Below are 117085 nucleotides of genomic sequence, written 5' to 3' on the forward strand. Positions count from 1 at the left end.
TGAGAACCACTTCAAGGATCTTCATGGGCTGTGAGTGAACTTTCACACTGTGTTTGGGAAAGAACCTCCAGCATCATCAAGGGATGAGGCCGGACCTTGAAACTGCAGTTGTGAAAGCTTCAGTAGCATTGTGGTGGGGGGGAACTTTCTGTGGTTGGAAAAACACCTCTTCATGGGATGTGGTTGAACCTCCACACTGGTTCAGAGAGCACCTCTAGCATCTTCATGGATTGTGGCTGAATATTCACACTGGTTGCAAAAGGACCAGAATCTTCATGGGCGCTGGTTAAAAGTTCACTGAGGTTGGGAAAGCACCTGCAGCACTGTAATAGGGTGTGGCTGAACCTTCACTCTGTGGTTTGGTGAGGACCTCCAGCAGCGTCGTGGCTTGTGATGGCCAAACCTTCACCCCATGGTTGTGAAGCCACCTCCAGAATCTTCAAGGGTTGTGGTCTTAAGGACCATGGCTGAATAGTCATACTATGGTTGGGAAACCAACTCCATGATTTTCATGGGCTGTGTGGCTGGACATTACACTGCCTTTGGGAAACCACCTCCAGGATCATCATGGAATGTGACTGAACTTTCATACTGTGTTTAGGAAAGCACGTCAACTGTTTTTAAGGATTATAGCTGGACTTCCATATTGTGGTTGGAAAACAAGTTGAGAATATTCTTAGGCTATTCCTAAACCTTACTGGTTGGGACGCCATCTCTAGTAACTCCATAAGATGTGGATGAACTTTTACTTTGTGGTTGAGAAATGGCAGCTTCATATCATGTGACTGGACCTAGATGATGTGGTTGGGAAAGCACTTCTAGCATAACAATGGGGTATGGCTGGACCTCCACACTGTGACTGAAACAGCACTTCCAGGATCCTCATGGGTTTCTAATGTGTGGTTGGGAAAGCACCTTGAGAATTGTTAAGGATTCTGGCTGGACCTTCAGATTATGGGAAATTATTATTTGGAAATTGTTGTACTCCAAGGCCTCAAGATATTAATCACAATGGGGGGCAAGACATCTGTAAAAGAGTGCTTTAAGCTGGTACCCAAGCGGCACAGTGCAGATGGAGTTTGCAAAGCTGTGCAACTGAGTTAGAATTTTGACAGATTTTTATAGTTCATTTATGATTAGCTCATTGATCGTTAAGTGCATAGCAATGAGAAACAGAAGCAAGGTGGGCTTTGTTCCCCTTTGCTTGAGGTCAGGCATTTCACAGTGGGTGGTTAGCCAATTCATAGCCCTTGGTCTGCCAATTCCAGGAACATTTGTCTCTCACAAAGAGAACCATGGTTGACACAGCATCATTTGTCTCTTAAAAGGGAACAGTAGTTGACACAGCAATAAGGTTCCTCGGGGAACTGATGCATACAGAACAGCATGATGACACGGTCAGTTAATTTATAACTGTGGTTGGTGTGTGGTTACTAGGGTAACAAGCACTGCACAGAATGACAATACTGCTAATAACTATCCTTTTAACTAGTTTTGCTAATTATTTTTTTTGTGTGTCTTTTTCCTTTTTATCGGTACCGGGGATCGATAATACTTATCTTTTAACTACTTTAGTTTTTTAGCATTTTAGTACAACAGAAATCACCTCGAGCATCATCATGGGTTGTGACTGGACCTTCAAATTGGTTGGGAAAGCACCTCTAGCATCATTTATTGGGTGTGGGGAAACATTCACATTATGGTTAGGAAACCACCTTTAGCATCTTTATGGGCTGGAGCTGACAGTTCACACTGGTGTTGGGAAAGCACCTCCAGTGTCTTCATAATCTGTGACTGAACATTCACACGGTGGTGGGGAAGCCACCTGGAGGCTCTTCATGGAGTGTGGCCTGACTCACATTGTGGTTGGGAGAGTACCTCCAGTATCTTCAGGGGTTATTATTTGACATTCACACTGTGGTTGGGAAACCAAGTCAAGAATATTCTTAAAATTATTCCTGAAGCTTCACACTGCTTGGGAAACCATGTCTGGTGTCTTCATGAAGTGTGATGTGACTAACCTTCACACTGTGGTTGAGAACTACCTCCAGCATCTTCATAGGGTGTGACTGGACCTTCACACTGTCACTGGAAAAACATCTCCATCATCTTCAAGGGGGAGTGGCTGACCATTTTGTGGCTGGGAAACTACATTTACCATCTTTCTGGATTGTAGCTGAACATTCACTCTGTGGTTGGAAAAACACCTCCAAGGTCTTCATGGGCTATGGCTGGACCACCACAATGTTTTAAAAACACCTCCAGTGCCATCACAGAGTGTGGCTGAACATTCACACTATGATTGGGAAAGCTCCTCCAGGACCTTCAAGATTATGACTATTAATTATGGAAGGTTCACATTGTGGTTAGGAGGCCACTTCCAGCATCTTCATGGGCTGTGACTGAACATTCACACCATGGTTGGGAACCCACCTCCATAATACTATTCTTGAGTATTCCTAAACTTTGACACTTGTTGGGAAACCATCTGTTGTAGTCAGTGGTTTCAAGGAGAACAATTACATTGAGGACACATAATTTATAGTATTTATAATGGCCACCCAAGGAATCAAAGTGCAGAAGTCTGTCCACAATGCTAAAGACCTAGAAAATCCAGCCAAGGGCCTGGATCCCCTGGCAACAACTTGCATGAGTTTATCTAAAAACCTAGAGCCCACAACAACGACTCATGCAAATCTTTTCCATGGATCTGCATTGGGAAGGCACAAAGGTCAGTGGTAGAAGCTAGAAGGTCTGTGCATGCAGATTGAAGGAGCTGTACTGGAGCCAAGAAGCAACACTTGAAGTAAGGACAAGGGCTCCCCTGAAATGTACCACAGTCATCCTCAGCAACTGTGAGGTCCAGAGCTCCTCTGACAATGGGAATAGCTGAGCATGTAACAGGAAACCAGCATGACAAGCTTCTCCTAAAGATTGAACGGCACACAGCTGCCCCTCTGGAGTCAGGAAGCAATGCTCAAAGTAAGACCAGAGCTTCCCCAAAGTAAACTGCAACCATCCTCACCAATGGCCCCAAACAAGCAATGGCCCCAAACAACAACACTTAGTAGAACCTACAGTGCTTCCTCACTGCTTCTGTTTATGCTGGCAGCTGCCCTCAGGTGGGCCATCTACATTCAGCACTGCACTGATTCAGCTCAGCTGGTGTTTCAGTTGACCACCAGTCCACTGCAATCCACTGCACCACCTGCAGCATCTTCATGGGCTGTGACTGAACATTCTGTATTTGGAAAACCACCTCCAGGGCCCTCATGGAGTGTGGCTAAACATTCACACAATGGTTGGAAATTCATTTCCACCATCTTCATTGGATGGAGCTGAATATCCTTACATTGTGGTTGGGAAACCGCTGGCATCTTTGAGGGGTGTGGCTGAACTCTCATATTGTGGTTGGGAAACCACCTCCCGGATCAATGTGGGGTGTGGCCGAACATCTTATTGTGGTTGGGAAACTACATCCAACATCTTCATGGAGTGTGAATGCACACACATCCTGTGGCTGGGCAGCCACCTCCACCATCTTCTTGGAGTTGTGACAGAACCTTTACATTGTGGTTGGGGAAGCCTGCCCAGTGTCTCAAGGGCTGTGGCTAAACCTTATAACCATGGTTGGGAAATCATATCCATCATCTCCATGGATGTGACTGCATACCCATCCTCCAGCACCCATGGGATATGGCTGGATCCCCACCCTGAAGAAACCTTTCCAACATCTTTCATCCTATGCCTGGACCATTCTGTGGTTGGGAAATGAACCCCAGCATCTTCACTGGGATGTGGATGGCACCCACCTGGATTTTGGAAACCAAATCCAGCATCTTCCTGGTTCTGGCTGGAGACCCACACTCTTTCAGGCTGACTACCATGTCATTTTGAGATGTGGGTGAGTTCATCCCCTGGTCCTCTCGTCTGGGTATATATCAGGATGTTTGGCAGGTTTTCTGGTCTCCTGGGTTCTGGTGCAGACAGTTAACTTAGCTCTGCATGTCTTATCATAGGGAGATGGTCAGGATGGTTCATGTTCCACTAAATCAGGACCACCTAGCATCTAGCTCTTTTGAACCTGGCAGGAGGCTTTGTTTCCGGAGATGTCCTTTGTCATTCCCATTTACACTGCATCCAAACATCAGGGTGAGCCATGGGGTTGCTACGTGGTGGTTAGAGGCAGGATGGTGAGGGTTTAATGCCTTAAATTGATGTTCTCTTTGTGGTGTATATGTGAGGTGTCTGTTCTGTGGGTGTCTGCAGGGCTTTTGATATGTTTCTGGACTCTTGCTTGTCACAACTGCATCTGGGTTTTCTTTTGTGTTGCTGTAGCCAGTTCTTCCCATTCAGTTTGGGTCAGTTCTTACCCCTAATGTCCTCTTGAAAAGTGCACCTAGCCCTTGATCAAAAATATCTTTCCTCATTCCTTACATCACTATAGGGCAGTGTCTTGGTTATTTTCTCTCATTGCTGACACAAAATACCTGACACCCAAAATGAAGGAAGGAAAGGCTTATTTATCTCACTGTTTGTGGAAGTTTCAGTCCATAATCAGATGGCTGCAAGACAGGGTGGCATGGCACAGGGGAGACATTTCAAACCAGCAGCCAGCAAAGTCAGCCAGAGCAAAAAAGCCTCTTTTCCTCCCTTATATTGTACACAGGCCACCCCACTCCAGGGCTGGTGGAGCACTCACAAAATCTCCTTGCCCTCCTCATGCACAGGATAAGGATATTTGCAAAATAAGGACCCTGACTCCAAGTGAGTTTCGTTAAACTTCTAAACTTCTCAAATTAACACAATGTATCAACCATAACAAGCAGTGATACCTAACCTCTTAGAGCTTTCAGGGATAGAAACAGCTCACTGCAGGGTGCATGCTTTAGGTTCTGTGCCTTAGTTTGCCACTGCTAGAGAGTCAGAGATTGTTATTCCCTAGCTAAAGTCTAAACATTTCAGCTCTTCTTTGAAAAAATATCATGTCTTGGTTGCTATTTCTCTCATTGCCGAAACAAAATATCCCACACCAGAGAATTAGCCATGCTGGTACTTGGAGGACCAACTAAAGAATTTGACTAGCCAGCCTTCTTGTTAAGCTGTGCAAGTCACATGTGTTCCAGGGAGAGAAAAGACAAAACCTCCCATGAGCCATGAGCCTACTGTATCAACGTCCATATCCTCCACTCCCTTAACAACCTGATGGTTTTGAGGACAGCCTGAGTTGATAGCACCTAAGGTACATAAAGCAACTAAATGCTTGTATTGTTGGGTTGATTGTGCAGCCCTGGGGTCAGAAGTCTGAGCATCTCTTGGGAGGATGACAGTATGTAATATAGCAAATATGGGGGATTTCCTTCTATCTTGTCTTTGAAGTCCAATATTGTTTTCATTGTCTTGCTTTGTTCTGATTAATTGTTTTGCTTTTTCAATATTATGTTTTGATTGGTTTTATAGTGTTTTGTTTTTGGTTTGATTTTGCTATACCTGATGGAATGGACAACTATTGTGAAGATAACAAGATATACTATGGTAGCTATTATTGTTTTCCCAGTATCCTGTTTCGAAATTCCAATCCAATTTTGCTGCATTGCTTTAATTGGCTTTGTTCTGTCTTGTTTTGTTGGATTTTACTATCTTTAAAATATAAAAAAAAAATTATTAAAAAACCTAACACTCAAAGTGAAGGAAGGAAAGGTTTATTTAGCTCACAGTTTGTGGAAGTTTCAGTCCATCATCAGCTGGCTTCAAGGCTGGCATATGGAAGAGGGCAACAATTCATGGTAGTGGAAAACAGCGCAGGCAACAAGAGCAAAAGAAGAGGAACATGGAGAGAAGATTTTTTCTGCCCCTTATATTGCATGCAGGCCACAACAACTTTGGTATAGCACTCACACCCATAATCTCAGTATTAGATCATGAGTCATTCACAAACTCTAGATGTCTGCTACCATGACTGCATGAGGCTTTGGGGGGACATCCAGATTCATACCATGACACAACACATGGCATCAAATTTCTACTGCAGAATGAATGACTTAAGACACAGAAGGGGGAACGATGGCTGGAAGTGAAGGGTCTGGAGGGGATGGGGTAGAGAAACAGGTTAATAGAGGCACAGATAACAGGCTTGCCCATCTGCTGCTGTCCCTGCCCCCCACCCCCATCTCTTCACTGCTACTGCAGTATGGCCTTCAGGCCGAGTGTCCACAAGGGGTTATGATGATGATGGTGGTGGTGGTGTTGATAGCGATGGTGCTAATAGTGATGGTGATGATGGTAATGGATGGTGATGGTGCTGGTGGATGTGGAGAGGGAAGGAGACTGTAGAAAAAAGGGTAGAATCATCTCAGGGTAGGTTGTGAATAGCAGGAAAGAACTTTTCTCCCACAGTGTTCTCCTGACACCAGATGTGCCACACCTCCCAATTCTCTAGTGCCAGCTGGGTCCCCTGCAACCCTGTTCCATTCTGACTCTCTGCAGAGTCAGGGTTCTGTCCCACACGGTTGTCCCCTACTTCAGGTGAGATGTTAATTAGCAGGATTCAGGTCACTCACTACTTCTGTGTGAACTGGCTGTTAATCAGTGGCTCCTGCTCTGCCTCCTTGGGTTCTGAAGTTTTTAGGGAGTCTCACAGGGCTCAGACAAACACATGACTTACACTCACTCGCTTATTATAAAGGATATTATGAAGGAGGCAGCTGGGAAGCTGGGCAGAGGGGTACCTATGACAAGGATGGGGAAGGGGTGCAGTACTCTGTGTCCTCTTGGGTGTATCGCCCTCCCACACACCACACCATGTACTGAGCATCTTGGGAGCTCTTTAATCTGTGTCTTCAAGGAAACTCTGATACATTAATCACAAACCACACTGGGATAATAGAGTAAGGCAGATTTGGGTGACTCAATACCTACCTGTGTGACTAACTTTAATTACTCTCTCGAGTCTGCTTCCTTCTCACGTGTTTATGCAGGGATTATTTTTTGGTGCCAAATACCAACATGTGTCTCAGGTTCAACTTTCATGTTGTTCCACGGGCAGGGATGTGTGGTCACTGTTACTGCAGTGACTGTGTGTTTGGAGCTACCCTTGTTCTCCCTTGGGGACAAAAGTGGGCTTTCTTCCTGCGTGCACAGGATGGGTCAGCCCAACACAGAGTAGCAGGAGACAGCAGAGTGAGTTCTGGCTTCACTGGTGCCTGAAGCTATCTTCTCTTCTCTTCTTTTCCCCTGGCCCTGCCCCCTCTCCTCTCCCTCCCTCCACTGCTCCCTCACCCCTGTGGGTGATTTGTGGTTGGTTTTGTGTTTGTCTCTGCCCCCTGTGGCAAGGCATTTGCGCTTGCAGAACCTGTTTCTTAGTGAAAAAGGATATTGGGCTAGGGATTTAGCTCGGCAGCATAAGCGCCTGCCTGGCAAGAGAAGGTTGTGAGTTCAATCCCTGGTACAAAAAAGAAAAAAATGATTACTGTTAGCAAACAAGATAAGTTATAAAAATATAGTGAATGTTTACATTTAAGAAGTTATTATAGTCAAACACATATTGCCACTAATCCCCTGGAAAATACTCCCCTTTGCTTCAAACAGTTTCCCATCATCCTTCCCATTTTCTGAAGCAGTTCTAGAGATTCTCTTTTTTGTCTTTCTTTAGTTGTGCCATTATGGCAAGCCTTATATTTGTGGGGATACTCCTGCCTCAGCCTCTCCCCTCATGCCTGGAATTACAACCTTGGGTTTTCTTGATATTCTGAATCAATCCAAAATGTTTACTTTTCCTTCTCATTTTGACTTTGTGGAAGAGCCAGAAACTGCAGAGTGCTAGATCTGCTGAATAAGGGGAACGAGGATGTACCATAATGTCTTCACGAGTCTTCCTTCTGTCATGTGGCACCTGGAAGCAGTATTCACTGTGTTTGTGATCGTGCCTCTTAAAGACACTTGTTTAGAATGGCTTCAGAAAGTGACAAGAATGATGGGAGACAATGTGGTGGATTAACTAACTTGGAACACCCAGCTGAACTGGATCACTTTGGTGCTGGATGTAGAAAGCCTAACTGAGGATTGTTACCAACAGCATAAAAGGAGAACTGGAGGGGGAGATGCTGCGCTGTTGATTATCCTGGAGAAGCTTATATGCTGGCTTTCCTGACATGAACTTGGCTGTTCTCGGAGGAGCCTGGTCCTCACTGTCACTGAGGATGGCTGCAATTCTGTTTTGGGGGATCTCTGGTCCTTACCTTGAGCATTGCTTCCTGGCTCCAGTGCAGATCCCTCAAACTGCTGGCACAGCTCCTTCACCCCACTGGTGCAGACTTTGCAGCTTCCACTGCTGACCTCTGGGCCTTTCCAGCTCAGATCCTTGACACAGACTTGCATGAGACATTGTTGTGGGGTCTGGGCCTCCAGCTGGACTCATAAAAGATATTATCATGGGATCCAGGCCCCCAGCTGGATTCTTTGGGTCTCTAGTGTATGAAAAGATATCCTATACTCTTTTGCATTCGACTCTTTGGGTGAATATTATAAATAACTATAAATTATGTGTACACTATTAAATCTTTTCCCCTGAAAACCCTGACAACACTGGGGTAAGTGTGTTTGAAGAGAGAGAGATTAAAAGCAAGGTGTTTTAATATAATATAATTTATTAAATATAAACCTTCATTGTAGATTTTGATCACACTTGGTATCAGCAGGGTATATGCTGGTGACAGCAGAGACTTCAGAGTCACAAAATGCCTTTGAAAAGTATCCAGTGCTCCCACCTGAGCATCTGTGGCCTCCAGAGAGCACAGAGCCTGGCTCGGCCTGCCTGGTGCTACAGGGACAGAGAGCAGTGTCCAGACACCCGAAGGTGAGCCCTTACCTGCTGGAAGGAGACTTCGGCGAGGGTCATGGCCTCAGGCGGGTATGAGGACACCCATCTGCATTCCCCACATCCCAGTTCTGCCCCTGGCAGCAGGCTCTGTGTGACATGGGACATGAGCACAGGGCCTGAGACTGAGGCTGTCAGGGTTCTGAGTTCAAGGTCCTCCTCGCTCAGTCCTCACAAAGCACCACCTTGACCATCCAGTAGGCCCTCAGAGCCATCCTCTCTTCCTCTCCGCCTTGGCCCACAAATCCTTGAACCAACACTGACATCATTTCTGACAGATCTAGGTCCACCGCTGGGATCACCCTGCACCCCCAGAGTGCATGTTTGGGGAGACTCAAGATTGTCCAAAGAATTTTCTGGGTGTCGCAGCCAAGCTCTGAAGGGGGTTTCTCCAGTCTGTGTGGAGGGCAGAAACCCAACTTCAATAAGCACGCACTGCCAACTCAGTTTCACAAGGACCAACCACCTCCATTTCCTGATTTATGTTTGCCATGAATCTATTGCCCTGCTCTCCTCTCCCAGTTGTTTGAGACAGGGCCTCACTCTGGAGTTCAGGCTGGCCTTGAACTCACTATGTAGCCCAGCCTGGTTTTGAACTTTGATGCTCCTGCCTCAGCCCCCGCAGAGCTGGGATTATAGGAATGAGCCACTATGCCTGGCTCTTATCTTCCTTATTAAACAATTCAGCCATTCACCATCCTTTATATTTGCTTCCAGATTTCTTCATTTGTGCTATAAAGGTGGATAAAGTTTTTGTGTCATTATTATGTTCCAATGATGCTTCAGAAGCTGTAGATTTCTAGTCCTTCCATGGTTCCCCTCACATTTGTAGCATATGGATTTGACTATACATTTTTCTAACATGTTCTAAAATTCTTCCATTTCTCTGCCAGATCCTGCTCAAGGCATGCACTGAATTCCTACCCATCTATTATGTTATTGTTTCCAGGAGCTTTTGTTTGGCTTGAAAAATTCCATTTCTTTCTAACAAAGTTTTCTTTCTCTTCATACTGAGAAAGAATAACATGTGTTTCAATAATTATCAACATTATGCTAACCGTATTTTGTCTTTTTGAACCTTTCTTCTCCACTTACCAAAAGAAATTTTTTGTCTTGATGTGTGTGTTTTTGAGACAGGATTTTGCTCTGTAGTTCAGGCTGGCCTTGAACTCACTACCTATGTAACCCTGGGTGATCTTGAACTTACATGTATTCTCCTGCCTCAGCGTTGGAGTGCTGACACCAGAGGCATCTGCTCCCACACCTGGTCCTGCAGGAATATTGTAGGGCAAATCTTAGTCTGTCGTTTTATCTACACACACTTTAGTATGAATCTCTAACAGATTCATCACAGCCATCACCACAGGTTCCATACCCCTGGCCAAAATGCAAGAGCAATTCCTGGAGCACCCACTGCCCAGACCGAACTTCCCTGACCTTTCCCAACGCATCCCTGTACCGCTGCACTGTTGGCATCTGGACCCACAAAGGTCGATCTCTGGTCTTCATCTCCCGTGTCTTCTAAACTCCTTAGCATCCCCCACCCCCACGTCCACCCTGCGGGTATTTTACGTTTGCTTTTGCAAGACTTCTTTCGTGGGGGAGCTGTCTCTCTCTTCTGTCTCCTGCCCTTTTAGGGGATTCGTGGGGGGACTGTCGGTGCTGCCTCCTCCCCTGCCCTGGGGTACCAGTCAAGAACCCAGTTTTATCTTGGCTGAGTTTTTCAAACTAAGAAGCTTGGGGTAGGGGGTGGGTGCAAGCTGAGATCCTAAGAAAGAAGAAATCGCCAGGAAACAAAAGGCAAACTTAAAACCAGGGAGGCTGCCCCGGTGGCGGCCTTGGGGGGGGTCCCTGCGGAGTCCAGGGCACAGGAAAGGGGCCGGCATTCAGGGCCAGGGCTGCGGGGCCAGCGCTCCCAAACCGAACGCCATTCCCCAGCCCCCTTCCCAGGGCTCGGCGGGTGTGGAGCTCAAGTGCCGGGCGACCTTGAGGTCAGGACACGCGACTGAGAAAGAAGCCCCAGCCAGCGCCGCCGCACAGCGCCACCCACCGGCGGGAAGGGGCCTGGAGCTCGGACTCCCCGGGCTGCTGAACTGGCTGGGAGCCCCCACCTCCAGGTCGCTGGTGTTTTAGTACAGCAGCCTGGACGGCTGGAGACCTCACAAACCGAACCTTTCCAACGCAGCCTGCTCGCGTAGAGGAGACAGTTTTGCGTGAGAACAGCAGGAAGAGAAGAGAAAACCCATGACAGCGTGCAGAGGCAGCCTTTGCTCATGTTTTTGTCCATTTTCTTCCTTTATTTTTCTCTGTTCTCTTCTTTGAAGTGGATGAGGTCAATTTGGTGTCATTTTCCCCCCACGACTCAGACTTTTAAACGTAGGTCCTTCCCATGCCATTGCAAATTTAATATTAAGTTTCCCTCTATCCCCTTAAACTCCCTTGACTGGAAGGGCTCTGGCAGGAGGTCAGGGCTTAAACAGGGAAAAGTAAACCTCGGTTGGTGCAGCGGACCCCCAAGGGCTTGAGTCCTGCATTTATGCATGCGGCCAACTGCAGATTGAAAGCTTTAAAAAATAATAATGACGAATGCTGCCAAAGCTGCAGGGAAAAGGAAACTTCTACATGGCCAGTGGGAGGGTAAACTAGTGCAATCACTGTGGAAGTCAGCGTAGGGATTCCTCACAACACTGAAAGTAGAAATTTCATTTGACCCAGCTGGTCCCCTTCCAGATATCTTCCCAAAACAGTAAAAAAAAAAAAAAAAAATCACCATATTACAGTGATACATGCATACCTGTGTTTACAGCTAAATTTGTAATAGCCAATCTTGGAAACAGCTCACATGTTCATCAATAGATGGGTGGTAAAGAAATGTGGTATTTATGCACAACAGAATACTGCACTGTCATACAGAAGGAGAAAGAATCATTCGTAGGTAAATGGATGTACCTTGAGACCATGATGTTAATGAAACAAATGAGACATTCAAAGTTAAATATCACATGATTTCTTTTATATGAGAAACCCAAAATATAAATAAAGAACAAAATAAAAGCTAGATAATAGGAAGGAGGAAGATCTTTCTCAAATAGGAAGGGGAACAAGAGATGGAAGAAGGGGAAGGGAAGGGGAGAGAAGGAAAAGACATGGAAAAAAAAAGAACTGAACAATAAATGGAAATAGAGCATTTGTAAATGGGAAGGAGACCAAGAGCTGGAAGTATTGTAAACCCAAACAGCGAGTTCAGTCATCCAAGTATTGTAATCCTCTTTCTACTTTTCCTCACAATCCAAAAAGTTCTATTTGCAATTCCACTGAGACGTTATTGGACTTCTACCAAGTTAATTCCAATCTACTACCACCAATGCAACCCACGGTGAGAGTAAAGACACCAAGACATATTCCAAGTTAAGGGCAGCCAAGGGGTCCTGAGTCAAATCCTCATGAGGACAAAAGATCCTAGGCCTCTGGCTGGCCTAGGCTTGGATCCTAGGCCTCTCCCAGTATTTATTATCTGGTGAAGAAGGGGGGGAGGTGGCTCAGGGATGAGTGATAGTGAGGATGGTGGGAATTATGTGAGTAAGTTGAACTGGCTGGCCAGATGCAAGGTTGTCATCTCTGCAAATTGCACAGATAAAGATATGCAGAAGATCAATTTATATAACCCAACTGAGATAGCAGTGGAATTGTTTTGGGGGTCTATGGCTTAGGTATCTGATATGCAAACCCTTGTGCCCTGGGGAGTCACAGCCTCCTATCTTGAGGCTCCTACCCAGTTTACATTCCTGGAGCTGTTTGCTCTAACATCTCCCGTGCTCAATCCTGTATTGTGGAGAACACTATGGGAGGAAACAGGACTGTTGGCTATAGACATTGCATATTAGCACCTCTGACTGGCCTTATTCACAATGCTTAGAGCCAATTGGAGAAGGAAATATCCTAGGTAGCCTTTTACATATCAGTATAATGAAATGAGTCTCCAAGTAATCAAAATCACAGTAATTGTTTCGGATTCAAAGGGAGTCACTGGAGTTGTCTCCCACAGGAAGGAGCAGGGAGGGATGGGGGTTAGGGAATAAATGCAGATTTAAGATATGTTATGTCCAGGTACAGACTCCCCACAGTAATTACAACCATTATGTACTGCGTGGACTAATAAAACAATGATGCCCGCACACAGCACATATTAGCTTTTCTCTTGTCAGCCTTTCCTGAACAGCACAATATACAGTGATTATTTAATAGCATTTACATAGCACTAGGTCTTGTAAGTTACCTGGAGATGGTTTAAAGTGCATGTGAGGATGTGTGGGTTATTTGCAAATGCCACACCCTTACATGGAAGAGACTTGAACAGCCGTGAATTCTGGTCTGTGGTACCCTGGAACCCACCCGAGGTGGATCCCAACGGGTGACCATGGTGTTCAAACCTCTGCAAACCCAAGTCACCAGAGGGTGTCCCTGGCAGGAGCTTAGAGGCTGAGACAGGACAGATTTGCGCCCAAGGGCCCATGGCAGAGAACCCAGTACTGTCTTGTTTCCCTTACTCTGGCCTTTTAAGAAAGGCTTGGAACTTGGCAGCACTGGGGCTGTGGTCTCCTGGAAACTGAGGGGCAGCGAATGCCTCTGTGCTTTAGGGCGTCAGGGAGGCCAATCAGATACAGAAAGGGCTTGCACTGCGCTCTCCTTCTGCCTCCATGGCCTCTCCCTTTCCCATACCTCCCTCTGTTGCTTTCTCTCTAAATTCCACTGATGTAGCTATTTTCTTCTGGCATTTGAGTCGCTAGAAAAGTCTGCAAGCCACTTGATTTTTCTCATTTGTACTCTGCTTAAATCATTATACAGTAATAGTCCTATTTTTAATCACCCAAGAAAATATTTTTACCACGATCTGTACCAGCTGTTTATTTTTCTGAAATATCATTTTAATCTGTAAGATTCACATTTGCTGTTGTTTCAAGGAAATATTGTTGCTTTTTACTTTTCCTGTTCAAGTATTTTGTTTCCTTTCTCAGGTATGTTAACTATTCATTTGTAGGTTTCAGTGCTGGCCTGTGTATTCATATTTTTCTTTAATTGCGTCACTCTTTTTGTCTTATTTGGTCTTTTGAGAAATGTCTTCCTATGTAGTCCAGGTTGGCCTTGAACTCACTGTATAGCCCAGGCTGGCCTCCAATTTGGTGATTCCCCTTCCTCAGCCTGACGAGTGCTGGGATTACAGGTGTGTGCCACCAAGCTTGGCTTTTCCTTTGACTTTCATGTAGTTTTCTATGGACTGTTTCATGTCTGAGAGTGGCTTTTTTTCCTCACAAAATATTTCTTTTATTTAGAATTTATATTGTATTAGTTTGTAAAAATAATTTTAAATACGTAGTGTTCATTAAATTTTAAAGTTTAAATTTATGTTATGCTTTTATTTATGTATCTAGCATTTTCTATATAAATGAGAACCACTTTGATAAACTTAAGACAAAATAAATTTCAATTAACATTTGATCCCAGCTTCCTTTGTATTTATCATTAATGATTTCAATTGTACTTAACAAATCGATATTTGATTTTCCTTTTTAAATTCAAATTGTTCACCTGCAAATCAACGTGCTAGTGGCTGTCTAGCCTAGCTGCAGACAGGCGCACATAGGGTCAGTGACTGGTCCTGGTCCAGGGCCACTGCGCACTAAAGACCCAGGGTGCCTAGCGTCTCCCTTCCTCTTTATTCCTCTCAGCTTCCTGGGGAGGGAAACCTAGGGGAAATCTAGCCCTGCCCCAATCTAGAACTTATGGCCACTGAAAAATGCCTGAACTTCACTGATCCTAGAGGACAGTTGCTGGGGAAAAAACAGAGCTGACTTTGGAATCAAGTCCACCTCTGCTCTAGGATCGGTTATCCATGCAACTTTGGACAAGACAATTCATCTTTCCAGACCTCGGGCTTGCGGTCTTCCCCTAATGCAATCCCTAGTCCTACAGTGGTGGCAGAAGCCAGTTAAGCTGGGTGATTGAGCCCCAGTCCCAGCCGGATGACCACGTCCAACCACGCCCCTCTCCCGCCTGCTTTGGGCCACGCCCCCAGCCCCGTCCACACCAAGACCCCGCCCTCCGCCGCTCCTGCGTTACCTCCCCCGAGCCGCGCGGTGGCGCTAAGTCTCCGCCGGGGCCGGGAGCTGCGGAGACTCGCGACAGCGCGCAGGCGCCTGGGGTCCCTGACGGCGGCGGCGTCGCATAGGGCGACCGCGGTGAGTTCGGCGGGCTCGGGGTTTTCCCGGCCTGACCGCTTGCTCCCGGCTGAGTGGGTGACTCGGGTCAGGGCCGAGACAACGATTACGGCGCGGGGTGCGGAGCGCTGGGTCCGCGACGCGGGAGGCGGCCCCAGTGGGACCCTGGCGACCCCTCCTGCCCCACGACTCCCGGGGACCCTTGCGCTCCGCAGGCCCCTCGCTTGCCTGCTGGCTGGGCCACAGTCTCCAGGGCTCTTCGAGCACCGACGTTTCGGGCCGTGGGCAGGCCGGGGATCTGGGCGCTGATCTCCAGTCCTGCCAACTCCCCTCGCAGGCGCTCCTACCGGTCACCCTGGCCCTTCTCTGCTTGGACGGTGTCTTCTTGTCGTCGGCCGAGAATGACTTTGTCCACCAGGTCCAGGAGGAGTTGGACCGCTTTCTGCTGCAGAAGCAGCTGTCAAAGTACGCGGATGTGAGGGAGCCGCTTTGGTTCGGGGAAGGGTAGGACTTGCCGCCTTCCCTGGGTGCTACCCCCAGGTAACTGGCTAGCGCGTGGCCCTGTCCTTGACTTTTCACCCAAGAACAGCTGCCTAGTCTCTTCCAGCCGCATCTTTCCTTTGTAATTCTCAGCATCACCCGAGACTACATAGCTCCCAGCGATGGCTTTATGCCCAGGTCCTTTGCGGCTGGCTTGGGATTCAGGGGCCTGGCGCTAAGCCACTGTTAACCTGGGCGTGGATCTTGTAAGAGTCAGAGCCCCCGGTGTGGAAGATGTAAGCGACCTCCCCAGCACTTCTTCTGTCCCTTCCCAGGGTTCTGCTTTTCCCCCCACTGTCCAGTCGCCTGCGGTACCTGATCCATAGAACAGCGGAAAAGTTTGATCTCTTGAGCAGCTTCTCTGTTGGTGAGGGGTGGAGAAGGAGGACAGTCATCTGTCACCTGGACATCAGGTGTGTATCCTGTTGCCTGGAGCCAGCCCCTGGCAAGGTAGAGCTTGGCAGGAACAGGGCAGGGAGCCTGCAGGCCTACCTACACCCATTGTATGAAGTTAGTGCTGCTCTTTGATTCCGCAGACACCAACTACTTATGGAATTCACCTGGTAAATTCAGCTGTTCATGTTGGGCCAGATGAGAGTTGGTCTGCCCATGTTCTTGGTTAGCGTGTGCCCCAGAGCAACGATGGCATAGGAAAACGCCTGCCCTGCTGTCAGTCATCTCCTCCCCCATTCATATCTCACAGGATGATTTGTATCATCTTAGCATAGTGGCTCTGGCCCAGCATTTCAGGGCGGGTTTTTCTGATAACAGTTCCACAGTGGGAGTATCTACCCTGTGTGGTGTGTGAATACACATCGGGAGATTTCTGCTTTGTTTCTGGTACCCAAAGGCAAGCTGCTTTGGGAGCTTGTCAGAGATGGCATTCTGCCTCCATAGGATGCCTTCCTAAGGGATTTTTGAAGATCCTTTTGGTTTAGGTTTCTACCTAATACTGGCAGTCACACCTGAACGACAGTTGGCCCCGTATCTCCTGTGAGTCCAGACACACTCTGATCACCACCTCTTATTCTGCTCCAGGGTACGGAGTTCAGATGGCCCCTCTGGCCCCTGCCGTCCACCTGCCTTCTACCCCGGCAAATACCATGGTGCTCGGCCCACCTCAAACCAGGGAGCAGGTGTTGGTCCTCGAGGTCCACAGCCTGGCCGGTGGCATCGTGAACGAAAGCCAGACCAACCTTTGTATGTGCCCCGGGTGCTGCGCAGGCAGGAAGACAGGACAGAGACCTCTACCCCAGGGCTCAAGGGAGAGGCCCCTGCTGGTGGGGCCCTGGAAGAGCCTCCTGATGCTGGTGCTAGGAACCACAACACTGATCAGGTGCTCCCAGTGTTGATGACTCAGGAAACAGAAGACTCGAAGGGCTCAGGCCAAAGCTGTGAGAATGAGCCAAGGCTAGAGCTAGCTGACCCTGAGCCCTCAGGGCCTGAGAGTCCCTCAGGAAAGGAATGTGCAGTGGAGGTGGCCACACAGCTAGAGTCCAGTTTGCAGCCAGCCCTGGAAGAGGAGGACTCCAGTCAGCTGGAGCAGAGTCTGGTGGACAGAGGGAAGGAGGACAAGGAAGAAGAGGCCAGCTGCCCAGAGGATGACTACCGTGAGCTGCTCCAGGAGGTGATAGGGCTCTTGAGCCCAGAAAAGGGAGGGCGGAAGTGAGGTGGGTGTGGCTGCAGGTGGATGGGGTGGAGTAGGGTGCGGGTGTGCCTAGGGGCTCCAGCCTGGGTGTTAGATGGTAGCTGTTCTTGAGGGACTGTGAGGTTGTAGGTATCAATTGGATCCCAGCTCGAACAATTACGAGCTAGTTAACCCTGGGCAAGTCATTTACTTTCCTCAATCTGCTTCTTCATTTGAAAAAAAAAAAAAACCACTTGTAATGCCTCCAGGGTGAGGGAGACAGAGTATACAGTCAGGTACTCACCGAGGCCTACAAAATACTACCCTTCTGCCCAAAGCTTTTCTTTACAAATTGCATTTCCTTGGAACCAGGTGCCTGCTCAAGTTTGGCTGTGGGTCCCATTGGGAGGGCAGGCGCCTTTGCTGTCTTGTACCTGAGGGATGGAGGTTGGACGGACTTGCTTAATATCCTCTCATTAATAAGATGACATTAACTATCCTGGGCTTTCCCAGCTTTGTCTTCAGTAACTGCAACCCTGGGCAAAACTACTTATCTCTTCACACTTAGTTTTGTCCTCTGTAAAGTGAACCCATAAACTGAGCTTTTCAGGATTATGTGAAATGTGTGCAGGTACCAGTCACCCCATGGGGACTCTGTAGACTAAGTCCCCTCCTTTGAGCCCCTGCTTCCTGATCTCCCAATCTGTATGTGAGCTTGTGCTGGGGGCTCCTGCTGGGCTGGGCTGGGCTGGTTTTAAAAGCAGTTGTTCGGGGTCCTGTGTGCCAGAACTCCTTTGCCAAGGGGTCTGATCCTTCCCAGATCACAGCGAACCTGACAGAGAAGGAGATTGAGATAGAAAAGGCACAGCTCGATGCGTCCTGCTTCGTGGAGGAGCTGCCTGGGGAGAAGGACCTGGCACACGTGGTGGAGATCTATGACTTCGATCCGGTGCTCAAGACGGAGGACCTGCTGGCAACATTTTCTGAGTTCCAGTGAGTGCTGGCTGCTGGGTAGAGGAGGAGGCAGGTGCCTGCTTTATGGAAAGGACCGAGGACAGCCCTTCATTGTTGGGGACACCTGCCAGTCCTACCTTTTACCTCATGCTGCAGAGAGGTGGGCTGTGTTCGGGGCGGGTGAGCCTGCTGGCCGTGGCTGGGAAGTGATGCTGTGGTTGTAGACACGTTCTGGGACCAGCAGGTCTGCAGCAGGCCCAGGGCCATCTTGGTGTGGGATCTATTTCTGAGATCCGGCTCAAGCAGCAGTGGAGCCAGGGAGCTATCTGGAGAGTTCCTGGTTGTCTCAGATGCCTCTGGATTCAACTTCCTGCTTTTTTGTCTCTTCTCATTTTGCTTTCTCCACTGCTTTACTTTTTGGCATGGGATTGGAATTATTTATTTGTTTGTTTGTTTAATTAATTAGAGACAGGGTCTCGCTCTGTTTGGCTGGCCTGAAACTCAAAGCAGTGCTCCTGCTGCAGACTCCCAGTCTGCATGCTGGCATGCAAACCTTCTGACTGCTTCCTATCTCATCTTCCTTTACACTGTCTGTGTGAAGGGGGCGTGGTATGCCCTTCTGTTCTCAGGTCACTAGGCCAGGTGGGCAGGGTCACCAGAGGAGCTGGGCAGGCCCACAGCTGCTGTTGGCCTCTCCAGAGTGCAGAGAAAGGAAGCTGACTGGGCAGAGTTCAGACATGCTTGTCTGGGGTTCCCCCTGCTGCCCCCACCTCAGCCTCCAGCCTCTGCATTGCTCTGGGTGGGGTAGTGTTGGCGAGGTGCTTCCTTCAACCTGGCCTTGTGCCATAGGAACCTTTTGCATGCTAGTCCTTCAATGTGGACACAGGGGACCCGCCTGACCTCGTACAGGGTGACATTAATCTTTGTGAAGCTGACCAGAGGCTCTTCAGAAAAAGCTGATGGTGAATGATCCTCTCCTTCCTGGAAAGGATGGACCCTTGTCTTGGGGTTTGAGGACTGGAGGTGGGAAGGAGCTTGCCTTTGAGAGCTGCAAGAAAGAGCTTGGCTGCTGACCCTTGTAACCATCTGGGTCCTGTCCCGACACAGGGAGAAGGGGTTCAAGATCCAGTGGGTGGACGACACCCATGCACTCGGCATCTTCCCTTGCCTGGCCTCAGGTAAGGGGGCTCTGTGGTAGGCTTCTCCTTGTCTCTGACTAGCACATGGAGGGGACCCTGGGCTACTTGGGCAGGGTATGACCCATCTCCAGGTGCAGGCCATCTTGGGCCAGTGGTCTTTACTCCCTGCCAGCCCCAGCTACAGTTTGGGGTTTCCTGGGACATCTTCAGCCTTTCCTGTTCCTGCTGGTGTCTTCTGAGCAAGGACTTTGGGTTCTGTGAGCACAGGCCAAGCCCTAGGTCCTTCCTCCGGAATGGGACTGTCGGAGTGCCAAACTTCCCTACTGGCAGTTTCACAGAGTGCAGGTAGAAGCATCCCCATTCTTTTTCCAAGTTCCCAGAACGCCATGGGGAGCCCTTCAGGGTCCATGATGAAGTCATCTCTGACTCCAGCTTGTCCCTCTTTAGCTACTTTCTTCTCACCCTGCCACCTGATTTGCTTCTTTGGACATCTTTATAAATAGCCTGAACTGCATGGCCTTCTGAACACCAAAACGAGGTGCCTTCTGCGCTGCTCGGCCTGGTCCTCAGAGCCTGGACTTCGAGGATGTTCAGGGGACAGCGGGATGGGATACTGGATGTCTCAAAGCCCCAGAGAGGGAGCCACTGAAAGGGAGGCAGGGAGAGAAGGCTGGGCACCAGCTAATGTGGGAAGAGCAGGCTTTGACTAGAGGTGGCCATGGCTGTCTCTGGGCTTTGACAGTGTGACAAGAGCAGGTCATGTCCTGGCCTCAGTTTCCTCATCTGTAAAACAGCAGATGGTAAGGACCCGACCCCTAAGCTCTGTCACATTGTGCTCTATGGATAGCCCAGGTGCTGCATGGCTGAGCATGACTAGGGCAAGCAGCTGAGGTGCCCATGGCTCAGGTTGGAGGAATCTGGTGTAAACTGGGCTCTGTGCTTCCTCCTGGGAGGATCGCAGCCTTGCTGGTGTGGCTCCTGGCTGGCAGCCTGGGGCATCATCTGTGAGGCAGGAGGGCTTCCCCTGGGCAGGTTTGCAGGGATCTAGGGCATGAAGGCACAGAGGCCCAGCCAGAGCAGTGGCAGGGGCACTGCCCAACCTGGGATGGGTAGGCAGGGTGGCCAAGCAGCCAGGCCATGCTCTAGCTCTGCTTGCCTTCCACAGCCACTGAAGCCCTGACCAAGGAGTTTTCCATTCTCAAGATCCGGCCGCTCAAGGAGGGAACCAAGCAGTCAAAGCTCAGAGCCCTACAGAAGCTAAGTAAGGACGCGGGTACATGTACTGGGTTTGGACCATGCTCTTCCCTGTGTACTCCCGACTTTCGGTTCCTTGCTTTTCAGGAACCCCAGGGGGCTGTGCTCCTCCCTCCAGAGGGTCGGGGGTGGAGGAGGAGTGGTGTCTGCAGCTGCTGCCCGGGGTTGCCCTCTGCTTGCCCCTCGGTGCCACCGGGTAAAGCTTGGCTTCCTCCTGAGGGCCGTGAAGACCATGCCTGGCAGGGTGTCGAAAGTGCTTGGGCTTTGGCGCCAGCCGTGGGTGGGTTCTGGCTCTGTCACTTATCTCAGCTGACTCTGCATGAGCCACTTAGTCTGTGAGTGCATTTCTTTCCCTGTAATGTAACATTACCCAGTAGACCGGAGGCATGAATGAGAGCATGCACACTGCCTGGGGCCACGTAAATAAACTTGAATCCCTGCCTTTACATTCTTCTCCTTTGAGAAAGCACAGAGGGGTCTTTTAGGCCATTTTTCCATGATTGCAAAATAGGCCAAGGCAGGTCTTCCAGGGCCAGCCAGGCTGTGTGGATGGTGAGGAGTTCTCTAGGCCAATAATGTCTGTCAGGCCAGAGCCCCAGGTGTACCACCCTGACTTGATTTCCCCTGAGAGCCCTACAAGACAGAGAGGGTTGACCCCTCTCCACCTGCACTGTACAGGGGAACAGGTTCCAGGGCAGACAGATTTAGGCCAGCATCCCATTGGAAGCCCTGAGTTCATAGCCACACAGACCCCGCTTATACAACACCTGGCTGTGGTGGCACAGCTGGGCCTTGCCCCCTCCCCCAGCTCCTGCAGCTTCTAGGCTGCTCTGTGCCAAGGTTTGATTCAAGCTCCCCACCTCCTTTCAGAGCTCCTGCAACTGGTGAAGGAGAGGCCACAGACAGATACGGTGGTGGCCCGGAGGCTGGTGGCCCGGGCTTTGGGGTTCCAACACAAAAAGAAAGAGCGGCCTTCCAGTGCAAGCAACCACCTGTCATCCCAAGGTCCCAGGCCTGGCTGCCCAGACTAAGCCCGGGCCCAAAACCACAAGCCTTTACAGACGCCAAGAGAGTCCTGTGCCTCTGTGTGAGCCTCAGTTTAATCCCAGAAATTGAAAGGAAATTAAAACTAAAGTTCTGTTTGCTTGGAAATGTGGTCTGTGATGGGGCACTAGGGGGCGCTGTACCATTGCCCACTGTGGGCCTGTGGCTGCTGGACACTAAGCCTCCCTGGGACCTGACCCTGGAGTTCCTGTCAGGACCCTGGAGCATTTATCCACAGCCCACCCTGTTTGGGGAGTAGCTGCACCTGCTATGCCACCTGCTCGTTGTCTCTGACATTTTAAATATCCTACTGCCTTCCCCTAGGTGGGCCCCAGTATTGTCAGTGCAGGTCACAGGGGCCTCCTCCTAGGTGCACACTTGGCCCATGGCTAGGATCTGAGTGCAGGCTGCCTTTGCTCCTGCCTTCCTCACTGCTGGCTCTCGCGGAGAGTGGATGCCGAAGTGGCCCAGCTGGAGCTTTGGGGTCCCAGTGGACTCCTGAGTTGCTGACCTTCACCCACCCTCCCCAAAGGTGGGAGCCTGGGTCTAGGTGAGTGTGGCTTTGTGGACCACCTGCTCCCCTGCACTGGGAAGGGTGCAGAGCCCTGCTCTGCCAGTGCATACTCCTTTCATGTAGAAACTTAGCTGCCCCTGTGGTCCTGACTGAGCAGCTCTACCCTAACAAGTTTTAGTACGAAGCAATGGGAGTTCCAGAAAACTTGCTGGGTCTTTGTCAACTTTTGTGACCTTCCTAGTCTGATTTTCGGAGGACTGTAGTTGCTGCCTTCATAATCTGTGTTGAGGAGCCCCCAAGGGCACTCTGGCTGAGGGGCATGGGAACCAAGTCTGAGAGGGTGACTCGGAACCCACATGAAGCTCCTTTCCAGCAGGGGATGAGGACCTGGAGGCCGGGAGCAGTGGTGCAGATGAAGCCCAGGTGCCGGCATGTGTGCGTGTGTGTTGACACAGACTGGTGAAAGTCCCTTTGTCCCAGGACCCAGTTAAGCACCACTGAGTCAGTAACCCCCAAACTGGAACCACGGAAAGATGACTCACTGACACTGGTTTTTCTCTTGAGCTATATTTTTGAAGGCTCAGATGCCCGATATTAAATGCCACACTAAATGAGTTGTGTTTCAAAGGCCGTGAAAATACAATAATGGTATCATGAGAAGCAAGAGAGGGTGGAGAGAAGCACCAACAAGAATCAGCACCAATCTGAGCGCACCTAATGAGAAAATGTGGCAACATTACAGCAGTCCTCCCTTATTCATGGTTTTTCTCTCTGAGGTTTCAACTGTGGTCCAAAAATATTGAATGAAAAATGAAGCACTTTCAGAGTTAAATTTTACAGTCCTGAGTCGCATGATGAAAGCTTGTGCCATCCTGTGTCTCACCTGGGAGGTGCCTCATCCCTTTGCCCAGCACATCCATACTATATACGCTATCCACCCATTAGCCACCCAGTGCCATCTCTCTTATCAGATCCACTGCCACAGTGTCTCAGGGCTTGTGTTCAAGTAAATCTCATTTTACTGAAAAATGACCTCCAAGTGCAAGAGTCATGCTGTTGGCTATTCAGATACGCCAAAGAGAAGGTGGAATGTGCTTCCTGTAGGTGAAAAACTGAAAGCACCATAAGATATTTGGGGAGAGGGACTACATTTATGAAACTTATTACAGTATAGTTACAGTTGTTTTATTATTTGCTGTTTTTCCTAACCTTCCTAATAAGGCACTTACTGTGCCTAAACAAAATGTTATAGGTATGTATAGGAAAAAGTATTGTGGATATAGGATTTGGCATTGTGGTTCCTGGAATGGATTCCCATGAATAAGGGTGGACTACTGTACTTATGATGGCATTTAACTGAGCAGAGCCAGTTGTCAGACTTTGGGGGAGAGGTCTGTATTCAAGTCTGCTGGGATTCAGCCTGGCCCCCTCTGGGCTCACAGCTCCCGTGTGCCCCCTTGTAACTGCAGAAGGAAACGGCCCCACGTGAACCGTGCATAGTCTGGGGGCATCAGATGGAGGTCCCAGAGCCAGTGCAAGCTGGTGCGTGTCACCCCAGATCCTGGCAAGCTTGGCTCCCAGTACTGCTCCCACAGCCCATGGCTGAGCCCAGCCCCTAAGGCCAGCCCAGGCCGCAGCACCTGGTGATGAGGGTGCACCCTCCTCCTGAGTTGAGTCTGGATGGCCGCCGGGGGGATACCGTGTGACCCGAGAACAGGAGGTGACCCCGAGGCTTCTTTACTGCGTGGAGAGCTGGTTATTTAAGAGTCCACTGAACTGCTCAAACTTCTGTTCTGTCTCCTCACTCAAAGAGCCACCTGGGGAGGGGAATTGGAAGAAAGTTTGGCCAGTGAAATAGATGCTCAGCCCTGATCCCAGCCAGCCACGCAGCGCCACCAGGCTGCAGTATCTTTAATCTTTACTGTCACCAAGACTGAGGTCTGTCACCTTCCTGCACAGGAAAAGGCTCTGCTTTCCTTTGTGCCCCTAGAGTCACATAATGCAAGAAAAAAAGCCATAAACTGATACAAGAAGTAACAGCGGTTCACTCGCTGCTAAGTTTTCACAGAGGAAAACTCGATACCCAGCCCACAAATTGCTGACGCCCACATTTTTGAGGTCACATGCATGATGCGTTGGTGCCTCAGCTCAAGCCCTTTAAAGAGCTCTGGGGTCTGCTCTCCTGGGCCTGCCCCGTTCTGTGGCCACCCTTTCTCCTGGGGCCAGAGCTGGCTGTGACACACAGCCTCCGCCCAGGCCTCTGGAGCTGTTTGCTTTCTTCCTGAACACGGGAATGTGGTGCTGGCTGCTGCCTCTGCTTCCTGGAGAAAGTAGGGCAGCTCTGCCTGGTCCCGAGGGCGGGCCAGGGCAGCCCAGGGCCCTTACCTATGTGGCAGTTGTACATCCAGATGCGGTGGCCATCATAGCGACATCTGCACTTCATGATGTTGTTGGAGAAATCGGACTCTGGGACCTCGTAGTTGGGGTTAATGACAACCTGAGAGGAATCAAGTCAGAGGAAGCTGCTGAGTCCCTCCTTGGTCATCCTGTACCCGGAGCTCAGGGCTCTGCTGAGGCTAGTCTGGCTTCCAGAGCTGGTGGATGCCACGGGAGGTGCCAAGGAGTAGCTGAGGGCAGGCCTGGCCAGAGGGGAGATGCCGGGTCCCACTCAGCAAGGTCCTTAAGCTAGGGCAGAGCTGAGCTCCGGGTGGCGGAGAGGAGCATGGTCTGGAACAGCGAGGCCTCAGGACCTTGCCTGTCTTGGTGTGACAAGGGGAGGCCTTTAGCAAGGTCATCTTCTCCTGGGGGCCCCAGAACAAGCTGTGGGGCCCTCCCTGGAAGGAAGAGGAAGCAGGCTGCAGAGGTGTGGGGAGAAGGAAGAGGGCTGCCCGGGGCAATGGTGACTTTGCGGGCCCCTCCCTATCTCTAGGTCTAGGACCAGGCAACTCGAAAACTTTCTGCTCCCAGGCGGCTGCTGGTGGGGAGAGGACCCGCTCTGTGCCCAAGGGTTGACCATTATTCTGAGAGGGGTCTGGGAAGGGACCAAAAGGGGAGGTTTAGGGTGAGGAACTGAGGAGAGAAGCAAATGACAGGAGGCAGAGGTGAGAAGACAAAAGCTGTGTCTGAGGCAGTGAGTGCAGGTGCAGGGAACACAAGTGACAGGACTTCCCTTGGCTAGGGGTTGTGACTGCTTAGGAAGACTACAGGTGTGGGGCTCCAGAGGAGCCTGGACGGACCGCTTAGGCCTGCCTGCTTGGAGAGAAAGAGAAAGTGAGGCCAGCTTCTGGCTGGCTTGGCAGAGGCCACTCTGAGGACCTGTGTCTGGCTTGGCTGGCTAGATCTGTCCTTGCTGACAAAGTGCTAAGTGTCCTGCTATAGAATGGCCTTTTTTTTTTTTTCCCATTTGTACTCAGTAACCTTGCTGTCACATCAATCCAACTTACGTGATGGGACAACACCTTGCATGCTGTGATCCCTCGGTCCCTTGTCCACCCAGGTGTCCCTGAGGTGCATTAAGGGCAGTGGGACACAGTCAAGCCAGAGCCACGAGGGTCAGCATGGCCTGCTTCGGTGGAGGAGACGGGGGCTGAAATGTGTGATCCCCGTAGGCCCACCCCGCTCTCATAACTGTGGTTCCAAATCTCGTCAGCCTTCATGGGAAAGGCCTTAGCTTCCTGTATTTTTGTGACTTTGGGAAATGACAAGAAGATGAAGCAAGGGTGACTGAAACCTAGTGACCCACAGAGCTGTGCCCTGTGATCCTGCACACACAGGTCCTGGCCTGGCATCCCCCTCCCAGTTGCCTGGCACCCTCTTTCTGTCTCTGCAGCGAAGGTGGACACTTGTGTGGTGACCTCCTGGCGCTGGCTCTCAGGTATCGAAAGCTCTGTGTCTACACGGAAGCACATGTTTCCTTTCAGCTCATCAGCAGCATTGAGCCACCCCTCATGCATCCATCTGCTAGCTGCACGGCCTAGGTCAAAGACACACACACGCAAACACAGAGGTGATAGGACCTGGCTTTGCCTGGCCATCAGTCGAGGACAGTAGCAAGACCTCTTCTCCAGTGTGTTTAAAGAGGTGATGCAGTCCATTCACTGGGCCACAGCAGGGCCCAGATCAGCGTAAGTATTCAATAAAAACCTAGTTAGTAAGCTGATGGCATGTCAGAATCCACACTGACACTGCTCCATGGACGAGCTGCCAACAGAAGTCATCAGTGCTATATATGTGCACACGGCCACAGGTACTGATTTGCTAGAATAAAGAGCCACTTGGCTAGGTCTCTCCAAGTCTGTGGTTCAGACTTGTGGGTGGAACAGGGCTTGGCAGTCTGACTCCCAGCCTCTGACACTGCCAGGGCAACCTCTCAGAGTCCCTGTGGTCAGTTCTCCACAGGTGCTGGTTCCTCAGGGAGACTGCGCCTGTGGCGGGGACCATGAGCCAAACCCCTGGGCTGGCTCCGTGCCTTCTCAGGAAAGTGCTCAGGGCAGAGTCACACACTCTGGTCACCCACCCTGCCACCCAGCAGGGCAGGCAGGAGAGCAAGACTAGTGGGGCTGTGTCGGAATGACCACTCTGCCTGCACAAGTACAGCTGTGTACCAGGAGGGCAGGCTGGGGTGACACAGGGTCTCCTGTTCCCTACCAGGTGGGCCTGGCCTAGAGCATGCTGCTGTTTGCAGGAGGGTGGGAGCCAAGGCTCTCTGCCTCCTTTGCAGGGCTACCCTAGCACAAATATGTGGAAGCCCTGGGAAGACCCCACAGAACACCCAGCTGGCCAGGCTGTCCTTAGCACTTGACACTCTACTGTTAGAGATTTGTTTCTCAGTGTAGACAGTGGTCTTGCTGCAGATCCTGTTTTCTGACAGAGGGTTGTCACCAGCACTTGTGAGTGACCAGGTCTTTTTGAGATTGCTTTCAGCTTCCACATCCCAGATCCAGGGAGGGTGAGGTCACTGGGGAAAATCAGGGTGGAGGAGAGAGAAGTCTGAAAGGAGGCCAACAGTGTGAACTGCTTTAGAGTCTAGGCCACTGGTACCTGGCCAACATCAGTCTGCAGATGCATTTGTGTTTGGAAGCCCTGAGGGTGAACTGAATTACCTGCAAATGTCACGGCATACTGGGTTACCTAGGCTACCCCGCCTCACTCACTTAGTTGATCTGCTAGATGCGGTGGTCTCTACGTGGCACCTGTCTCATCACTGCCTGGCCTCTGTGGCCTGTTCCCAGCACCTCTGGAGAGGGGCTGAGGGGCTGTCCCTCCTCCCCTCAGTGGGGTCCCAGGCCCTCCCCCTCACCTGGAACAGGTATTCTCCAGGGGGCACATCGGTGATGTCAATCCACTGGCAGTCGATATCATGGCGGTAAATGTCCCAGCAGCCCATGGTGATGCCCTGCTCCCCAAAGTTGGCACACTCGTAACTTTTCTGAATATCTGCAGGCAGGGGTACAGAACAGCCTATCACCAACCACCCACAGCCCTGCTGCCCCAACTCCTCACTTCTGCCTCCTCTGATCTGCTCTTTTAACAGAACCCCCCCTCTGTTCCCTATCCACATGCCTCTCCTTCCTGCCCACCACTCTGGCCTGCTTGTGAAACCCTCAGCTTGGGGACTGACTGCGTGTTTTTTTTGCGGGGGAGGGGGGGCATCTCTGATCTACTTTTTAGCTTAGCATGGGGTCACATCATCTCTCTGCTGGACAGCAGCTTGAGTGTGGGCTCCTGTGTGATGCATCTCTAAGTCCCTCACAATGGCCTGCACACAGGAGGTGCCCCAAGCCTGTCTGCAGTGTGACTTTATGTGCTTCTTCAGTGACAGCACAAGGGTACTGAGGGGCAGCCATAGAGAGGCCTGGTGTGTCACAGCGGCAGTGCAGGACAAGGTGATCACACTGCTGGCGGGCGGGGACCTGTCATTGAGGCAGGGCAGAGAAGCTGGGACTTCCTATGCTCTTGGACCTGGAGGGTCACAGCTTGATGGTGAGGGGCACTGGCGCACCCCAGAAGAAAGGCTTATGGAAGGCAGAGCAAGACGGTGTGGGAGCCAGGCCCAAGGAACTGGACCTTACTGGGGAGGCTGTGTGACCCTCCTGGTGCCCACTGGCAAACTCAGGGAACACCTTTAGAACCAGGTCTCGCCCACCCCAACCCCAACCTGTAGCCCAGGAAGACTAGAGAGTTGGGCAGGCAAAGGCCCAGTCCCAGGAAGACCTAGAGAGCTGGGCACGCAAAGGCCCAATGTAGACAAAGGATGCCCAGGACTACCCAGAGTTGGTGGGAGCCCCTCCGAAGCCCCCAGCCCCTGACCACAATGATACCTCCTTCGCATTCAGTGTCCTCCAAGCAGAAGCTGGCCTTGTGGCCCTCAGCCACCTTGGTGCCATTGAGGCTCAGCAGGTCGTAGTAGGTGAATACTTCCATGCTGTGGTAGTGTCTGTGAGCAAGGAGGGCCCTCGGTCAGGGTCTGCAGCCACTGCAGCCTGCAAGCTGCAGCTGCTCAGCGGGAATCTGACCTCGGGGGACAACTAGGGGTGGCAGGGAGAGGAAGAGGGAAGACCTGGGAAAGGAAGGAGGTGCTTCCCAGAAAACGCCAGGCCCTGGATTGTGCACCGAGTGGCACCAGGTCCGATGGCTGTTTATCGCTGCGCCTTATGTTCACCCCAGGGGTCCTTGGAGCCCTCAGCTGGGCCTCTCGGCTCATTCCTAGATTCTCTACACTAATAAAGAGAATCACATCCTGATGTCCTTTGGACACATTTTAAGGTAGAAATATGGTAGGGAGGGAAAAAGAACGAAAGGGGAGGAGCTGAGTCTGGAGGACAGGCTTGCGCTTCCCAATAGGAGGAGGTGGCCTGGATTTGCCTCGGCCCTGGAGGGCAGTCACAGCCCTGCGCCTCTTGCAGTGAGACATCACAGAGAGGCAGAGGGAGACCAGAGGACTCTGGGAAGGACAGGGCACCCCTGGGACAACTGCAGTGGGGCAGCTAGGGAGGAGGCACTTCCTGGGGTTCAGGAAGGGAGTACTCGGGCTGCAGTTTCCCCGCTGAGTGTTTATGATGTGCCATGTCCTCACTTGGGAGGAATTGAGAACAGATGCGGAATCTTGGTAAGTGATGCCCTTGGTTCAGAATAAACAAGGCAAACGCCACTTTCCCAATAACCCACCGCCCAGGCCCAGAGCCTGAGGCACAAATGAGCTGGCTTCCGCCCTATCCTAACCTGTGTGTCCCCCAACTATTCCAGCACAGGGACATTTAGAAAATGGGGAGCACAGAAAAACGAGGTACCGGGGAGCAGGGACATAGTTCCCGCTTGGTTCAAGCTCCAGCTGAGTGTCTTCTCATGAGGGGGCAATCACAGCACAGCCACCTCTCAGGGCCAAGGACTGGACAGGCCAGAAGCCGTGAATGCCTCCCGCGGGGCTGGAACCGGAGAACCGGTCCCTGTCAGCTTGCCCACCACCAGGCCTGCCCTTAGCAGTGTCAGCAGTACTCTGGTACTTCATACTGTTGGCGATGCTGACTCCCAGGCCCCTCACTTCCGGGGCCTCCTGCAGTGACCTTGGGTCCCCCTGTATGTGGGCAGGGGGAGAGGGAGAGGAGAAGGGGAAGGATGGGTTTTCTGAGAGGAAATTAGAGACTCTTCTCTTCTGCCTGTGTTTGCTTGTACTAAAAATAACATGGAAGTTGCTAAATTGGGCTTCCCCCAGGTCACTCATGTTTTGGGGAAACTGGGGCCAGGCCAGGAGCCCAGGGAGAACTTGCACAAGGAGGATTTTGTGGCAGGTTGAAAGATGACTCTGAAGAGTCTTGTTTGGCTTCCTGAGGCAGCCCGGTGAGACGTGAGGTCTGACTCATGGCCTAAAAAGTGTCTGTTCTTTCCGAGAGTGGCTTATGTGACCGTGCTGCTGGCTGGAAAGACTGAAGAGAGGTAGGGCTGTGTTCCCCGTTGTCTAAACAGAATGCAGACAGAGCACACAGACGGGCTGTTGTAAGGCGGCCTCTGCCACCCGGCTTCCTGTGGGCCTGACTGAAGGCTCCTCCAGCTTCAGGTTTTTCCCTGCAAATGCCGGCAGGGGAGTAGCTGGCTTCTCTGCCTCCCTGGTTTTCTCTGTCCCCTACAGCATCTCTGTTCACCTCTCGGGCACAGGTGGGCATTGCTCCCTCCCTCCCCAGTGCCACATCTCCTTCCCTGCTGGCTCGAGGTGGAGCATGCCCCTGACAAGGTACAGCTGGGCACTGTGGGAAGGTGGAGGGCAAGTCCTGGTCACTAAGGTTGGCATCCTCGGCCCCCGCTGGAGGTTTAGGGAAGGACATGAGCCCCAGGGTGGAGAAAGGGAAAGAAGTCCCGGGACCCTAAGAGGCCTGAGGCTCGGTGGAAGTCCTTGTACCCTGGACAGAAGGAAGGACCACAGCACAGCGTGCACAGCACTGCGTCTGAAGACCTGGCCCTGGCGGAGGGAGGAGGTGCTGCCTGGAAGCCAGTCCCAGAGAGCCGTGAGGGTCAATCTGGTGTCTTCTTTGTTGTCCTAGGTCCTTGGTGGTCCCTATAAAACTCTCAACCAGACACTCAATGTGCTGGGCAATTAGATCTGGGTCCCAAGTCTTCGCCCACATCTGCTCTATGCTCACTGAGCCTCTTGAAGGGACAGTCCTAGGGCACACTGCCACCACTGGGCACTGCTCCTGCCCTCATTTCAGACACCCTGGGGCTGTTCTCCAGTCTCAGGAGCTGTCATAGAGGCCCTAGCCCTTCTGTGGGCTCCACTCTGCCATCCTCCAGTGCCACCCTTTAGCCCCCTGGAAGGAACAAGGCCTACCATATGGTGAGGGCCTGTCGCTGGCCACATCTGTGGACTGTGACCCTCCATGGATCTGCTCAGCACATGGTGAGGCCGGGCAGGCTCCGTGGGAGCTCCCTCCTGCAGCGGTGCCATCCCTTCCTCGGGGTCTGTCATCTCTAAGGAGCGCCCAAGGCAGGAGGACTGCTCTAAGATCACCACCCAAGGGCACAGTGACTGAGGAGAGAACAACTCTTGAGGCCCATTTCTTTATGTCCTGCTGCACCAGCCTTCATCTCCCAGCCTAAGGCTTTCAAACAAGGCTCTGTCCCTCACTGTCGCATCAGTTAAACTGGCAGGGGAATATTCTCTCCATTCGCATTTGAGCTGGGGCTCTCCCACTTGGCTCTGAAGATGGGCTTCACAGTGTGTGACGTCTGCAGAGATGGGATATTAAGTCTTCTCGAAATCAGTTTTCTGACCTGAGGAAGACTCAGCTTTCATCAGCCTCCCAAAGGAACCTAACAGAGATTTAAGACCGCACATCCTGTTCACAGAGCCTTTCAAGGAACTTGGAGAAGTCATGGGGGCTCAGGAGGCTGGAAGGGGTCGTCATCTGCTCCCCAGGACTTTATAATCACAGCTTCTCAGTTATGGACTAGAAGGAGAGGCTGGAGGGCTCATATTTAGTCAGCATGTTCTTCTCTACCCAAACCATTGACCAGAACATCTGTAAGCACAGGAATAAAACTAACCACTGGAAAAGTGGGGGGAGTCACAGTCTCTGGGACTCCAGACCAGGACATTTCTGTGATATCACTGTGACTATTCTTAGTGAATCTGCCTCCCGGGGAGAAAGTATATGGCACTTGGAGACTCCTACCATGTAATCTTTGGGCGGGCCGCCATGGGTGGGGTGGGATACAATTACCCTCCACTTATAGCCCCATAGGCAGTGTCAGCGCAGCTGGCCCTGGCTTCCAGCCCTGTGTTCTCTATAGCAAACCAGCCGCCAAGATGGTCACGACCCTAACCCAACTCCATGCTGGTGAAATTCTTTGGCTCACTGGGACTTCCAACACATCTGGATAATCACACTAAAAGAAAATCAGACCCTTAAATGCTGTCATAGTCTTTTCTTTTGAAACAGGTTGAGCAACTCTGTCCTCAAACATCTGAATGTGACTGTAAGTCATGATATGAAAAAGAAGCTAAAGCAGGATTCTGATGATGATTCAGCAGGGGTCACGGCATATGACAGACAGTAAGTTAGGGAGAAACTTACCATAGGCAGCCAGACAGGCACAGGCCCTCAAGAGTTGGCGCGGGAGATGAGAACACAGAGCAGCTCTGAGGAGGGGAACTGGTCAAAGACCAGACCTCCAGACAAAAGACAGAATGACTATGCCTGCATCCTTCCCCTACAGATGACCAGCAGGGACTGATACTATATTCTAAATAGGTATTGATCACTTTGGGTGGAGGGCCAGGAAGAGCCATGGACCCACCCACTCCAGAAACGACCTGTTTATGCTGGCTACAGGTCTGATCCTCATTTAATCAGTACCACCTAAGTGATTATACTTGTAATCGTACATAGTTTTGTTCCACTTCACACCCACCTCATGATTTCACACTTAACATTACCAAAGTGATTATACTCGTAATCTTATTTGTTCACCATAGTTTTATCCCAACTCATGCCCACCTTGGGATTTCCCACTGGACTAACATTACCCAAGTGACTAAACTTGCAATCTCATTAGTTGATTACAGCTTTTCCCCCCTTAGACCTGCTGCTCACCTCATGGCTTTGCTCTCTCAAATTCCCTTGAAAAGTGGGTCCTTGGCAACCCATGTGGGACTCCTTCTGCCTCTCTTAGAAGCTTTGTTTCCCCAATAAATATATTTTGCTCTTAACCTCCTTTGTTCCTGGAATTCATTCTTCGATTTTAGAGAACATGGACTCCTATCAGATACCTAACAGGTTGGGAGTTGTATTTCCCCTATAGCAAAGCTACTGATTAAAGGTCACTGGCAAGGCTGGGTGCCTGGACAATAAGTTGTCTAATGTCAGAAGTGCTTCAGGCAGAAGGGGGACTCTGGGGAAGGGGAGGTGGCCTGGGGTGACGTGGAGAATGGCTTCTGTGAACTGTCCCCTGGGCCACATGTGGCCTCTCAGCCCTCCCTAGGTGACCCTAGCCATTCCTGACACCCCTGCCAGGCCTCAGGAGGCGTCAGGTCGGGATAGCAGGCGGCGGTGGGCGGGGCCCTACCTGTGACAGTCGTGCCAGATCCACGCGTGGCGGCCGTTCTTGGGCCGGAAGTCAGACTGGCCATTGTTGTGGATCTGGGAGGAAAAGCGTAGCAGGCGGCGGTAGTGGCGGGCCAGCTCCTCGTCACTTTGCACCAGTGCGGCAGAGGCCGAGAGGCAGTTCTCCTCCCGGGCACACAACAGCATGGACATGGGCCGCTCCTCCAGGTAGGTGGTTTGGCGCACCAACTCAGCGTTCAGCACCAGGTCGGGGGCGGCTAGATGGACGGACAGGGTGGTCACGCCACGGGAGACCCCTCCTCGAGGTTCCTTCTGATCCCTAGGCCAGCACAGCCCCTGTCCTGCCTGTCACCATCTTCTGGAACAGACTTGGGGACTCCTCACGATCCCCATCCTTGCTGGCTTTGTTCACAGCCTCTCCCTCGCTGGGGCTCTTTGGACACCTCATCTCTTATCCACACAAAATGCTTATGAGTGGGATCTGGGGAGCGGGTATGCAAGGGCTCGTTATATTATTCTCTCAAGTGGCTTCCAAATGCTCCATAATAAAAAAAGAAAGAAAGAAAACCCCAACAATAATGACGGGAGAGAGAGAACTGCTCCACCCTTGGTTTGATTTTTCTGGGCAGAGTGTACTTTCCAACATGTATAATACTCATATAGATTTACAGTCTGCTAAAACTGTTCCTCTTAAAATACATCTCCACTGCTTGCACAGATATCTCCATTACAACACTCACTTTCATGGCTACATAATATTTATTTCATAACTTCACCTGCCACATCTTAGCTGTGCACACTGTTTGGAATTTTTGGAGCTAAGGACGAAGCTGCGATAAACACCCTACAGTAAGTGTGCATATACAAATTCAGTTTTTTTCCTTAGGAGACATTTGTATCAGTGAAATTGCCAGAAGACAGGGTTGCAAAATATTATAGCTCTGATGCCTGTCGCCAAATTGCCTCCGTAATCAGTTCTTTATGTCCACCACACACAGTTTTCCTGAGCTCCTGAGTTCTTTAAAAAGGGCTTGACTTTTTCACTAAGTGCCTCATACTTAGCGCATGACCATGACCGAGAGAGAGCTGCACCTGTTTAATAAGCTTCTTCCTTTTTTTTGAACCAAGCATTGAACTCACAACCTCATGCTTTGCCAGGCAGGTGCTTATGCCACTGAGCTAAATCCCCAACAATAAGCCTCTTCTTTACACAGGTCAGGTTGCAGACTTCCCTTTCAATGTCTACTTCCCTTGCCAATTTCTATAGCACCACTTTCTAGATGCTTGACTGACAATAGATCCTTCCATCTATTTTCTGCCAAGCTTCATGTAAATAGTTCTGCTGCCTTCACGTTCACAGGGCCTGGAGCTGAGGTTTGGTTGGGTTTTCCTCTCTCTGAGAGCACCGCATTCCCAAGTGAGCACTATGTAACCAGTCTCGTCTGCACAGCAAATCCATCCCCAGGGTGCATGGATGGGAAGTGGGGTGGGGATGATGAGATGCAGATGGGGAGGCTCCCAGCTGCTGACAACTAGCCCCACCAGGATACACAATGCTCGGCTGCCTATCCTGGGTTTTCTGTACTTTGAGCATGTGTAAGTCTCGGTTGTCTGTGCCCTGGTTAGCCTCCTGGCATGGCCCACAGCTCAGGAGTAATGGTGGCCTGTACTCTGCTGGAAACTGGGAATCTGCTCTCTATGCCAGCCACAGGGTGGGGACTTGATGTCCCCAACACCCAGAACAGCTGCCATCAGTGGCATTTGTCACTGACTCTTCTCTTTGAGTATCCCATGGACACTGCGCTAGGGTGCAACAACAGCTTCTGGGGAAGTACGGTGACTGATGGGAGATTCTGCCAAGCAGCTGTTCGGGAGGATTCCTTTTGGGGAAGAGGAACAGAGACTGAAATAATTAACTCTTAAGGCTGAGAATAGTGGGGAGGCTTCGGGTGAGAAAAGCAGCTTGTGCCAGAACCCTGAGACCTGACTGAGGACAAATGGCTGTGTGATGGGGATACTGCAACTGGTGTGTGTGTGTGTGTCCTGGAAGGAAGCTGGACAACGCAAGCTCTGTGCAAAACCTCTTGGTTTCCTGAAGTGCGATGGAGCCTTGAGAGAGATTTGAACAGGAAGAGGGTAGGTACAAGGGGCTCGTTTCACTGTGGGGACCTCCTTGAGGGACCTTTGCATGATACAGCATGGAAGGCAGCTATCTGGACACAGGCAGGGACCGTGGGATAGAAGGAGATGGAGGAAGTCAAGAAAACATTGAACAGTGAAAATCCAGATGGACTGAATACGGGAGGCGGTGAGGAGGACCAGTATCAGGGGACATGTGCAGATCTGAGGCGAGTGTAACTGGCTGGCTGAGAAGAATTACCAAGGTCACCTGAAGAGCTTCCCAGAATACTCTCACATGCGTCTAGCTGCCTTCCAGGAGCTGTGTTCCTGGCCCACGTGGCACTGTCCCCTTAGAGGACAGTAAAACAAACTTACTCTCATCAGGGGGTCCTGAAAACTCATTCCTGCCACCAGGCTGTTGAGGGCATTGATTACCTCTCAGCCCTCAGTTCTTATAAAAAGAAATTTCCTTGTTCTTAGTGTCCAGAAGAGAGGGGTTCCCCACTCATATGTGTTTCCATCTTGAGGGTTCTGTAAATTCTATCATGAGCAGGTTTCTTTCCTTCCTTTGGCTTCTAGGAAACTCACTGTGAAATTAGTGATCTGCCCCCAGTAAGTATAAAGAACTCCATGATACAAAAAATTTTTAAATTAACTTCTCTTTTAACTCTATTTTTTTTGCCAGTACTCACCTTTCCATGTTTTTATATTATGCTATTTTGAATTTTACTTAAGCTTATATTACCTTAATTTCCCTTTGAGAAGGATAAGATACTGAAAATATAAATAAACTGATGAATTTATTTGGATGCTGTCTCCTTGGAGGACTGCTAAGAGTGTGACCTCACTATCTCTCCTTTCTGACAGGATGTGACAGTTGTGACTTTCTCAGTGTTATCACTGGGGGCTCAATTCTGCTTCCCAAGGATTAGGAAGCACTGAGTGAGGCTGACAGGAGATTAGACCAAGTTGGGGTGTCATCTTCCCCTTCATCCTTGGCGACAGTAAAATGACAGTGTTCACAGACCACCTGAACACATCCACTGTCACAACTGATCTCCAGTGTGTTGGAACAACAGGAAATGAGGACCCCAGTGGATGGCTAACTTTCAAGGTCAGCTAACAAGGTCGAGTCTGCTCTTAACTGGTCCAGCCAATTCCTGGGCCCGAGAGATGGCTCAGGGAGGAGGTGACCTTCAGGCTCTAAGGACAACTGCTCACACAGGCATCTAGCTGGTCCTCTCTCAGCATAAGCCTGTCCATCAGAATCCTGGCTGGACTGCCCTGCCAAATGTCCCACCTCCTTTGGCACAGCAGGTGTGTTAGGGGAAACTGTCACCAGGTAGCCAGGTTGCCTCCAGGGTCTGGAAACAAGAAGTGACCCTGGAGCCTGGGGGTGGTAGGGAGGGTGCAGGGGCCCTGGGACTCTCACTTTCTGAGCAGGCGACTCCAGCCCCAAACTGCACTGCACCCTGGGGGCAGAATACGTCCTCGTCGTGGCGGCAGTGTGCCAGGGACAGCTCCGTTCCTGAGCACTTCACCCCACTCATGACCACTTTGTTGCCGTCATTTCCATGCCAATACCAGGTCTCCTGGATGAATGAACAAAAGAAATACCAGCAGGTCACTTCCAATGGCCACTTTTTCATCTTCTGTCAACTTATAGCCTCAAAAATCCCCAAGTATGATCCCATTTTTCAGTTGGAGATGGATAAGGTACAGTCACTTCCTCCCTGCCACACAATCAGGTGGTGACAGAATGAGTGACAACCTAGGTCTCCTGCCTGGTGACTGGTTTCTACCACTGTGCACACTGTGACAGCACAGCAGAGCCTGCAGTCAAACAGGTGCTTGGGGTGCAGCGTGGCAGGCCAGGGCAGACATTGCTAATCAATCAGAGCCTGGAAGCCTCAGCACAGTGCTCCAGAAAGACCTTATCAGTTGATCAGAACTTGATCAACTGATTGGAGAGAAGACAATATTTTCATGTCAGTCATTAGTTGATACTTCAAGTCCGACTTCTGAACTTAATTCTAGGAAAAGCCATTAATAGAGCAGTCCTGCACAGAGGCTGAGGAGACCCTAAATTTGTGATGCTGAGAATCATTTGGCCCCTTTGTTCTATGGGGCTTCAAAAAGCTGTTAGGATAAAATCTCTCACTTTCAGAGATGTTTCCAGTAGAGAGAAGTGAGAAACAGAAAGAGAATCTGGTACAGAAGTAGGATGAAAACACGTGACTAAGCCACTGTACCCAGCTATCTGGTCAAACACTGTTGCAGATGTTTCTGTTAAGTAGTTTTTAGGTAAGCTTACTATTTAAAGCAGCTGATTTGAGTAACGCCAATTACCCTCCATAAGGAGGATGGGCCTCATCCAAGTGGTGACAGACCTTCAGAGAAAAAAGAATGAGGTTCTTCCAGGAACAGGGAATTTTGCCTCCACAATGCTTTTGGGCTGGAAGAACATCAACTTCTCTCTGGGTGTGCAGCCTGTCAGCCTGCCCTGCAGAATCTGGATTTGCCAGCTTCCAAAATCACACGAGCCAATTCCTCAAATCTCTCTTTCTCTCTCCAGGTGGATGACAGATAGCAGACAGACAGTCTTCTGTATCCATGGGTTCTGCATACATAGATTCAACCAACTGCAGATTGAAAATAGTTCTTTTTAAAGCTGTCCTTGTCCTAATTATATGCAAATATTTTCCTTGTCACTATTCCCAATGCAATACAATATAACTGTATGCATAGCATTTCCATTGCATTATGTATTACTGGTAACTTAATTATGCATTACTAGTAACCTAGAGATGATTAAAGTATATGGGGGGATTGTACAGGTTACATGCAAATACCATACCATTTTAAATATAGGCCTAGAGATCCTTAGAGTCTGGTGTCCAGGGGGTTCCTGGGAGGAGTCCCCCACAGACACGGGGGACCAGTGTACAATCACACATCCTACTGAATCTGTTTCCTGACAGCACCTGCCCAGGATCATCCTAGTTTTCCGGATGGGGACACTGACTGGGGTCCTGCACAGAGCTTATAGTCAGTGGCAGATTTGGGACTGACATCATACCAGCCCTATTTCATAGCCCGGCTGAGGCCCAGGTGTCTTAGAGATGAAGTGACTGAGAACAAAAGCAGCTGGACGGCGGCTCTGCTTTTCCATTCTCCCTGGAAAATCAGAGCAGGCCTCAGCCTGTCACAAACAGCATCAGCAGAAACATCATGTTGCCCCAGGAAACTGAGCTCCCAGAGTGTGGCGGCCTCCTGGTCAGAGACCTGTTCCTCCTGGATGCTGGGCCGAGGAGTCATAGAGCAGGGGACCTGAAGCAGCCCCTGTACCTCCCTTTGGGGCAATTGGGCCTCTCCCACCTGCCCCAGCCAGGAATATTTTCCTCTTTTCTGAAAACCCCTTTCTTAGGCCCCAAGATGGGCTGCTTGGGACAGAGCTGAGGGCAGGTAACCGTGCAGGATGGGTCTCCAAGCATTGTCCTGCCTACTGCAAGTTTAGCACAGGACCCCAAACACTTGGATCCTTTGGTCCAAGTCTTAGGGAGTTTGTTTGAGGCTTGGAGGTGGCAGCTTTGCACCTGACTGCCATGCAGCCAGCCTGGTGGGAACAGTCAGGAATGGACTCTGTTGTCTGGCCTTGTGCCGCTTTATGAAGGGCTGGGAAGGGGTGAAGACCAAAACTCAGGGGTTTTCTGCTGAGTTGTCCTCTGGGGCACGTGACTAGGGCTCTGGACTCAGCTTGGGGATTTGCTGGTGTGGAGATGGGAGAAGACCTGAGGCATGGCTACCCACTGGGAAACATAGCAGTCAAGGGCTTCTAAGTCAGTGAGCGAAAGCATTAGGGGTACTGGGCCTTGGTTGGGCAGTTACCACTGCCCTGAAGGACTGAGCTGCTTCCCCTTGCAAAAATCCCACCACGGCTTGTGGGGCTCAGCTTCCCCTGGGAGGAATCTCAGTATGCAGACAGCATGCAGAACCCCAGCCTGCAGACACAAGTCCAGCCCCTCTGCTCTGCAGCCTGGAAACAGAGGCCAGAGGAAGCAGGCAAAGCCTGGGCCCCAAGGCTGCGGGGCAGAGCTGTGCCCACAACAAAGTCCCTTGCCTCTGGGTGCAGGGGTGTGGATCTGCACCTTCCTTGTGGGCTTCTAGAATGGGGGTCCTAGGTAACAGCGGGGAAGGTGGGCCAGACACAGGGTGGCAACCCCAAAGCCCAGCTTCTCACCTGGAAAGCATTGCTGGCGAACCCTAGGCCCAGCTGCCGGCAGACCACCATGGCTTCCACGATGCCCCAGTTCTGGCCGCACACAGTGCCCCACACCAGGGACCCGTTCCTCTCTGTCAGCACCTCTACCCGGCCCTCGTAGGGATTTCGGCCCCCACTCAGGCGCACCTGGGGACACGAAGGAAGACAGTGTGACCAGGAGCATAGAGTGGAGCTTCTCCACCAAACTGCATCGGACCCAACTTCCCCAAGTTGATTCCGTTTCTTTTCTTTTCTTTCTTTTTTTTTTGGTGGGGGGACTGGGATCAAACTCATGACCTCAAGCTTGCCAGGCAGGTGCTTATGCCGCTGAGCTAAATCCCCAGCCTCTGGAGTTTCTAATAAGATGTCTTTTTTTTTGAGACAGGGTCTCGCTATGCAGTTCAGGCTGGCCTTGAGCTCACTTTGTAGCCCAGGCTGGTCTTGAACTCGCAACGATCCTCCCACCTAAGCCTCCCAAGAGCTGGGATTACAGGCATGAGCCACGACGCCCAGCTCATAAAATGTCTTTTAACTACCTTGCTACACCACTTCCAGATCACTGTCCATCAGTGCCCTCTTCAAGGATGCTGTGATAGAAGGGGAACAGCTCTGAGCCAGAGCTGGTGGCCAGGCTGAGCTCCTACCAGGAGCGCTTCTGACCATGTGCCCTAGACGAGCCATTGTGAATACTCACTGTCCACTGGGGTCCTGGGGTCTAGGCTGACCCCTGGGACTGAGAGCATTCAGGAAAGCACCTGGTTTTGCCCTTCATGAAAGCCATCTCTGATCACCTCTTGGCAGGTGCTGTCAGCCAGGCCCTAGCCTGCACCTCGCCCCACTCCCATCACCCTGAGCCTCCCGAACTCTGGCTTCATCCTGATTCCATGTCCAGGACAGAGAGACACTACGGGAATGGTGGCCCAAATTGCAGGCCTTGGGATAATCTACAAATCCAAGGCCAGACCTTGGGAGCCAGAACCAGGGCTAGGCTTCCTCTGGGCCTGGTCTCCAGATCCACTCCATGGGGAGCACTGAAGGCCTTTTGCAAGGACGCATGTCACCAGGGTGCAAGGCAGGGCCCCGACCCTCCCAGGAGGCCCAGTCAGTCTCATGTTGAATGGTAGCACACGGGGACGACACAGAGCAGAATGACTTCCCCTAGTCTAAGAGTGTGTGTCAATTCCCTCCTGCTTTATTGATGGTTACATAAACCAGGATAAGCACGATGGAAATCAGTATGGAGATTCCTCACGAAACTACAAATAGAAATTCCATTCAACTCAGCTATTCCCTATTAGAAGAGCTGAAGTTGTATTACAGTGATCTGGGCATCCTCATGTTTATAGCAGCACAGCTCACAACACCTAAACCATGGAAGTGGCCTATGTGTCCATCAACAGATGGACGGATGAAGACAGAGTGGTATTTACATACAAGGAAGCTCCGCTCTGCTATGAAGTAGGATAAATGTGAGCCACTTGCGAAAAATGGATGCATCTTGAATTCACAATGTTAAGTAAAATAAGTCAGACACACAAGCTGGGGACACAAGCTCTCTTACATGAGAAATTCAGGGTGCAAATAAATTAAAAAGCAGAGTAAAAGAAAGATAAGAGGAAACAGGGAGATAGATCTTTTGCAAACGGGAAGGGGACCATGAGAAGAAGGGTGGGAGGAAGGGAAGGAGACGGGATATAGTAAAATGGGCTATGTCGAGGTCCTCGCTCGTTACAATGAATGTAATTATGTACTGCAAACCAATAAGGAAAACATAATAAATTCCCTGCAGACTTTACCCAGCCTTGCTGACTCCATGCCTTTGCTTCAGAGAAGGTGGCTTTCCTTTGTCACTTTGAAGTCAAGCCCAGTGAAGATAGAGAGTTCTCGTGGTGGGCTTGTGAGGAGGTGGCTGTCACTGGGTTGTCACTGGGAGGTGTCTGGGGCCCTCTTGATTGGTCTACTGCTGCCCAGGTGGCTGGCTGCTAAGCTGGTTGGTGGTGTGTGGTGTCTTTCTCTAGCGTTCTAAAAGCCTCAGGGCAATGGCACGCTGACTCTGGGTCAAGGGAAGCATGGCTACCAATGGCACAGCCCAGGGCCCTGAGATGCTGTCATGTCCCCCAAGGCTGCCCGGCCCTGCAGCAGCATCCATGATAGGGAGCACTGGAGAGAATGTGGGCGGTTTACACATGAGAGGGGGGCTCTTCCTTTTCTTTAGAAGCCTGGAACACATGGCAGCAGCTGACCATGAGGCTGACTTGGCCCAGAAAACAGCTTCCTCATCCCAGGGCTGCACCCAGGTGCCACCCTGGAGCCAGTCAGGAGTTTAAGGTTGGCACCTTGCCCACCATCACCCCAGAAGGCCAGGAAGGTCAAGCTGTGCCCAATGTGGTGACACACACACCTGCAATTCCAGCACCCTAGAAGGCTGAGGCAGGAGGGTTAAGTTTGAGCTCAGCCTGGACGATGCACAACCCTGGACCAAATTCAAGGCATAGTCAAGAGCATTACATAGAATATTCTGGACATTTTCTCAGGGCTGAATGAAACTCATGCATGGCAAGAAAGGAATTCATCTTGTTCATCATCTTGCAGGCAAGGTTATCTAGGGCAGGAGATTTAGTGCAGGAGCTAGAGGCCCTGTTTTAAGAAGGGAGGAGGAAGTACTTGGGGAGGTTGAGGCAGGAAGATTGCAAATTTGAGTCCAGCCTGGGCAACTTAGGGACTTAGCAAGACCCTGTCTCAAAATAAAAAAAAATTAAAAGGGGCTTCGGATGTAGCTCAGCCAAAGCCCTGGGTCCCAATTTAAACAAAAAAGATCTGTCTCCCTGTTTCCTCTCGTCTTTCTTTTACTTTGCTTTTTAATTTATTTGCACCCTGAATTTCTCATGTAAGAGAGCGTTTGTCCCCAGCTTGTGTGTCTGACTTATTTTACTTAACATTATGGATTCAAGGTACACTCATTTTTCTGCAAGTGGCTCACATTTATCCTACTTCGTAGCAGGTAGAGCTTCCTTGTATCTACATCTGTCTGGGTGGCGCCTCTGAATCCCTGGAAAAGGCCCATCTCACAGATGTCACAGGTGTGGGAGGCCTTGAGTCCCTACAGAAAGGACTGAGATGCCATCACACTGTGTTCAGTCTCTGGGCAGGGTGTGTCCCACAGTGGCTGCCAGGCATCTGCTGCTAAGGAGGGACAGCTTACACATGTCCAGCTGCACGCTTACAAATGCCAGATGATGATGACATGAATAGTGACAGGGTGGAGCCCGCGCCCCACATCTCAGAGCAACCTCACATACCCAGGAGAACCCCTGAGACTGAAGCCACCTGGTCAGTGCTTCCTGGGGCCTCAGGGACTCTGACCCACTGGTCGACCAGGCCCTCACCTTTTTCTGGAAGCCCATGTGGGGGATGTTGCAGCGCACGCCCGCATCCTCTTCGTGGTTACAGCCCTGGGATTCAGTGTTGAGCTTGCACTCAATGATGGACTTCTCGGTCCCCGTGCACCGGACCTCATTGAGGTGGATAGGTCCGATCCCTGGCGAGGGAAAAGAAATGCATGCTGGGAGAGCTGCTGAGGGAAACTCTCCGAAATGTCAAGACACTCTCGGACCTGCAAACCTGCCTCTCCCATCCTCCAGACGCCCAGCCGCCCCTGTGGAGTCAGCTCAGTGACCAGGGCTCTCGTTCCTGGAGACAGCACTGCTAACTGTGTTGGGATCCACCCCTGCCAGAGTGGATAAAGCCTAGTCTGGCATGTCGGAGCTCCGGCTAAGTGCTTGCTCCTTGGTCCTACTGATTCCACCTGAGCGCAGCCAAGCATTAGCCCACTCATTCTTCCTTCCGTGTACATCCTTGGGACACAATGTGCCAGGCCCCTCCCTCACACACTGCTCAGTCTTGAAGGGGGAGGATGCACCAGTAGATAGTCGCAGTGGGAAGTCCTGAAGCACACTCAGGGCAGTAGCTGGTGAGCCAACATCAGTGCCAGTGAGCTGCAGCCAGACAGAGCTTAGGCACCATCCACCCAGCCACTTGGCTCCACAGTAACCAAGCCAAGGCTGGGAGGTTGCTTGAGGTCACTAATGAAGTAGGTGCTGGGCCATGATGAGGACACACATTGCTTAACTCTGCTGCTGCCCCATCCCTACTCTGGGTGTGGGTGTGGCTGCTCGGTCTGCTACTGCAAGCCAGGCTGGAGGAACTGATCCTGTCGGCCCTGTGACACTGAATGTGGTACTTCTGCTCTGGGAAGACTGGGGCTGCCTACCCAGTGTGGCAAGAGGTGACGAGCCATCCAGTGGCCCTTTTAAGCCAGCATCAGGGCTGTCCAAGTGGTCCAAAGCTTCTTTTTCCTAGGGTTCTTTAGGCCTGCAGGGAAATAACTAGGCCACAAGGCACCCACCATGATAAACAGATTGATTCACATCACTAAGTGCTGGTTTATTCCTTTGAATGAGTGGACCTGGTCTTGTAGCATTTGGGGGAGCACAAACCCATTGGCAAGTCAACCAGTGAAGTGGGTTTTGCAGGAGGAGGAGGATGATTCTGTGTCATGTGACAAAAGGGAGCCTGTGAGGTGGCACAATGTGTTGCTAACATCTGCCCCTAACCCAGTTTTCAGTGGACCCCCAGGATGTGGTAGAGAGCAGAGGCTGAGATGGCACCCAGATGTTAAGGGGACTGACAAAGGAGAACCAGATGTGGTTCTCGATCTTTTTTTGGCACTGGAAAAGCCTGAGCCAGAGACTCCTACCTGATGGGCTGCAGGAGCTGAGGTTTTCTGGCAACGCTGTCTACAATCCCAGGACAGTCACCCCAGTTCACCAAGCCTCCCTCCTGTCTCACGGGACCACTGAAGAGATGCTGCGTTGCAGACTGGGGCATGGCACTCTGGGGAAAGGACTGAGAAAACGGGCAGATGGACTGCACTGCTGCCAGTGCGGCAGGCCAAGGCCAGGACTCTGGAGTCTCAGCCGAGCAAAGCACAGCAGTGTCAGGCAGGCTCCAGGCGAGTGGGACCGTTATGTTCGCCAGCTTGTCAGCTACGACCTCACTACATTCCTTTCCCATGGGCTGACGGTTCCGCACTTGACATCATGGGGCATCTTCTCCCCACAGCCCCCCTTGCCCACAGCCTGGGCCCCTTCCTCCCTGCTGTTGCTGCAGGACAGGTTCTGGGAAATGACACTGACTCTCCTGGCTCAGGCGAGCTCTCTAGGGGACAGCTGGGCACTCACGGGTGGCAGTGGGTCTTTGTAAAGGTTCCCTCTGAAGAACCAGGGCTGGCAATGATGGGCAGTCTTGGGTTCACTGAAGACAGAAGCAGTCGATTTCGTGTCACCTCAAGGTGAGAGCAGTGCTGTCCCTAGAGCGATCCCTCTACTTTTGTTCTTTGCTCACATGGAAGAGTTGGTTCAGGACACTTAATAAAAACCAGTCTCTTTCTCATTAGAGGGGGTTTGCTATTCCTTCTCTCTGCTGTCAGGGTGACCAGGATGAAAAAGAAAGGTGACACCTGGTTCTTTTGTGCCAGTGTGGCCTATAGCCGGATGGCTTCTGAGGTCCTCTCCGGGATGACGGGCCTCACAATCTCAGCTTCATTGGTCGGGAAGCCAAGAGCACAGGGTCAGGAGTCGGGAGAGCCAGGTAGGAGCATTCACCGCCTGCTAGTTTGTTCTTGGACTCTGCTCATTTTACTCCCTTCTCTGGGCCTCAACTTCCAAATCTATAAAATGAGGACTCGGCATCCTCTTGGCTCCTTCCATCCCTGATTATCTGGGGGAAGCCGGGATTCCCTAAAGGAGTGGCAAGCTGCCACAGGGAGGAGGAAGCACAAGAGCCACACGAGGTCACAGCCACCAGCCACAGAGGCCACACTGGTCAGGAAGAGAGACCTCCCCAGCAGCAGCCCTGCCCCTTACCTTGCCCCAGCCGAGAGCCGGCGACGGCCTCCTTGGCAGTTCCGAAGCCCAGCTCTCTGCAGACCACGCTGGCCGACACCAGGTCCCAATTGTCGTCACACACTGTCCCCCATTCTCCATTCTTGAGCACCTCCACGCGGCCCTCCCCGACCTGGGCTCCGCCTCTGAGCCGCACCAGGGGTTGCTGGAGAGACACACAGTCCTGCTAAATGCAGATGCCCACGTGTGTTCTGTTTGTATGTTCTATGCCTGTGTGCGCATGTGTGCATGTGTATGTGTAAATGCTCACCGGCATGCACAGGTACACGTAAGCACATGTGCTGAGAGGCTGAGGAGCCTGAGCTGCTGCAGATGACTGCACAGCTGTTCCGGATCAGGGTAGGACAAGGACTACCCTGGCCTATGCTATCCTCAGCCCCTGACCCCTCAGTCTACCACAGATGACCCGGATGCAGCAGGCTTGGGTAGAGGTGGAGCATTTCAAGCATCCATGTCCACCAGCCACCTTGAGGGGGGTCCAGGCATCACGAAAAGCTGTCTCCCCATCTACTGAGCACCCTTCTCTCCTCTGTGACAGCACTGCAGGGATGGCCTGGGAGGGTGCGATGCTGAAATAGCACCCAGATTCATAGAACCCCGGCCTACTCTCACGCTGGCACAAAAGACAGAGAGAGAGGGGCAGGAGGGATGTAGAACACTCCACTCCATGGCTTCAGGAACGTTTACTCTCCCTTTATAAAACAAAACAGTGAGTAAAACTGCTGGCTCCAGCCCATTTTCTGCAGAACCATGACCTCCTGCTTCCCTCCCCTCTCTTCCCAAGAAGTTCAGCGGGACTCGGGGGCCCTTCCCGGAGAGCACGTGACCCTAAGCCCAGCTCCAGAAGGCAAAGTGTCGAATAACCTCCTCCAGCCCAGCAGTGGCCAGGCAGAGAGTCAGCTGGCTCCGGAGGGAAACCAAGGAAAGTGTGACGTAAGCCTCCTGCGGTCCTTTCATTGGTTTGAGGTGAACTTGATCTCTTTGCTGTAAACCACACGGCAGAGGAATTCCAAAACAGTAGGCTCTGCTCCTTTGGCTGACACACGAGGAGAACTTAGAGGCCCAGCTTAGGGCCGAGGGGAAGATGTGGGCATCAGACCATGTGTCGCGCAAATGAGGGCAGGGGCGGCATGGGGCTGCTGCTCAGAGGGCTGGAAAACAGCGCTGTGTCTGGGCTGCAGGCACAGCTGACAGTGTGGTCACATCCGTGCACTTCTGAGGCCTCAGGGGCCACCAAGGAGGTAGGGCCACTGCCTCCTAGCCTTGCCAGGAAGCTACACAGACCAGCCCCCACATGCAGCCACGGGCTGTGCTTCCATGTAAGGCGTTGGTCCCAAACCCCCCCAGCCTGGGAGAGGCACCCTGTGTGGTTTATCGCTCTTGCCTTAATTTCTTTCCCCTTGAAAAGAGCTGTTCCACCCTTTCCAAGAGCAGGCCTGTAGCTGCCGACTGGGGGGATGGATGGGACAGGAAGCAGAAAGGGTGCGAGGGAACAGGGGAAGAGGAGGTGCTTTCCCACCCATGACCTGCCCCCAGCAGCACAAACTCCCCCCAGGCCCTGCTCCCACTTACTGCCGGCTGGCCCACAGCTAACCTGGAACTCACCAGGCCCAGAGGTGAGGGTGGGGTATGAGGTGTGGCTACTGGGGACAACAAACTACCCAGTTTATCTGGCCTATTGAGTCACCAATCCTCTCCTCCTATCCCTTTCTTCCTATGTCCCTTACCCACTCTGACACACAACCCCCACCCCCTTATCAGCTGTTCCCAGAACAGACAAATCACAGACCATTTGGTAGATTTATGAATGAAGAACAGGGAGAAAATAAGCAAGAGGCCCTTTGGGATGCTGGAGGAAGACAGTAGAGGTCCCTTCTGTCCTACAGAAGAAGGGTCAGTCTGTGGGTTGGGTAACTCACTTATTCCGCGAAATCTGTCAGCAGAGATGGAGGTGGCAATTTGTATGGGAAGATGCGTGTTCACATCTTGGATCTCTCCTCCCCACCTCTCCTAGGTCTGTCTCTGCCTCTCTCACTCTCACACGCCCCAATCAAGGTGCTGGGTTCAGGTAAACATAATGTGACTGATAAGGAAGGTTAGTGATAGGTTTCCCATTTTGGTAAAAGCTTTCTCCAACTGCTGTCCTTCCTTGGTACAAAGGAAGCCAAAACCCACCTGAAAACACTGCAGCTGGTGGCGCGTGCTGTGGGGAGCTGTACCATGTCCCCAGCATCCCTGACTGCCCTCTTTCTTCTAGAACTGTGTAGGTCTCTAACCACCCTGAGCCATCTGCTCATGCACAGGAAGCCAGTGGTGGCCAACAACAAAGAGTCCCTTGGCCCAGGGATTTGTCCTTCTGGAGGGACTCTGGTGTCCTCTCTCCTTCGGTCCCTCCTGCACCTGCCACCCCTCCCCCCAACCAGGTGCCAGTAGCCACACCTCGTACCCCACCCTCACCTCTGGTTTGTAGGCTTTCCGGAATCTTGAGGGCCCATCGGAGCTGAAGACCTGGCCAGGCACACAGCTGACCACCACCGGTAGCCCATTCTCACAGGTGACATTCTTTACAGGGTCCTGTGACACCTGGGGACCCAGATTGCAGCTGGAGATGTGGGCCTCCGTGCCAGTGCAGTTCATGGAGTATGGCCAGTAGCGCTTCTTCCTCCGTGTGGCCAGGATTCTGCAGAGGGCATAAGGAGGCAGGTGACTGGGGCACCCTGGTGCCTACCAGATCCCTTCTGAAGCCAGACAGAATAAAGTGGGTGTTGTATGCTCTAGAAACTCAGCCCTGCTGCCCAGGCAGGGTCCCTGCCCTAGGCATGCTGCCACCACCCCAGAACACTGATTCATGCTGGGTACTGGGTGTCGAGACCCCTGGGGTACACATGGCCTTCTGCTCTCATGTGATGAAATAAGAACAAAACCTGTGAACACAAAATACAAAAGAAATATCTAAAACAGGTGAGATCCCTGGCTCCAGAAATGCTCCCTGACAGGCTGGCCACACTAACTCTTCAATTATTTCACCACAAGCTGTTGTTATTCCCCAGTGTAATGGTTGATACACTGTGTCTACTTGAAAAGTTTAGAAGTTTAAGCACTCAGCAGGGTGCCAGAGGCCTCACTTTGTAAACATCTGAAGCCTGTGCAAGAGGAGGGCAAGGAGATGGTGTGAGTGCTACAGTCGCCCTACAGGGTGGTATCCTGCATCCACTATAAGGGAGGGAAAGAGGCTTGTTTTCCCTCCTTTTGCTCTTGCTGCTTTTGCTGTCTTCTGCAGCCTTGAAGCGTGTCCCACACCAGGCCAACTTGCCTTGCAGCCAGCTGATTACAGGCTAAAACTTCCACAAACTGTAAGCTAAATAAATCTTTCCATCCTTAATTTTGGCTATTATTACTTTTTTAGAGAAAAAAAGGAAAACAGATAAAAGGGTAGAAATAATATAGAATTTTTAAAAAATAACAGTAAGAATCACTAGTTGATAAGTTCCATCCTTAATTTTGGATCTTGGGTATTTTGTCCCAGCAATGAGAGAAAAGTAACCAAGACACCCAGCTTTATTATTGTGAACCAATGAATTGTACAAGTTGACCTAACTCTCTCCCGCTGATAGACAAAATTAAACATGTAAATTCAGTGAGAATAAGCTTGCAGAATACAATCTACTGAATCAAATAAGTTGTTCTGCATTGGAGACTATAATAGTAATTTAATTCTACAGCTGATTGCATCAAACCTTCACCCATCAAAATCAGTGAGTTGAGGTCTTAATCTCCTGTCTTAGGGAAACTCTTAGCCTCTATTTCCTACATACAAATTGTTCCTTATTATGATTTTTTTTTGAAGGCAGGATACAGATTAAGGTATGGTAAATTTTCTTTTTTCCAACCAATCAATAATGCATTGGTTAACAGAAAGGTTACAATGACTCAATATCCTCGTGTTCAAAAAAGATGTAGTATAAATATGTATGTCCTAAGAATGTCCTGTGTATTAACCTGTGTTCTACGGCTGTAACAGAATATCACAGGTAAGATCATTTATACAACAGAATTCATTTTGCTAATGGTTTGGGGGCTGGTAAGTCCAAAAGTGTGGATCTAGCCTCTGGGGAGGCCTTGTGTCATCCCTCAGCAGGACAGACAAGCACACACAGAGAGAAAATGAGTGCCATTAACCCGCTCAGGACAGAGCCTCATGGCCTAATCAACTCTTTAAGGACCCAGTTGTGAACGCTGTTACAAAGATCTGGAAACAGCACTGTGAAAGTTAAGTAAGCCACCACCTCCAAAGCGCTTAAAACAATGTTCAGAAATAGGATGTTTGTGAAAAAATAATAAAAACTGGTTAAAGCAAAAAAAGAAAAGTAATGAGAGAAGAAGGTGGTAGTATGTGGCTGGAGTGAGGAAGATAACCTCACGCAAGACTGGGATTTGCACTGGGCTTTGATGATAGCTTTGAAGCAAAGGAAGTGGAGACCCAGGCCTTTGAATGTTGTCCAGCTCCCCAGGCCCATGCACTTGTCCCTGTACTTGCCAGCCGCCTGGTATGGGTGACTCTCTGGACAGGCTGACCCTGGATGGGCCAGGGATCAGGTCCCATCCCTGGAAATAGCTGCTTTGTGAATGAGTTGCAAATCTAGAGGAAGGGCAAATCCTCCAGATGCCATCACTGTCTCTCCTTAACCCAAATTTGAGACTTGTGACGATTCTAGTCTGTCTGTGGGTACGACAACATGAATCAACAAAATAAAGGTTATCATGGAAAATTCAGGACGTGTGCTCACTACAGTGACATCATAGAGCAGAGACTCCTCAGGGGACTCTTAATGATCCCAACAACCACTGCCCGCCCCTCCCACTTCCTGCAAGGCCCGTGTGCCAGGAAACACACAGCCTGTTCCCCCAACCCCCACCTCAGCCGGTGTGGAAGACACACTCAGAAAACACCAACTGCATGACACTGGTCAGAAGTGCTGGCCGGTCTTGGCTCAGGAAATTCCTTTGCTTCCAGATGTCAGGGAACACTACCCTCTCTAGGAACAGATGTACCCGAGCACCTCAGAGAGATCTGACAAGCAGAGCTGCCCCAGACCCTCTCCTGCCTTTCCCAGGCAGCTCTTTCCATCTTACATCAACTCTGAGGAATGTACCGCCCACCTGACTATCCGCAGGCCTCCATCATCCCCCAGACTGGTGTGATTCACAGCCCCAGGGCTGCCAAGAGGGGTCTGGGGAGATTGCAGTGTGACTGGAGCTGGGAGCAGCCTCTGGCCATGCCCCTGAGCCCACTTGGGAAAGAGGTCTCTGGGCCTGTGGCTGGGTGGTAGCCGAAACATCAAGCTGGACCATTTCGATAAAACATGGAAAGTTCTAGTGGTTTTCCCTGGCCAAGGGGGAAGCCAGACTTTATGGGATTCGGCCAGCTGCTGAGTATGTCTATTCCAATGATACTTTCAGAACTGGGGAAATCATCACAGGATAGGGTTAGGGACCCACTGCACCCTTGATGAGGCAGCCTTGAGCTAGAGCTCCAAAAGCCAGGCTGCTTTGGCTCTCCTGGAGTAAGGAAGTGTCAGTTCAGAACCTGTGTCCAGTAATCTCTAAAAAGTCTGATTACTTCCTTCTGTCCAGGGCACGGTCATCCTGGTAAAGGGCCCCACTGGGAAAGGCTGGGAGAAATAGCAATGCCATGCATTTTTGGCAGAGCACTGAGGTCCTCCCTCAAGGACACCCACCTTCCTTTCATGCTAGGGTCCTGGGTCTGCAAACTGGCAATGCCTGGGCATAGAGTGAGGGCCATAACTGCTCGGTTGCCCGGACCTTGTCTGCATGTGCAGATCAAGGGAGATGCAGTAGGCTTCCTAGCCCCAGGTTTCAGGAGTCAGAGTACTCTCGTGGCTGCTGGACTCTGCTGTCCCTGACAGGATACCTCTTGCCTTGATGACTGATTGGGACCACTTGGCCTCTCCAGCCCTGGATCAGTCCCTTTGCGTTTAAGTTTCTGTTTAGTGGCTGCCTTGCCCACCGTGAGCCCTGACCTCCCGGGAAGAGGCAATGACACAGTGAAGGACGCTGGGGACTCTTCATAAGCACCACAGTGACAGGTGTGCCTCCCAGACCCCCCATGTGGCTGAGTGGGTCTTGAACGCCCATCCACTCTAATGGTTTCCTCTGTATCTCTTCCTCTGCATTAGATCAAGGCCAAGAATTTACAGCTCTCTCTGGGCAGCAGCCTAAGGGCCCAGCTTTCTGCTCAACCATGCGCTAAACCGTCAGCTCCTTTGCTAACTCCTGAGCTGTGATGTCACACGCAGACATGCTACTCAGTGAGCCACACCCATAAACCAGAATCAACATTCAGGTCCTGCTCTGAGAAGAAAATGATGATGAGGACTACAAAGTGCTGCTGGCCCTGGAGACCAGGTCCTGAATATGAGCTTTGTTGGCTCCAGGGCACGGTGTGTGGCTCCCCAGTCTGGCACAGAAGCCAGGAAAGGGAGGAACAACCCTTGGTGAGGGTGCTGGCCCCACTGTCAGGGGCTGTGGGTGAAAATGGAGTGCTCTAGATACATGCAGGTGTTGGGGGGAAGTAAGGCTCTGAGGCCAAGTGGAAACTGGGGCCTAAGAGTAGCTACCAGGCTGCCAGGTAGTCAGAGAGCCTGCTCCAGCACATGCGGGGAGACCCCAAGATGGAGAGCCCCAGGGCTATCAAGTCTGCCAGGGGTCTGGAGGGAAGGAAGGAGGTTACTACAGACACAGGCTGATAACTGCTCCATAATAACATCCTCCAGCCACAGCCAGTTCTCCAGCAGCAGCAGCCACAGGCTATGGGAAGAGTAACAAGGAGCAGGGAAAAATTGTGGGAAGGGCAGTCCTCAGCTTGTCAAGGCTTCTGTGGCCTCAGCTTCTCATCTACCTCCAGGCCAGCTTTGTCCCAGCCCTGCTGAGCTATCTGCACTCCCAGGGAGGACCAGAGTCATCCTAGATCAGCCCCAGACTGTCTTGGGGCTCTGTAGAACAGGCAGGGAGTGGGCCCTTGCCCCTCAGGCCTCCATCTCTGCAAACTGAGCCACAGGCTGGAGATCTCTAAGGCCTCAGCACACCCTAGAGTTCTGGCCTTTGGCAACAGCTCCTCCAGTCTATGTCAACTCAGCCATGCAGCCAGCCCCTGTGGTACCACTGAGGATCAGAAGCCTCCCTTTCTTGCTGGGGCAGATGTCAATTCAGAGACTGACAAAAATGACAGGGACAAGCCTGGGTTTTGTATTAGGAGGAGCTGGTTTCCAGAGAGTTGTATCACTCGTCTCCCATCACAGTGGGGACACTACCCATCACTGCCACCTTGCACACCTCCTGCCCTTCAAGGCCTTTGCCTCCTACAAAGGCAAAACCACAGACAGGAAAGTGGGATGAGCAGGGACGGGTTCAACCCAGCCCTGAGAGGATTCCCTGGGGTGCAGCTGTTCAAACTGGCAGGAGAGGGACTCTGGTAGGCTCTGGCTTTCAAACTTTGAAAAAGCCACACCCACTCTTCGGCTCTGACCCTACAGGCAGCCTGGGGAACCTGGGGGGCCCTGCCCAGAGCCTGTTAGGGAAGGAGTTTGCTTTTCTTGACTCCCATGGGTGGGACAATCTGAGGCCGAGTTGCTGGGGCAGACACTGGCAGAATGGTGAGGACTGCCAGGCCACTGAAGTCTGGGTCCTGTCTGGTGGCTCAGGTTCAACATGGTACTTGCCCAGGGTGCTACCAGCAGTCATTCATCCTGTGTGAGGCCTGAATGTCCACCTACTGATTCTCCATCTCATCTCCAGACCTCTAGTTCCTTTTGGTGTTGCTAGGATTAAGTGACAAAGACTGCCCAGCACATGATAAACACTCAGCAGAAGCTGGCGCCGATGTAATTCCATAGAGGAGACAGGAAAACTCTACCACCAACTAGCTTTCCATAGCCTGGGCTCTGCAATGCAGATTCAGCCAGCATCAGATGGAGCATATTTAGGGGAAAGCAAATCTGTACTGAACAGGTACACTGTTCACGTCAGCATCCCCCAAACAATCCAAGTGTGGCAGCTACTTACATAGCACCACGTTGTATTGGGTGTGGCACCTGATGTTGAGAGGATTTAAGTATGGATACCCCCAAGGTCAAGAGAGGAAGTGCTGCCACTACCTCCTCACCCCTGGGAAGTATTAGCCTTGAACACCAGAACAGCATGGTCAGATTTCAAGGAAAGGAACTGAATTGATCAGTTTCTCAGTTACCTAGCAATTGCTGCAACTCTAGATTGCTCAGAATAATCACTGCTGAGAGTAAGTAAACATTTTTTCTGAAGTCAGCGCTGGCCTGCCCTACCCAGTCCTTGATTCACCCTTGTTTGGCCCATGTGGTCCTCAAGCTGACCGTCATCAGCACTGAGACGTGGGGTCTGCCTGCTGGAGCACCTTGCACCCAACTGAGCTCCAAATTTCCCTTGATTTACATAGGACCAGGTATCCAGGGCCTTCTCCCACGAGACAGTGCATTCCTTGTTCTTGCTGGAGGGACACCAGACCACGGAAACTCTGCCAGTATAAGGGGGCCATGAGCCCAGGGAGCCCCTGCTCGGTGCAGCCCTCTTACTTGTAAGCCTTGGTGTTGTATGCCTTCTCCCCAGGGAAGCCAAACATGCCGCAGACCACGTGGGCATTCTTAGCTGTCCAGTGCTTGTCACAGATCTGCTTCCAGGACTTGCCCACCTTTACCTCCACGTAGCCCTCTGTCACTGGGGTGCGATGGCGGAAGGCGGAGAGGACAGGGCGGATCCTGATGTCCTCCACCTGGATATTCAGGTTCTGGGAAGAAGGAGCCAAGAAGAAGAAGGGTTATAGCTCTGGTCTGGCCTTCAAGGTGGGGGTATCAGCCTGGTGCTGGCCGGCCTCTGCCACAGGCTGTGTGGGATGCTATGGGTACTCATAGTGAGCACACAAGCAGCACACTCATGCTATGTGTGGGAAGTAGTGGGGCTGCACGGAACCAGGTGGGAGTGGGGGTGACCTGAAACAATCTAAAAGCCTTGGGGGACCATGGAAGGTCCCCGACACGCTGCCAAGGAAACCACAGAGCTGTGAGCAACAGCCTTTTCCATCATAGGCCTCAAAAATCAGAGCATGAGAGCAGGAGTTGTTTTTGAATTTTCAGTGTGAAATTATTTGGATTCTGTGTTTGAGTCCAGTGTGTGCCTGTGTGCCTGTGAGCACGTTCTCTCTAAAAGTGGCGTTCCTGCAGCATCTCTGGTGCATCTCACACGCCCCCTCATTCTTGGGGTAACACTTCTCTGTTCAGACAGCCAGAGCCTTAAAGTGGATGCAAGGACCCTCAGTGTCAGACCTGTCACGTGCTGGCCCCAACTTGGAGGTACAGGAGGTTGGCAGGGTTGGGGTCAGCTATTTGTCTGTGGCAAGGTGGGACCCTCCCACAGGAGTTGGACAGCAGGATGGGAGGAAGGCCCCTGCTCCCTGCCTGGCAGCTGTTCTTCCCCAGACGCTGAGCTAGAAAGTTTCAAGTCTTCATGCCACACCTGCACCAGAGGCCCAGGGATCTGGCAGGAGAAGGGGCCTCCAGAGGCCACAATGAATGAGAGGAATGGGGGTGGGGTGTCCAGAGCTACAAAACTGTCACCATTTATACCTTTTCAAGGCATGCCCCAGCAGCCCCCAAATTCTAAGGAAGTGCCCTCTGGAATCTCTCACGTCCACCAGTTTCTCGCCTTGTCCCGAGAGGGCCCTTGCAAGCTCTTGCCACAGTGCATGGCTGAGTCCCTGCCTCTGTCTATCTGGCAGCCACCAGAGAGCTCTTTTCAACACCCTCCTCCTACTTCATCTGCCAAAAGGCTCCTTTGGTCTATATAATGCATAAATGACTGAGTGAGGAGCCCATGGTCTTTCATCACTGATCCCACCAATTCCTTCAAGACCTTCAACACCCCAGCTCCCAATCAACGCTCAGATACCATGAATCTCAGTATGTTCTAGTTACAACCACTGGGATTGCTCAGCAGGGCCAAGCCCTATGCCAGCCCCTTTCTGTGCATCCTCTTCCTTAATCCTCAGGCTGGATAATCAGGTAGTTTGTAGCATTGCATCTCCATTTCACACATGAGAAATCCAGTTGACTCCAATTTCCTCTCCTAGGCCACCCTGGGGCATACCCTGTGGGGGAGGGAGGGAGAGGTGGGACTGATGACAGCTGGCTGGAAGGGCAGGAACCTGATGGCCTGAGTGCCCCAGCCTGTCCAGCCAGGATGCAAATGAACCACGAGGTTGAAGAGAACCATTCTTTGAGTGCCCAAGGATTCATGTCTCTTCCTGCAGGCTTCCAAGTTCCAAGCCAGGTCCTGCCCCACAAGTCCTGCAAGGTGGTGGAAAGTATGCTGCCTGGAGTGATGGCATTTGGCCCTGCTTTCCTTCCTCGCAGAGCAAGGGACAGCAGCCAGGAACAGGCTTATGTTTTCCAGCCTGGATCCTGGATCCTTTACAGCCTCATTCAGGCCACAAGACCCATGCTGCTGAGACACATGGACAAGCATGAGCCAAAAAGGGGGCCTGAGGTCTGCTCCCACCCACAGGTCAGCCCTCTCTCGCCTCTGCCTACCTCGGGAAGCCAATGGCATTCCACACATTCCAATGTGGAATGCGTCATGCCCAGGAGAAAGTTGAGGCTGATCTCATTCCATTCACATCCTCTCCCAGCTTCTGGTAGCAATGCAGGCTCAAGGACTGGAGATGTGAGCCCTGGCATGGTACTAGGGGATGAGAAAGGCCCCACCAGTAGGGCTTAGCTGAGCTCCTGGGAAGGGCCAGGCTGGCCACATGCCCTCAGGAACCTGGCCCTGCTCCTCTGCTCTTGCCCCAATGCAGGACAGGTCCCCTGTGCAGTGCAGGATCCAGGTTGCAAGCACTTAGCATGGAGAAGGGAAAGGGCAGGCCTCAGCCGTCGTCATCTGCATTCCTATATCATGGCACCACTTGTGTGTGTCTCTCTGTGTGTGAATGTGGGTGTGCAAATGTCTGTGTGTACCTGTTCCACTGAGTCTGTGTCTGAACCTGTACATGTGTCCCTGGGAGCCAGCCTCTGCATCCATGTGGTTCTCAGTGCATAATCACACAGCAAGTGCTATGTGTGTGTCTGCGCCGCGTGGGTCTCTGCATAGGCGTCTGTGTGTGAATGGTGGTGTGGGTGATGGCACATGTGGTCTCTGCATGGATGGAGGAGTGTGTGTCTGCATGTCTGTGGGCCAGGGAAAAAGGAAAGAGACGTGTCATCTCCAATATTTTAGGAAGGCAGTCAGCTTGGGCTCTGGGCTTATTCTTCCCATATGGAGCATCTTCTCCACTTCTTAGTCCAAAGGACCAAGTCCTTCCTGTTCTGAAAGGCCTGAATCTGTCTCATCCACTCATTCATTCATTCATTCCTCAACCAAATACAGACTCTGTCCTCCGTGGGCTTTGCCAGGCTTCCTGCTGTCACCACAACCACAGTGCCCTGTCTTCTTCGCATAGTGACTTCAATGGCCAGCGCTCATCAAATGCCACCCGTGTGCCAGGCTCTGTGCATAGAACCTGACACCTACCCCTTCACGCATGATCCATGACATCTGTGAGCGGGCTAATGGAGTATCTTTCTACAGGTGAAAACTTAATGAGCTTTTGCAACTTGTCCAGGGTCACACATCTGATAAGCAGGTAACAGGGAAGAAAATCAATTTCTGATTTTGAGCACAAGTGCCTGGCTCATAGTGACCACCAGTCTCCAAGGAGCACTTGTATTGCGTGTCCATGTCTTGCATTTGCCATGCAGGTGGGCCTTGGGTGTCACACTTCTGGGTGGTCCCTTTCAGGCCCGATACGCACTGTGGGTATTACACATGGGAAGTCCAGGGCTCCACCCAGCAGAGCAGAGTCAAGTGGCTTAAATATGTGTACTCTCAGCTGCTCTGGGTCTCCAGACAGCAGGAGGCAACAGGGCAGCCCTCTGCACACGCACTCTGCACTCTTGAGGCAAGCAGGTCCTTGGGGCTGCTGCAGACCTCTGGGTTGGAAGCCACATGCACACATGCACGAGCTCCTTCCTACCTCACGGCTGTGGAATCCCTTCTGTAACCACAAGTGCTAGGACGTTCTTTTTCCCAGAAGCTCAGCCCAGAAAGAGATGATTTGAAACATTAAAATAGACACACTTCTCTTCTTAATGAAGGGCTCTCTGGACTTGGTTGTTTAAAATTAAATCCAATAGTCCGGAAGGATGACAACCATCTGGCTTATTTTAAAATTCAATTTCAAATCTGTATACTGGTGCCTGTTGCCAGAGACCACAATGACTGAGGCTTCCTAAAGACTCACAGGAGAGGGGCTGGGGATTTAGCTCAGCGGCATAAGTGCCTGCTTTGCAAGTGTGCGGTCGTGAGTTCGATTCCTGGTACCGATAAAAAAGAAAAAGACAAAAAATAAAGACTCACAGGAGCCGGACACTTGTCTTACATGGGACTTGTCACATCCTATCACTCAGGGAGGCCCAGGGAGTGATCAGCACCACTTGCAGAAGGGAAAATCAAGGTGCAGAGAAGTTAGGGAAGTACCCACTTTAGCTGAGTGGCTAAGTGGAAAGTAGGGATAAGGAGGGAGCCCTGTTCGAGCCTGCGTGACATTTAACTTCTGCGGCATCTGTCGGTGATTTGCAAATTCAAGAACATGCCAGTGGGGGCTGTCACCAACAAGGAAGAGTCATCCAATTTGAAAATCTCTCTGGAGATGACATCAGCAACAAAACAAGCCAGCAAACAAGCTACTGGGAGTGTGGCTAAAAGCTCAACCCTAAATTGGCTGCTCCCAGAGGGTCCTTTTTGCGGGCCAGATCGGACCCCAACTGTGTTTTTTCTCTTTCCCTTTCCAGAAGACGCCTTTTAATGTCACAACAGGTGCTGCCACCATGGAGTCATGACATCCCATTATACCTGCTCTCCAGCAGACCAACTGGTGCGTTCCAGGGCCCTCTGTTCCCAGGGCAAGCTGATGCCCATCACCAATGAGTTCGTACATCTTGTTCTCAAAGACTGCAGTTTTATGCGACGTTTTAAAAAAATTGGCATATGACATTCAGACCCTCCCCCTCAGCCATCATGTGGCTTCCCAGCACCCCAAACCTGACGCACTCCACATGCCCTTACTGTTTTCCCCCTTCATGAGCCACCACCGATGCTCCTGCACCCCAAGGCTGGAAGCACCCTTTGCATGTGCTCTCTTCCCAGTGCCCACTGGCCATTTGGCTCCACTGATGCCTGTTCTGTCCTCAGTGGTTTTACACTCACACTTCTGGTGCCCAGCCAGGTGAGCAAGGAGAATCGTGGAAGTCCTTTCTGCACTGGGCTCATCTCTAAGCCAGTTCTCAGATGTTTACCCACGTTGATCCTGGCATCCACCCATGACTCGCTTGGTCTTTCCTGCAGCTTGTCAATGCCTGAGGCTCAACCCACTCTCTGCAATTCTCTATTCCTCTTTATCTTTCACAATCCTACAAACCCTCGGGATCAAATTTAATCACAAACCTGACATGGTGGCCCATGCCTGTAATCCCACCATTCTGGAGGCTGACACAGGACGATCACTGAGGTTCAAGGTCATCCTGGGCTACTTAGTGAATCCTAAACTAGCCTGAGCTGCACAGTGAGACCTTATCTCAAAAAAAAGTTTAATCACACATTTGTTCATAAATATGTATTGAGTGCTACCATGACCCAGACATTGCGTGAGACCTTGGGACACACGGCCCAACCACATAGGTAAATTTCTTGCTGACACCAAGTTCTGAATCCAGAGGGGATAAAGACTGTTGTGTTCTCTACGCAGCTCCTCCTATGTCTTCAAATATCTCATCCAAGAGGGTTTGAATTTTTTTGATTCCTCTAGCATTTGCTTTCTGATTCCCTCTTAAGTCCTGGGCTTACACAGCTGCCTGCACTAGTATTGCAGACAGCTCAGTGAGGGAGACACTGAGCTGGTTAGAAAGGAACCAGGCCCAAGATAAGAGCCGGATCAGAGGTACAGCAAGCCAGGCCTGTGGTCAAGGTTGTGCTGGGAGAAACAAGGCCCCAAGGTGGAGACACAATGGTTAGGCCTGCAGAGATAAACAGCAGCTCAGAACTGTCCTGTGTTGGGTGCTAACTGGCCCAGCCAGCCCAAACAATGTAACAGATATACACAGAAACAACATAATACTAAGTAGCTAGCCCACCAGAGCGCTGACCTTCACTCCTGAGCATTCAGCAAAGGTTTGGTTCTTCTCTGAGCTACCACAGTTCCCTGCAAAAAAGACTGACTGGATCTTACACTTCTTTTTACTTCAAGAAACTCAATAGTGGGGGCTGGGGATTTAGCTCAGCGGCATAAGCGCCTGCCTTCCAAGCAGGCAGGCAGTCGTGAGTTCGAACCCTGGTACTGATAAAAAGGAAAAAGACAAAAAAAAAAAAAAAAAAAAGAAACTCAATGGGGCTTATTTTCAGGGGATGCCTTGTTTTCTCATGTACAACAATCTACACTTTTTCATTCATTTATTCACATATAGTCATGCCACCTTCTTCTAGAACACCATCATAGCTCTCTGAACCCCAAGTTCTGTGCAACTACATTTCTCTTAAGCCCGAATTTCTCATGTCCAGCAATACTCTCCTTTAGTGAGTGCTGATCGTAGTATACTGATGACACAGCTGTCAGGATTTTATCCCATAAATTGTTCCCCTAAGTCACAACCTCTTGCAGGCCAGGCTTTTACAAAGAGTCCATTAATCAAGTGCTAATGGAAGACTCAGAAGACTGGAGTGGCAACAAAAGTGACTGTTAAGAATGACAGTCTTGGCCTGGGGGTTTAGCTCAGAGGCGTAGGTGCCTACTTGGCAAACATGAGGTTGTGAGTTCGATCCCTGTCACCAAAAAAACCCAAAACAACAACAATAAAAAAGAATGACAGTCCAAACCGGGTGTGGTGACTCGAACCTGTAATCCCAGCACTTGGGAGGCTGAGTCAGGAGGATCGTTGTGAGTTCGAGACCAGCCTGGGCTACAAAGTGAGCTCAAGGCCAGCTTGAACTGCATAGTGAGACCCTGTCTCAAAAAGACAGAAAAAAAAAAAAAAAACCTAAAAGAATGACAGTCCGTATGAAACCAACGAAAAATTGCAGTCACCAAAATTCAGCAAATGTGTATTTCACACGAGTGCGCTGAATACATCCATTGCAACACATGATGGTTCGAATTATGAAGACTTATATTAGACATGGCTATGCCTATGCATTATCAAGGGTGTACCTCTCATGCCTGCACCCTTTTTGGTTGTTTGGCAGTAAGTCATAAGGTCACCCGTTTATAAGGCATTTACCTCTCATCCCAAGGCACCAACCTGGATATTTATGATTATAATTTATAGCATCATTTTAATTATTAACGTAAATATGATTTATATTTCATTATATATTACTATTTTATAAGTCAATATATCTGTAGTGTGTTGCAGGGATATACTAAATGCTGAAGATCTTCCCTGGGGCTTATTTTGGGGTAGGCTTATACATGTATTATGATAAGCATCCTGAAAAACCATGCTAGGAATGATTAAGTCTTATTTTGGGGGCAGAGAATATGGTATGCACCTTGTCATGTACCTTGTTTTCCTATATTAGCTATAGTCTGACTGTAGTTAGGCTGATTACAGTGTGACTCAAGGGAACCAGTGAGATGATGTCAGTATAAAACCCCTAGCCTAAGAACCTCACCTGCTGTGAGGATCTTGCCTGTCTCTTGGGAGCCTTCTCTCAACCCTTTCTTACTCTTCACTGCCTTCGTCCTTGAGTCCATTCTTCAGCATTGGGAGACACAAACTCAGCACATGTGACATCTAACAGGTTGGGAGTTACCTCCCTGTAACACTAGCATTTATCTCTCTATGTGTTTTGCCTATTGGGCTACAAATCCCCCCCCAAAAGTCAAAACTGTCCCTGATTCCCAGTAGGTCCTCAAATATTTTTGGAATAAGCCAACAATGTTTTTAAAAAAATATCTAACAAGAGTTCAGTTTAGCTAGAAATGTTAGGCACCTAAATCTGAGCCAAAAATTTTAATAAAGACTCCCTTTGTTCTTCGTTGCATGAAAAATAAACAGTGAGGCAGTCTTTGCTCTGTATCATAACACAAGCACGCCTCGGGGACTAACGGATAGACACAGAGAACATCTGCACTTCGTCCAGATGTTGCCTGGTCACCTGAGCTAGTTAGAACCTTGCCTTCCCTTCCCTTGAGACCTTACATCAATAAACAAGGGTTGTGCTGGATTAACATGATCTGATCCTCCGAGCCAGTTTAGATGGGTTAGCAGTGTGTGTGTGTGTGTGTGTGTGTGTGTGTGTGTGTGTGTCTGTGTGCTGTCTGCGAACAGGAGGAGGCCATGTATTAAAAGCATCTGCCACAGTGTAATTATCCCCTGCCGAAAAGCAAATCGGAACCCATAGTTTAAGGAGCAGCAGGAAAGTTCTCCAGCCTGAGCCGGACTTCCCACTGGGTCAGACGGAAGCAAGGGAGACAGAGAAAGTGTTTCGCAGCCGATTTCTGTTGCTCTGCTTTGCGTGAGGAGCAGTGAGGGTGGACAGCTGAGGTCATGCTGACGCCACCAGAGGAAAAAGCCGGCCATCTGTCTGGGCCGCCTTCTGTAAATCAAGAGCTCTGCATTGCTGCTGGAAAATGAAGTGCTCTCGGTTCATTTTCCACCTGGAAGCACTTGGGCAGGTAACAGAGGCTGCTTCTGTGGAGAGCCGGCAAGGCCTCCTGTGGGCAGGAAGCTGGCATGACACCTGCTCCAGCAACCAGCCCTGCTGGCCTTGGCGGGGTGCTGAGGCCACAGACCACATAAGTCCTGGGGCCAGCCAGACTGCCCACCATACACCCTGGTTCCTCATGGTAACCACCACCATGGCAATGCAGAAATGAGTCTTGAAAGTTGTCTAGCTTTCAGGACTCAATGGAGAATTGTATCCTGAAGGCTAGATAGCAAGCTCAGGAAAGGCAAGACTGTCCACTTCACCACGCCCTTTGTCCTGTGCCCAGCATGGAGTTTGACGCTCAAAGTGCATGGAGCTGCTGGGCATGGTGGCACACACTTGTAATCCCAGAACTCTGAGAATGAGACAGGAGAACTACAAGTTCGAGTCCACTCAACGAGTGAAATCCTGTCTTGATTTTAAGAAGGGCTGGAGATAGAGCACAGTGTGAAGGCTCTGGGCTGAATCCTGATACCAAGAAAGGGTACGGAATGATGAATGAACACACTCTTGGTAGCAGCCTCATGAGAATGGAGTGGAGCGGGGGGACCTCTTCCGTTGACGACTAGGATGGCTGAGGCACCTCAGTGAGTCACTTGGCCCCAATACAGGGCCTTGACATGTCCCCAGGCCACCCTGCGGGATGGGCAGCCCACATATGGCAAGGAGTGGCTGGTCCCTCCCATTAATCTCTGCTCCAAACAGCCAGACAATCTACTGTCCACTATCACTCAGAGTTTTTACTGCTCATTCATTCACTTCACCTAAAACAAATTACAACAGCTCCTTCTTCAAGGAACAAGTGTAAAGCTACTTACTTTTTTCAATTTACAGTTATAATAATGATATTCACGCTTTTCAATATGGGCAATATCCGGGCTAAATACCAAGTTTTCAGATTTGCTAGGATGTGCACAATTTCAAATATTTTGTTCTGTTATCCACATAAACAGCCTTTGCTTTTCAGACGTGGTGACCTATTTTAGGTTGGGAAAATAGGTCACCTTAAAGCGACTTCTCTGTGTGCCTTGTGGCTGGCTGGCCCTGGCTACATGCAGGCTCCTGGTGAATAGACTCAGGGAATGTGGCTGCAGGGCAGGATGTGATAAACCCCCCTGCCCAGGGTCCAGCTACGGGGCTTGGCCAGAATGCAGGGCCGTGGTATCCACCTTAGCTCTTTCTCCTTTGCCAGTGACTCTGGCACAGATGATTCACTGCTACGGTTTTCTTCCTACCAGAGTGAAGTTGTCCAGCTATCCTGTGACCATTTGGAAAAAGGGGTCCATAATGAGGCTGGCGGGGGGCATCACCTTCTACACTGCACACATGAAAACAGACTCACTTTGTTTCCTGAACCAAGTAGTGCAACCTGTCACATCTACTCTCAGGAGCCAGGAGAGGGAACGCTCAGCTCCTCCCTGGGAAGTGCTCACTTTTCTGGGAGTCTCTCTAGACTTCCTTGGGGGCCACAGGCCCTGGGGCCCCCCAGAGGAAAACAGAGAAGGCTGCTGCTGGGAGGGCAATATGGAAATATTTGGCAGCTCACTGTGACTAATAAAAGTCTGGATGCCTGGAATTTAAAATATTCACAGCAGCCCCAGTCCCTGTGGTTAAGAGAAGAAAGGGCTTTTTCAGGTCCTTGCATTCTTCCTGAAAGCAGGGAGCAGTGGAGAGGAGGATGGGGTACTGGATTCTCTCTTCATCCTTTGGGTGAACATGAATGACTGTCTTGTGGGCTCTGTCCTCATCATCTCTCTGGCCCCTCAAGCCTTCTGGGTTGCCTAATGTAACAAAGGAGGAACTGAGGCTCAGAGATTAGCCTTAATTGGGTGATAAACAACATCTATATCTCACAGCCTGGGGACTGCCAATCAATTCTACTAACTTTTTAAAAAAAAAAAAAAAAGGTAGGGAAGAAGGTGGAGTGAAGAGGAGAAGAGACCTGTGTGTTTCCTAATCTAACAATTCGCCTTCTGTAAGCACATGATCCTGCAACATGCAAGCCAGCAGTGAGCTGGGCTTCACTCAGGAGGGCATCTGGACTTGTCATCTCTCCTTATCTAATGCTTTTTCCAACTCATCCACCCGCCAGAGGCAGGAAATAAAGCTCCTTGGTTTTCCAAGCCTCTGAAATCCTGGGGGTTTTAGTTGGGGCTCTGTTTTCCAAGTTTAAAAAGATCTGTTCTTTTCTGGAGCCAACAGCATTACACATTTTATTGTTTGCTCCTGCCTACCTCCTTTTAAGGAAATTTTCACAATCAGCCCAAGATGCCTTTTTTCTTACATTCAGGTACACTTTTGTTTTACAGTGTGGCATTCAGAGACCCAAGAGGGACCAGCTGCTCTGGACGCCCAGCTGACAATCTCAGCCTCACTGGGACTGGAACCCAAGTCTTCAACTCGAATCTAAAACTGAGAATCCACAGATGAAGTAACACAGTCAGTGTTGGGAAAAATGAGGAGGGAGCCCCTACCCTTTTAATTTCCTGCATGAAATGACCACAGGCTCATTCATGCAAAGCTGTGTTTTCTCCGGCCTCCAGAGGGGAATTTGCCAAGTGTCAAGAAGACTAGCTTAAGCCCCGCAGATGGTGATGTAGAGGGAGGCAGTGTTAACTCATGGAGTGAAATTCCATTAGTGACTCATGCTGTTGGCATTGCAGAGTGGGATGAACTGGTTAGGGAAGCATGGTCTATGACAGTGCTTCAGAGCCTGCAGAGCACTTCTGCAAAAGTCATCTGAGTTTTTCTCCTGCACAGTTTTTAAAACAACCTTGCAACTGGCGATTACCTGGCTCTCCATTCTGAAACTGGTACCGAAGTGCCCAGTGTTCTGGCTGCTGGTCAACAGACAGGTTAGAGTCAAGCCTCTGGACTCACCCTGAGGAGCTCATTTGAGGGGCAATGTTTCCCCTCCAGAGGAGAATAACAAGTGTCTCCTACACCAGTCTACAAAATGTCAAGGAATCCCCAGTGATGGCCCCAGTCAGGCACAGGAGCGCAGGGAAGCACAACTGGCTTCTGAATGGCTGAAATCCCATCAGCCAGGCTTGGGGTTTGTGACTCACACCTCTGGCACCCTTGAGGGGGATGAGCAAGGTCTAGACTGATGTACTGTTTTCTTCCACTCTCTGCTTTGGGAGTTCTGGAGCACTCGGAAAGAGGCACAGACCTGTGCAGGTCGTGGGGAGGCCTGGGATCTGTCTCCGAGCTCCAAGCATTAACAAGGATAACGGTCACTGCAGCCTGGGGTGGGAAGAGATGGGGATGTCTCATCGGCTCCAAGAGTCCAGGAGTTCACAGCTGGGTCACAGACATGGAGAAAGTACTAACTGACGCTTCCTTTTGGTTACACTTCACTCTTGATCACTTCTGAAATCAGAGCCCCAAATTGGGGGGATTTCATGAAGGGCTGTGACCCTCACTCTTAGACACAGAAGAGTCAAGATGCAAAGTCTGGACCTGGTTTCCAGGTCAAGAACAGGCAGGGAGAAGGACAGAGCACACAATACACACACTAGTTGACACTCCTTCTGTGCATGTGACACACAAAGCTGTTACCAAGAGACCCCTCCAGGTTGGTACAGATGCATTTTCAGTCAGGGATCAGTGACCAAGGGCTGTTCAATGCAGCCAGGAACTAGGAGCTCAGCCCCAGTGGAGCAAAGTGTGGTGTTTCATCTCGGCTGAAAGCTATCCCACAATACCCGCCCTTCGGCCTTCGCACTGAGTTGGAATAAATGATAAACATTTGTCTTCATGGTAGTTCTTACAGTATTTGAAGAGAGCTGCCATTCCCCACCCCCATATTCCTTTTCTTGACAGATTAAAACTTCACTGTCTCATATCATATGGCGTCCAGACCAATCAACACCTTCAGAGATTTGTTTCTTTGTTTTTGTTTTTTTTGTACCAGGAATTGAACTCATGACTTCACACTTGCCAGGTGGGTGCTTATGCTGCTGAGCTAAATCCTTGGCCTGTTTATTTGTTTTTAATAATCAGTGCTTTGTAGTCATTTTCTGTAATGTCTGCACTCTTGTGGTTGATTTGTTTCCCATGAACTTTAATATATATTTAATGTTCTATAGGTCCAAAATATAACATGTATCTCTAACATATTATCATTATTGTGACACTCTGGGCCTGTTATTTCAGCCTTTTGTAGATTCCTGAATCTTTCTTCATTCCACAACTTTAGATCTTAGCAATCTTTCCTAGTTTTGTATTCCCTCTACATTTTGTCAGTCCACATTTTAATTTCCGTGAAGATTCCTGATGGATGATGGGAAGGCAGAGGCAGAGCCCTAGGGCACATCATTAGAGGCCATCCCCTGTGTTTATTCCAAATTAGTCACCAGTTTTCCCTGGGTATCCTTAGTCAGTCCCCCATGACTCCACCTAGGGGCCCACAAAAGCAATCTGTTTCCCTTGTCCACAAAAATGTGACAGGGGCCATTTCTTTAGCTAATGATTCCATGATCTCAGCTACTGACACAGGCCATCCCATGAGGTATTCTGGAGAAACTTCTCAGCATCCCACAAACATCTGCTCTAGAAGGTCCAAGTGGCTTCCTCTCCATGAAGTCAGTGATGCCAGGAAGCATGCATTTTAGCCACAAAGCTCAGGATGCAAGAATCTTCTGACAGCCCCTTGGGCATCCCAAATCCAGGCACTGTCTGATCTATTTTCAGCAAACACCAAAAGGGAGTCCTGGAAGGTGACCCATCCTCTCCGAATTTGTGGCTGGACAAGAAAGCTCCACCCTGGTTTGTAGTCACTAGTCCTGTCTGAATGACAGAATGAGGGAGAGGCCTTCTAGCAAAATGCCAAAGAAGCGTGAAGGCTGTGAAAGTCACCTGGTCCTTCAAACCAGATGCTTGCCCTGATCACTGTCAATTCATGGGGACTCATATGCTTTGCCTGGCATGGTCCTACAGCTTACCCCAGATATGTATCTGTCTTCCCAGGTCCTGGGGACCATATCTACATCCTGATGTCTCAGAACCTGATGTGTGCAGTAGGCACCCCACAAAGGTCCAGAATAAAGAGTATGCTTTCCTACCATGCAGTCTCAACCCTTCCAAGACAAGAAAGTTCTCCCCAACATTTCCTCTTCCTGAGCCTTTCTCTTTTCCACCCCATGAGATTCTGCTTTTGATGTGAACCACCTTAATTCTCCTCAAACACTAGGCATCAGAAGTGGCAAAGAATGTATTCAATGCACATTTATCTAACGAAGCGCCACACAGAGTCCCTTACCCAGGATCATCACCTCATTTACTCTACCCCAGGCCCACTGATGTTCTGCCCTCCATCTGTTTATTCAAGAAACCTTTCTAATGCTAATAAGTCTGGCTTTTACTGGACATGAGGAGTGGCTCTTCTGATATTCTAGGCCAAACAGGAGCCCATCAATGGCACTAGGAACGAGCTCACTGTCTTATCAGGCAGGGCAATGCTGTGAAGGAATGAGCCGCTCCTACGTGGTACTGTTAGTTTAATATTCTGTCCATCTAAAAGAATGATGATCTCTGGTGAAAGAAAACAAACCTGGCGAGTTGGAGATATTGTTGCCATGCGGTGTCTAGATTTATCTGCTGGACACACTGATGACTGAGACACAGCTCCTGCTCCTCAGGGGCTTCTGGTCTCCTCAGAGAGATGAGCCACTTAGCAGTGGGTGCTGACCACTCCACACAAGATCACAGAAAAGTAGAGATGGGCAGTTCTGTGAGATGGAGTTGCACAAGCTCATCCCCAAAGTAATCGACTCCACCACAGAGCAAAGCTGTCTTTGGTGAAGTTCAGTTACTAAATAGCTGGGGTCCCCAACACCTGGGCCAGGGAGCAGTATCCTACTGGGTCATGGACCTCTTAGGAACTGTGCCACACAGCAGGAGGCGAGTGCCAGGCAAGTGAGTGATGCGTCATCTGGATTTACAGCCATTCCCATCACTGGCATTGCTGCCTGAGCCCCACCGAATGTCAGCTCATCAGGGGTACCAGATTCTCACAGGAATGCAAACCCCACTGTGAACTGCACATGTGAGGGACCCAGGTTTCATGCTCCTTTGAATCGTCTTGAAACCAATACCCTTTTCCCTTGCCTTTTATCCTTCCCTTTCCATGGAAAAATTATCTCTCATGAAACCTGTCCTTGGTGCCAAAAAGGTGGAAACCACTGAAATAAAGCATGTCTACTCTATAGCACACGCTGTGGTTATTGTGGATGAAAGTGCACATCTGAAGAGTGTCAGCTAGAAGTGGTCTCTCCCTGCCAGCTGAGGGAAGGATGGGAATCCCTCCTCTGCTCACTGCAGGCTGGACCAGTTCCTAGCAGAAGCCAGGAGAGAGGAGTGGACAGTATGAGTCACGAGAAGAAAATGCACAGAATACACTCTTGGGAGAGCTTCCTGTGGAGCCCAAAGAAGGCCGTTTCCACTCCCCTTTCTTCAGCCTTAGTGCTTGCCCTGGCTGGAGGCCAAGGCTTCGTGACACTTCTTGGCCTGTGTCCATGGTGAGTCCCCGTGTCCCATGGGGGTGACATCCAACATGTTCCTTGAGGACTGGAGTCTCGGCAGCCCACTCCTTCCTGTCCAAAGGCCCATATGTTTTGAATATAAGAGGAATGCAAGAATCACTTGCTAATGTAGTTGTCTGGATGAAGAAATTGTTGAAAAACTCAACTTAAACCTGAGCCATAAATGTAGAAGAAGGGTCACAAATTCCCCTTGTTAGCCACTTTCAGATGTCAATTGGGCCACCAACACCAGAGTCATCTGAGAGAGCATTAAAAAAAAAAAAGCTAGTCCTATAGTGGGAAATTCTCCTTCAGGAGGTCAAGAAGGAGGTCCCAGTATCTGCAATTGTAAGGTGACACTGGTCCCCTGCAGATTTGGGGACAACTGTCCCAGGGTTGCCAGTCCCCGAGAAGGCCCCCAGTGATCTCTACCTTCTGCATTCATTCTCTTGTATCATCTTCTTCCAGATGGGGACCGGGGTGGTCTGTGTGACCAAGAGACTAGAGCGGGAATGATGGTCTGTCACTTCTTAGAGTGGGTTACCAAGTGCCATGGTTTGCATGCAGTGGTTTCTCTTCAACAAATCACTCACTCTTGGGGGAGACACCCACGGCACAGGTAACGTGTTGAGGACACTGGAACTGCCTATAGAAAGGCTGTGCAGAAAGGCAGGAGGCTCCAGCCAGCAGCGAGTAAGAAACCAAAGCCCGCCCTCAACCACATGAGTCAGCTGGGGAGGGGAATCTCCAGCTCCAGGGGACATCTGGGGTCCAGTTTCATGGGAAAGAATCAAGTAGTTAAGCCTCCACTGGCTTCCTGACCCCATGGAAACTGTGTGAGATGATAGATGTTGGTTCTGTTAGGCTGAAAAATCTGGAAGGAATTTGTTATGCAGCAAGCAATAACTAATACATTTCCCAACCAAAGAGCAAACTCCCACACATGGCTCAGCAGGGATTTCATACCCACCTTCCCCGCAGGAGTTCTAGCAGACAGACTCACATCATCTTGGCCATCCCCTGCTGATCCCTGCTGACCCCCAGATCACACTCCCAACCTCTGTGCCCAGATGCCTTTCCCCACAATGCCTTTCTTCTCCAGAAATCCCTGAAACTGCCCTTTGGGGCTGGCCTCTCCTTAGGGTTCACAAACACTTCTTGAAATCAGTGGGCAAGAAGTGAGTTACGTAAGAAAAACGTTCACACAAGGAAATCATCAAGAGCACAGGACTTGCCTCTATCTGGTTGATCAATGAGTTGTCAAATTTGAACCCAGGAATCCTCTTCTCGCTGCACACCACACCAACATCTTCCGTGTGCTTGCAGTCGGTGACACCCCAGCCATTGGAGGTGCATGACGCCAGGGTGGCCTCACCACCCGTGCAGTAGACATTGTCCAACCAGATGGGCCCTAAAGGAAGCAGAGGAGAAAACCCAGCACCATGTGAATGCAGGTTTGTGTGTCTGGGGCACCAGAATCTTCCATGGAAAGAAGACTTCCCAGCTGTGTGCAGCAACAATGGATTCTTATTGTGTTGAGAGACTGCATTTAATCCTAGACCACCTAGATTCCCCACACAGATCAGGCAGCTGATATGGTTTGGAGAAGGGGTAGATTGAGCACAGTTAGGACAGGAGTCAGATTTAAGCCTGGAAATTCTATGGTATAGTGCAAAGAGCTGTGGGTTTGGCTTTGGGTTTGAATTCTGCTCTAGTTGCTTTGGCTTTATGACCTTGGTCAAAGCTTCCTTGTCCATCAAAAGTGCAGCTAATACTGACTGGAGTTGCTGAAGCATGTACTGATTAGTGTAACATACAGCACAAGCCTAGTTTATTGCTGATGCATAGCTACTAAAAATGTAACAATGATGAAGAGAAGGAGTACAGTTATACCAAGCCAGCTGTCTCTGCCATGGGTGGCAGAGGCTGCCCTCTGACTCCTCAGGGGCAAATCCAACCCTTAGAGATAAGGGTTGGCAGTTTTTTAGGCATTTGCATGCGTATTACCTCCTGGATCTTTCCATACCTCTAGGAAGAGGACACATTGGCATGATCACTCCCACTTCATAAATGCAGAGCTCCGGCTCACAGAAAGGACACCCCCATGGGTGCTAGGCCACCCTCTAGGCTAAGAAGCGTGGGCCTCCATTCAGTGCCCTTCTCACTTCCTGATGTCCACCGTGCCACGCAGGCACAGGCCAGCACCCTAAGCTACAGAGCCACCTCATCACACTCTGCAAGGCCACTGTGGAACTTTGTTCACCTCCCGGTCCTTTATTGCACTTGCACAAAGTCGAATTAAGTGAGTGACGTGCTCGAGGGTTAATCACTCTTCCTGCCACCAAGATAGTGGCTACTATCAAAAACATGGGCTGTGACAAGTGCTGGTGAGGAGGTGAAGGAGCCTGAGCCCCACGCACCACCTGGGGGAACTCACAGCGCGTATCATGCTGAAAAAGAGCATGGTGGTTCCTCCAAAACTTAAAAATAAAATTATCACAGAATTGGGCAATTGCACTTCTGGGTACACTTCCCAAAGGAGGGAAAGCAGGGTCTCAAGAGATCTCTGCACGCTCAGGTCTACGTTCACAGTAGCACTACTCAAGAACTGTCAAGAGGTAGAAGAAACTCAAGTGTGTGCTGACAAATTTCAGTCTATACATACAATCACACAGGCTTTAAAAGGAAAACGATTCTGCCACATCTTACGATGTGGAGGAACCTTGAGGACACGATGCTAAGTGGAATAAGCCAGCCATGCAATGTACAAGGCATCTCAAGAAGCCAAAGCCTGAGCAACAGAAAGCAGCATGGGGTTGCCAGAGCCTGGGAGAAGGAGTGAGGAGTGGGTGGTCATAGGAACAGTTTCAGTCTGAGAAGATGAAAAAACTCTGGTGATCAGCTGCCCTGCAGTGCAAACATACTGAACTATACTGCCCCTCTCACTTCGAAATGGCTAAGATGTGCATTTTATGTTATACACATTTTACTACAATCAAAAATAAAGACTAAAAAAGGTGTCAAGAGGGTTTTCAACTAATGATTTTTAGAAAGAAAACAAAACCAAGTCTCATTTCTCCCATGGCTCCTGTAGAAGCTAATAGAACAGCAGGGTCCCTGAACTGGTGTTTAAGTCCCATGTAGCTCGGCTCATTCCTAAAACAAAAACACTGCCCAACAAACAGGTCGCCATGGAGATCCAGTGCAACACAAGAATGTGAGTATATATTCAAACTTCCTTTCCTCCTTGCAGGTGTCATAAAACAATGAATTATACAGGTTTCACGATGCAAGCAAAAGCAGATAAAAACACACCCATTGTAGAGATGGTCATGGAGGCAGGAGGCTGGGGTCCTGTAAGGTCGGGAGGACTCAGGGCCTGCCTCCTGCCTCCCGGGTGAGGCTGGAGTGCATCTGCTCTGCCAGAGGGCTGGTCAGGGCTCAAAGGAGAATGCTTCGGACATGTTGTGGGAACAGTGAGTTTATTGAAAACATCTGGGCTGAGGATTTCCAACTGGTTTCTCATTCTAGCCTGGTTTTCAAGTCGAGCTCTGCTGAAATATACTCTTCCTAATCGATTGCTGTCTCTACAACAAGCCTGTGTTTGTGTTACTAAGTACTAGCAGTGGAAAGACCCTCCGCCCTCTAGGCAGGTCCTCTTGCTTAGAATGCTCTGCAGCTAAGCAACACAGGGGTCGAGGGGGTGAAAAAAGTGGTGTCCTTATTCTTTCTATAGCCACAGACACCCCCTCGCCCTGGGACCGGGAGCATGTCGGCGTACCTTTAAAGGAACCATGTGCAGCAGCAAACCCCAACTGGCTGGGGCTGGCTCCACTTTCTGTGATGGAGCATATAAAATCCGCACCCTGGAGTACAAGGAAACCAGGCTCCCCAAAATAGTTGCTGCCTTCCGTACTATCCTGGATCCCCAATAATCCTACCCTCTATAAATTGCTGGTCAGTCATTTAGATGGTGCACACCATGAGCAGTGTACTATCTGGCTGGATTTCATGGCAATGTCTTCCCCTCCTTCTTATATGGCTACTGTCCAGGGTCTACCGTCCTGAGTCCACTGCAGTCCGCTCCTGAGTCTGCCTGCTGAAACCTGGGCTGGCTCTAGGCTTCTAGGTGGCATCTAGCTGCTAGCAAAGTAATATTTGGGACACCAGATGAGGCTCACACTTGGATGGCAACAAAAAGGAAATTCAATCCAAAGCAAAACCGCATTTTACTCTTTCTAATCGTTTACTCTAAGAAAAATGCCTCTCCCAAAGAAAGAAGAGATGTGTGAACAAATTAACAGGTCCTTTGGAGAGCAGAGGTCATAAATGAAATGCCGCTTGAAAGCCAGGTCCCTGGACTCTGTCAGGGTGATGGGGTTTGTTTAAATTAGAATTTGCAGGCCTCCAGCTTTGTCAGCAGGGACTGGCTTTGTTGTTTTCCTCAGAAGCGGGGTGCAGTTATGTGGAGAGCTCCTACTTTGGGTCAGTTGCTATGAGAGCCTCCTAGGGGGTGAGCAACAAGCCATTTGTCTCCTCTAGAACTCTCTAAAAGGACCTAAGGTTTACTTGGGCTCAGAGGTGCTTTGGGGGCAGAGACTGTTGGGAGTTCAGGATGGAAAAGCCAGAGGTCCTGCTGCTCGACTTGGCTGCACCACCTCAGCCTGGGCTTCAGAGGAGTTTGGAGACAGGGGTCAGCTGCATGTTCCCAGCCATCCACAGGGGACTGACCTGCACCTTAGACTCCACAGGGCAGCTCCAGGGCATGCTCTGGGTCACTGTGCCACGCACTGTTTTGGCAGGTTCTTTCGAAATTCTCCAAGATCAAAATGAACCAATCAGCTAGTACTTAGAAAACAATTACCTACTGTATGCTCAGTGCCAAAACAAAACAAAACCCTGGACCGATGCTAATGAAATTCAAATAAATATCTATTTAGCAGGTCTCTCACGAGAGAACACCAATTTATATAGATGGTTTAACTGGAGCTCCAGACAGGACAGTGATCATTTTGTCTAGCATCGCTTTCTGTCCACTTCCTGAACTATTCCTGTCACAACCCTTGATGGCTTCAGTGTGCACACTGATGGCCTTTCCAGTACTCCTGGCCTCTTGGTTGCTGCACTTCCTCCCGTTAGAGGCTTCTCTCCACCCAACTCGAGCTGCTTCCTGTGATCTCAGCTCATGGCTCCTCATTACCAATGTCACACCACCCCTCCATCTCCATCTCCACTGCGTCCCCACCTCCTCCCACCATCTTTCTGGTGTAGTCCTGCTCGCATGTTAATCACAGCAGAGACCTTCAACCCATCCATCACAGCAGCTCCGCACAACCCTTCAATTACTTTCCTCCTTACCCAGCTCTCGTTGGTCAAGATTTTAATCATTTCCTCTTATGTCTGCTCTGTTGTTTTGAATTCTTTGCCTTTCATCATCCTTAGACTGCAAAGTCTCACCCAGGTATGCCCACGGTCCTGCTATCTCACGCCTACCCTTGCTGGGAAAAATCTTATCTGGTGAAAGATGGGTTTTAAATTGAGTAGAAATAAAGTTGTCGCTGGGGGAAGGACTCCACTGTCACTGGGGAGTGACATCATATAGTGAGGACTGGAGAGCCTGGCATAGGAAACGTGAGTCTGATGCTACCGTTGGAACATTTAGCTAGTAGAGCAAGCAGATGCGGCTGCATGGAGGGAGAGCCGGAAATTTAAAGAAAACAGGAAATGGGCTCTGAATGGGTTCTGCTAGCTCATCTTGGCAATTTTGGCGCTCATACTACTAAGGAGCTCAGAATGGGTTTCCAAGAGCATCAGACTCCTAAATGCTGGCTTTTGAGCCAGTTCGCCTGACAGGAAATTTAATTTTCCATCACATGGAGTTGAGGATACACGAGATGGTGCCTCCTTTCTCCTGTTACTCTTTTGGAGTAACAGAAAGAGGGGTTATAAGAGAGCCTAATAGTTGCCTATTTCACTGCCTCCCATGCCTGGTTACACACGCAAATATGTCACAAACTCCCAAAAGCTTCAGACTTCCACATCTCGATCTAGACCTTTGAAACTAGAATATTACAGGTTGAGGTCTGAGATGTTCTGGATGTTTAAGCCCCCTCTGAAGAGTCTTACACAGTCAGCGTGACAATGACCCCCAGCCCCCAGCTCCTAGATGGGCTGATTTATGCCCAGACTTGCCCAGCAGTATGGCTGTGCCTACCAAGACCAAGCCTTTACTTTACCAACAGAGGCACAGGTCTTGGTATTTTAAGTGATGCCCTTGACTCATACCTACTTTCCCATCTGGGAACACAGATAACCAGGGTTTTAAGAGTTTCTAGAGTCCAGCTTCCAGAGAGGGAAACTGACACCGAAAGGATACATCCAACATAGCATGCAGAGACATAGGCCACAAAACATTTCTGCAACAATGGACAAGGCATAAGGTGATTCTGTAAGATTCGATCCTGCAATCTGGTGACCCTATAGCTGTCTCGGTTTGCCTAAGTGCACTCTCCGATGTCACACAACAGTGAAATCACCCGTTTCCCTATCCTTCAGTAATGCATGGCTGTCGTTAGGTAGATCAGCACCAGAACCCAACGCAAGGCTTAGGACTGCAAGACCTGAACTCTCAAAGCTCTGAGGACTTCTTTGTTTTTGTTTAATAAACTGATCAGCACTTGAAAGGAGGAGAGACTAGGTCAATCTAAGGTGAAAACGCTGAAGCCTCTCTGGTCCCACCAAGACCAAGGCTGCAGCAGCACGTTAGCTAGGGATGCTCTGCACCTGGGCAAGAGATGCTGCGTTTAGGGAGTGACTTGGGGGAAGGTAGGACTTCCCCTGGGCTGTGATGCATCCCCCAGACAGGCATTCGGCTCAGATGGATGTGCACAGCATGGTTCTGCCCCACACTGGGTTACCAGATGTCCTGGTTTGCCTGGAGCTGTTCAAGACTTTGCAGGTTGCAACCAGGAAATTCTCAGGTCCTCAGGACAGTTGGTCCCTCTACCCACCTAAGGAGGCCTCCCTCCTGCTTCCTTCAGGGCACAGCCTCCCCGCACAGACAGAGGGCCACCAGGAATTTATACCAGATGCCAGCCACAGCCTCCTTTGCCAGGTCAACCTCATGGAAGGCTGCTTGCAATCCTGCCAGGTGACATGCATGCAGTCCCAAAGCTCAGAGTGGTTTACCTTCCCCCTTGCCATAGGACGAGCTGGCGGACCAGGACCTGGCCTCCACGTATCCCAGCTCCCGGCAGACGACGTGGGCAGCGTGGATGGAGAAGTCGTCATCACACACAGTGCCCCACTGGCCATTGTAGTAGACCTCCACGCGGCCCTCGTTGTGCTTCCTCTTCTGGCCTGCCAGGCGCAGCTGGATCTTGACCACATCCGAGGGCACCTGGGGCTGCTGGTACTCGGGGGCTGGCTGCTGGAAGTACTCGGGGTACTGGAGCTGGTAGGGCCAGCCGTCATACTGTGCCAGGCTCAGGGATGGCAACAGGATGAGCACAGCCAAATAGCCACGAAGGCCAGAGCCCAGAGGCCTCTCCATCCCTGTCTACTGGCCAGAGTGTCCCTCAGACGGGGTTCTGGGGCTGTCAGAAGTGGGAGCTGGGCCGGAAGTAGCAGGAGCCTCTGGAAGGGAGGAGAGAGGCATTAGGACAAGGTGTGGGGTGACAGCCACCTGCCCAGTGCTCAGTGACATCCTGGATGGATGCCAGCCCATCCCACTCCCACCAGACCTTTCAGGCCCACGGGTCCATGACTCCCCACTGCATCTGCCCACCAGCCTTCCTGTGTCTCTGGAATGCTTTCATCAGCAGGGCTCCTGAAGGGCACTGTCTGAGAATGTGAGTTGGGGGACTAAAGAAAGATGAGGCACCCTGCGATGGTCACAGAGGTCAGCCACTACTACCCTGGCATGAAGACCCTGCAGGGCACAGGATGGGTCCCAGAAGCTGGCATGTGGCTGAGCAGAGGGAACCATCACTGAAAGGTCCTGCAGTCACCCAGAGCACCCGCAGGAAGGGTGGTGGTAAATCTCAGTCCTCTTGACGTTTCATTTCTTTCTGGTACCTTTGAGGGGCAAACCCAACCCTCCCCAAAGCAGAGGCCAGGGAGCCTCCTGGAAGAGCCCATGAGGACAAGACTGGGGCTGAGATTGGGGACAGCAGGAGCAATGGGCCTGAACACGAGTGTAGGGCACTGGGTCCACCTCTCCTCTTGTCCACCTCTCCCATCCTCTCCTTTTCCAAGGCCCAGCTCAAGTCCCATGGGCTCCAGACAATGTCGCTACTGAACAAGCCTCCAGGGCCAGCTCCCACCAAGCAAGGCAGGGGTAGGATCTGGACATTCTTCTAAGAAGGTGCCTTCCCAGCACTGTCACTGTTTGGTTACCAACATCTCAGGGCAGCTCCTATCTCACTCTTCTCTGGCCACTCAGTGGGAGACAGCCAGGCTCTGAGGACACATTCACTGAGCATGGATGTAATCAGGGACTGAGCTGCTGGGGTGGGGTGGAAGGCTACCCTGGGGCCACCCTACACCAGGAAGTGTGACAGGACCCTCCGAGAACTGCCCACTTCGCTAGGGCAAGGGGTCCTTCCTATAGGAGAAAAGGAGGTGAGAATCCTTGACCAGAGTAGGAGGGTTAGTGTGGATAGAGCTAGCACTGGTCACTCCCTGGCTACAACATGTCTCTGAGTTCAGCCTGGGATTCAAACAGGTATAAACCTATGTTCTTGGTTTTAATACCAACTACCTCCCTGCTCTCGCTCATCTCAGCCCTTTCCACACCACAGTGCAATCCACAAGCCTGTGCTTAGTGTATTTTTTGCCACCCAGAGCACCGTGCCTCTGGCTCCTGCCCTCCACAGGTCCTCCTAGGCACAATGAATGCCTTCCCTGCCTCCCCTAAAATCTCACATCGTTTGTGTGACAGTTCGGTCATGTCTGGCTTGACCACTGAAACCATTCCTTTCTCATGTTCACAAAGCAACATATCTGTTTCCGCCTATGACAGACTAGTTTGGTTCAGGTAAATTCTTCTTGCCCAGAAAAATTAGAAAAAAAAAAAAAAAAGATAAAAAAACCTAAAACCATATACTATCATATACCTAATAACATTTCAAAAATGAGCCACATGTACAAAAATAGTCCCATAAGATTCGAATGTAGCTAAAAAACCAAAGCCAAGGGGGCTGGGGATTTAGCCCAGCGGCATAAGCACCTGCCTTGCAAGCAGGCAGTAGTGAGTTCGATCCCCGATACCAATAAAAAGCAAAAAGACAAAAAAAAAAAAAAACAAACCCCAAACAAACAAACAAACAAAAAAAAAAAACCAAAACCAAAACCCCCTTCTTATCTCTTAGTGACTTGGTAGTCACTCTTTTATATCACAGCACAATGACTGCTCCAGGGTTTGTAGTGACACTGTTGGAAACAAACCTATGGGGTCATACGAAAGCTCAGCACATTCAGTTATGTGTCATACCCAACACTTGGAATGATAATGACTATGGCACTGGTTATGCACAGGGTGTGACTGAAAGACACAGCATATGTTTACATTTTTAAAAATGCATTAAAGTAAAAGGTGCATTGCTATAACATCCCAGAAGACTTCCCCTTGATTTGGGCACATTTATCCCATTATTCTTGCAGCTTTCTGAAGCACTTCTGGAAATCCTCCTCTTTCATGAATGTCTTTAAAACATGTGATAAAAAATACAATGCTGAGTACTATCCAAATGAAATAAGCTGTTAAACATATTACAAGGTGTCCTCATGGGCCTTAGTTAGCAGGTCTGGCACTGTGACTCCTGGATCTTCCTCAAAGTCAAAATGACCATGATTGCAAATCTCTTGAGGCAACCGTGAGGTACCAGTAAAGACAGTCGTGTTAGAGAGCTTTGCAGAATTGCTTCAGAAAGTACCAAGAACAACGGATAAACGTGTTCAAAACGAGCAAGGCTGTTTGCAGGGGGATTAATGCCAAGGTGCCTTTTACTGCAATACGTTTTTTAAAAACAAATATTTGCTTTTTTTAAATCACACTCTGTACTAACTACACTATACTTCTAAATATTATTTACATGTATTCTTCCTACTTATAAAAAAAGTTTATTGTAAACAGCATACATGCCCAGCTGCACAGCCCACTCCTTAAGGAAATGTATCCTATGATTCTAAGTCTCTTGAGGACATCTAAAGTCACTGCAGGACTGGCCTGTGCCAGGTGAGTTTGAGTGAATTCTGTGAGGTTTGCATGGTGCTGAATCAGCTGATCAAGGGAGGATCAAGAGATGTCCACATCTCAAGCAGAACGTGACTGTGTCACAAGGTACTGGAAAGCTGACAAGCAGCAATATGAGCTCCAAGACTCCAGAGAGTTGGGAAGCCCAGAGAGCCAAGGTTCACATCTGTCTGTGCTTTCCCTGTCACAGGGCACTTGCCAACTCCAAGTCACAGCTGAAAAGCTAAGCAAAGCTCTCGCTGCCTCTAAGACATGCAGACAAGAAAAACTGGAGTTCTGAGCCTACAAAGGAGTAGGGTACCCATTAGGCATCCGTGGGACCCATTAGACGGCCAGGGTTAGGGTTAGGGTTAGAGTTATATGGCCAGCCAGACTTCCCAGGGAGTTTCCAAGGAGCTAACTTCTATATGTCAGGCCACAGTTGTTTGAAAGCTCTAAAATCCAGACTCAGAACCCCAAAGAAGAGGAAAGAATGTGGAGCCAAATGTTTGAAGAGATAATGGCAAAGATTTTCTCAAAATATACAAACATTCTCAAGGACAACCAGGGTAGTTTACACAGAAAACCTCTCTGGGTGCATCCAAATCCAGCTGTGGAAAATTCAAAACAGAAAATCGTGCAGGCGGCCAGAATCTAATAGGTACATTATTTCCAAAGACCAACAACACAACAAATACTGGCTTTGCCACAGAAGTAAGGGAGCAAGAAGATAAGGGCCTGACATTTTCAAGAGACCCCCCAAAACCCCACAATCAATAATTCATACTTATTAAAGTATCAGTTAGTGAGATAAAGTCATTTTTATACAAAGAAAAATAGAGATCATGTTACCAGCAGATCCACAAGATGGGAATACTCAATGGTGTCCCTTAAGCAAAGGAAATATAATCATAGATAATGGTATGGTGGTGCAGGAAGAAAAGGAGGCTATGGAATAATGGGCCCAAAAACCTAAATGAAAGTCTGCTGTGTAGCTCGATCATAATTACAGGGTTTCAAATACTTGTATCACTGGCTGGAGATATAGCTCAATGGAAGAGTGTTTATGGGTAAGGCCCAGGGATCAAACCCCAGTACAATAGATAGGTAGATGGAATTGTTATATATGTAATAGTTATTAAAATGTGTGGCAACAGTAGTCTAAGAGGCAAGCAGGAAATACATGGAGATAAAATGTTTTAAAGTTTTTGTGTGGCCTGAGAAGTGGTAAAAGTACTATTTTCTACCAGGTTTTACCTAACCTAATAGATGCATGCTGTAACTTTTATGGTAATCACCACTTTATAGGTTAATAAAGGGAATAAATAATGAAATTATAAAAAATACTCAATGTGTTAATCCACTGTCCATAGCTGTGAAAAAATACCTCAGATAGTCAATTTGTAAGGTAGGGTCACCTGGCCTCATGGTTTCAGAGGGTTCAGTCCATAGTGGCATGGCCTTGTTGCCGTGGGGCTGTGGCATCATGGTAGAAATGTGTGGGTAAGGAGGCTGCTCACCTTATGGTGGCTGGGAAGCAAACAGAGAAGCAGATAGAGATCAGGGTCTTGATATCTACTCCAAGGGCATGACCCCAGCTACCTGACTTCCTTTCACTAGACCTCACCTCTTGCATGGTCTGTCACATTTTTACAGTGCTTAGGCTGGCCACAAAACTTTCAGCCTCTGGGTCTTTATGATCTAAACTGTAATATGGGAAGCAACTGCAGTGACTCCCTTTGAATCCAAAACAATTGCTATGACTTTGAATATTTGTAGACTCATTTCCTTATACTGATATGTAAAATTGGCTCTAAGCATTGCAAATAAGGCTAGCCAAGGTGTTAATGTGCAAAGTCTAGCCATCAGACAGTCCTGTTTCCTCATATGGTGCTCTCCACATTACAGGATTGAGCTAGAGAGACGCAGAGCAAATAGCTCCAGGAATGTCAACTGGGTAGGAGCCTCAAGATAAGAGGCTATGACTCTCCAGAGCACAAGAATTTGCATATCAAAAACCGAAGCAATAGCCCCCCAAAACAATTCCTCTGCTACCTTAATTAGGTTATGTAAATTGATCCTTAGGCATGTCTTTATCTCTGCAAATTACAGAGATGCCACTCTTGCGCTTGGCCAGCCAGCTCAAGTTACTCAGTAATCCCGGACATCCTGACTATCACTCATCCCTGAGCAATATCCCCCCCCCCCCCCGTCCCACTTTCTTCACAAGATAATAAATGCTGGGAGAAGCCTGGGATTGAGTCTCTTGTGCACATGTCCTCATAGGAAATGGGCTTGGGTCCCCTTGGCTGCCCTTAACTTGGAATATGTCTTGGTGTCTTTACTCTTGCCATGGGTTGCTGGTGGTAGACTGGAATTGAATGGCTGGGATTCCAATAACATCTCAATGGGATTACAAATATAACTGGATTGTGAGGAAGACTAGAAAGAAGATTACAATACTTGGGTGACTGACCTCGATTTTGGGGTTTACAATACTGTAATACTTGATTAAAATGGAAGCCATAAAGCAAAGAGACAGTCAAGTAGAATAATTGTCCCAAATAGAAAAGATATTCAAGTGATGGATTTAAACTGCAACATATTAGCAATTACAGTAAATGGCATAAATACTTCAATTAAAAAACAAAGATCATCAGAATGGATTTAGCAAAAACAACCCAAATTTATATTTCTCACATGAGACATAGGCTTGATAGAAAAGGATGGAAAAAGATGTATCATGTATCTGTTAGTCAAAAGAAAGCTGTTACAAAGTGAGAGAAAGCTGACTTTCATACAAGAAACATTAGGTCAAAAGGAATGGGAAGGAAAGAGCCAATCCACCAGGAAGATACAACTCTGCCACATTCATAAGCATCATCTCCATGCAGATGAAATAAAATAGCTACAGAACAAAAAGGAAAAAATAGACCAATCCACAGTCACAGTGGGAGATTTTACACTCTGTTAGTAACTGACATAAGAAACACACAGGAAAATCATATCCTTGAAGATGGGAATGATATGATCAACAAACTTGACTGAATTCTCACACTTTTGTAAACAGTCCTCATTGGACAGATTCACTTTAGAACACATGGAAGATTTCCCAGAATAAACTCCAGCTGGGCTATAAAGCTGGAAATCCCAAACACACTCAATAAAATCATAGGCAATGTACTGTCTGACCAAAGAGAGTTACGTCATAAACCCATAAAAAAGAATAACTAGTATGTTTATGTTTCCTGTTTCTAAGAGCAATACTAAAGCTGGGTAGGAGTGATGGTTTATTCTGATTTATGACATTGGAGGTCCGAGGTCAGAGGGTCCCCTCTGAGCATGGTTGGCTAGCAGAGTCCATAGGAGGCCTGGGGTATCACATGGCAATCAGCTGGAACGCATGTGTGTCTCTTCTGATCTCTCGCCCTCTTTTCTTCTTTTAATTGTTTTCTGAGACAGGGTCTCACAATGTAGTTCAGGCTGGCTTGAGCTCCTATGCAGCCCAGGCTGGCCTCGAACTCTCAGTGATCTCTCCCTCTTCCTATAATGCACCAGGATTCATTCATGGGACATCACCGCAATAATTTTATCTAATCCCAGTAATCTCCTAAAGGTCCACTTCTAAACACCTTTAATGCCACACCGTGGAGATTAAATTCCAACACATGACTCCCTTGTCAACACACTCAAACCATACTCAAACCACTGCAACTAGAAATCCATGAGTGATGGATTAGGAAAAAATCTATTACTGCTAATCTCTATCCAGCTCCATACCACATTCATTTAACAAACATTTACTGAGATCCTGCTTGTGCAGGCTCTGTAGTAAGTGAAGCAGAAGTGTTCTTTGCTGTGGCACTAAAAGAAAGCAGACAGTCCAGCTTGCGTGTGCCCACAGGACACCAGGGAACATTTGAGGAGGACTTATCAGACTCGAGGTGACCTGACTTCCCTCATGTTGTGGACATTAAAGGGCAGGAAGTCAGTGATTTCCTAAAGATCAAGCAGAGTGACTTAAAAAGTGCTAACTTTACAAAGCACCTGCTATGCTCACTCACAAAACAGCAGCCACCTTCATCTGCAGTTTCAGAAATAATTCAGAAGGGTCAGACTGAGCCACGGTCTTGAGTGATGAAACCCTGAGGCCGCCTTGCTCTTTCTGGCCCCAGATGTGAATGAGTCCTGTATCCATGGTAACTTGAACCGTCATGGTGCACACTACCTCCCATGAGTTACTTAGCAGCTTGTTTTATGACTGAGAAATTTCTGGGCGTCACAGTACCTGTGTTTAAGCAGCCACTATCTGATTTAACAATGGCATACCAAAGAGAAGCCATAAGATGCTTCTTTCAAGTAAAAAGGTGATGTTTTCAACCTCATAAGAAAAGAATTAACTAAGATACTGAAGTTACTAAGGTCAAGTCTTTTTCCCTCTCTCTCTTTTTCTCTGTCTTTTTTGGTGCTGGGGCTTGAACTCAGGACCTTGAGCATGGTAGGTAAACACTATACTATTGAACTATATCCTGGCAAAGAAGCAATCTTTTTGTTTGTTTGTTTTTAAAGAGAAAAAATAAAACAAAATTTCAAAACAATTCAATGTTTGCACATGTGCATCTGGTTTATTTCACTTACGAGTATGGTCTCGAGTTGCATCCATTTACCTAGAAAAGTCTCTAGTTTGTCCTTCTTTAGGACTGAGTAGTGCTCCATTATATAAAAAGACCACATCTTTTAAAACAAGTCCTCAGCTGATGGGCATTTGTGTTGTTTCCAAGATCTAGCTCTTACATATTGTGTTGCTATAAACGTGGGTGCACATATATTACCGTGGTACTATACTTTTTAATTCTTCTGGGAACAGCCTCAGAAGGGGAATAGCTGAGTCAAATGGGACCTGTAGTTCTAGTTTTTTGAGGAATCTCCACACTGATTTCCACAGTGGTTGCACCAGTCTGCACTCCCACCAGCGGTGGAGAAGGGTTCCCTTTTCCCTCCAGCGCCTCCAGCATTTATATTGGCTGATTTCTTGATAAAAATCGTTCTTTCTGGGGTGAGATGGAATCTCAGTGTTGTTTTCATTTGCATCTCTCGAATGACCAGTGATGATGTTAAACATTTTCTCATACATTTATTTGTTGTTTGTATTTCATCATCTGAGAAGTATGTATGCATCTCAGATGTCCATTTTTGGATTCAGTTTTTAAATTTGGGAGGTCTGTTTTTTTGAGTTCTTCCTATGTTCTCTATAATAATCCTTTGTGTGAGGAGCAGCTGGAAAATATTTTTTCCCACATTGTGAGTTGTCTCTTCACTCTGTTGGTGGTTTCTCTTGCTGTACAAAAGCTTTTTAATAAGATGAGATCCCAGTTGTTTATTCTTTGTGATAGTTCCTGTGCATTCAGGGTTTTATTCATAAAGCCTTTGCCTACATCGGTGTCTTCAAGAGTTTTACCCATTCTATCTTCCAGAAGATTTAATATTTGTTTTTAATATTTAGATTTTTGATCCATTTCAAATGTAGTTCAGTACATGAGAACAAATCTTATATCCATGAAACTGTGAAGCTGGAAAAAGAAATGCATGCCAGAAGGGTAGGTATAGCATGGTAAGATGCTGTGAGAGAGAGAGAGACAGAGAGAGAGACAGAGAGAGACAGAGACAGAGACAGAGACAGAGCGATCACTTAACTTTTATTATACTGCATTGTTGTAGTTAGCATTGCTTTTGATTTCTTACTGTGCCTAATTTACAATTAACCTTCAGCACGGGTATAGCTCTACAGGGACAGGAGCACGGGATACACAGGGCCCAGTACTACCTGTGGCTTCAGGCACGGCAGGTAAGGGTCTTACAACACGTCTTGGCAGACAAGGAGAGACTACTGTACCCTGGTGTTTCATCAGCTACCGTAAGGAGCATTACAGCCCTCAGGAGGAATCTGAGGCACACGGAGGCTCAGGAAGTTGCCTAAGCTTGCACTGATGGTAAAGTCCATGCCAGGCTTGCACACAAGCGAGTGTCAGGCTGCCTGGGCTGCACTTCACGGAGTGCTCTGTGGCCCCAGCGCCACACTCGTCTCCCCCATCCTCCCCACGTGCCTCCGAGGAAAAACAATGCATATGTTTTGCAGTTTTTAAAAAGAATTCTTAATCTTGGAACTTGAGACTTGAGTATCTGTAAACTGCCCTGCCCTTTCCCTGGACTCTCCAGATAGTGGCAATGTCATGTCCAGTGCCTAAGCCTTCCTCGGAAAGGCTTCTCTCTCCTCTTCCTTTTGGAGGCCTCCTCCCGCTCCCTTCTCTGGGGAACTGTAACATATTGGACTCAGCTGCTTCTTTCTCCCTTTAAAAATAACTCTAATGGATTTTCTCCCTTTTATTGTGAAAGTTATGCAAGCTGATGTTTAGAATCTGGGAAAATGTAAACTGCTAAAAGGAAGCAAATAATTGGCAACAGCACTGGTGGGGAAGCCACATCACACTTGTGATACGTCTCTTCCGGTCTTTTCTGTACATATTTTATTTAAACAGTTGGAATCACTTTGTAAACTGGTGTTTGTGGTGAACAGTGCACTGCAGACATTACATCTCGCTGACAATTTATAAGGTTTTTAAATCACATGGCATTTGGTTGTATGGACGCAGTATGTAATCGCGCTACCAAATTTTCTTATTGCTACACACATTGTTGGAATGAACATCCTTGTTCTGCAACTCTGAGTAGTCTTGGAATAAATTACTGGATGTAAAACTGCTGGGCCAAAGTGTATAAACAAAGTTAACACTTTTACAAAATTATATTAACTGCCTTCTGGAAAGACCGTGCCAATTTACACACAGCCAGTGGTATGCAATTCCCCCAAACTTAAGAAAGTAGTTATGACTGTGTTTTCAAACTCTCCTCCATCTGATGAGCGAAAGAGGATATTTTGTTTTAACTGGCATTGCTTTTGTCACCAGGGACTTTGAGGATTTCTCATGCACCTGTATTTCTTTCTTTGGAGACCATTTTTCCTTTTGAGATTCACTTCCCACACGAATATTCATCCAACCTCACAGGGAGACTCTGTCAGGCATCCCAGGTCATAACCAGGGATGTCAAGAGGTGAGACCTGCTGACCTCAGGGCCCAGGCTTCCCCGAGCCCCCGCCGTGCTGCCTTCTAACTCAAAGCAAAGCACCTGTGTCTCTGATCTTTTTGGATGTCTGACTATACATGAATATGGTCAGTTCTCCATCTGTCCTTCTGGACATCTGTACTTTTTTTTTAGGTACCAGGAATTGAATTTAGGTGCTGTGCCGCTAAGCTATATCCCTGGCCCCCGGAGACATCCAACTTGTGAAAGAAACTTTTCTGTCTTCACACCTGCTCTATCAGCTCTCAGTCAAGAAACTGAGAAGCCAGAAGCGGGGATTTAGCTCAGAGGCCCAAGCACCTGCCTGGTGAATGTGAAGTCATGAGTTCGATCCCCAGTACCAAAAAAAGAAAGAAAGAAAGAAACTGCAAAGCCTGACTTCAGACACCTTTCAGTGCCACAGTTGTGAGAGGGTCAGACAGCAAGATGACCTGTTCTAGGCACCCCTACCGCAGACCTCCGATGGTGCCCCTTTCCATTCATGGTCTAGGAAGAGCCTGCGCCAGGAAGTTGATCACCATACACCATGGAAAATCCAGAATCCTCAACTCCGAGTGCAAGCAGACAGGCCCTGCCAACTAGATCAACCGAACATAGCAGATGAAGGCCAGGGACTCCGGCAGCTCAATAGAGCCAGCAGGGCTGAGGGTTTGCAGACATGTAAGGTCTGCTGCCCAAGAGGAGGACCTGCCTCATCTAAGCGAGGACTCAGAAAGGCGCAGCAGGTGATCTTATTTACTTTCACAGTGGAGTCCAGGAGTGGCTTGCTCAGGGTGAGCACTAAAGTACTTGAAAGATGAAAGAAAAGCCAGTGGCTCTCAGAAGCTTGAATGTGACTGTAGCTTATCAAAAGTGGGAAGCTATGTCCCTAATATCTTCTCCCTGAGCAGCAATTGGAGATAATAATTACATTCAATTCAAGTCATTGGAGGGTACCGTGTTCACACAGCTGATAATAGTGCAAGCCCTCCACAAGAGGAGTGTCTGAGATGCTGGGAGAGAATTCTTTCACACAGCTGGGCGTGGGGGCCCAGCATGCTGGACAGACATCAGCTGCAGTCAGCACGCCTTCTCCAAGTCCTTGCACAGCCTCACTGCCTGTGTGCAGTGACCACCCGCCCAGTTGTGCACCCCTTCCCAGTGCAGCCGGATGGAACTAGTGTGTTAGAGTCACGCGGAACTGGGTTCAGACTGCATGTCTACTACTTCTAGACATTTCTAGAGATGTTCTAGTTGAGTGTAGAAGCTGAAGCAGAAGGATCAGAAGTTGGAGCCCAGCCCAGGCAACTGGGTGATTTAGCAAGACTTTGTATCAAAATTAAAAAAAAAAAAAAAAGAAAAGAGAAGGAAACAAAAGAAAAGAAAGGAAGGAAGAAAGAGAAAGAAGAGAAAGGAAGAAAGGGAGAGAAAGATCTGGAGAAGCAAAAAAATAAAATAAAATAAAAGTTATTGATACTTAAGCACAACTTGGTTTTCTAAGTCGCAGAATTTCTTCTATAAAACAGAAACAACATAAACTTAAGAAAAGCTTTTTAAAGGGAAAACACAGAGCACCTTTACTTTAGGGCTGTTGTAAAAATCAAAGATCATCTTTCTCAAGCTCTTGGCCTATAGGATGCAGCCAAAAAATCATCAGCTGATGTCTCTTGATTCAAACAAGCGCTGTCTGCTAGATTCTGGGCAGGCTCTTCCAGGGCCAGCTACACAGCTGGTTGAGGCCTAGCTTGCTAGCACAGTGGGCTGTGTCTAACCAAGGTCTAACCATTTACCCAACTGTCTCCTGGAGGACCAAGGACTCCCAACAATGAGCCAGGCATTTCCTTTGGGCTCCAGCTTCTAGCACATTGCTGAACTAGCAATGCACATCACAGAATAGACCATTGGTGAAGTGCTTAATTACCCAAAAAAATAGGTCTCCACATACGCTGTATAAACTAGGTGCGTGCTAACCTGCACTAGTCCTGTGTGTTAGGAGCCTCAGGGAATCTGTGATGGGGCTTTTAAGGCAGTGTTTCCTGGGCTTGCTGGGGTTGGAGTAAAGACCAGATCAGAGGGAAAGAGGTTCTTGACCTTGATCGCATTCTGGCCTCTGGGTGTTTATCAATTGTCTGACAAACACCACACATGGCAGGAAATCTTTGGCCCTCATTTGCCACTGCAGGATCTTTTCAGTCCATCCCAGAATCCCTAATTTCTAACTCCAGCAACGGCACTGTATAGATAATAGATGAAGACATGAAAATCTTTATGAAGTGTTAGGTAATTTTGACCCAACAGGACTCTAAGAGGAAAAGGGGGGAAATGTACAAGTAGAGTTCCCCAGGGTGCTTTTGCAGGTGACTCTGACTCAGCCTAGGGAGGAGCATGAAAGGGCTGCTCGGGAACTCTTGAGTACTGAGATTTCTTTGGGGCTGTTCAAATTCTTTTCTTTCTCCAAAAGCAATTCCTTTTAAATCATTTCATTATCTGCCAGTGAAAAGCATTCTATGATGTGGAACTCACCTGCCTAACAGTACTTTCCAAAAAGCAAACTGGGCATTCGGCTTTGACAAGAACCCAAAATGTCACCTCTCAGCACTGGCATCAACTGTACAGCAACCATTCAGATAATTTCTCATGTGATGGACCAGTTGTTTGAATGTCTAGATATCCACAGGTAGGGAAGTGCAATCATATTATAAACTTACAGCTGTATTTGGCTGTTGGGTTTTTGGCTTGTAAAACTGCTGTTACCCAACATGGTCCTCATCTGATCCTTGTAACTGTCCCCTCCCCCAGAGTGAGTGTCTGGGCCTAGGACTTTCCTACAGCAGCACCCCCACTGCGTGCGACAGGCCTGGGGCTCCCCTGGTGGGCAGGCAGATGACTCCCTGCTCCCAGCACTTGCTTCACTTCTCAGGCCCTGGTGCTTCCTGTAATGGTCCTGTCTGGCCCCAGTGTGGAGAGCAGGGCAACCAGCCATGCCCCTTCTCAGCAGGGGCAGTGCCCACACTTCCCAGGATGCAGGCTTAGAACAGAGGCCGGAGCTTTGCTGCATTCTCTCACCCTGACGAATGTTCCACTTGACCTCTCTGCCGGATGCCAGCATTCAGGTTTGGGATGGGGTGGGACTGGGGCGACCCCCTGCCTGGGATTCCTGCTGAGACCAACCGGGTGGGAGGGGGGGAGTGGTGAATGGTTCCTGCTCAAAGCCGGCAGTGTCCCACAGAGCAGCGGTCCCAGCTGCCTCTGGCCACATAGAACACATTCCTTGGTGGAAAGAGACTGTCCTGGGGGAATGGGGTGACTCAGAGGACTTGGTGGGGGACAGGCAGCCCTTCTCAACCACTGCAGACAAGAATGGAGACTCTGACACCTTGCTTGGCCAGGTCTGGTAAGTTTGGCCCCCATCCACGGATTCCGCTCAGTCCCATCTATTTCTGGCCACAGGGCAGGAATACTGAGGGCACAGTGGAGTGGTAAGAAGGTAGGCATACAACGCTGAATATTTTTCAGCTTCCAGAAAGAGGCCTTTGTTGGCATGATTTGCTGTGACCAATCAGGATTCCCACAGCCCACCTCAGCTCTGTGTGGAATTTCATCTTGAGCAGGCTGTCTCCTGGAGAAGCTGAAGGTAAGCTCTGAAACACTTTGAAATGTGTCTACAGGAGACTCTTGAGTTGGATTGGAAAGCAAAAGCCAAATATATGTCATGTCCGTAAGAGACACATCTCATCTCTCCAACATGCAGCTCATAGAGAAAGGACAGAGAAAATCCTCAGTGAGTGCTTTAGGCAAGGCAGAGACCGATTATAAAAATGGTGACCATTGGGTTCAATTTACCCAGCCCTCAGCTGCTAAGAAAAGTGGAAACGTGTCTTGACGATAGGCTAACATGTAATAACTAGAAGACCATGGCACCAACATCTGAGAGGGCCCTCAGATTCCAAATGGAGGAACGATGAGCTCTGGGGATTACCTAAGAGGTGAAAGCACCTGATACAGTGGCTGGTTAATAACACTGCTCAGCAGGTGATAACTGGTTTAATTCAGGATCGGGAACAATCTGGACAAAATCCAGGGGGCAACACACACACACGCAAATGCACACGCACATATACACAGTTTCTTAGAACTCACATGAGAACCACATTGTCTTGAGTTTCTGGGCCACCTGCAAGGAGATGTTGCAGTTCTCAAAAGACAGTAAGGAGGGCTGGGGATTTAGCTCAGTTGTGGAAGCGCCTGCCTGGCAAGCTCCAGGTCATGAGTTCAATCCCTGGTACCACACACACACAAAAAAAGACAGCAATGGTATACCCACTGGGGGAGCATTATAGTAATTGCTTAAAGAGGGCAGTTTTGCAGGGTTGGGGCACACTGCACCCAGTTCCTGGAGGAGGAGAGTCAAGGGCACAGACACAGGCAGGGAGGGGTTCAGAATTGGGAGTTGGGGGTCAGAGGGGCAAAGTGGGTGGGAAATGGTGGGAGCCCTGCGCTGGTGAGATGCACACACTAGTTTTCTGAGATGACAGATTAGCTCAGCCCCTCAGTGACATCCCCTCCAAGCTCCCTGCTTAGCTTGCCTTGTGCCTTACATAGGGCCTGGCCATTACAGCCGGACTCACCTCAACTGACTTGGACATTCTTTGCTCTCAGGAGCTGCTGAGCCAAGCTCTCATCTGAGTAATGCAGCCCAGGTCAAAAGTCAGTTCTTCAGGTCTGAGCTCCCTGGATGAGCGGCAAGGCCAGAGGGCCTGTGACAGAAGGCGCAGCTGCCACAGAGACCACAGCCCCATCTTCAGCGTGTCTGACGCCGAAAGGAAGTGGGGGACCAGTGCTGTGCTCATGCTTATGAGCCCAACACCTAGGATTCTGCCGCCCATGGCACAGCTGGCTCCTGTTGGCAACAGGCACCAACCACCACATCCAGGGAGCTGGCTGGGCTCAGCTGCACAATGCCATCTGGTACTGGGTCCCCAGTGATCACCCTTAGGTGACCCCGGCATCCACAGGGCAGTGGCACACAATCAGAGACCTGACAGGTCTTACTCCAACCAAGCGGGCAGACTTGCCTAGCTACCTGTAAGACTGAACAGTCCTGGTGCTGATCACAGGCCTCCTCCTACCAGGAATGGTTCTAACCTCTGTACTGCGTCTCCAGACATGGCACGGCTCCATGCAGCCTTGACCTGCTATGTGGAGCTCTAGTCACCCCCGACTGAGTGCCAGCTGGCTCCACTGCGCTCGCCCTGTCTGTCTTTGGATGTGACATTCCGTTTCACAGCACTACATATCCAACTCATGAACACCTATGCACACTAAAATAATCCTGAGAAATCTAGGAAACCATTAGAATGGATGAGTTCATTGAGGCACCAGGATACACAATCAATATACAAAAATTCACTGTTCTTATATACTTTCAATGAACAATGCAAAAAATGGCATTAAGAAAGCAATCTGGAGGGCGAAATCTGCGGCTAAAGTTTCCTGGAACACAGCCATACTCCTGCCTTTACCACTTATCTGTGGCTACTTTAGCACAAAAACAGTAGAACTGCTCACTACAAAGACACGCCAGTCATGAAGGGTATAAAAAGACTGCCATACTGTTCTTCACTGACAAAGTTCATAGCCTTTGCCCTAGAAAGAGAATGGTTTTGCATGGATTCAGCTCGGAGAAAACAGCCAGTTGCAAGATGATGCTAACTCTCAGGGTGCAGGGAGGGGGGGGTGACATCATGAGATACATCACAAAGTGCCATGACACTGGGACCATGGGTGACGGACAGCAGTAGAAAAGGTGGTGGCTCTGAGGGCTGCCAGGAAGAAAAAGCACACTTGATTGGGGGTGTTGGCACACATGGTAATCCCAGCTACTCAGGAAGCTGAGGCAGGAGGATGGTGAGTTTGAAGCCGCCTAAACAAAGCAAAATAGGACAAAACCACCTGAAGAACAGCAATTTGGGAAAACTGAAAAGGATTAGCAATCCCACAAGGTTTCACTGTTGTCTGAAATTTAGCTTTTTCTTCTTGGTCACTAATGTGGTTCCTGTGCATGTTGAGCAGAATGCTTTGAGCACATGAATTCCAGGCAATTGCAACATGGTTTACAGTCGGCTTTTGACGTGGTTATGGGCACACACACATGCAGTAATTCCAAGTTCAGGGAGCCTAATGGAATCCAGGCTTCTTCCTTTCCATACTCCATGCTGTCTCCAGCCCAAACTCTACCAATGCTTGGCCAGCATCCTGGGGATGCTGCTGGCACTAGGTGGGTACCATGGGGGTGCTTGCCAGGCATAAGAATATGACTGAAGCCTTATTTTTAATGCATCTATCAAATATCATGTCTCACTTGTTCCTGTGTCTCCCACAACAGTGATAGGAAGGGTGCCTCGCATGCAGGGAGTCACCAACAAATCATTTTAGGTCAGAAGAGCATGCAGGAAGACCAAGTAGGAGGAAAGGGGGAGGAAGGGAAGGGAGACAGGAAGGCAGGAGGGCAGGAAGGCAGGAGGGGACCCAAGGATTCTGTGATGACCAATGCTCCAATAAGAGCTGGACAGGAATTCTCTTGTGGATCTAAACACCTTTGCCAAAAGGTAGTCACATCCAAGAAGGCCACCTACGACCCACATGTGTTGTGCTTCCTTCTTATAGGAAGAAACTCAAGCCAAATCCGGAGGACTTCTGCATTATAGACTGTGGCTCTCAAACATCTCTTCCCAGCCCTGACATGACAGAGCACGTGAATATCCAAGCCCCAGGCCTCAAGGTATAGCTGAGGTAGTCCTATGTGGGACTAAAATGCCTTTGACACTAGTGCTTTACGCTTAAACTAATGGTTTGCTGGTGTTCTTCATCTAGGTTCTACTTATAACAACAGGCAGACTTCGCAGAAGTTCATGCATAACAAGTATTTGTGCACTAATGTTCACAGCAGTGCTATTTCCAAACACCCGGTGACGGATGCATAGATAAACCAGATGTGGCACATGTGCACAATGGAATACTATTCAGCCTTCAGAGCCAGGACATTATGACTAATGCTACACTGCGAAGAACCTGGAAGACATTATGCTAAGTGACATAAACCAGTCACAAAAGCAGAAACACTGCAAAACCCCCTTTATACGAGGTAGCTAAGGCAGTCCAACCCACCAAGACAAAGTAGAATGGTGGCAGTGGATGGGGAAATGGCAAATAGGTGTAGAATGCTTACACATTTGCCTTTTGGGAGGTAAGGAAGCTATGCAGATGGACAGTGGTAATGGAGGTATAACAAGGGGAGTGTACCGAGCGCCACTAAACTGTGCATTCAAAAGTGGTTAAAGTGGTAAATTTTCTGCTCTGTATATTCACAATAAAAACCAGTGCAACAGAAATGTTTATCCTGGTGCACACTTTGGTTCGATATCATTTTACCGATATACACTGTTCTTTAAAAAAAGCTTAACATTGTGCTTTATTTCAATATTTGTATTCGGTCAAAGAAGTTTTAGAAAGTTATTTAGAAAACTGTCTTTCTTACTAGGTCTTTGTATTCTGCAGCCCCTCTGAGAAGCTGTGCTAGGTTTATCCAGAGCCACTAATAAGAAATCAGGACAAGGACGCGTGGGAGAATTTCCTGGGTCCAAGTCCAAAGGCGTTATGAAAAAGTGCGGCAGGGTGTGGTGGCACAATGTCTATATTTCCAGTGCTCTGGGAGGATGAGGCAGGAGAATCACAAACTGGAGCTCAGCCTGGGCAGTTTAGCAAGACTCTGTCTCCAAAAACAAAACAAAAACCAAAACAAAAGGAGGTGTAGTTCAGTGCCAAGGCACTGAGATTTGGTTCTAGTTCCCCCAAATACAACTGCCAATTAAGCTGTTCACAGTGTTAAGCTGGTCATCTAGGAGAATCAAGGAGAACACACAGGTGCTATTTCCCAGTACCTCCTGTATACAGGAGCAGCTATATGTGTCTGTCTGGCGTGAATCCTGCCAATGAAAAAGCTCAATAGAGAACGCATTGGCATTTGCACATGACAGATAGCGGCCCCCAGTATTGATAGGGAGTGAGTTCCAGGGCCCCCATTACCAAAATCTTTGCATCTCTTCTCCCTGTGTAAAATGGCACAGTATCTGCATAAGACTACATGCATGCATCCATACACTTTAAATCATCTCTAGATGACTAACAGTACCTAATACCATACTCGCATGTCCCTACATTTACACGCAGAGTACTCAGTACAGAGTACTACATAGTACTCAGTGTATGGCAAACTGAAACTGTGCTTTTGGGAAATTTTCAAAATAAAATTTGAGTTTCAATCTGCACTTGGTTGAATATGCAAATGCAGAACCTGAAGACACAGGGAGACCAATTAACAACAACCACATAAAATACTAAAGTATCCAAGAGCTACAGGGCTCCAAAAGCCTAGGTTAAGAATTTGTAATCAGCTGTGATGTTAACCACATCCTCATTACCCACTAAAACTGTTCTTGCTCTGTCTTTCTTTTCCAAATGTAACTTGCCTGATAAAATTGTTTCCTCCAAGGAAAATGCAAAATACTTCTTAGAGGTCTAGACAGGTACCTTATACGTATAAACTGTTACCATCACACTTTCTCCTCCTGAAACAAGGGCTATTCTGAAAAGGTGGTTCTGGTATGAAAGCCTTTGCTCTTGCAGCATGTGAGAGGCCAAGGAACACACCAGGCCAGGCTGCCTCCGCTGCTGAGCACACAGGGTGCTTGAGGCTAAGAATGCATCTGCAGGGTTGCTAGGATGGGAAGTTAGGTAAAATGGAATACTGAAAATTTTTGTTGGGTGCTACATCTGGTGTTGCTGCTGCGTCTCTGTGGACAATCACTGGATCCCCTTTCTAACTTTTAACTGCTATCCTTGCTGTTTTTGTAGCCCTGGGGCAGGCTGGGCTGTAGCCACTTCAACTGAGAGTTCACAGCCCAGCAGAGTGTGATTGCTAGGACCTGCTCTGGCTCTTCTGGCTCTGCAGGTCTTAGGCCTGCCTGCATAACCCCCAGTGATCCTCTCTCAATCAGGGGAACAGGGCAGTTGGAGGTGAGTGTCTGCACACCATCCCAAGCCCCAGGAGTTTAAGATCATCCCTCCCAGTGGTCAAGAAACTGCCCAGCTTCCCACCACACTCAACAGGCTCCAGCTCCGTAGGTTTTCAGCTTGCCTGCACCACCCCCAGTGACCCTCTCTCAGTCTGGGGAACTGGGTAGCCAGAGGCAAGGGGAAGCATTGGAATAACATGGAAATATAGAAAAAATGACAAAATGAAAGACCAAAACGCAATCTCAAACCTCCAGCCCATCCCAAGAAAGCTTAGAAGCTATGTATACAGAAGAAAATATATGCCATACACCTGAAATAATAGCAACTGAAATAAAGAAGCAACTCCAGGAAGCTTTAAAGGAATTCAAACTAGAAATAATCTCCCAGAAGAAATGATAAAAGTAATGAAAGAGATGCTGAACGCATCTAAAGAAGACACAGTTAAAAAAAAAATTAGAGGAACAAAACAAAAAGATAGAATCCCCAAACAATATAAGAATCAAACAGAACACATGAAACAGATTCAAAGAGATATACAGGAAATAAAAAATTCCATTGAAAGTTGTCAAAACCACCTCAATGAAAGTGAAGATAGAATTTCAGACTTTGGGACTTCCAGAAGAACATGGCAGATAGAAAACAGCAGCTATGGAGGCTCTCTGAGACAGCCAGCTTAAAATCTAGGAATGGTGCAGTGTGAGGAGTCCTAAGCAAGGGGAGATATACCCTGCTGACCCAGGAACAAACTAAGCTGAGAGAAGCCAACTGGAAATGCAATCCCGGTGCTATAAGCAGAACAGATAAAATCTCAGCACAGAAAGTAGAACCTGCCCTTCTGGAAACCTCGATTTGAATTTCCTGCCACTACTGCTGCGTCTGAATCGGCATGGCAGGGACAGACTGTGAAAGCTCTCAGAGCAGGAATCGGCAAACGGAGTTGAGAGCAGGACTGGTGGGGAGCCCTGCATCAACCTGCGGTGAGTGAGAGGAATGGGGACCCTTCCATAGACTAGGAGGCTCCAACAGAGGACATTCTGGGACCGAGCAGATTAGCCAGAACAAGACTCTGCAGTGACTTTAGTCCCATATTCCCCTCTCAAGCGGGATTGGTGGGGAGTGCTTGGCCTGGGAGATGCCATGGACTAAGACCCAATAGGCTAGCCCAAACCAGGTCCCAGCACCTGGCGGTGTACCCTAGGAGTGAAGCCTTTAGTAGGTTGACCTGGAGGGGTGGGCCCAACATAGGCTGCCCAGGTCTGTGTCTCCCTAGTACACTGCAGTGTGCGGGAACATCTAGCTGGCAGATTCAAACAAACTGTAATTGGAAAAAAAACGAAACTGGGCCTCCTATATACACTTGTATGGAAAAAACAAAAAGTATGGGAAGAGGGAGCAACAAGAAAGGATCCTCAGTCCCCAATCCTGAGAACACTGATCCAGGAAAGGTAAATGCAAAGGAGAATGAGGACAGAAAAAACGCAATATCAGGCATAGCACCAATAGAAATAAAGCGATATCTCCGGACCTCATAGATGAGTTCAAAGGTGAAGTATTTAACCGAGTAAAGCAAGCTATAAGTAGAATAGTTAAAGAAATGCTAAGCACCTCCCAAGAAAAAACAGATGGTGGAATGAAAGAACAGAAAAAAAGGGGAGAATGGTTTAATGGAGAAAATAGAGAAAACGTAGAAGAAGGTTCAAAACATGAAGCAGGTTCAAAGAGATTACGAGGAGACTAAAAACTCTATTGAAGGATAGATTATCTGAACTGGGGACAGATTTATAATGTGGGAGCATGAAATGAAAAACTTCTTAGAAATAACAAGAAAACAAACAGCAATAACACAAAGGCTAGAAGATGATAAGAGGATCTATAACTTAAGAATTAGGAACGTAAAAGAAGAAGTAGGGACACAAACAAATGAACTACAAAGGCTATTCACAGAAATAATCCAGGAGAATTTCCCTAATTTAGCAAAAGGTAAAGATACTCAGATGTATGAGGCATACAGGACCCCAACCACCTACAACCCAAACAGAGCAACACTCAGGCATATAATAATCAAAATTCCAGAAATCCAATATAAGAACAGAATATTAAAAGCCGTCAGAGACAAGAAACAGATCACTTACAAGGGAACACCCATCAGAATTACAGCAGACTTCTCAGCACAAACCATCAAATCACGAAGAGCATGGGGGGAAATAATTCAAGCTTTGAAAGATAACAACCTCCAGCCAAGATTGATATATCCTGCACAACTGTCCCTAGAAATTGATAGAAAAACAAGGTGCTTCCAGGATAAAGAGGAACTAAGGGAATTTGCAACCACCAATTCAACTCTACAGAGAATACTGCAGGACATTCTAAAAAAAAAAATTTCCAAGATTCCAGAAACAGTGGCAGAGAGGCCACAATGAATGGAGCAGAAAGCAAACTGAAGAAGACAAACTGACAACTAATGACAGAAAAAGAGCTCAGCAGAAATGAGGCAGAGAAGGTTGGATGGTAGAAATAGCTATTTTGGAGAAAACAAGACACCATGATAGCTAGTGCTGATTTAATATCATCTTGTTTTGAAGTCTCATCAAGCTTTTGTTCTTCTGTCTCCATCAGCCTTAACATGTATCTTATTGGATTTTATTATATGTGATAATATAAATAAAAACTTTTATAGACAAGGAGATTATACAGAAACCATTGTTGATTTTCTGTTAGTTGATTCTAAATATCCTGTAATATTGTCATTCTCTTGAATGGTTTTACATTGTCTTGACATGTTTGATGCTATGGTATACGAAGTTATACTCAAAGATTTCAAGGAAAGAGACACGATGGTAACTACTTTTATGTCGGGATATCTTGTGGTGAAACACTATTTTGCTTAAATTGTTATGTTTTGACCTGTGCTGTTTTTGTTGTTATGTCCTTTTTTATTTCAGTCCCCGCCTTTTTTATTATTTACTTTTTAATTTTTATCTTTTTAATTAAGGGAAAAATTAAAAATAGCAGGACATATTATAGTAACTCACTTTGATTTCCTATTAACTTGATTTGAAACCCTGTATTGCTCTCACCATCTTATTTTGACTGATTTTCCTCTATTCTGTTTGGTTTGATAGTACCAAGTTTGAGAGTATAGGCAACAACTGTGAAGACAATAAGATTCATTATGACGTCCATTCTGGTTTGAGTATTATCTTCTTTTGAAGTCCTGTAATGTCTCCAATGTTTTGGTTTTATTGGTTTTGTTCTTTACTGTTTTGTTCAATTTTATTATAACTGATGATATAGGCAATTCTTTTTAAGATAGCAAGAGGCATTATGGTAACCATTGTTGATCACCTTGTATTTTGCTTTTACATTAAGTATTATGTCTATTCTTTTGATTTGACTGACTGTGTTTTGTTATATCACATTTGGCTTTATTCTCTTAAAAAAAAAGTAATAAGAACTGTAGGAGTAATAAAACCCAAAATGTGTAATTGTCATTGTACAAAAGAGAGGAAAAGAAAGTACTCTAAAGCATATAACTGCATGTATATTTAAGTGTATAAGATAGATAACCATATTACTGAGTTTTGTTGGATTATTGAGCAGAACTGTTTGCAGTCTCACTGTTTGAATGTCCACTTTATATGTTTTAATTTTGTAACTTGAACAACTATTTCTAAGATGACAATATGTAATCTATTAACTAGTGATTTCTTACTGTTTATTTTTTCTGAAATTCTGTATAACTTGTACCCTTTTTCTGTTTTTTTTCTTTTTCTCCTTAAATAAAATTTAAAAAAAAAAAAAAAGAATTTCAGACCTTGAAGACAGATTGCAGCTAGTGAACAGGAAAGGAAAGATCTTTTAAAAATAACAAGGAATCAGGAAACAACAATTCAACAGCTGCAAAATGATGCAAAGAAAAACAACATAATATTGATAGGGGTAAATGAAAAAGAAGGGGACAACACAAAGGATGTCAAAAGGATATTTAGAGAAGTAATAGCTGAAAATTTCCCAAACATGAGAATGGAAACTGACATTAGGATCAGTGAAGCATATAGAACTCCAAATAGCCATATCCAAAATAAGACCACACCCAGACATATAATAATCACTATCCCAGAAATCCAACATAAGAATAGAATATTAAAAACTGTTAAGAGAGAAAAGACAGATCACCTATAAAGGAAAACCTATCAGAATCACAGCAGCTTCTCAGCACAAACAATGAAGTCAAGCAGAGCAGGGAGTGAAGTATTTCAGATCCTAAAGTGTGTGATTGCTAGGCATACTGACCTCAAAAGCACTCTCTAGAAGGAAATGGTCACAAAGGTAGTCACAAATTGGTGTTCTAAAGCCTGGCAGCCGCCAAGAATTGGAAATATACTTCCCAAGGCTTCCAAAATTGTAAAATCAAGGAGGCAATCATGCTTTTGCAACTGCAGCTGCTGATGTGGATCCACTTAGAAAGTCTGCCCTGATGGAGACAGCCTGTTGGCTAAGGCAGAAGAGAATTTATGGGTGTTAGAAAACAGTGTGGACTAAGCTCACTGTTCTGCTCTTGAGGTCCTCCAGCTGGGTAATGGAATTGCATCAGCCTATTTATCTGCCCCTGACTGTATCGTGAGAAATCTGTTCTTTCTCTGACATACGCGTGTGCAGCAAATAGAGCAACAGACAACCTAGGAGTCCAGCAACAGATCCTCTTCCCCACGCTGCCAGGCAAGGAAGGAGAGGTCCAATGCGTGAATCTTACTAACAAGACATAAAAATATCTTCTCACCTTATTGCAAAAGCAAATAAGCATAAACAATAACAATGTTAAAAGCAAAATGCCCTGCTGTGGTAGGTCCTCACCAGACAAAGGCAGCACAAAGCTGTCCATAACAGCGAACCTCAAGGGAAATGGGTACCTCTGCTCCTTCCCTGCCACTGGGGTCAGAAGCATCTGCACGAGACGCCAGCTGCCAAAACAGCAGGTGATATTCAAAGAGAGGTGATTTGTACTCCACCAAATTTCTTTCTGGGGACTTTGTTTCTCTGGGAATCCCAGTTGCAGACATTTCTGACATCATACTTCAAAGTGAAGAAACCAGAGAACTCAAAAGAATAATATTCCCCCGTTGAGACAGTGCAGCCTGCAGCCCTTGGGAAGCAAGTTGCTTTCTTAGAGTTTTACAATAAGCTGGGAGAGGAAATCTACAGGCTTCCTGACTTGACACCTCTATTATCTCAAGTGCCAAACAGTTAATTACTAAATGGTATGGCAGGGGTTTCTGGTAGCAGATGTATAAGAAGCAAGAATGGAGCCCCGTTCCAGAAGTAGCAAATACCAGAAGCATTGAGGCCCAGCTATGTATGTAAAGGTGTGGACCACCTCTGCCACCAACTATGCCACCCTGTGCCATCCAGACAACTACACTGTTTTCAAGTTTCAGTAGCATAAAATGAATTTAACAATACCCCCCTTACTGTTTGGTGAGACATTGTAGAAATCAAATACTGTAATGGGTAGCAAAATGGTTTGAAAGAAATAATAGCTGGAATAATATAATCTGCAAAACTCAGGTCAACTATAAAAGGAACATTTTGGGGGAAGATTGAGAGAAACTTTTAATACAGACTGAGTAATAGGAGATACCGACGAATTTTTGTTCATTTTCTCGGGCGTAAAGTGGCCTCGTAGATATTTAATTATATATCTTCAGCGATCACATTGAAAGAGGTGGCGATGAAATAACAGGATGTCATGGACTTTTCTTAAAATATTTCAATGCAGAAAGAAAAGGCCCCTGATGATGTAAGTGTGGTGAAATGCCAGTAAACGCCGAAGCTTGGTGAAACATACATGGGAATTCATTATACCCCTCTCTCTAGTGCATATTTGAAATTTTTCAGAATCAAAAATTTAAATAAACAATGCACAATTTTCCGGGACATTAATCAGCTTACTGGGCCATTACGTCCAGAGCACAGAAAATCTGCTTCCCTTACAAGGCCTTGCCAAATTGGTCATCCGGAGGTCAGAGGGCAAGGGAATGGGAGGAAGGCCAGCAGAGGCCAGGCAAGGCACCCAGCAGGGAAGGAGATAATACATGGAAGCGTCCTGGCCTCGCAGGATCTCTGGTCTGGGACGCATCAGGCCACAAGTAGCACAGCTGTATGCTCTGTCTTCAGACCTAACTTTCATACTCAGCTTTGCTACTGAATGGCCAAGTGACTGTAGACCCAGTCACTTCTCAAGAGTCACAGGATGACAAGGAAACACAGTGGCTGAGGAGAGAGGACAGATCGGTCTTGACCCCATACATTGCCATGGGTTTGATGATCACTCCAGGAGGAGGGACTGGAAGAGTAAAGGGCAAAGGGGTGAAGAAGACCAAAAAATGTATTCAAGGAGGGGTTCAGTGAGTCGGAGCCCCTGTGGGCTCTCACCTGGGAAATGAACTCTTTGCCTTTCTCCCTAAGCCTCATCCCTGGTCATTTAGCACACAAGAGGCCTCAAATGATTCCCCAGAGACGACAAATGGGCTTTGGGATCTCCAGGAGGGACAAGGTAGTGGTGGGTAAGGGAGGGCTCTGGAGCAAAGGATGCGGTTCGATTCCCCACACTGACTAGGCTTCACTTTTCCTCCTCTTTGAAAAGTTAAGGACTGTACTGTGTAAGGTTTCCACAGTTCCTGGACTGTAGGAGATAAAAATGATTTGGGGCTGGTCTCCGACTGTGGTGGTATCTCTCCTCTATCAGACTTCGAGCTCCGATCGCAGCGCAGGGGGCCCCCTGCGTCCTCTGATTAGGAGTGGGGGAGTGATGGAAAGAGAGGAACCTCTTATCCCCTTCCATCTCTCTATCCCAACGCTGGCTACTGCGACAGTCACCTCGCGCAGCCAGCTACACCGCGGGCTGCCCTTCCTAGATCTGAGCTTAGGAGAAAGCAGACGCAGTGGGCGAAGGGCCTGCGTAAAAGCCGGAGGAACCGGGACCCGGGGACTCTCCGCCCAGCCCGCAGTTCGCTCTAGCCGGAGCTGTCTGGAATGCACGACCCCTGGCTTCGCCGACGCGTGTTCTTTCTCACTCCGAGCCGCTTGGGCGATTTCCACAGGACAGGACGGACCCTGGCCCGGACGAGCAGGAGAAACTTGGGGTCAAGGAACTCCCGGCGCGCGGGTCGCGCCTTTCCTCCCGCCGGGGTCGGGGAGCCCCGGCGCCCATCCGAGCCTTTCCAGCAGGCTAACCAGAAACCGCGGTCCCCGGCCTCGCGCTAGAGCTGGGGGGTCGCAGCGTCTCGGCCCGCGCGCCCACATCCCGGCGCCCTGGAGCTGCACGTCTCAAAAGCCAGACCGCGGCCACCGCACAGCGCTCTCTGGCCCGGCCTCGCGCCGCACCCTCCAGCACCCCGCGCGCACCGGGGCTCCGCTGGTCCCGCGCCCTCGCGGCGGCGCCTCCCCGGGCCCGGCCGGGCGGGGCTGGGCGGGGCGGCCCGCGTCCCCGCAGCGCCCCAGCAGAAGCCCTGGCTCTGGCGCCGCAGCCAGGGCCCCAGCATCCTGAGCAGGGCCGAGGTCCCGGGGCGACGCTCCCGCTTTCCCGCGACCCGCGGTGGGAGGGGCGGCGCGGGGCGCCTCTTACCTAGTCGAGGGGTGCGCTGTGGCTGGACTAGTACTGGGCTCCCCGCAGTGGCCCCTCTCCGCGCCCGTCGCTGCGGTGCCCCTTTCCCGAGCCAAGGGGCCACGCAGACTTCTCCGACACACAGCCCACAGGACAACCCCAAATTTGGGAAGTGGCGCGCTGCAGCCGCGGGTTTGCGCTTTTAAAGCCAGCCGGGCGCAAACCCCTCCCCGCGCCCACCCCCTCCTCGAGGGCGGCCCCCGCGGTAGGCCCGGCCTCCGGCCCCCTTTGTTGTAATCCGAGCCCGGCCACTCCCCGGGCGGAGGGGCGCCCGGCTAGGTCTGCGTCACAGGGTTCCCCAGGCTGAGAAGTGCTGGGGTGCGTTGAGGGCTGCGCGTTTCCTCCGGGAATCTCCTCTCCCCACTCCCGCCGTGCCCCCGAATTTAACTCTTGGATGCCCTGGTTTAGAGTCCAGCTGCGCATCGGAAAAATCTGAGTTCTCCCTGCACGTAGTAGACGCTTAATAAAAAGTGAGGAAAGAAAGTTTGGAGAGAGAGACACACACAGAGACCGAGACAGACAGAGACAGAGAGAGACAGACTGATTGACTGGAAGCTCATGCTTCATGCTTAGGCTTCACTTTCCTTCTCCTGTAGCTGGACACAGACTCCGAACACAGGAAAACCAACAGCCCTCCGGCTGCCAGCGTATCACATCTGCGGTCACCGCCACAAGCCACTCTCCCCTCCGCGGACCAGTTTTCTCTTTTGTAAACTAGAGGCTTTGGATCTAGTGACCTCTAAGGTCTCTGTGCTTTGGTCAGGGCACAGATTAACCAGCCCTGCCCTGAGGAGGTGGAGCAAGACTCAGCCAGGGTGAATTTTGGAACCTGGCTCTGGGGGTCACTGAGGGACCCCTGGGCCCTGGAGCAAGGGCAAGGCTTTGCTAGGTGGAAGCAACCGGCGGTACATCGGAGAGCAGCCTGCGTGTGCCCAGCAGGCAGAGCCCGCTGGAGGGGCGGCAGCCCACTCCTCTGAGTTTAACCCTCCTGGGTGCTGGGTCCTAGGGTCCTCTCCTGCGCCCCTTCCTCCTGAGCAAACCCTCCCGGCAGGCAGGGATAGGGCTCTCTCCTCCCCTTTCTCTCCAAGACTGAGACTGTAAATCTGCTGCTGCCAAGACCTTTCCTGTTGGCCTCTGGACGTTGCCATGATCACCACTAACCCAGATGTAGAGCCCAGGTCACTCAAATTCGATCGGAGTGCGATCCACGCTCCGTAGCTGACGTCACTAGGGGTCATTTCTAGCCCACCTGCCTCCCAACCACATCCACTCCTCGCTCGCTGCTTCCTGTGTGCCTGCTGGTTCACGCTCGCAGCCTTTCCACAGGCTACACCCTCGCTTTCTCCGTGCTCAGCAGCACCTTGAGACGTCACCCAGCTGTCGTAGTCAGCACCCTACAAGCGCCTGCACACAGCAGGTGTGAGGTAAGTACTGGTGGAACTGAGCCCCCTCCTCCCCTCTCTCCTTTCTGCATTAGCCCACTACTGTCCCACTCCCAACCCCTGCAAAAGCATTAACAATAACATTTAAAATGGAAGGGAGGGGCCGGAATATAGCTCAGCAGCATAGCACCTGCCTGGCCAAGTGCAAGGTCTTGAGTTTGATTCCTGGTAACACACACACACACACACACACACACACACACACAAAGAAAAACAACAGAAAGAAAGAAAGGGAGGGAGGGTGGAAGGAAAGAAGGAAACAGGAAACCAACTCTAGGCAGTGGTTTGTTTGGCTATAAAACAAAGCACTTGTGAAATATTCAGAAAATATGAAATATACCTCCTTCAGAAAATACCTCCTTGTGAAATATTCAGAAAATATGAAAAAAAATTAATTAAGAAACACATTGCCCTGATGTCTTATCACTCTAAACACTTTTTTTTAAAGTTTTATTTCGATTGAGACACTTATGGAGTACAAAATGTTTCAATTACACATGGCTACATTGTCTAATGAGCCAATCAGGGCAATTAGCACAGTCATCTCCACCCACATCTGTCACTTCTTTGTGGTGAGAACATTCAGACTCTTTCCTACTTTGAAATATACATTATGGCTAACTGTAGTCACACAAGCATACAAGTACCAAAGATACCTGTAGCAGGGACAACAGGGAATAAAGAAAGAGAGAGGCAGATTTCAGGGTACAAATGCACCTGGAGGAGCTCGCCTCTAGTGGACTGGCTGGCTCAACCACCTCCGAGGTTGGCCCACTTTAACTAACAAGAAGCACAGCGGGAGGAGGGGAGCATGCATTTCATGGAACAGCACCTGTAGAGAATGGGTAGACAATGAATAAGTTAATGAGGAGCCAGATTTTGACAAATGTCGGCAGCAACTGTTATCTTGCTTCAGGAATGCTTGCTTCAGCATTCCACCCATAGCCAAGTAAACCTCCCTGTCCCTGAGGCCAGACAACACAGATCTCAGGGCTGTGAGGTCGGAGTTACATAACCTAGTGCTAACTCAACACTGCGCCTGTTCAGCATCTGCTATGCTGATACCCAGATGATCCCCCAAAGCCGTATGTACTCAGAGGTGAGGCTCTGGGGAGGTGAAGCCTGGTTAGAAGCGGTGGCTCACTAGGGCATGGCCTGGAAGGCCTCCCTTGGTCCTTCTCCGCTTCCTGCTTCCCTGCCATGGACTGTTCTCTTCCCCCACGCCTCTCCGCCATGCTGCGCTGCCTTGAAGCCAGGCAACTAGGCACTGAAATCCCTACAGACTATGAGTCAAGACAAACCTCTCCTCCTTCAACTTGTGGGTGTTGGGAATTTTGTCCTAGCATGGAGAAATTAACTAAGACACTGTCTCCGTACCTTCCTCTCCTTATCCTCCTCAGCCTCTGGTAATCACTGTTACACTGCCAACATCCATGAGGCCATTAGGTATACACAGGAGCAAGATGTTGTATTTGTCTTTCTGTGCCCTTCTTATTTCCCTTAGTATAATGTCCTTCAGGTTTGTGTGTGTTGTCACAAATGACAGTAACACATCTTTAAAACATTTTTTTTGTAGTTGAATAGTTCTCCATGGTGTAGATGTACAATGTCTCTTTGTTTTTTGTTTGTTTTGGTTTTATATTTTGATGTTGCTGTTTTTGAGACAAGAGCTCACTATGTAGCTCAGACTGGCCTTGAACTTGCCTGTTCTCCAAAAAGTCAATTTATTACCCTTTATGTTTCATGGTATCTATTTTAATATATTCTTTTTCATTGCTGATTTTCATTCTTCCTCTTTTCTTCTTATCTGATTAAAGATTTTCCAGTTTTATCTTTTAAACAACTCTTTCATTGATCTTTTTAGATTCTAGTTCATGTCTTTCTTCTCTGATATTCATTTTTCCTTCCTTCTACTATTTTAGGTCTGGTTTGTTATTTTTATAAAGTTTCTTTAGGTGTGACATTAAGTTGATTATATACGATCTTTCTTCTTTTATTATGTTGCTATAAGTTTTCCTCTTAGAATTATTTTTGTAGTTCCCCATAGATATGGGAATGTTTTGCACTAGTTTTCATTTGAGTCTCACAATTGTGTTTTTGTTTTGTGATGTTTAAGCTTTCCTTTCTTTCTTTTTTCTTTTTTATTCTTTTTGAGACAGGGTCTCACTATGCAGTTGAGGCTGGATTTGAACTTGCTTTGTTGTCCAGGCTGGTCTCAAACTTGCAACGATCTTCATGCCTCAGCCTCCTGAGCTGGGATGACAGGCATGCATCACCACACCTGGATTTGAGCTTCATTTTCAATCTGAATGACTTGGAAGACACATGGGGGATTATGAGAGTACATTTCTAGGGGTGTCTGCGTAGGTCATGGAGGTGTGACCTTGGAGGTTTATATCTCATCCCTGCCTCCTTCCTCTCTGGCACTGTTCCCCTGTGCTGCTTGCTGGCCTCCATAAACTAAGTAGTTATGGTCCACCATACTCTTCCAGTGTGATGTTCCTGCCTTAAAGCCAGCTGACTAGACTGAATCCTCTGAAACTGTGCGCCAAACAAACCCTTTCCCACTAAGCTGTGAGTGTGTTATAGCAACAAGAAAGCTGATTGACATGTTTTTCTTGGGGAAGTTGCCTTGATCAGAAGAATTTGGGTCTTTTGATGTTCCAAGTCAGCCTCAAACCCACTGTATAACCCAGGCTGGCAGCTGTCCCTGCCTCAGCCCCACCCCTCACAGGAAGGAGCCCCCTCACCTGGCCTGAGTTTCAAAATTTTTAAATTTCCCTTTCAGTGTCTTGATTGACACATTGGGTAATCAGGAGCGTGCTGATAGATGTAAAGTCTGAACTTCTTCTGGTTGTTGATTCCTACTTACACGCCATTGTGGTCAGAAGGGATACTTGAAATAATTTAAATCTTAAACTTGTAAGACTCATTTGTGACCTAGCATATGATCTATCTGGGGCAATGCTCTATGTGCTGTTAAGCATGTGCATTCTGCAGCTGTTGGGTGGAGTCTTTGGTAAATATTTGTTGGATCCTCTTGGTCTACCATGCAATTTCAATCTCTCTATTGATTTTCTGTCTAGACAACCTGAAGTATAAGTGCTGCTGTTTCTAATGTTACGTATTGCAATCTGTTAGGTCTGTTAATATTTGCTTTGTATTTCATGTGAGGCATTCAGGGTATATATATTCATAATCATTATACCCTCTTAGTGAACTGACTGCTTATTATTAGAAAACATTCTTCGCCTTCTTTTGCAGCTTTTGCATTAAGGTCTAGTTTGTCTTGTGTAAAGACAGCTACTTTTACTCTTTTAGTTTGTTTTCAGGGAACATCTTTCCCCATCCCTTCATTTTCATTCTGTTTGTCTTAGGTGAGATGAGTCTCTTATTAGGCAGAATATAGTTGATGTTTTTTTTTGAAAATTCTTGGATGGCTTTTATTTAGAAATTTTAACCCACTTGCATTAAGTTGAAGCATTAACAGAAAACCACTTCTTATGTCATTGTGTTACTTTTGGTTTTTGGTTGTTTTGTATAAATTTTCCCCTTTTCCCTCTCTTACTGGCTTTCTTTGTAGATAATTTTTCTTTAGCATTATATATTTTTCTCTAGCGTGTTTGAGTTATTTATTTAGGTAGCTACTTAATAGTACTGGATATTAACTCAGGGTCTCTGTATTAAGCTAAGTACCTAACCTTGTTTTGAAAACTTTAAATTTTGAGACAGGTTGCTGCTGTCAGAGTTGTGTGGCTTGTGTCTGTATAACCCCCCAAACCTTCATGCCATCATAGGTGGGGCTTTTTTGAGGTGGCTGGATGCAGGGTGCGTGATGCAGGGATTACAGGTGTGTGATTACTAGCTCAGTCTACTGGTCGGTTTGGCATAGTTCTGGGTGTGCATAATTGGAAGGCCCGCCCTCGGTGCAGGTGCCTCGGTGAACAAGCTTCTCTGCTTTGCTGCTCTGCTGTCTTCTGCCTGCCATGAACTATTTCTCCTCTGAGATATCCCTCTACTATTCCATGCTATTGTGGAGTTAGCCAGTTATGAACTGAAACCTCTATAAACTCTGAGCTATATAAGCCTTTCGTTCTTTTGCTTTAGGGTCAGGTATTTTGTCTCCACAATGAGAAAAGTAACTAAGACACTCAGTAAATTTCCCAGACTGGTCTTGAGTTTATGATCCTCCTGCCTCAGCCTCCCACGATGTTGGGATACAGATGGGCACTACTGTGCCCAGGTGTTTGTACTTTTAGGTTATCTAGCATAGATGTTTGCTTTGTGGCTACCAGGAGGCTTACAAAAGACATTTTATACCAGGTCATACAAAGCAGAAAACTTAACTTTGATCACCTCAAAGAACAACTCATGGTGAGAGTGTAGTTCAGAGTGGAGAGCTTGTCTACTATGCAAGGTAGGAGGTTCTAGATTTGATTCCCAGCACTGAAACAGAAAGAATCCAACATTTTAACTCCTTTCTCCCTACCACATTTAGAATTTTTAATGTCATAATTTACATCACTTCATGTTGTGTATCCTTAAACAAATTATTGCAGTTATTGTTAATGGTAATAGTTTAGTCTTTTACCTCCCATACAAAGATATGTACTTCACTATTACATTACTAGAATATTCTGAATTTGTATACTTATTTTTTACCAGTGAGATTGATAATTTCAGATCTTTTAATTAATATGCTTTTCTTTCTGCTTGAAGGACTCCCTTTAGCATTTCCCATAAGGAAGGCCTTGGGATAATGAACTTTCTCAGCTTTTGTCTCAGAAATGTTTTTCCCTGCTTCCATACTGATAGAACCCAGAGCCTTGACACTGAGCTACATCCCCAGCCCTATGTCTGGGAGACTTTACAACTCCTTCACTTCTAAAAGAGAGCTTAGGGGCTGGGGATTTAGCTCAGCGGCATAAGCGCCTGCCTTGCAAGCAGGCAGTCGTGAGTTCGATCCCCGGTACCGATAAAAAAGAAAAAGACAAAAAAATAAAAAAATAAAAAAATAAAAAAAATAAAAGAGAGCTTAACTTGGTATATTGGTTGTTAATTTTTTTCTTTCAGTCATTTGAACATATCTGCTGAGAAGTCTGCTGCTGGACATACTAAAGTCCTTTAAATGTTGTAATTCATTCTTTTGCTACTTTGAGGATACTCTCTGTTTTGACTTTGAAAATTTGTTTATGTCTCTATGTACTTCTATATGGATTAAATTTTGTGATCTGGATATTTGCATCTATTCATATTTCTAGAAAGTTTTCTTCTATAATTTCTTTAATAAGCTATTTTTTCTCTGTCTCTCTTTAACAAAAGACCAGACCTGCACATTAACACTTTCATGTCATCCCCAAATTCTCATTATCATTTGTCCCCCTGACTGTATATTTTCAAATAACCTGCCTTGGAGTGCACCGAGTCCTTATTCTGCTTGATCAGTCCTGTGATTCATGCTCCCCATACCTTTGAGATTACAGTCTCAAAACAACCCTCCAATATCTCCTGCTCCAGCAGAGAGCCACGGCCTCCAACCATTTCCTTGAGGGTGCTGTGTGCGGATGAGTGCAGAATGTTAGTAGTTGCCAAGAGTGATCTATTATAAGACCCTGCTCATACTAGTAAACAACACTGTGATGCATTTTCTTCTGGATATTTTTTCCACCAAATGGTAGGTACATTTTTGGTGTCACAATTTTTTGCTGTATTATTTTGAGTTGATTTTCAGTGTTTCAATGATTCTAGACTACTCCAGTGTCCCAAGTTAACATGACATGAAGTCATTTTTTACTGATGGAAGTTAAATTGTTCACAACATACTCCTAGTGACAGCATGAAAATTATCTTGGTGAACGTAGCATTCACTGAAGAGCTACGCAGCAACTCCCGCTGCTTGGTACAACTGAGAGTGAAAAGTGTGAAAGGCAATGAAGTTTCCCCAGGGCACAGAGCTGGCGGGTGGTCAGGCTGGGATAACTAGAGGTTCCTGATAGGTGGGCCACACTCCAGGGCTCAGTAACCAGTCTCAGCCAAATGACATCTCATCCCAGGAAGGAGGGACTGTGTGGTGTGTGTACACGGTAGCATCCCGGTTCACGTCTACTGGATTGAAATCAAATTCGGGTGCACTGCTGCAGGCTGGCATAGACTCCTGTTCTAGAAGAAACCAAACGGTGCTGGAGTGACTGATGTCAGTCATTCTGGAGGTGCCACCTACCATCCCCGCCCTGCAGGTCCTGCTCTGTGGCACAGGCAGAGCCAGACAATGGGTTCACAGTGTGCTCAAGCAGTCAGAGAACCTAGGTCCAAGCTCTGGCTCCACCACTCACTGCCCACACAGTGGACTCCCATCCCCTGCTCTGCCCCATCTGGCACAGCTCCCCACTGCCGAGCTCCAAGGAGGAAGGGCTGAATGCACCTGCTCCCCCACCCCATGGTGCAAGTTGCTTCTGAGACACTGTGGAGCTGCAGGGAGGAGCACATGGGGGGGGGTGCAGCAAGTCACTGACTCCTCATCCTTCAGACCTGCAGAGCCATGTGGGGCCAGGGAAGACAGAACCTGCCCCCTGGGACCATGGGAACCACCCCCGTGGACAGACCTGGAGTGGGGGCGGCTCATGGGTGGTTCTCTTTGCTTTCCTGGTTTTAGATCTACAGCCAAATCCCTTTCTTAAAAGGCCAGACCCACAACCTTCACAGGAAGCGCTGCCCGTTGCTGTTACCATCAGCTGTCGTCCTACCAGGCTCTGCTGTCACGATGGTGCTTCCATCCTCCGGTGGAAGAGGAGGAGGCACAAAGTGGCCCAGCTGATGACGTGGGGTAGGGACAAGGTGAAGCCAGGAGGACGGCAGCTGAGGAAGGCTGTGTGCGAGGCCTTCCTTGGTGGCTGCCAGGGCCAAGGCCAGAGGTGCCAGGTAGCCAGGCGAGGGTGGAGGACTCGCATTCTGGCAGGAGGTCTCTATCCTGCTTCTGCAGGGGTCTCCGTCCCGCAAGGCGTCACTCCTCAGCCCACTTCCTGTCAGCATTATCACTGTCTGCACGCTGTTCTCTCCCGAGGACTCAATCCAGTGCTCCACGTCCTGCTGTCTCTGGAATCCGGCCTTGCGCCGTGTCCCTCTCTTTGTGAGGTGCATCGGACTGACCTGAGAACACCTGGCAATCTGGGAGATGTGAGTAAAGTAGGGATAGGTTTAGCTGACATTATTAGCGATTCCCAGGTTAATAGGAATTGGAGAAAATAGTCATTTAAAAATCACAGACTATCTGCATACGGTCTACTTGGTAAAATAAAAGGGAGCCAATCAGCCAACCGAGCAAACATCATTGGAAATACACATATATTGGGGAGGATGAGTATGCGTCATCCGGCCTGGGAGTGGGGATCGTGACTGGTTGCCTACTGCAGGCGTCCTGGCTGCCCAGATACCTCTCTGGGTCTGTGGTCTGCTTTCCCTGTGTTTCTTACCAGAAATCTGCGGCACAACCACTTTCCAAGAGTATGGACGAGGCAGGGAAAAGACAACTCCCTTTTCCTCTGAGGATACCGCCCCCCCTAGCGGTCATCTCCGTGAGCAGCAGGGAGCGCTTGCTCTTTTGGCCCAAAAGGCAAAACCAATTTTAGAGCCACATCTGGAAATTTCAGAGAAATCTGGTCCAAGCCTGACGTCGACAGACGTGGAAACAGGACCCCAGCGAGCTGTCGACCCAGCATGGCCCCTGGGAGGCGTTAGCAGCAGCACTGAACCCAGATCTGGACGACAGCACTTAAACCTGTTGGAAAAGCACCGTGGAATCAGCCAGCGTGTGCGTCAGGGGTGGCTACAGACGCCTGCTTTTTCTCCAGCACACACAGCGTTTTTACATTAAAAGCGTCATATCACCCATAGAACCTGTTTTCTAGGGTGTGAGCTCATTTATCACCCTCTGTGGGCTAAAATTCTCCATCTCTTTCCTGTTCCTGTGGCATCTGTTACTGATCATCGTGGTTAACCCCTTGGAGGAGCTGAAAGCCCAGCCGAGTGAGCGGGCAAGGCGGACCCAGACCTTCAGCAAAGAAGAAACTGGGAGCTGAAGGAAAGCGTGCAAACTTCGGGTTCCACGGGGACCCTGCTTGTACCCTGGCTGGGCTCCGGCTTCAGTAACTTCCTGGACCTCAGTGCAAGGCTGTCTTGCCACTCCTAAATAAAAGTGTGTTTCCTCCACTGCGATGGCCGCGTGGGGTCTCTCTGAAGGTCAGTAAATAGACACAAAGACACAAGTAAGCAGAAGGGTGGGTTCTAGTGTTCTATGCTACCGCAAGGAGATAACACTTACCGGTGACTTACTGTATGCTTGAAAATAGAACGCAGGATTCTGAATGTCTCTAACACAATAAAAATATAAATACAAGTCTGAGAAAGTGGGCATGCTAATTATCCTTCTGGGAATATTGCACTTCGAATACAAGCGTGGAAACACCGTGGTGTACCCCACAAATGTGAAAACTTACCACATATCAGTAGGAAAAAACCTCCGTGATATCTTAATAAAACACAGCCCAGTGTAGAGGTGGGTGCCTGTACTGCCAGCACTGTAGAAGCCCATGGTTTCATGTCCAGCCCAGAAAACATAGTGAGCCCTCCTCCCAAAAGTAAATAGGGGCTGAGAGTGTAGCTCAGTGGTAGAGCATTCTCCTGGCATGCACGGGGCCCTGGGTTTAATTCCCCATACCACAAAAATGAACGAACGAACGAATGAATGAATAAATAATGCAAATCTTCAAATTTTAAAGATAGAAAAAATTTATTTCTTTTGAACAAATGACTTACACATACAACAGTATGTTTTTTTTTTTTTTTTTTTTTTTTTGAAACAGGGTCTCACTTTGTATTCCAGAATGGCTTTGAATTCACTACATAACTGAGACTGGTCTCAAACTTTTGGCAATCTTCCTACCTCAGTCTCCAAAGTGCTGGGATGATGGGATATTTTTAATTATGGTGGTGTTTACATTGGTATGTGCATTATCCAAAAGGCATGAAACTGGACACTTAAAATGGGTGATTGTGTTTTATGTAAATTTTTCCATAATAAAGTTGATTTAAAATATAGTCATTTGGACCGTCCTCCCCTATCCTTTTTTAAAATATCAAGTTTGGGGAAGGGCAACAAAAAATCCCGTACTGTTAGGAGCACAGAAAGAAGTACATTGCTTGGGGCTAAATCCTGGAAGCAAGCAGCCATTAGGAAGGCTAAATCTTAGAAGCATGGCATCTCACAGCCTTCCGTAAGGCTGAAATGAACTCCTGCATGGGAAATGCTCAGAGTCCAGTCTGGCCCATGGCAGGCTCGCTGCTTTTAATTTACCAGGATATGACTTGTCGGATATGTAATCGCTTCAAATGGGCAACTTTTTCCTAATTCTAATTCTTTAAAAAATTTTATTTTTAGTACTAGGAATTGAAGCCAGTACTAAAACTGAACTCAGTCTACTACTGAGCTATACACCTGATCCTGTGATTTCTTTTTCTAAACTTCGAGACAGAGTGTTGCTAAATTGACCAGGTAAGTCTTGAATTTGTGTTTCTCCTGCTTCAGCCTCCTGAGTAGTTAGGATTACAGGTGTGCACCACCACATCCGAATTCTGCTTAAATTTTTAGCTGGAAATGAGCAGAAAATACAGAGAGCTTTTTTTTTTTTTTTTATCCATACCAGGGATTGAACTCATGACCACACACTTGCAAGGAAGGTGCTTATGCTGCTGAGCCCATACAAGGAGTTTTCTTACCTCCCCTTTACACTGAGTTTCCTCTATTGTCAACATCAACTGGGTGCTGCATTTGTTACTAATGATGAGTTAATACTGATACATGTTCTTTGATACATTGCTATTATTAACTAAGGTCCATAGATGCAATAGGGTTCATGGACAAATGGATACTGTATCCAACATTGAAATGTTATACAAAGTAGTTTCCTTGTCCTAAAAATTCTGTGTTTCACCTTTTCCTTCCTCTTCTCTATCCCCCTGCAGCTACTGATCTCTTTACCAGTTCTGGGATGTCACAAGGCCAGAATCACAGTGTGTAGCGTTTTCACACTGAGTTCTCTCCCTTAGAGAAATGGCATAGTGGCTCATTTTTTATTGCTGAGTAATATTCCATGGTGTGAACTGCCAGGGTTATTTCTTCACTAATCCATCAGAAGACATTAGGAGTTCTTCCAAGATTGGCTCCTTTTCCTGCAGACATAAGCGTCCAGCTCCTTTGGAATACCCAGGAGTGCAATGCTGGGTATCACGATTGAAGTTTGCTTAGTTTTATGAGAAGCTGCTAAACTCTCATCCAAAGGGACAGTGCCACCTGGCACTGCCACAAATAGTGGATGGCAGGTCCTGTTGCTCCACGTCTGCACCAGCACTGGGTGTTGTCAGCGTCCTGGATTCCACCGTTCCAACAGCTGTGCCGAGGCGTCTCACTGTCGCTTTGACTTGCAGTTTCCTAGCCACGTGGCCATCCATCTGTCTGCGAGCCTTCTCGGGTGAGGTGACTGTCCAGATCTTTGGCCCAGTTTTTAGTTGGGGGATGAGATTCAAGTTCTTTGTATTTGGGCGCGGGCCCTTTATCAGATATATTTTTGCCAAGGTGTTTTCCCCCATTAGCTGGCTAGTTTTCCATCTCCCATTTTTCCAGGAACCAGGTACCTAGAATGCTTGTGTACACGTGAGCGTCTGCACGTGTATGGACCGCTTGGCACCTGCAGGGAGAGGACGGTGCCATCCTCCAGGGGCCGGCGTTCTGATCTGAGGCAGATGATTACGAATATCTTCAATAACAGGAACAAGCAGCGTGAGATTCAGTGCGAGGCGCTCAGCATTTTGGGAGGAGATGGGGGGAAGGAGGGGCAGGGAGGGGCTGCAGGGAGCATGCGCGGTGGAGGTGTAGGGGGGAGGCTCAACAGGGCAGCGAGAAGCAGCAACGAGCTCCGGGCTGGGGTGCGTCGGGGTGACATGGGAGAGAGGAGAGCTGAGAAGCCAGCTTCCTCTTTGCTCAGGGAGGAGCCCTAGGCCTTCTGAGAGGGAACAGGGAGGTGGGCATGGGCCAGAGTGGCTCTGGTGACATGGAAGAGGCACAGACAGGTTGGCACCCTTCCTAAGGAAAGTTTCCTGTTTAGAGAAGAGGGATATTTTCATGGCGAAGAGTCATTCAGAGGAAAAAATGTAAAAGCAAACCAAAACAAAAGAAAACAACCAAATAAAACAAAAAAAACCCTGGCTTGCGCCACATTCCCAGACACCCGGGTCTTGCCTCAAAGATGCAGAGGCATTGGGGGGGGGGGTGCTATATGGCAAAAATGAGTGCTGTTCTGCAGAGCAATCGGCTGGCACTTGGCAGGGCCCATGCCCCAGGCCGCAGGCCAGTGCCTCGCTGCTCTCCCAGCAGGCTCGGGGTTGGCTGAGGACACAGCCAGATTCCTCTCCCTCCAGCTGCTGGTATTTACTGGTATTTACGAGGCTCCTGTGTGCTCCCGCCTGGCTCTGCACCTCAGGGGAGATGGGGAGCTGCGGCTCTGCCTTCTCCCTGCTCCTGGCCTCCCACAGGGCAGAGTTTGCTTTAAGTGACCAGCTGGCCAGCAGGAAGCTGGAGATGACTAGTCTAGGGGAAGCCACTGTTCAGGAAGAAGCACTCCCGTCCCCAGCATCCATCACCAAAACAGCAGGCACAAGACATCAATCAAGTGTTTTAATTCCCATGTTAAACTTTCACTGCCCATGCAGTGGTACCTGGAGTCAAAGAGTCAAAGAAGTGGCATGAAAAGGTGGTGCTCTCTGAACTAGTCAGAGACCTCTCCGGGCGGGGCCTTGCAGGGTGACCTAAGCACTTCCTTCTCTGTCTAGCAGTTATCCTTGTCCCCCTCACACAGGTCCCTGGTCCCCATTGACTTCCCCAGCAAAGGCATCTTTTATACCTAGTTGGTTTTGAGACAAGGTCTCACTATGGAGTCCAGGTTGGTCTTGAACTCATTATGTAGCCAGGCTGACCTTGAACCTATGATCCTTCTGCTTCAGCCTCCCAAGTGCTTGGATAACAGGCCACCAACTCTGTCTTAAATTCAGGTGCCCTTTGAGATGCAGTGGGCAGTATGATGTCCCCCAGCATGTCCCCTTCCTCCCTTCCACCTTGCCTTCACTGTGTTCTGGGTGACCAGTGCCTGTCCCCACCCCAGCAGCCTGGTGCTCTGTGTGAGCTGTGGTTCTCCAAGCATGGAGATTGAATGAACGATGGTGTCAGGGACAGCTCCAGGGACATCAGGCAGAATTTCTCCTCTGAGAATGAGCAATAGATAAAATGACCCCTCCTAGGTTTAGAATGGCATTGTCCTATTGTCTCTGAATGCTGATTTTCCTTTTTGTAAATGGAGGAATCATTTTATCTTCCCCATATACCTCAGGGAGCTGTTATGAAAGCTAAACAAACAAAATGTGAACAAGCTCTGGGGCTTTATCCAGTGGTATGGCTTAAGGAAAAATCAGCAGGGGGACTCAGTGTAATCAGGGAGCCACCCACCACCTGGCTAGAAGCCTCCCTGGGTTGCTAGGAAACCATTGCAGGATTCTCAGCCAGCACAGCCCTGTCTCC

At 48.8% G+C, this 117085-nt stretch overlaps 2 protein-coding genes across 2 annotated transcripts; one reads left to right on the forward strand and one right to left on the reverse strand.

Moving 5' to 3' along the window:
- The first annotated feature begins 14895 nt into the window (after positions 1 to 14895).
- Positions 14896 to 21756, forward strand: R3hcc1 (R3H domain and coiled-coil containing 1). Its single transcript, XM_003479663.3, has 8 exons — positions 14896 to 15111; positions 15428 to 15555; positions 15906 to 16043; positions 16669 to 17257; positions 18078 to 18250; positions 19319 to 19389; positions 20516 to 20611; positions 21475 to 21756. Exons 1-8 carry the CDS (start codon positions 14896 to 14898, stop codon positions 21633 to 21635), a joined length of 1572 nt encoding a protein of 523 aa, XP_003479711.2. The 3' UTR covers positions 21636 to 21756.
- A 954-nt stretch (positions 21757 to 22710) lies between these two features.
- On the reverse strand, positions 22711 to 103162 carry Loxl2 (lysyl oxidase like 2). Its single transcript, XM_003479664.5, has 14 exons — positions 102983 to 103162; positions 76119 to 76565; positions 70166 to 70341; positions 54189 to 54400; positions 48022 to 48244; positions 45526 to 45709; positions 42988 to 43139; positions 39581 to 39748; positions 36773 to 36932; positions 33221 to 33476; positions 28483 to 28598; positions 27462 to 27598; positions 24548 to 24659; positions 22711 to 23979 (listed from the first exon to the last, which is right to left on the reverse strand). The coding sequence occupies exons 2-14, from the start codon at positions 76480 to 76482 to the stop codon at positions 23900 to 23902; spliced, it is 2340 nt and encodes a 779-aa protein (XP_003479712.1). The 5' UTR covers positions 76483 to 76565; positions 102983 to 103162; the 3' UTR covers positions 22711 to 23899.
- Positions 103163 to 117085: the final 13923 nt, after the last annotated feature.

The sequence above is a fragment of the Cavia porcellus genome, unplaced genomic scaffold (assembly GCF_034190915.1).
Source record: "Cavia porcellus strain 051 isolate PalLab524CR breed Dunkin Hartley unplaced genomic scaffold, mCavPor4.1 scaffold_24, whole genome shotgun sequence".
In the NCBI taxonomy this organism is placed as follows: domain Eukaryota; kingdom Metazoa; phylum Chordata; class Mammalia; order Rodentia; family Caviidae; genus Cavia; species Cavia porcellus.

Excerpts from the sequence above, each read along its gene's own strand:
- R3hcc1 (XM_003479663.3), top strand. The coding sequence starts at position 14,896 with ATGACCACGTCCAACCACGCCCCTCTCCCGCCTGCTTTGGGCCACGCC. Across the intron at positions 19,390-20,515 it reads CTTCCCTTGCCTGGCCTCAG|CCACTGAAGCCCTGACCAAG; the intron begins GTAAGGGGGCTC and ends TGCCTTCCACAG. Across the intron at positions 20,612-21,474 it reads CAGAGCCCTACAGAAGCTAA|AGCTCCTGCAACTGGTGAAG; the intron begins GTAAGGACGCGG and ends ACCTCCTTTCAG.
- Loxl2 (XM_003479664.5), bottom strand. The coding sequence starts at position 76,482 with ATGGAGAGGCCTCTGGGCTCTGGCCTTCGTGGCTATTTGGCTGTGCTC. Across the intron at positions 70,342-76,118 it reads GTCCTATGGCAAGGGGGAAG|GGCCCATCTGGTTGGACAAT; the intron begins GTAAACCACTCT and ends TGCTTCCTTTAG. Across the intron at positions 36,933-39,580 it reads TCGCCAGCAATGCTTTCCAG|GAGACCTGGTATTGGCATGG; the intron begins GTGAGAAGCTGG and ends TCATTCATCCAG.